The sequence below is a fragment of the Triticum urartu genome, chromosome 4A (assembly GCF_056163025.1).
Source record: "Triticum urartu cultivar PI428250 chromosome 4A, HENAU_Tu73, whole genome shotgun sequence".
NCBI classification, from domain to species: Eukaryota; Viridiplantae; Streptophyta; class Magnoliopsida; order Poales; family Poaceae; genus Triticum; species Triticum urartu.
Genome location: NC_141876.1, coordinates 278,268,193 through 278,412,371, shown reverse-complemented (window position 1 = coordinate 278,412,371; position 144,179 = coordinate 278,268,193).

The window sequence follows — 144,179 nt, the reverse complement described above, 5'->3', positions numbered from 1 at the left end:
CGTGTTCTTGCTCCAATGTTCATCCTTCTCCAAGCTAGGACCTTCATTTGTAAGCAAAACAAATGTATCCAATTTAGGCAGCATCATAATCTCATGAACATTAGAATCATTACCAAGAAACGAAAGTACCTGGTAATTTAATTGGCGTGCGCGAGCTCTAGTAATTGGTCCAGTATATGTAACAGTAGGGGCTGTGGGTGTAACAATGGTATTGATGTCCTCATCACATAGTATAACGACGAGACAAGGCATCAGCAATAACATTTTCTTTACCCTTCTTGTGTTTAATCACATAAGGGAAAGTCTCAATGAATTCAACCCATTTAGCATGTCGACGGTTCAGTTTTGCTTGACTTTTAATGTGTTTCAAAGATTCATGATCAGAATGTATAACAAATTCCTTGGGCCATAAATAATGTTGCCATGTTTCTAAGGTCCGAACAAGAGCATATAATTCTTTATCATAAGTAGAATAGTTCAGACTAGGCCCACTCAATTTTTCAGAAAAGTATGCAACAGGTTTCCCATCTTGTAATAACACACCTCCTAATCCAATTCCACTAGCATCACATTCAAGCTCAAAAGTCTTATTGAAATTAGGAAGTTGGAGTAAAGGAGCATGTGTCAACTTACCTTTCAATACCGTGAAGGCTTCTTCCTGTGCGGTACCCCAAACAAAAGGTACATCCTTCTTTGTAAGCTCGTTGAGAGGTGCAGCAATGGTGCTGAAATCTCTCACAAAACGCCTATAGAAACCAGCGAGGCCAAGGAAACTCCTCACTTGTGTGACCGTTTTGGGCTGCGGCCAACTCTCAATAGCTTCAATCTTGGCTTTATCAACTTCAATTCCCTGTGGAGTAACAACATAGCCAAGAAAAGATACTCGGTCGGTGCAAAAGGTGCACTTTCCAAGGTTACCAAACAAACGTGCATCACGTAGAGCAATAAAAACAGCACGTAAATGTTCCAAATGTTCCTCCAAAGATTTGCTATAAATCAATATGTCATCAAAGTAAACTACCACAAATCGTCCAATGAAAGCACGTAAAACTTCGTTCATTAACCTCATGAAAGTACTAGGTGCATTAGTTAACCCAAAAGGCATGACTAACCACTCATATAATCCAAACTTAGTTTTAAATGCTGTTTTCCATTCATCTCCCAATTTCATACGAATTTGATGGTAACCACTACGCAAATCAACTTTGGAGAATATTGTAGAGCCACTCAATTCATCAAGCATATCATCTAGCCTAGGAATAGGATGACGATAACGAATAGTAATATTATTAATGCCTCTACAATCAACGCACATACGCGACGTACCATCCTTTTTCGGCACTAAAATGATAGGAACAGCACAAGGACTAAGGGATTCGCGTATATAACCTTTGTCGAGCAGTTCTTGTACTTGACGCATAATCTCCTTCGTCTCCTCTGGATTGGTACGGTATGGTGCCCGGTTGGGTAATGATGCACCGGGAATTAAGTCAATTTGATGCTCAATCCCGCGAATAGGTGGTAATCCCGGTGGCACGTCTTGTGGAAAGACGTCGGCGAACTCCTGCAAAATGTTAGTGACAGCAGGAGGCAAAGAGGAAGGCATGTCCTCGAATGAAAATAATGCCTCTTTGCACACAAAAGCATAGCAAACAGATTTGCTAAAATCTAGATCATCAATATCAGATTTGGTGGCAAGTAAACATGCACTTTTCAATTTAATTTCAGAAGCAACACTAGATTGTTTATTATTATTAGGCTGCATTTGTTGCTCAAATTCTTTTGCCACAATCTGATTTTCACTCTTAGTTTTCTCCTGTTTTGCTTTATTAGCTCTATTAATATCATCTTTCAAAATGGAATCAGGAGTCATAGGAAGCAAAGTAATATTTTTATCCTTATGAACAAGAGTATACTGATTGTTTCTACCATGGTGAATAGAATTTTTATCAAATTGCCATGGTCTACCAAGTAATAAGGAACATGCTTGCATCGGTACCACATCACAATCAACATAATCAGCATATGTAGAGATACTAAAATGCACACGAACAGTACGTGTTACCTTAACCTTGCCGCTGTTGTTGAACCATTGGATGTAGTAAGGATGTGGATGTGGTCTGGTGGTGAGAGATAGCTTCTCCACCATCTCGATGCTAGCCAAGTTGTTGCAACTCCCTCCATCTATGATCACGCGAACAGAACGTTCCTTCACAACTCCCTTTGTATGGAACAAATTATGCCTCTGATTTTGCTCAGCTTGTGTAACCTGCACACTCAAAACACGTTGAGCAACTAAACATTCATACCTGTCAGCATCTTCAGGAGCCATGTATTGCGTCTCATGATCAGAATCGTCTCCACCGTGTTCGTCACGTGTAATAAGAGCCAAAGTCTCCTCATCATAGTCACTAGCGGACTCATACCCACCATCCTCAGTAACAATCATCACACGCTTAGATGGGCATTCTCTCGCATAATGACCTCCACCCTTGCAACGTCGACAAATAATATCATGTGTTTGCCCTGTTGATGCCATGGATGAAGAAGAGCTCTTTGCAGGCCCAGAAGGTGTGCTCTTGGCAGATAGTGGTGATTGTGCCTGCTTTATTGTATCACGGTTGGAGGTGGCAGCCGACGGAGGCGCCGGTGTAGGAGAACGTGTGGAAGTAGATGATGCACGTGGTGTCCATGAAGAAGGTCGACCTGCAGAAAAGTTAGTCCGCGCCAATGCCTGTCGATCCTGCACTTCACGTTCAGCTTTACAAGCAAGATGGAATAAACGAGTGATATTAGTATACTCCTTATACTCTAGAATCGTCTGAATCTCTCTATTTAATCCACCCATAAAACGTGCAAGCATAGCTTCATTCTCCTCAACAATACCACATCTAATCATGCCAGTTTGTAATTCCTGATAATATTCTTCTACAGAATTTTTTCCCTGTCTTAAGCGCTGCAATTTTTGAAGTAATTCACGTTGATAATATGGTGGAACCCAACGAGTACGCATAGCAGTTTTCAAAGCAGCCCAAGTAGCAGGAATGGGATATAATCTACAATGCTCAGACCACCAAACACATGCAAAACTAGTGAATGCACAAACAGCAGCAGGAACACGTCTCTCCTCGGGATATTGTAAACATGTAAATCGTTGTTCAGTTTCTAACTCCCAAGTAAGGTATATATCAGGAACATATCTACCCTCAAATGGTGGAATATTCAATTTTAGTTTAGGGAGATGGTCATGATCTCGTACCTGAGGGTGAGCCCTACCATTGCCATTATTTGCATGTGGACGACCTGATGGTTGCTGTGCTGGTGGTGGCACGTAGTTCTGATTTTGATCAACCTCATCCTCGTAATCGCTAGCAAAATCATCCTCCTCCGCATCAGCAGCAGGAGCCACAGAAGTAGCAACAGGAGCACCAACAGTTTGGCCAGGTGCAAGAGGGAGACGGCTCGCTCGGCGGAGGGCTGTTTCACGATGTGTAGGTAGTCGTCGTTGTTGTTGTTGTAGAGGTGCGTTAGGTGCAGCCGGTGGTGGTGGTGGAAGACGCGCGAGCAATTCATTAAACCTGTTATCGAGCTTTGTTTCGAACGTCTTCTCCATGTCATCTATCTTCTCCATGGCCTCTTCAAATCTGTTTAGCACATCCTGCACCTGTCCATTCATCATTTGCTGAAATTTATCATGCAACTCCTGATTCGTCATGTTCTCCCAGTCAGTCTCGTCGGCTTGTGATCCTGCCATGGTTAGCAACAATAGAAAACACACAAGAATATGATCCTACAGAATACTAACAAGAGGTGGTGGTGGCGGGTGTCACAAATCCGTCAAGCAAATCTCAAATTCTTACCAGTTCTTACCCAGCAGCAGGCGGTGATCGGCAACCGTTGTAGTCAAAACTCTCAAAAGCTTGGATAGAGCGATTGCCAGGGAGAGTCAAACGCACGACGTAGAGGTATGTGGAGCTGGGAAGGCTTATAGTATGGTAGCAAAAAGGGTCAGCAATAATCAATTCAGAGATGCAAAGTTGAATAAACGCTCAACGACGGTACTGTGCTGGTCCTAGGCTAGACCGTGCTAGAGACGCGAGCCTAGAACACTAACAAAATCACGGCGCTGCACGTAAATCAGGGAAAAGCACACTCTGGAACTTTTTTTTTTTTGCTTTTTTTTTGCGCCTCTTTTTTTTTGCGCTCCTCTTTTTTTTTTTGCGCTCCTCTTTTTTTTTTTTTGCGAAAAATTACTATAATGGCGAGTGTCTCAAAACTCTTCCCTCGTCAAACTAATAGGATGGGCACGAAATTTTTTTTTTCACTTTTTTTTTTCGGAAATCAGGGCAGCGACGACGAAAACGTGCGACAAAAAATCACTATGATGGCACGTGGCTCAAAAGACTCAGAAAAGCCTAAAAATAGGATAGGGAAAAAATATTTTTGCCCGTGAAAATTTTGGCCTAAAAACTGCCCGGGGGTCTCCAGACTCTTTTTTTTTTCCGAGACCTACGCAGGCAAGGAAACACGAATCGGAATTGAGATTGATCTCAAGAACAAACCTAATATGAGAAGAACTCGGATTGGTGGTGGATATATGGTGGATTCAGAGCGGTGGCGGATAAGCAAAAGTGGTAGATGGGCGATGATGATGGTGCGGCGGTGGCGTGACAACTTGTGACCAGAACTCGAAACTCTAAAAGACTAGACTCTAAGACCAGCAACTTGACACGACGATGCAACCGCAAATTCAACAAAGCAAAAACCCTAAAAAGATTATGCAAAGGCTCAGATTGGTTCGGATATGATGAACTAACCCTAATTTTTTTTGTGTGGCTTTTTCGTGGACTGTAGGTATGAAGAACAGACTCGATCTAATCTACGAAAAACTGTAAAATCTCACCGAGCAACCTGGAAATCTGATACCACTTGATAGAGGCAAAGGTGTCCCGATGTTTCGATGAGATGGTGGCTATCGTTTTCTGTGGGAGTCGACCTTGACGATCCGACTACGAACGTGCGAGACGTCGCGCCTTAGCAATCGCTAAACCAACTTCCGAGGGGTTATTGACCACGCCGGAGCACGATCAACCTGACCACGAGGGCCTGTTTCCTGCGAGCAAACGAAGAACAAGCAAGAAGCTGAGATTGCAATCTGGATATTGCGAATATAAGATGAAAGCTTTATTGATCAAGGTGGGGTTCTGTGACGTCTTGGTCTGGTCGTTGGACACAAACGAAGTACGCGAAGTTGCAGCTATGGCGAACTTTTAATCTAAACAAAACCCAAAGTCTAAACGACGCCCTAAGGGCTGTATATATGGAGGAAGGGAGGGGAATTTCGTGGCCCTTGAGGGTGGGGTCCGAAACCAACCCTAACTCTTGTTTCCCCACACATACGGACTCTAAAAATAGCCTATACTTAAGTATTTCGAAATTACATGGGCCTGGCCCATTAATAAGGTGACGCAGCACCTAGAATAGCCTATGGACGAATATTATGAAGTGGCATCTTGTATATTTCGTCCATGGCTTCATGCACTCCTTATGGCGGCTTCAAAGTCCTGAAATCATCACTTGTAACTCCGTTCTTGATCCCCTTGCGCATGCCATCAACTTCATGCGTGTTCTTGCTCCAATGTTCATCCTTCTCCAAGCTAGGCCCTTCATTTGAAAGCAAAACAAATGTATCCAATTTAGGCAGCATCATAATCTCATGAACATTAGAATCATTACCAAGAAACGAAAGTACCTGGTAATTTAATTGGCGTGCGCGAGCTCTAGTAATTGGTCCAGTATATGTAACAGTAGGGGCTGTGGGTGTAACAATGGTATTGATGTCCTCATCATTTATTGTAATAAGTTCTTTTTCAGCCATCGATGTAATAAGTGTGTGATTGCAACTCTGCTATAAAACCTCGATGTACTGTGTGGTGTCAGCATTACTGATCCAGGGATGACACCGTAGCACAGTAGACGTGATCCATTCGGGTCAGGTCGCTACACGTTGCTAGTTGCAGGTGAAGATGGAGTTTGTTCCTTGTTGGAACATGATTATTGTTGGGATATCATTATTATATCTTGTTTAATTTAATGCACCTATATACTTGGTAAAGGGTGGAAGGCTCGGCCTTATGCCTGGTGTTTTGTTCCACTCTTGTCGCCCTAGTTTCCGTCATACCAGTGTTATGTTCCTTGATTATGTGTTCCTTGCGTGGTTGGGTTATAATGGGAACCCCTTGACAGTTCGCCTTGAATAAAACTCCTCCAGCAAGGCCTGTCCTTGGTTTTACCATTTGCCACCTAAGCCTTTTTCCCTTGGGTTTCGCGGACTCAAGGGTCATCTTTATTTTAAACCCCCGGGTCAGTGCTCCTCTGAGTGTTGGTCCAAACTAGAGCACCGTGCAGGGTCGTCCCTTGGAAACTTGGGTTACGTTGGCTCCTGTACGCTTAGCTTATCCGATGTGCCCTGAGAATGAGATATGTGCAGCTCCTATTGGGATTTGTCGGCACAGTGGGTGGTCTTGCTGGTCTTGTTTTACCATTGTCGAAATGTCTTGTAATCGGGATTCCGAGTCTGATCGGGTCGTCCTGGGAGAAGGAATATCCTTCGTTGTCGGTGAGAGCTTGTGATGGGCTAAGTTGGGACACCCCTGCAGGGTTTTGAACTTTCGAAAGCCGTGCCCGCGGTTATGTGCAGATGGGAATTTGTTAATGTCAGGTTGTAGAGAACTTGAAACTTAACTTAATTAAAATGAATCAACCGCGTGTGTAGCCGTGATGGTCTCTTTTTGGCGGAGTTCGGGAAGAGAACACGGTCTCGTGTTATGCTTGAACGTAAGTAGTTTCAGGATCACTTCTTGATCTTTATAGCTTCTCGACCGTGCTTTGCTTCTCTTCTCGCTCTCATTTGCGTAAGTTAGCCACCATATATGCTAGTGCTTGCTGCAGCTCCACCTCACTACCTTTTCCGACCCATAAGCTTAAATAGTCTTGATCGCGAGGGTGTGAGATTGCTGAGTCCCCGTGACTCACAGATTACTTCCAAAACCAGATGCAGGTGCCGATGATGCCAGTGCAAGGGATGCTACCGAACCCAAGTGGGAGTTCGACGAGGATTCAGGATGTTACTATGTTTCCTTTCCGGACGATCAGTAGTGGAGCCCAGTTGGGGCGATCGGGGATCTATGCATTTGGGGTTGTCTTTATTTTGGTTCCGTAGTCGGACCTTGATTGTATTCTGGATGATGTAATGCTATATTTATGTATTGTGTGAAGTGGCGATTGTAAGCCAACTCTTTATCCCTTTCTTATTCAGTACATGGGATGTGTAAAGATTACCCCTCTTGCGACATGCCTACTATGTAGTTATGCCTCTAAGTCGTGCTCCTACACGTGGGAGATATAGCCGCATTGTAGGTGTTACGAACCACCACTATCTGCCAAGTGCACACCTTCTGGGCCTGCACAGAGCTCTTCTTCATCCATGGCATCAACAGGACAAACACATGATATTATTTGTCGTCGTTGCAAGGGTGGAGGTCATTATGCGAGACAATACCCATCTAAGCGTGTGATGATTGTTACTGAGGATGGTGGGTATGAGTCCGCTAGTGACTATGATGAGGAGACTTTGGCTCTTATTACAAGTGAAGAACACGGTGGAGATGATTTTGATCATGAGACGCAATACATGGCTGCTGAAGATGCTAACATGTATGAATGTTTAGTTGCTCAACGTGTTTTGAGCGTGCAAGTTACACAAGCAGAGCAAAATCAGAGGCATAATTTGTTCCATACAAAGGGAGTTGTGAAGGAACGTTCTATTCGCGTCATCATAGATGTAGGGAGCTGCAACAACTTGGCTAGCATGGAGATGGTGGAGAAGCTATCTCTCACCACAAGACCACATCCACATCCTTACTACATCTAATGGTTCAACAACAGCGGCAAGGTAAGGTAACACGTACTGTTCATGTGCTTTTTAGTATCTCTACATATGCTGATTATGTTGATTGTGATGTGGTACCTATGCAAGCATGTTCCTTATTACTTGGTAGACCATGGCAATTTGATAAAAATTCTGTACACCATGATAGAAACAATCAGTATACTCTTGTTCATAAGGACAAAAATATTACTTTGCTTCCTATGACTCCTGATTCCATTTTGGAAGATGATATTAATAGAGCTAATAAAGTGAAACAAGAGAAAAAAGAGTGAAAATCAGATTGTGGCAAAAGAATTTGAGCAACAAATGAAGCCTGATAATAAACCATCTAGTGTTGCTTCTGAAATTAAATTGAAAAGTGCATGTTTACTTGCCACCAAATCTGATATTGATGATCTAGATTTCAACAAATCTGTTTACCATGCTTTTATGTGCAAACAGGCATTATTTTCTTTCGAGGATGTACCTTCCTCTTTGCCTCCTACTGTCACTAATTTTGCAGGAGTTCACTGACGTCTTTCCACAAGATGTGCCACCGATATTACCACCTATTCGAGGGATTGAGCATCAGATTGACTTAATTCCCAATGCTTCGCTGCCTAACCGTGCGCCATACCGTACCAATCTAGAGGAGACGAAGGAGATTATGCGTCAAGTACAGGAGCTGCTCGACAAAGGTTATATACGCGAATCTCTTAGTCCTTGTGTTGTTCCTATTATACTAGTGCCAAAAAAGGATGGTACGTCGCGTATGTGTGTTGATTGTAGAGGCATTAATAATATTAATATTCGTTATCACCATCCTATTCCTAGGTCAGATTGAAGGAAATATGCCCTAGAGGCAATAATAAAGTTATTATTTATTTCCTTATTTCATGATAAATATTTATTATTCATGCTAGAATTGTATTAACCGGAAACATAATACATGTGTGAATACATAGACAAACAGAGTGTCACTAGTATGCCTCTACTAGACTAGCTCGTTAATCAAAGATGGTTATGTTTCCTAACCATGGACAAAGAGTTGTTATTTGATTAACGGGATCACATCATTAGGAGAATGATGTGATTGACATGACCCATTCCATTAGCTTAGCACCCGATCGTTTAGTATGTTGCTATTGCTTTCTTCATGACTTATACATGTTCCTATGACTATGAGATTATGCAACTCCCGTTTGCCGGAGGAACACTTTGTGTGCTACCAAACGTCACAACGTAACTGGGTGATTATAAAGGAGCTCTACAGGTGTCTCCAAAGGTACATGTTGGGTTGGCGTATTTCGAGATTAGGATTTGTCACTCCGATTGTCGGAGAGGTATCTCTCGGCCCTCTCGGTAATACACATCACATAAGCCTTGCAAGCATTGCAACTAATGAGTTAGTTGCGAGATGATGTATTACGGAACAAGTAAAGAGACTTGCCGGTAACGAGATTGAACTAGGTATTGAGATACCGACGATCGAATCTCGGGCAAGTAACATACCGATGACAAAGGGAACAAAGTATGTTGTTATGCGGTCTGACCGATAAAGATCTTCGTAGAATATGTGGGAGCCAATATGAGCATCCAGGTTCCGCTATTGGTTATTGACCGGAGACGTGTCTCGGTCATGTCTACATTGTTCTCGAACCCGTAGGGTCCGCACGCTTAAGGTTTCGATGATAGTTATATTATGAGTTTATGAGTTTTGATGTACCGAAGGAGTTTGGAGTCCCGGATGAGATCGGGGACATGACGAGGAGTCTCGAAATGGTCGAGATGTAAAGATCGATATATTGGACGACTATATTCGGACATCGGAAAGGTTCCGAGTGATTCGGGTATTTTCTGAGGTACCGGGGAGTTACGGGAATACGAGGAAGAAGCAATGGGCCATGGGCCTTAGTGGAAAGGACCAGGAGGTGGCGCGCGCCCCTCCCAAGCCCAGTCCGAATTGGACAAGGGGTTTGGGGCGCGGCCCCTCTCTCCCTTCTTTCCCCTCTTCCCCCCTTTCCCCCTTCTCCTAGTTGGACTAGGAAAGGTGGAAACCTACTCCAACTAGGAGTAGGAATCCTACTCCTCCTTGGCGCGCCCACAAGGGTCGGCCGGCCTCCCCCTTGCTCCTTTATATACGGGGGCAGGGGGCACCCCATAGACACAAGTTGATCCACGTGATCATATTCTTAGCCGTGTGCGGTGCCCCCTTCCACCATAATCCTCGATAATATTGTAGCGGTGCTTAGGCGAAGCCCTGCGACGGTAGTACATCAAGATCGTCACCACGCCGTCGTGCTGACGGAACTCTACCCCGACACTTTGCTGGATCGGAGTCCGGGGATCGTCATTGAGCTGAACGTGTGCTAGAACTCGGAGGTGCCGTAGTTTCGGTGCTTGATCGGTCGGGCCGTGAAGACGTACGACTACATCAACCGCGTTGTGCTAACACTTCCGCTGTCGGTCTACAAGGGTACGTAGATCACACTCTCCCCTCTCGTTGCTATGCATCACCATGATCTTACGTGTGCGTAGGAATTTTTTTGAAATTACTACGTTCCCCAACAGTGGCATCCGAGCCTAGGTTTTATGTGCTGATGTTATATGCACGAGTAGAACACAAGTGAGTTGTGGGCGATATAAGTCATACTGCTTACCAGCATGTCATACTTTGGTTCGGCGGTATTGTTGGACGAAGCGGCCCGGACCGACATTACGCGTACGCTTATGTGAGACCGGTTCTCCCGACGTGCTTTGCACAAAGGTGGCTAGCGGGTGACAGTTTCTCCAACTTTAGTTGAACCGAGTGTGGCTACGCCCGGTCCTTGCGAAGGTTAAAACAACACCAACTTGACAAACTATCGTTGTGGTTTTGATGCGTAAGTAAGATTGGTTCTTGCTTAAGCCCGTAGCAGCCATGTAAAACTTGCAACAACAAAGTAGAGGACGTCTAACTTGTTTTTGCAGGGCATGTTGTGATGTGATATGGTCAAGACATGATGCTAGATTTTATTGTATGAGATGATCATGTTTTGTAACCAAGTTATCGGCAACTGGCAGGAGCCATATGGTTGTCGCTTTATTGTACGCAATGCAATTGCGCTGTCATGCTTTACTTTATCACTAAGCGGTAGCGATAGTCGTGGAAGCATAAGATTGGCGAGACGACAACGATGCTACGATGGTGATCAAGGTGTCGCGCTGGTGACTATGGTGATCACGACAGTGCTTCGAAGATGGAGATCACAAACACAAGATGATGATGGCCATATCATATCACTTATATTGATTGCATGTGATGTTTATCTTTTATGCATCTTATCTTGCTTTGATTGACGGTAGCATTTTAAGATGATCTCTCACTAATTATCAAGAAGTGTTCTCCCTGAGTATGCACCGTTGCGAAAGTTCTTCGTGCTGAGACACCACGTGATGATCAGGTGTGATAGGCTCTACGTTCAAATACAACAGGTGCAAAACAGTTGCACACGCGGAATACTCAGGTTATACTTGACGAGCCAAGCATATACAGATATGGCCTCGGAACACGGAGACCAAAAGGTCGAGCGTGAATCATATAGTAGATATGATCAACATAGTGATGTTCACCAATGAAACTACTCCATCTCACGTGATGATCGGACATGGTTTAGTTGATTTGGATCACGTGATCACTTAGAGGATTAGAGGGATGTCTATCTAAGTGGGAGTTCTTAAGTAATATGATTAAATTGAACTTAAATTTATCATGAACTTAGTCCTGGTAGTATTTTGCAAATTATGTTGTAGATCAATAGCTCGCGTTGTTGCTTCCCTGTGTTTATTTTGATATGTTCCTAGAGAAAATTGTGTTGAAAGATGTTAGTAGCAATGATGTGGATTGGATCCGTGATCTGAGGTTTATCCTCATTGCTGCACAGAAGAATATGTCCTTGATGCACCGCTAGGTGACAGACCTATTGCAGGAGCAGATGCAGACGTTATGAACGTTTGGCTAGTTCAATATGATGACTACTTGATAGTTTAGTGCACCATGCTTAATGGCTTAGAATCGGGACTTCAAAGACGTTTTGAACGTCATGGACCATATGAGATGTTCCAGCAGTTGAAGTTAATATTTCAAGCAAATACCCGAGTTGAGAGATATGAAGTCTCCAACAAGTTCTATAGCTAAAAGATGGAGGAGAATAGCTCAACTAGTGAGCATGTGCTCAGATTGTCTAGGTACTACAATCGCTTGAATCAAGTGGGAGTTAATCTTCCAGATAAGATAGTGATTGACAGAATTCTCTAGTCACCATCACCAAGTTAGTAGAACTTCGTGATGAACTATAGTATGCAAGGGATGACGAAAACGACTCCCGAGCTTTTCATGATGATGAAATCGATGAAGGTAGAAATCAAGAAAGAGCATCAAGTGTTGATGGTAGACAAGACCACTAGTTTCAATAAAAGGGCAAAGGGAAGAAGGGGAACTTCAAGAAGAATGGCAAGCAAGTTGCTGCTCAAGTGAAGAAGCCCAAGTCTGGTCCTAAGCCTGAGACTAAGTGCTTCTACTGCAAAGGGACTGGTCACTGGAAGCGGAACTGCCCCAAGTATTTGGCGGATAAGAAGGATGGCAAAATGAACAAAGGTATATTTGATATACAGATTATTAATGTGTATTTTACTAGTGTTCGTAGCAACCCCTCAGTATTTGATACTGGTTCAGTTGCTAAGAGTAGTAACTCGAAACGGGAGTTGCAGAATAAACAGAGACTAGTTAAGGGTGAAGTAACGATGTGTGTTGGAAGTGGTTCCAAAATTGATATGATCATTGTTGCACACTCCCTATACTTTCGGGATTAGTGTTGAACCTAAATAAGTGTTATTTGGTGTTTGCGTTGAGCATGAATATGATTTGATCATGTTTATTGTAATACGGTTATTCATTTAAGTAAGAGAATAAATTGTTGTTCTGTTTACATGAATAAAACCTTATATGGTTACACACCCAATGAAAATAGTTCGTTGGATCTCGATCGTAGTGATACACATAAACATAATATTGAAACCAAAAGATGCAAAGTTAATAATGATAGTGCAAACTTATTTGTGGCACTGCCGTTTAGGTCATATTGGTGTAAAGCGCATGAAGAAACTCCATGCTGATGGGCTTTTGGAATCACTTGATTATGAATCAGTTGATGCTTGTGAACCATGCCTCATGGGCAAGATGACTAAGACTCCGTTCTTCGGAACAATGGAGCGAGCAACAGATTTGTTGGAAATCATACATACTGATGTATGAGGTCCGATGAATTGAGGCTCGCGACAGGTATCATTATTTTCTGTTCTTCACAGATAATTTGAGCAGATGTGAGTATATCTACTTGATGAAACATAAGTCTGAAACATTTGAAAAGTTAAAAGAATTTCAGAGTGAAGTGGAAAATCATCGTAACAAGAAAATAAAGTTTCTACGATCTGATCATGGAGAAGAGTATTTGAATTACGAGTTTGGTCTTCAGTTAAAACAATGTGAAATAGTTTCACTACTCACGCCACCTGGAACACCACAGTGTAATGGTGTGTTCGAACGTCGTAATCGTACTTTATTTGATATGGTGCGATCTATGATGTCTCTTACAGATTTGCCGCTATTGTTTTGGGGTTATGCATTAGAGACAACTACATTCACGTTAAATAGGGCACCATCTAAATCCGTTTGAGATGACACCATATGAACTATGGTTTAGCAAGAAACCTAAGCTGTCGTTTCTTAAAGTTTGAGGTTGCAATGCTTATGTGAAAAAGTTTCAACTTGATAAGCTCAAACCTAAATCGGAGAAGTGCGTCTTCATAGGATATCCAAAGGAAACTATTGGATACACCTTCTATCACAGATCCGAAGGCAAGACTTTTGTTGCTAAATTCGGAAACTTTCTAGAGAAGGAGTTTCTCTCGAAAGAAGTGAGTAGGAGGAAAGTAGAAAACTTGATAAGGTAATTGTACCTTCTCCCTTATTGGAAAGTAGTTCATCACAGAAATCTGTTCTTGTGAATACTACACCAATTAGTGAGGAAGCTAATGATGATGATCATGTAACTTCAGATCAAGTTACTACCGAATCTCGTAGGTAAACCAGAGTGAGATCCGCACCAGAGTGGTACGGTAATCCTGTTCTGGAAGTCATGTTACTAGACCATGACGAACTTGCGAACTATGAGGAAGCGATGATGAGCCCAGATTCCGCGAAATGGTTTGAGGCCATGAAATCTGAGATATGATCCATGTATGAGAACAAAGTATGGACTTTGATGGATTTGCCCGATGATCGGCAAGCCATAGAAAATAAATGGATCTTCAAGAGGAAGACGGACGCTGATAGTAGTGTTACTATCTACAAAGCTAGACTTGTCGAAAAAGGTTTTTGACAAAGTTCAAGGTGTTGACTATGATGAAATTTTCTCACTCGTAGCGATGCTTAAGTCTGTCCAAATCATGTTAGCAATTGCCGCATTTTTATGAAATCTGGCAAATGGATAAACAAAACTACATTCCTTAATGGATTTAAAGAAGAGTTGTATATGATGCAACCAGAAGGTCTTGTCAATCCTAAAGGTGTTAACAAAATATGCAAGCTCCAGCGATCCATCTATGGACTGGTGCAAGCATCTCGGAGTTGGAATATACGCTTTGATAAGTTGATCAAAGCATATAGTTTTATACAGACTTGCGGTGAAGCCTGTATTTACAAGAAAGTGAGTGGGAGCACTACAACATTTCTGATAAGAATATGTGTATGACATATTGTTGATCGGAAATAATGTAGAATTATTCTGCAAAGCATAAAGGAGTGTTTGAAAGGATTTTTTCAAAGAAAACCTCGGTGAAGCTGCTTACATATTGAGCATCAAGATCTATAGAGATAGATCAAGACGCTTGATAAGTTTTTTTTCAATGAGTACATACCTTGACAAGATTTTGAAGTAGTTCAAAATGGAACAGTCAAAGAAAGAATTCTTGCCTGCGTTACAAGGTGTGAAATTGAGTAAGACTCAAAGCGCGACCACGGCAGAAAATAGAATGAGAATGAAAGTCATTCCCTATGCCTCAGCCATAGGTTCTATAAAGTATGCCATGCTGTGTACCAGATCTATTGTATACCCTACACTGTGTTAAGCAAGGGAGTACAATAGTGATCTAAGAGTAGATCACTGGACAGCGGTCAAAAATATCCTTAGTGGAATATTTCTCAATTATGGAGGTGACAAAAAGGTTCGTCGTAAAAAGTTACGTCGGTGCAAGTTTTGACACAGATCTGGATGACTCTAAGTATCGATCTAGATACATATTGAAAGTGGGAGCAATTAGCTAGAGTAGCTCCGTGCAGAGCATTGTAGACATAGAATTCGCAAAATACTTACGGATCTGTATGTGACAGACCCATTGACTAAAATTATCTCACAAGCAAAACATGATCACACCTTAGTACTCTTTGGGTGTTAATCACATAAACGATGTGAACTAGATTACTGACTCTAGTAAACCCTTTGGGTATAGGTCACATGACAATGTGAACTATGGGTGTTAATCACATGGTGATGTGACTATTAGTGTTGAATCACATGGTGACGTGAACTAGATTATTGACTCTAGTGCAAGTGGGAGACTGAAGGAAATATGCCCTAGAGGCAATAATAAAGTTATTATTTATTTCCTTATTTCATGATAAGTGTTTATTATTCATGCTAGAATTGTATTAACCGGAAACATAATACATGTGTGAATACATAGACAAAGAGAGTGTCACTAGTATGCCTCTACTAGACTAGCTCGTTAATCAAAGATGGTTATGTTTCCTAACCATAGACAAAGAATTGTTATTTGATTAACGGGATCACATCATTAGGAGAATGATGTGATTGACATGACCCATTCCATTAGCTTAGCACCCGATCGTTTAGTATGTTGCTATTGCTTTCTTCATGACTTATACATGTTCCTATGACTATGAGATTATGCAACTCCTGTTTGCCGGAGGAACACTTTGTGTGCTATCAAACGTCACAACGTAACTGGGTGATTATAAAGGAGCTCTATAGGTGTCTCCAAAGGTACATGTTGGGTTGGCGTATTTCGAGATTAGGATTTGTCACTCCGATTGTCGGAGAGGTATCTCTGGGCCCTCTCGGTAATACACATCACATAAGCCTTGCAAGCATTGCAACTAACGAGTTAGTCGCGAGATGATGTATTACGGAACGAGTAAAGAGACTTGCCGGTAACGAGATTGAACTAGGTATTGAGATACCGACGATCGAATCTCGGGCAAGTAACATACCGATGACAAAGGGAACAAAGTATGTTGTTATGCGGTCTGACCGATAAAGATCTTCGTAGAATATGTGGGAGCCAATATGAGCACCCAGGTTCCGCTATTGGTTATTGACCGGAGACGTGTCTCGGTCATGTCTACATTGTTCTCGAACCCGTAGGGTCCGCACGCTTAAGGTTTCGATGATAGTTATATTATGAGTTTATGAGTTTTGATGTACCGAAGGAGTTCGGAGTCTCGGATGAGATCGGGGACATGAGAGGAGTCTCGAAATGGTCGAGACGTAAAGATCGATATATTGGACGACTATATTCGGACATCGGAAAGGTTCCGAGTGATTTGGGTATTTTCGGAGGTATCGGGGAGTTACGGGAATACGAGGAAGAAGCAATGGGCCTTAATGGGCCTTAGTGGAAAGGACCAGGAGGTGGTGCGCGCCCCTCCCAAGCCCAGTCCGAATTGGACAAGGGGTTTGGGGTGCGGCCCCTCTCTCCCTTCTTTCCCCTCTTCCCCCCTTTCCCCCTTCTCCTAGTTGGACTAGGAAAGGTGGAAACCTACTCCAACTAGGAGTAGGAATCCTACTCCTCCTTGGCGCGCCCACAAGGGCCGGCCGGCCTCCCCCTTGCTCCTTTATATACGGGGGCAGGGGGCACCCCATAGACACAAGTTGATCCACGTGATCATATTCTTAGCCGTGTGCGGTGCCCCCTTCCACCATAATCCTCGATAATATTGTAGCGGTGCTTAGGCGAAGCCCTGCGATGGTAGTACATCAAGATCGTCGCCACGCCGTCGTGCTGACGGAACTCTACCCCGACACTTTACTGGATCGGAGTCCGGGGATCGTCATCGAGCTGAACGTGTGCTAGAACTCGGAGGTGCCGTAGTTTCGATGCTTGATCGGCCGGGCCGTGAAGACGTACGACTACATCAACCGCATTGTGCTAATGCTTCCGCTGTCGGTCTACAAGGGTACGTAGATCACACTCTCCCCTCTCGTTGCTATGCATCACCATGATCTTGCGTCTGCGTAGGAATTTTTTTGAAATTACTTCGTTCCCCAACACAGATGACATGCTTGATGAATTGAGTGGCTCTACGATATTCTCCAAAGTTGATTTGCGTAGTGGATGCCATCAAATTCGTATGAAATTGGGAGATGAATGGAAAACAACATTTAAAACTAAGTTTGGATTATATGAGTGGTTAGTCATGCCTTTTGGGTTAACTAATGCACCTAGTACTATCATAAGATTAATGAACAAAGTTTTACGTGCTTTCATTGGACGATTTGTGGGTCTATTTTGATGATATACTGATTCATAGCAAATCTTTGGAGGAACATTTGGAACATTTACGTGCTGTTTTTATTGCTCTACGTGATGCACGTTTGTTTGGTAACCTTGGGAAGTGCACCTTCTGCACCGACCGAGTATCTTTTCTTGGCTATGTTGTTACTCCATAGGGAATTGAAGTTGATAAAGCCAGGATTGAAGCTATTAAGAGTTGGTCGCAGCCCAAAACGGTCACACAAGTGAGGAGTTTTCTTGGCCTCGCTAGATTCTATAGGCGTTTTGTGAGAGATTTCAGCACCATTGCTGCACCTCTCAATGAGCTTACAAAGAAGGGTGTACCTTTTGTTTGGGGTACCGCACAGGAAGAAGCCTTCACGGTATTGAAAGATAAGTTGACACACGCTCCTTTACTCCAACTTCCTGCTTTTAATAAGACTTTTGAGCTTGAATGTGATGCTAGTGGAATTGGATTAGGAGGTGTGTTATTACAAGATGGCAAACCTGTTGCATACTTTTCTGAAAAATCGAGTGGGCCTAGTCTGAATTATTCTACTTATGATAAAGAATTATATGCTCTTGTTTGGACTTTGGAAACATGGCAACATTATTTATGGCCCAAAGAATTTGTTATATATTCTAATCATGAATCGTTGAAACATATTAAAAGTAGCTAAACTGAATCGTAGACATGTTAAATGGGTTGAATTCACTGAGACTTTCCCTTATGTCATTAAACACAAGAAGGGTAAAGAAAATGTTATTCCTGATGCTTTGTCTCGTCGCTATACTATGCTTTCACAACTTGACTTCAAAATATTTGGTTTGGAGACCATCAAAGATCAATATGTGCATATGTTGATTTTAAAGATGTAATGCAGAATTGTAAAGAAGGAAGAACGTGGAACAAGTTTGTCGTTAATGATGGATTTGTGCTCCGTGCTAACAAGCTATGCATTCCAGCTAGCTCCGTTCGTCTTTTGTTGTTGCAGGAGGCACATGGAGGAGGATTAATGGGACACTTTGGCATGAAGAAGACGGAGGACGTACTTGCTACACATTTCTTTTGGCCAAAGATGAGACGGGATGTTGAGCGTTTTGTTGCTCGTCGCACTACATGTGAAAAAGCTAAGTCATGACTCAATCCTTATGGTTTATATATGCCTTTGCCTGTACCTAGTGTTCTTGGGAGGATATATCTATGGACTTTGTTTTAGGTTTACCTCGAACAAAGAAGGGGAGGTGTCATGGAATTGTCACGGCAGATGTCCTAGTGTGAGGACTTAGTCGTGAGGCCAACGCATCTATGTGGTAGCTTGAGAGGGGTTGAGCGGAATCGAGAGACGCAATGCAAGACAAGGATTTAGACAGCTTCGGGCCCTGGGAAACATCATCCGGTAATAACCCTACGTGCTGTTTGAGGCTAGGTCTTATTATCCTCACGAGGGAGTCGCCGTAAACCGGCTCTCCCGTTATGTCTAGCCCTAAGATTGTCTCCCTCCTTTACGGGGTGCCCTGCCCCTCCTTATATATGTTGAAGGGGTGGGTTATATGTAGAGTCCTTCTCGTACTAAGACTTAAATATTCTGACTTCTCTTCATGGGCTTCTTAATGTTTTGGGCTTCATAATGTCTTGGGCTTCATAATGTCTCGGGCTTCATAACGTCTCTGGCAACTGAGTTATCATTGTCTGCCGGGTTATGACTGGTGCCGGTTTATCAGGTCCCAGTCGGGTTATAACTCTGGCCGGGTCATACCGCGGGGTATATCCCCGACATTAGCCCCCAGTTTAATTTGGATTTATCCATGTTAAACTGATCCTGATCATCCTTAAGTCCTTGTCACTCCCTTCTTCTAGAAAATCTGGGTCAATAGGCCAGCTTCACAATCAATTTGCTGACATTGGTTTGTCACGGATAAATATTGTGAAGAATAATTCATTTGACTCAGCTCCCAATGCTTTAACAAAAATATTGGTCTGTGAAATACTCATCTGATCTTCAGCCGGTTTAAGAATGTAGAACTTGCCGGTTTTACAAATATTGATGGCACCGGGTCATAATTGTAGTTAACATCAAGCTTGAAAATATACCTCTTATATGCCTATCACTTGTAGCCCCCAAGTCTTAAGAAGGTGAAATGCCCTCGATGCGGCTATATCTCCCACGTGTCGAAGCACGACTTAGAGGCATAACCGTATTGAAAGCAATGTCGCAAGTGAGGTAATCTTCACACAACCCATGTAATACATAAGGGAAACAGATACATAGTTGGCTTACAATCGCCACTTCACACAATACATGAATAAAGCATTACAACAACCAAATACAATCAAGGTCCGACTACGGAACCAAAATGAAAGAAGACTACTCCAAGTGCTACACAGATCCCCGATCGACCCCAACTGGGCTCCACTACTGAACAACTGGATCAAAACAACACAAAGGACAAGATCTTCATCGAGCTCCTCCTGAGCTTGATTGTGTCACCTGGAATGGCGTCATCGGCACCTGCAAGCTGGTTTTGGAAGTATCTGTCAGTCACGAGGACTCAGCAATCTCACACCCTCGCGATCAAGACTATTTAAGCTTATAGGAAAGGCAAGGTAATATGTGGAGCTGCAGCAAGCGACTAGCATATATGGTGGCTAAACATACGCAAATGAGAGCGAGAAAAGAAGGCAAAGCACGATCGTGAAACTATGATCAAGAAGTGATCCTAAAACAACCTACGTCAAGCATAACTCCAACACCGTGTTCACTTCCCGGACTCCGCCGAGAAGAGACCATCACGGTTACACACGCGGTTGATGAATTTTAATTAAGGTCAAGTTCAGGTTTTCTACAACCGGACATTAACAAATTCCCATCTGCCCATAACCGCGGGCACGACTTTCGAAAGTTCAAATCCCTACAGGGGTGCCCCAACTTAGCCCATAACAAGCTCTCACGGTCAATGAAGGATATTCCTTCTAGCGGGAAGACCCGATCAGACTCGGAATCCCGGTTACAAGACATTTCGACAAGGTAAAACTAAACCAGCAACACCGCCCGAATGTGCCGACAAATCCCGATAGGAGCTGCACATATCTCTTTCTCAGGGCACACTCAGATTGTCTTAGGTACGGGTAGGCCAGCCCAGAGTTGCCCCTAGTGGCCACCGGCAGCTGACAGGTTGGACCAACACTCAGAGGAGCACTGGCCCAGGGGGGTTAAAATAATGATGACCCTTGAGTCTGCAGAACCCAAGGGAAAGAAAAGGCTAGGTGGCGAATGGTAAAACCAATGTTGGGCATTGCTGGAAGAGTTTTATTCAAGGCGAACTGTCAAGGGGTTCCCATTATTACCCAACCGCGCAAGGAATGCAAAATCCGGGAACATAACACCGATATGACGGAAACTAGGGCGGCAAGAGTGGAACAAAACACCAGGCATAAGGCCGAGCCTTCCACACTTTACCAAGTATATAGATGCATTAATTAAATAAGATATATTGTGATATCCCAACAAGTAAACATGTTCCAACAAGGAACAACATCTCCATGTTCCAACAAGGAACAAACTTCAATCTTCACCTGCAACTAACAACGCTATAAGAGGGGCTGAGCAAAGCGGTAACATAGCCAAACAACGGTTTGCTAGGACAGGGTGGGTTAGAGGCTTGGTTCAACAATATAGGAGGCATGATAAGCAAGTGGTAGGTATCGCAGCATAGGCATAGCAAAAGAGCGAGCAACTAGCAAGCAAAGATAGAAGTGATTTCGAGGGTATGGTCATCTTGCCTGAAATCCCGCAAGGAAGAAGAACGGGTCCATGAAGAAGACAAACAGATGTAGTTGAACGAATCCTCACAAACGCGACGTTACCGGATTACCGAGAAGAAGTACACCGGAAAGAAAGTAAACAACATAGTAAACAACCACCACATAACTATGGCATGATGCACAACCAAGTATGATGCATGTCCGGTTTAATGAAGCATGGCATGGCAAAATGCACAAACAATCCTACAAATTAAGTGGAGCTCAACATGCAACTCCGTTGCATATTGACGAAACACCACTTGACTTATTTAGTTCTCTCTCGTTTATGTACCCAACAATATTAAATGTTGTTAAACATGGCAAGAGAGTGAAGCAAATGAAAACTACCTATCTAGGCAAGTTTAAATGAGGCCGGAAGCAACGAACAACAATTCCGGTAAATCCCCATATGCATATTTAGGCTTGGTACTGTTCTGCCCTAAACAATATTTTAGAGTTGTTAAACATCTAAGGTGAAAGCACCATGTTAAACTAGGCATTATTCTACCCCATTTACATATAAAGTTTATTAAATTCGGAGTTACGGTTATTTAGTTATGAAATAAATCATTTTAGCATGGCAATAGGCAAATATAAGCAAACATCATTTTAAACATTTTAAACATAGATGAAAGTGGCATATTCAGAAACTAGATGAAAAAGTAAGCATATTTCATATATAAATTGTTTTAATCCGATGCACGGTTAATTAGTTATTAAATGCATGAACTCTAGGGACTAAACTGCAAAACTGTCGTTCTCTGGAATAATAACGAAATCGCAGAACTAAAAAAAATAGATATCGGGCCGAATTCGGCTAGCCCAATAGAGGAAAAGCCAGGGTGCTGCTCACATTGGGCCTTGAGGCCTGTGCGTGGCTGGGGCGAAGAGGGAGCTGGGCCTTGGCCTGCCCTAGCGGCGCGCTGGGATGAGGACATGACTACCTTGGATACGACCAAAAATATTGCATACATACATATTTGTCAGGTGATTTCTAATGCAAACTATTCAATAATCTATTTATGTTATCCAGAACAAAAATACTTCACACACTTTTGTGTTTTGTCTAATTGCAGGTGTATGGGACATTTGTACAATCCACATATGAAGACAAGGGAAAAGGAGAAGTTTAGGTTGTGTTCAAAAAGTCCTCTCACGTCACTTTTGGGCCAAGAGAAGATAGAGTCCAAGTCTCTCACGTTCTGGATTCAGATTCGGACTGCACAGACATACCTGACTCAAAACGCCAACAACTTTTTCATACGGACTCCGAATTGGGTGATTCTTTTTTTGTTGGAAACTAGATTTCGTGCTCTTTCCAACCCAATTGGATTCACCTTCAAATTCATCCGGAGCGTTGAGTTACGGACGAAACAATCTGACGTTGCAGCAAAATCCGAGTCAAACTACAAGCCCAAAGGTGTTGCATCACCTCCACTTGGGCCCATGAGCCTTGTACGACCTAGGGTTAGTTTTAGGCTGCCTTGGGACGTCCTCCCACCTCCTTGGCCGCCACCCCTTGCTCCTATATAAGTAGATCCATCTAGTAGCTTTTTCCTTGAGATTTGTTTAGTTAAAAGCTAGCCATTGCAACTTCGTGTACTTTGTTTGTGTCCAACGACCAGACCAAGACCGCTTACGGATCCCCACCATTATCAATACTTCATATATATTTGCGATATTCAGATTGCTTTATCATATTCTTGCTCGTTCTTCGATTGCTTGCAGGAATAGAGCTTCGTGGTCAGGCTGACCGTGCTTCCAGCATCGTCAGTAACCTCAGGAGATTGGTTTAGCGGTTGCTAAGGCGCAACGTCGTGCACGTTTGTAGTCGGATCGTCAAAGTCATCTCCACCAAATCGATAGTTATCATCTCATCGAAAGATCGGGACCCTGGGCCGGAGCAGAGGAGGTCCAAGCGACGATGCAGGGGCGTGCGTGGTCAACGTGCAGGAACGCAGCAGCAGGACCGGTCAACAGGCATGACGACATGTAGGACTCCGGCGATGAGGCCTTGGCAGCGATGCGGGGAAGGGAAAACGGCGGGACTCCGGCGCGGCAGGGAGCTCGGCGGGGCGCAGAATCTTGGCGGACGATGGCGAGCGGCGCTGGGCATTCGGATCCACGGGATCGAGACGGGGCAAGGGGCTCGTCCTCGTCCTCGAGTTCTCGCCGAAACAAGGGAGGCGGAGGTGGGATGCAGGGGAGCGGCAGCAGCGGCGAACTTGGCTTGGGCGGCGGGTCTGGTCGTGGAGGTCAGGGACGGCCCGTTCTGGCCGGAACCGAGGCGTGGAACGAGGCAGGATGGAGCTTCAGGTTCGGGCGGCCATGGCGTCGAGGCAAAGTAGGCCATGGCGACGGCGGCAGTCGCTGCGAGGGGCGGCGCCGTTGCTGGAGCTCGAGAGGGGCTCATCTCCCTGCGCCGACGAGGAGAGCGGGGAGGCTACGAGGACAAGGACGACGGCGCGAGGCTTGTTGCGGGACTGCTGCGGGAGGCGTCCGGTGAGGCGCTCGTGCTCAGGCACGAGCAGAGGCGTATGGGAGGCGGCGAAGGGCATGGGGCTCAGGCGGGGATGGATGGATCCGCCTGTTTCCGGGCCGGATCCAGCCAACGGGGCATCGACGGAGCTCCGGTGAGGGTTGACCAAGGCGGCGGCGACCTGCAGCTGATAAAAAAAATAGAGAGAGAGGGAGATCGTGAGAGGGGAAGAAATCGGGAGAGGGGGAAGAAGAAAACAGAGGAGAAGCAGAGGACCTAGAGGCCGGCGAGGTTGGACGCTGCGGGGTGGCTGTGGCTCGGGAAGAGGAGCTCGGGCTCCAAGAGAATGTCCTCTTCCCTGGGACGACAGGAGGCAGAAGAAAGCGAAGGTTGGTTGGTAGCTGAAATCGAGGAGGAGGGGATCGGTGGCTGGTTCGAGTGGATCGAGGGGAGGATATGGTTGGCCCTTTGCTGAAAACAAGGGAGATGGTCGGCTCGGCTGGTTGGGTGGAGAGATCGGGAGGGATCCCGAGGGGAACCAGAAGAGTGGTGGTGGCAATGGGACAAACCTCCTGGATCTTAGGGTTTGATCTGATCTGGGTAGGGGTTCATCTATATATAGGGACAAAAGTATTAGTTTTGGGCCCTCCGATCAAAATCAGACAGTCTTGGATAAATAGATCAAAATCAAACGGTCTCGGATAAATAGGTTAGGGAGCTCAATTAAGAAAACAGAGACGTTTTATGGACGTTTGGGGATGATCCGGACCCATCGGTGACGACTGCCCGGGTCGGGTCCGGGACAACTTTCGGACGCGTGCGCGATGAGGCCCGCGGGCTGACGAGAGAGGTTAGGTTAGGCCTGGCGGTAGGTAGTGAGCTGTGCAGACGGTCTCGAGCTGAGAGAAGAGAAGAGAGGGAGGCCCGGCGGCTGTTTCCGGAGACCGAAAACGTCCGACGTTAGACCGGCTATACTGCCGCTATAGTTATCCGTTGGGGCGTCAAACGGACTCCGAATGCGATGAAACTTGGCAGGCGGTCTACTGACAACAAAACAACACCGCACGCCAACTTTCAACCCATTCCGAGAACATTTTACGACCACTTCTAAAATAATATTCAGACGTGCCGCAGGCGCGTGCAAGTGTGTCTGGACTCAGAACGGACAACGGAAGGAATGGGGAGAACCCGGACGGATGCAAGTTTTGAAAACATGATGATGCAATGCACATGATGACATGACAAGATGCAACACGCAAGCGAATGACATGGCAAAGACAACGAATAACTAGAAGACACCTGGCACATCGGTCTCGGGGCGTTACAACACTCCACCACTATGAGAGGATCTCGTCCCGAGATCTAGAATGGCACCGGAGGGAAAATGGAAGAGAAAGAGGAGAGGTAAAGCTAAGTTGCTCCTTTGACAAACGAGTGAGACCAAAGAACCTTGCGAGGTTGAACAATTTCGAGAAAAGAATACAACTGAGATGAATGAAGTTGAAAACACTCCGCTATCAAAGAGGAACAAGGAAGAACAACTTTGAGCAGCACTCCGAATGAAAAGAGATGCAAGAAAAAATAAGTAGAAAGAACTTTAAAAGGGGCACGACACTCTGGTTAAACGGATAAGAAAGGAAAAGAACATAATATTTGACAAAACAACATGATGGGTTTAAAAGAGCAACATGACAATGTGTGTGGAAGAGAGAAATAGAAGATAGATCATTGAGATAAAAGAATGGAGAAGAAAATGCCAAGTTCTGTCATGAAAGAGCTTGACAAGGCATCTTTAGGAGAAGGGTTGAACGGAGTTGTTGGAACACCAACAACGAAAAGAATAAGCTTGATATGGTCTTATGGAATACATCTCAAATCATGAGGTGACCACCTGCCACTCACGGGAAAAGAATTGGATTGATATGAACGAGGAGACGAGAAACTTATTTCACCGGGAGGATAAATGAAGAACTTGGGTCATTGGTAAGCACCGTAAATAGCAACCATCCTTAGGGAAAGCTTTAGGTGAAACATAACCCCAAATAACTCCAATGACGAGATTGATGGATTTAAAATACCTCATTCTTAACACCATGTGAATCATGAAACATGAACTCAAATTATCAAGAATGGCATAATACCACCTCCAATGATACGGTAGAAAGAATTGCACTCCGGATTACAATATGAAGAAAGTTTTAGCTTCTTAGAAAAGAATGTCGATGAAAAACTTGGAGAAGGAATTAAATCCTTTATGAACCATCATGTAGAACCTCCATGAAGAACTCCGGTAATGAAAGAATGATCAAACGAAAGAAAGAGAAGTTGAAAGCACAAGGTGAATCCTTGTAATGATTTAGATGAATCTCCGTGGTGAACTAATTTAAAAAGGTTGGAACTCCGGGAAGAAAAGATAAGATGAACAATTGAGATCAAGAATTTTGATGAACCTCCGGAATAGGAAACTAATCATTTGGATGAAACAAGAATAAGAATTACATTATGCTTAACCTTCACCAATTAAATTGATGACAAGAAACGGATTTCGCATACTACTTATTCCAGTTGCAACGGATTGAAGAGAGATATAGCATGAACTTGGGAAGGTCTTCAACGATCCACCGGTAGAATTTGAAAAGCACGAATGCATAGATATGATACACGAAGGAAGAAAAACTCTTGAACGAACCACCGTAAGAATTGAAAAAGAACGATTAAAACATGAAGAAACACCGGGAAGAATTAGCAATTAAATGAAGATGCTTGTGAGGATTTAGATCCATGAGCATGAAGAGATTACGAGCTGATTAAAGAATATTAAATGATGCACCGGTGAGATTTGGGGAACGAGAGCTGAAAGCTGAGAATGAATAAATTTGAAAAGATGGCCCTTCGGAGGAAAGAAATGGAAACAACTCATGAAATGCTCCGGGTGGGTGAAAAGAATTATCACAATCAAAACAATTATGAGAGGATGACATCAAGCTAGAACCATGAATCTCTGAGAGAGCGGATAAGATATGGAGGAAAAACTCTTCTCCGGTATTCAAATGTTGAGAATGACGATGAGAAACACCACCATGAATTGTTGAGATACTCCGGGATGAAAAATTAGAAAGGTTGAACCAACGATGAAAGAATTTGACAGATCTTGGAGAAAGACATATGACTGCTGAAAATTTAAACTTACGTCAAACTTTGACAAGAATTTAGGATAGCTTCGGGAAAATAAGAAGAGTCAGGTAAGATCCTGGGAAAAGACCTGTGGGTTAGGGCCCACTCAAAAGATACACCGTTGAAAAGATTTAAAGGAGAGATTGCACTGGTTGAATTAAATGGCTTGAATGGGATAACCTCCTCGAAATAGGTTGAACAGATCTTGAATGAATGAAGAGTGGAAACACGATTCTTCAAGATATCTTGAGCACTCCGGAACAATTAAATAGAGAGAAGTGAATGAATATGAGGTGCACCGGCATGAGAAGGTATTTGAAACGAGGAAAAAGGATATGATCAACAAAGCTTGACTTGAAACCACCGGAGATGAAAAGAATGAAGAAAGATGAACTTGAGGCTCCGTTAGAATCTTCATGAGAAACACCGGATAAGAACATTGAAAGAAAGGAATGGAGAAAAAATTCACATTAATAAAATGGATATTTGATTAAGATATCTGATTCCTTGAAGAAAACAAGGGTGGGAGGGCGGGAAAAACAAAGACAACTTGGGATGGATGAAACGAACACCGTTGAGAAGAACTGATAATTGATCTTACTGATGTTGAAAATGGACAGATCCGCTTGAAGAGAAACACACCGGTTGAAAATGTTTGACATGACAATCTCGATTATCAAGAAGGATTGGTATTCACATCGGAGTATGAGAACACCATTTAGGAAAGGTATGGAATCAACACTTGACATTGAAGCAACTCAAATACCACAACTCGAAACAAACAAAGGATTGGCTTGCAGAATAAGCCAGAACAAACATATGATTGAGATTTCGTCCGAAGTTTTCGTGGTGGGGCCTACACGGGCTCGATCGTACAGCACCATCATGTACAAGGCAGTGCACATGACATACGAAGCGTCCCCGAGTCGGCATAGCCAAGGACTCTTTAAGACACAACGAGACCACTGTAAAATCGACCGTGAATAGGCGGACCACTAGACGTAGAACCCCAATTTCATATCATACATCTGTCGAAAAGATATCCTAAGAGCTACTTGAATTCCCACTTATAAACTCCCGAAATTTTCTGGTTATGCAATCAAGTGTTGGGGATACAGGGGAAGCATAATATCTCACCCAAAACTAGCAAATCCTACATCCAGCTGTATCCATCCTTCAACACATAACCAAGAAACCTTCGGAAATCATCTACCTCAACCTTCGAAAAGCATCCGTTATACGAGTTATGGCAATACTCCCGAACTCCCGCCCCAGTACTGGGTGGCGTCGAGGTTATCTCACCAACAACTGCATAAAAGAGATTTTCGACGTCGGCGAACTAAACTCAGGTATTCCAGAACTGCAACGATAAAAATGTGACGAAAACACCTCGGAGCTCAACTCCCCGGGACACTGCCACAACCCCTAAATGTCAGGAGGCACCAAGAACAATGTTCTCGTCACAAAACCATCGGAACGATTCCAAGATACCCGCGTGATCCTAATTTTTTTTAGTGAAATTTGAGAAGAGAAGAGTCAAAACTCTACGTCAGGATGCCTTACCAGAGCGATGAAGGGACTGAGGAGTAAAAAGAATTTCCAAACTCTCCGATATATAATTCCTAAATGACTCAAAATATTTTTCTAGACTCAACAACGGCTGCTAAAAACGATCAAGCAGTGGGGGCTCCTAAGGTCGGGGAAGGCTCTGATTACCAACTTGAAACGCCCTCGATGCGGCTATATCTCCCACGTGTCGAAGCACGACTTAGAGGCATAACCGCATTGAAAGCAATGTCGCAAGTGAGGTAATCTTCACACAACCCATGTAATACATAAGGGAAAGAGATACATAGTTGGCTTACAATAACCACTTCACACAATACATGAATAAAGCATTACAACAACCAAATACAATCAAGGTCTGACTACGGAACCAAAATGAAAGAAGACTACCCCAAATGCTACACAGATCCCCGATCGACCCCAACTGGGCTCCACTACTGAACAACTGGATCAAAACAACACAAAGGACAAGATCTTCATCGAGCTCCTCCTGAGCTTGATTGCGTCACCTGGAATGGCGTCATCGGCACCTGCAAGCTGGTTTTGGAAGTATCTGTCAGTCACGAGGACTCAGCAATCTCACACCCTCGCGATCAAGACTATTTAAGCTTATAGGAAAGGCAAGGTAATATGTGGAGCTGCAGCAAGCGACTAGCATATATGGTGGCTAAACATACGCAAATGAGAGCGAGAAGAGAAGGCAAAGCACGATCGTGAAACTATGATCAAGAAGTGATCCTAAAACAACCTACGTCAAGCATAACTCCAACACCGTGTTCACTTCCCGGACTCCGCCGAGAAGAGACCATCACGGTTACACACGCGGTTGATGAATTTTAATTAAGGTCAAGTTCAGGTTTTCTACAACCGGACATTAACAAATTCCCATCTGCCCATAACCGCGGGCACGACTTTCGAAAGTTCAAATCCCTACAGGGGTGCCCCAACTTAGCCCATAACAAGCTCTCACGGTCAATGAAGGATATTCCTTCTAGCGGGAAGACCCGATCAGACTCGGAATCCCGGTTACAAGACATTTCGACAAGGTAAAACTAAACCAGCAACACCGCCCGAATGTGCCGACAAATCCCGATAGGAGCTGCACATATCTCTTTCTCAGGGCACACTCAGATTGTCTTAGGTACGGGTAGGCCAGCCCAGAGTTGCCCCTAGTGGCCACCGGCAGCTGACAGGTTGGACCAACACTCAGAGGAGCACTGGCCCAGGGGGGTTAAAATAATGATGACCCTTGAGTCTGCAGAACCCAAGGGAAAGAAAAGGCTAGGTGGCGAATGGTAAAACCAATGTTGGGCATTGCTGGAAGAGTTTTATTCAAGGCGAACTGTCAAGGGGTTCCCATTATTACCCAACCGCGCAAGGAATGCAAAATCCGGGAACATAACACCGATATGACGGAAACTAGGGCGGCAAGAGTGGAACAAAACACCAGGCATAAGGCCGAGCCTTCCACACTTTACCAAGTATATAGATGCATTAATTAAATAAGATATATTGTGATATCCCAACAAGTAAACATGTTCCAACAAGGAACAACATCTCCATGTTCCAACAAGGAACAAACTTCAATCTTCACCTGCAACTAACAACGCTATAAGAGGGGCTGAGCAAAGCGGTAACATAGCCAAACAACGGTTTGCTAGGACAGGGTGGGTTAGAGGCTTGGTTCAACAATATAGGAGGCATGATAAGCAAGTGGTAGGTATCGCAGCATAGGCATAGCAAAAGAGCGAGCAACTAGCAAGCAAAGATAGAAGTGATTTCGAGGGTATGGTCATCTTGCCTGAAATCCCGCAAGGAAGAAGAACGGGTCCATGAAGAAGACAAACAGATGTAGTTGAACGAATCCTCACAAACGCGACGTTACCGGATTACCGAGAAGAAGTACACCGGAAAGAAAGCAAACAACATAGTAAACAACCACCACATAGCTATGGCATGATGCACAACCAAGTATGATGCATGTCCGGTTTAATGAAGCATGGCATGGCAAAATGCACAAACAATCCTACAAATTAAGTGGAGCTCAACATGCAACTCCGTTGCATATTGACGAAACACCACTTGACTTATTTAGTTCTCTCTTATTTATGTACCCAACAATATTAAATGTTGTTAAACATGGCAAGAGAGTGAAGCAAATGAAAACTACCTATCTAGGCAAGTTTAAATGAGGCCGGAAGCAACGAACAACAATTCCGGTAAATCCCCATATGCATATTTAGGCTTGGTACTGTTCTGCCCTAAACAATATTTTAGAGTTGTTAAACATCTAAGGTGAAAGCACCATGTTAAACTAGGCATTATTCTACCCCATTTACATATAAAGTTTATTAAATTCGGAGTTACGGTTATTTAGTTATGAAATAAATCATTTTAGCATGGCAATAGGCAAATATAAGCAAACATCATTTTAAACATTTTAAACATAGATGAAAGTGGCATATTCAGAAACTAGATGAAAAAGTAAGCATATTTCATATATAAATTGTTTTAATCCGATGCACGGTTAATTAGTTATTAAATGCATGAACTCTAGGGACTAAACAGCAAAACTGTCGTTCTCTGGAATAATAACTAAATCGCAGAACTAAAAAAAATAGATATCAGGCCGAATCCGGCTAGCCCAATAGAGGAAAAGCCAGGGTGCTGCTCACATTGGGCCTTGAGGCCTGTGCGTGGCTGGGGCGAAGAGGGAGCTGGGCCTTGGCCTGCCCTAGCAGCGCGCTGGGCCGGAGCAGAGGAGGTCCATGCGACGATGCAGGGCGTGCGTGGTCAACATGCAGGAACGCAGCAGCAGGACTGGTCAATAGGCACGACGACGTGCAAGACTCCGGCGATGAGGCCTTGGCAGCGATGCGGGGAAGGGAAAATGGCGGGACTCCGGTGCGGCAGGGAGCTCGGTGGGGCGCAGAATCTTGGCGGACGAGGGCGAGCGGCGCTGGGCGTTCGGATCCACAGGATCGAGACGGGGCAAGGGGCTCGTCCTTGTCCTCGAGTTCTCACCGAAACAAGGGAGGCGGAGGCGGGATCCAGGGGAGCGGCAGCGGCGGCGAACTTGGCTCGGGGCGGCGGGTCTGGTCGTGGAGGTCAGGGACGGCCCGTTCTGGCCGGAACCGAGGCGTGGAACGAGGCAGGATGGAGCTTCAGGTTCGGGCGGCCATGGCGTCGAGGCGAAGTAGGCCATGGCGACGGCGGCAGTCGCTGCGAGGGGCGGCGCCGTTGCTGGAGTTCGAGAGGGGCTCATCTCCCTGCGCCGACGAGGAGAGCGGGGAGGCTATGAGGACAAGGACGACGACGCGAGGCTTGATGCGGGACTGCTGCGGGAGGCGTCCGGTGAGGCGCTCGTGCTCAGGCACGAGCAGAGGCGTATGGGAGGCGGCGAAGGGCACGGGGCTCAGGCGGGGATGGATGGATCCGCCTGTTTCCGGGCCGGATCCGGCCAACGGGGCGTCGATGGAGCTCCGGCGAGGGTTGACCAAGGCGGCGGTGACCTGTAGCTGATAAAAAAACAGAGAGAGAGGGAGATCGTGAGAGAGGAAGAAATTGGGAGAGGGGGAAGAAGAAAACAGAGGAGAAGCAGAGGACCTGGAGGCCGGCGAGGTTGGACGCTGCAGGGTGGCTGCGGCTCGGGAAGAGGAGCTCGGGCTCCAAGAGAATGTCCTCTTCCCTGGGAGGACAGGAGGCAGAAGAAAGCGAAGGTTGGTTGGTAGCTCTAATCGAGGAGGAGGGGATCAGTGGCTGGTTCGAGTGGATCGAGGGGAGGATATGGTTGGCCCTTTGCTGAAAACAAGGGAGATGGTCGGCTCGGCTGGTTGTGTGGAGAGATTGGGAGGGATCCTGAGGGGAACCAGAAGAGTGGCGGCGGCGTTGGGACAAACCTCCTGGATCTTAGGGTTTGATCTGATCTGGGTAGGGGTTCGTCTATATATAGGGACAAAAGTATTAGTTTTGGGCCCTCCGATCAAAATCAGACGGTCTTGGATAAATAGATCAAAATCAGATGGTCTAGGATAAATAGGTTAGGGAGCTCAATTAAGAAAACAGAGACGTTTTATGGACGTTTGGGGATGATCCGGACCCATCGGTGACGACTGCCCGGGTCGGGTCCGGGACAACTTTCGGACGCGTGCGCGATGAGGTCCGTGGGCTGACGAGAGAGGTTAGGTTAGGCCTGGTGGTAGGTAGTGAGCTGTGCAGACGGTCTCGAGCTGAGAGAAGAGAAGAGTGGGAGGCCCGGCGGCTGTTTCCGGAGACCGAAAACGTCCGACGTTAGACCGGCTATACTGCCGCTATAGTTATCCGTTGGGGCGTCAAACGGACTCCGAATGCGATGAAACTTGGCAGGCGGTCTACTGACAACAAAACAACACCACATGCCAACTTTCAACCCATTCCGAGAACATTTTACGACCACTTCTAAAATAATATTCGGACGTGCCGCAGGCGCGTGCAAGTGTGTCTGGACTCAGAATGGACAACGGAAGGAACGGGGAGAACCCGGACGGATGCAAGTTTTGAAAACATGATGATGCAATGCACATGATGACATGACAAGATGCAACACGCAAGCGAATGACATGGCAAAGACAGCGAATAACTAGAAGACACCTGGCACATCATTCTCGGGGCGTTACAGAAGGTAGCATAGCAACAGCTTAAGACTTGCTTCAATATAAATATCACAATCTTGAAGAAATCCGATTTTTTCATCCCAGTCATTAGTCATAAGCTGAGTATTCCATATATGTAGCCCCCAAGTGCCGGGTTGTCATGCTTGCAGCAACCTGGGACTTTGTAATTACCTGATGCTCATAAAAACTTAAATTTGTTGATATAAGCAATTGGTAGCCCCCAAGGCCCGCTCATTATGATGATGAGTCGGGTCTTCAATAAGATGAGCAAACAACGACTTTGCATTAGCCCCCAAGTGTCATGGTGCATGCTTGCAGCGACATGAGACTTGTGTATTTGATGTAATCCCAACTTGAATAATGTAGCCCCCAAGTGCCGGATCGTAAGCCTGCAGCAACTCGGGACTATTCCTTCCATTGTAGAATAAATCATATCCATTGATAAAATAATAGTCATTGCGCTAAAGCAACTTTGAAAACCTCAATCATAATATTGGTTATTGATAACCATAATAAAAATCCAGCCATGTTGGCTATTTAAAGATTTGATTTGAGTAATATAACCTGGTTTGAAAACCGATTCCTGCCATATCAACCGGTATATCCGTGCCCATATGATGCATGCTATGATGATGCAATATATGACTTAATATATGATGATGTATGTATGATCAAGAGGGTTTAAGCTATGGTTCGGATATGACCAGAGCCCCCAAGTAGTCATAATTGTGGCATTGCACCGATCAAGAGGTGTAGCTATGGTTCGGATATGACCAAAGCCCCCAAGTGATTTCCCTGGTGGCCTTATGCCTATCAAGAGGTGTAGCTATGGTTCGGACATGACCAAGCCCACAAGTGATTTCCCTGGTGGCCTTATGCCTATCAAGAGGTGTAACTATGGTTCGAACCCATACCCCCAAGTGATTTCCCTGGTGGCCTTATGCCTATCAAGAGGTGTAGCTATGGTTCGGATACGACCAAGACCCCAAATGATTTCCCTGGTGGCCCTTATGCCTATCAAGAGGTGTGACTATGGTTCGAACATAGCCCCCAAGTGATATTGTGAGCTGTGCTCAAGGGATACCCATGTTTGAGCTGTGCTGTGCAGCAGACTCTCTTTGGCCCCTTATGATAATATTGGCTTGATATCTGGATTACCGAAGTAACCAGAGCTATGCTCTTATGATAATATTGGCTTGATAGCCGGATCAAGAGGTGTAGCTATGGTTCGAAAATGACCAAGCCCCCAAATGAGATACTGTGAGCTGTGCTCAAGGGGCACCTATGTTTGAGCTGTGCTTTTGCAACAAACTCTCTTTGGTCCCTTTAATTTTTCCTAAAAACTCGAACTTGCGAGAGATTATTCTTTTTGAACCGGAAATTCTTTAACCGGATATTGAGAGCTTCAAAGCTTTGTGGGAGGCAGCTTTTCCTTGAGCTGGATTTTAAACCGGAATCCTTCTTTTTAAGCCGGAAACTTTCTGACGGTCTTTAAATTTGCACCAATATGGCGGTTTAGGGTCCTGCATTAGATAACTTTGCAAGCATGAGTAATTGCTCTTTTTTAAAGAAAGCAATATATAATATAAAAATATCTACTAGATGGATTTCACCTGATACGTCAGGCCAGTTAATATCCACTACGGGGTTGATGATCACCACGGTGAAGCTGACGTCAATGAAACGCCCTCGATGCGGCTATATCTCCCACGTGTCAAAGCACGACTTAGAGGCATAACCGCATTGAAAGCAATGTCGCAAGTGAGGTAATCTTCACAACCCATGTAATACATAAGGGAAAAAGATACATAGTTGGCTTACAATCGCCACTTCACACAATACATGAATAAAGCATTACATTCATCCAGATACAATCAAGGTCCGACTACGGAACCAAAATAAAAGAAGACTACCCTAAATGCTACACAGATCCCCGATCGACCCCAACTGGGCTCCACTACTGATCAACTGGAAACAGAACAACACAAAGAACGAGATCTTCATAGAGCTCCACCTTGAGCTCGGTTGCGTCACCTGCACGGTTCAACGGCACCTGCAAGCTGGTTTTGGAAGTATCTGTGAGTCACGGGGACTCAGCAATCTCATACCCTCACGATCAAGACTATTTAAGCTTATAGGAAGGGCAAAGGTATGATGTGGAGCTGCAGCAAGCGACTAGCATATATGGTGGCTAACATACGCAAATGAGAGCGAGAAGAGAAGGCAAAAGCACGGCCGAGAAACTATGATCAAGAAGTGATCCTAGTACAACCTACGTCAAGCATTACACCAACACCGTATTCACTTCCCGGACACCGCCAAAAAGAGACCATCACGACTACACACACGGTTGATGTATTTTAATTAAGATCAACTTCGGGTTTTCTACAACCGGAAATTAACAAATTCCCATCTGCCCATAACCGCGGGCACGGCTTTCGAAAGTTCAAATCCCTGCAGGGGTGTCCCAACTTAGCCCATCACAAGCTCTCACGATCAACGAAGAATATTCCTTCTAGCGGGAAGACCCGATCAGACTCGGAATCCCAGTTACAAGACATTTCGACAAGGTAAAACAAGACCAGCAAAGCCGCCCGATGTGCCGACAAATCCTGATAGGAGCTGCACATATCTCGTTCTCAGGGCACACCGGATAGGTCAAGCTACGAGTAAAACCAACCCTCGAGTTGCCCCGAGGTGGCCCCGCAGGCTGCCCGTTTTGGACCAACACTCAGAGGAGCACTGGCCCAGGGGGGGTTTAAAACAAAGATGACCCTTAGGCTCGCGAAAACCCAAGGGAAGGTTATAGGTTGTTAGTGCAAATGGTAAAACCAAGGTTGGGCCTTGCTGGAGGAGTTTTATTCAAAGCGAACTGTCAAGGGGTTCCCATTATAACCCAACCGCGTAAGGAACGCAAAATCCGGGAACATAACACCGATATGACGGAAACTAGGGCGGCAAGAGTGGAACAAAACACCAGGCATAAGGCCGAGCCTTCCACCCTTTACCAAGTATATAGATGCATTAATTAAATAAGAGATATTGTGATATCCCAACAAAATATCCATGTTCCAACAAGGAACAAACTCCCACCTGCAACTAACAACGCTATAAGAGGGGCTGAGCAAAGCGGTAACATAGCCAAACAACGGTTTGCTAGGACAAGGTGGGTTAGAGGCTTGACATGGCAATATGGGAAGCATGATAAGCAAGTGGTAGGTATCGTAGCATAGGCATAGCAATAGAGGGAGCGTCTAGCAAGCAAACATAGAAGTGATTTCGAGGGTATGGTCATCTTACCTGAGATCCCGCAAGGAAGAAGAACAAGTCCATGAAGAAGACAAACGGACGTAGTCGAACAGATCCTCACACACACGACGTTATCGGAACTAACCCGAAGAAGGAACACCGGAAAAAAGCAAACAACATGGTAAACAACTATCACATAATCATGGCATGATGCACAACCAAGTATGATGCATGTCCGGTTTAATGAGGCATGGCATGGCAAAGTGCACAAGCAAAACTACAAGTTAAGTGGAGCTCAATATGCAACTCGTTGCATATTAACGGAACACCGCATTCAAGTTGTTTAGTTCGATCTCGTTTATGTACCCAATAATATTAAATGTTGATTAACATGGAAAGAGGTGAAGCATAAATAAACTAACTATCTATTCAAGTTTAAATGAGGTCGGAAATAAACAAACAACAATTCCGGAAATCCCCACATGCATATTTATGAATTTGGTACTGTTCTGCCCTAAACCATATTCTAGGGTTGCTAAACATGCAAGAAGAGCGCACCATGTTAAACTATGCATTTTTCTACCCCATTTACATATAAATTTTATTAAATTCGGAGCTACGGTTAATTAGTTATGAAATATTTCATTTTAACATGGCATTTAAGCAACATTAAACAAACAGTAGGTTTAAACATTTTAAACATGGATGAAAATTGCATATTATGAAACTAGATGAAATTCGAAGCATTTTTCATATATAAAACATTTTAATCCGATGCATGGTTATTTAAATATGAGCAATGCAAGATGATGGCATTCCCTGTAAATATGCAAAAGAAATTAAAACAACAGGGAACACGGGCTGGGCCAACCACTCTCAATGACGAGAGGGCCCGGGGTGCTGAGCTCGCAGGAGTGTGGGTGTGGAGAGGGGCGTGTAGACAGAGAGGACGATGAGTGGGGCTCTGCGGTGTGTGTGTGTATGGCAGGTGGGACGCGTCTGTCATCCTCACGCATATTGCAAAAAAATGGGGGAATCAAACCGCGCCCGCGGGGGATCGAACCCGGGTCTCCCCGGTGCGGGCATGCGTGGTCAACCACTGCGCTAAGGAGGGCGGGTCTGCATGGAGCGGGCGCCTGGTTCCTTTTGAACCAGAGCCAGAAGGCTGAGCCTTTTGCCATGACAACACAGAAAATCACCGGCGCCGGCAGTGATGAGCTAGACGGCGACGGCTTGCAATGCAGAGCCACGGCAGGCGTGCGGAATGGGGTATAGATGTGTGTGTGTGTGTGTGTGTGTGCATGCGGACCAACTGCAGGGTGTGCGCGCGTGAGTTCTGTCGAGGACGAGCTCGTGCTCGCCTCGGGCGATGGCGAGGTTTCGGGTAGGAGTTGGGCGAGGCCCTGAGCATGTGCGCGAATGGAGGCGAGGCACTGACGTTGCTGCATGCGTGTGGTGAAGAACACTAGGGATCCGGAGCAGAGCGATGCACGGGCAACCGCGAACATGAAAGGAAGCACCAGCCTTGGCCGGAGCACGGAGTACGCGGCATTGGCAGGGACGTAACGACATCTACGGGGACGGATGTGCGACGGGACGGAGCAGGAAGGGGAAGCTGCTCACCTAGTGCCCCTAGGACATGAAGACGAGGCAGAAGGCGCGGCAGAGACGACGCGAGGGCGCGCGGAACTTGGCGGTCTTCGGGTCCGTGAAGAAGAGGGAGGAGACATGTCAGAGAGGTCGATCCAGAGGCCGTGGCGGTGCGGGCGTGGTGGCAAGGGATGAAGAGGGACTTGACGTTCCTCTCCACGACTGCCGAGGGGGTCGGAGGCGCGGTGACGAGCTACCCTGAGCTCGAGCTCAAGCTCGCCCGGAGCATGGTGGGCAGAAGCGATGGCATGGGCGTGGAGGCTCACCTCATGGCAGAGAGGGAAGAAGGGGAGGGGGATTGGTCGAGGGAGGATTGGTCTCTCCACAGCCGCGTCGGCCTTGTGCCGTTCGCGCCCACGCCACACGTCGCACGCCCGTGCGCGTCCAGCGCCCGCCAGCGCCCGAGCCTCCAACACCAGCCGCTCCTCCCGCAACTGCCATCACTGCTCCTGCCATGCCGCGGCCCGCCTACCTGCGCGCCGCCCACGGCCGTGCCCCGCGCCCCGGCCACCTCCTGTTTGCCCGCGCTTCGGCAGGTCCCCGCGCACCGCTCTGCCTGCTACCCTTCCCCTGCCCGCTCCGCTGCATTTCCCCGCCTCGCCCGCTTCCGTAGCTGCCGCCGGCGCCCCCGCACACGCCACCGCAACCGTCGTCCGCTCGCGCGCTACTGCATCGCGCTCGTCATCGTCCCATGCCCGGCGCCGCTCGGGCCCCATCTGCCCGCTGCCTCCACCGCCTTCTGCCTCGCTCGTGGCCACCCAGACCTCCTCCCATAGGCCACCGCCCCCCTCGCCTCGCTGCCCTGCTCCGGCCGGCTGCGGCCGCCATGCCGTGGCCGCCGGCCGGCGCCCACCAGCCCCGCTCGGGTGCCCAGCTGGGTCCCGGCGCCCACCCGAGCCCGTGTGCCCGATAAGGCCCCCAGGGCCTATGACAGGGGGACCCCACACCAGAACGTTAATAAATAGGGGTTTTAAAAAATAATAAAAATAATTAATTAATTAACTTAATTAATTCTGATTAAATTAACTATTTAAGATTAATGAATCTAATGACTAATTAACTACTGTTAATTAACTAACACGGTATGACAGTGGGGCCCACCCCCCTAATTAATACTAATTAGGTTAATTAATTTGTTTAATTAAAATGTGTCACTGACCAGTGGGACCCACTGGTCAGGTTGACCAGTCAACTCTGTTGACTGCTGACGTTAGCATGACATCATGTTGATGTCATAAATCCATTTTCGAAATTAAGTTAAATAATTAATTAAATTTCAGAAATTAATAAACTCTTTAGAAAATCATATCTTTTAATCCGTAACTCGGATTAAAATATTTTCAACATGAAAATTGCTCAGAACGACGAGATGAATCCGGATACACAGCCCTTTCGTCCGCCACACACCCCTAGCATATCAAACACGCAACTTTCCCCCTTCGGTTCACCGGTCCAAAAATGCAAAACATCGGGGATACTTTCCCGGATGTTTTTCCCCCTTCGCCGGTATCACCTCCTACTGTGTTAGGTCACCCCTAGCACCGCGTATCACCATGTTATGCTTTGTGTTGCTTTGATTGCTCTGTTATTTATTATGTTCCCCCTCCGTTACTTCTTTCGGGTAGACTCCGAGACTACTGCCGGTGTCCGTGTGTACGACTACGGTGTTGACGGCCCCTCTCTCTTGCCAGAGCAACCAGGCAAGCCCCCCTTGATCACCAGATATCGCCTATTCTTCTCTCTACTACTTGCATTAGAGTAGTGTAGCATGTTACTGCTTTCCGTTAATCCTATTCTGATGCATAGCCTATCCTTGCTACTACTGTTGTTACCTTTACCTGCTTTCCTAAATGCTTAGTATAGGATGCTAGTGTTCCATCAGTGGCCCTACACTCTTGTCCGTCTGCCATGCTATACTACTGGGCCGTGATCACTCGGGAGGTGATCACGGGCATATGATATATACTTATACTGTTACATTACTTATGATACTGTTCGGAGATGGGGGCTGAAGGGGTAGGTGGCTCCATCCAGGTAGTGGTGGGCCTGAGTTCCCGACGGCCCCCGACTGTTACTTTTAGGGAGCGATAGGGCAGGTTGAGACCACCTAGGAGAGAGGTGGGCCTAGCCCTGGTCGGCGTCCGTGGTTATTTCAAAATAACACGCTTAACGAGATCTTGGTATTTGATCTGAGTCTGGCTACTGGCCTATACGCACTAACCATCTACACGGGGACAGTTATGGGCACTCGACGTCGTGGTATCATCCGAAGCCTTCGTGACGTTAGCGACTGAGCGGCGCGCGCCGGGTTGGACTAGAACGCCTACTCTTGTATAAGGGAGGCTAGGTCTGCTCACCGGCCGCGTTCGCAACGTGCAGGTGTGCAAAGGACGATGGGCCCAGACCCCTGCGCCATAGGATTTAGACCGGTATGCTGACCTCTCTGTTGTGCCTAGGTAGGGCTGCGACGTGTTGATCTTCCGAGGCCGGGCATGATCCAGAAAAGTGTGTCCAGACAAAGGGGATCGAGCGTGTTGGGAAATGTGGTGCACCCCTGCAGGGAAGTTGATCTATTCGAATAGCCGTGTCCGTCGGTAAAAGGACGACCCGGAGTTGTACCTTGACCTTATGACAACTAGAACCGGTTACTTAATAAAACACACCCTTCCAAGTGCCAGATACAACCGGTGATCGCTCTCTCACAGGGCGACGAAGGGAGGATCATCGGTTAGGATTATGCTATGGGATGATACCTGGTGAACTTACCATCTACTCTCTTCTTCTGCTGCGAGATGGAGGTTACCAGAAGCGTAGTCTTCGATATGACTAGCTATCCCCCTCTTATTCCGGCATTCTGCAGTTTAGTCCACATATGATAGCCTTATTCCATTTGATACCAATGCATACATATGTAGTGTAGCTCCTTACTTGCGAGTACTTTGGATGAGTACTCACGGTTGCTTTGCCCTCTCTTTTCCCCCTTTCTATACCCGATTGCCGCGACCAGACGTTGGAGCCCAGGAGCCAGACGCCACTGTCGACGACGACTCCTTCTACACTGGAGGTGCCTACTACTACGTGCAGGCCGCTGACGACGACCTGGAGTAGTTTAGGAGGATCCCAAGCAGGAGGCCTGCGCCTCTTTCGATCTGTATCCCAGTTTGTGCTAGCCTTCTTAAGGCAAACTTGTTTAACTTATGTCTATATTCACATATTGTTGCTTCCGCTGACTCGTCTATGATCGAGCTCTTGTATTCGAGCCCTCGAGGCCCCTGGCTTGTAATATGATGCTTGTATGACTTATTTTATTTGTAGAGTTGTGTTGTGATATCTTCCCGTGAGTCCCTGATCTTGATCGTACATGTTTGTGTGTATGATTAGTGTACGATTGAATCGGGGGCGTCACAAGTTGGTATCAGAGCCGACTGCCTGTAGGAATCCCCCTTCCACACTCCTTGGCCGAAGTCGAGTCTAGACATTACAAAACTTTTTCCTAACATGGCTGTGTGTCTTACGGGCCCACGTCGCCAATTGGGTGGTATTAGGATCTTTTACTCCTCGATCTATACTCTGGGACTCTGATCTCTCTACTATTCGGGTTAAATGATTTTGCTAAAAGGACTAACTTTAGGTTCTCGTAAATACTTTCTCCCGAAGAGCCCCTCACTCCAGATGATCACTTGCTGCACCAGAAGATTCCGAAGATACTCTCCGAGGTTTTCCCGAGACCCTTGTTCCCACCGACTTGACAATCCCCTACCACCGATATACCCTTATGGATAACTACCTACAATTGTCGTTCATACCTTCATTCTCAGTTGCTCTTGTTGTTACGAGATGCTCTAAATTGCTCTCCGTTGTTCCAAAAATCCTTTAAGCTTACTGCCTTGCTGCTCTTTGTCACCTGAATACCCCTATGGATAATTCTCACACTTATCGAGTATCCGTTCATCCCTAGTTGTTCATATGCTTCATAAGATACTCTGAAATACTATCCGACCTTCTGAGCATCCTCTTCGAACTATTGCTCTACAAATACTTGTATGCTTACATTATGGGTGCTCCCATATCACTAGGAATATTCACTAGTATCTTTTGAGACTGTCATTTTGATCCTATTGATTCAACATGTGTGCGAATGCACACAATCATCAATCGACCCTTCTAAATTATCTTTCCGGCTCAGACGCCATTTTGAACATGAGCTGGTTCTCGACCAAACAAATTGCCATTGATTGTGCCCCTAAGTCTACTCAACTTATCCATCCTTACTCAGAGCGTTTGTTTTTGAGCCCTTAATTTGGAAGTCATAACTCCTTTGCATTTGAGCTTGGATTGGTCAGTTGTTCCATAAACTGATCTCCTTGCATTCCTTCTTCCTCTGGTTGAGTACCGATGCTCACATCAGACCCCTGGGGGATCACGAGATCCTTTGTTGGATTTTATCCGACAGCGTCCTTCATATTCTATAAGCTTGTGAGCCTTTCCTCGGATACATAATGATTTTGGTAAATTGTATCCTCTATTTTCTCAACCATGCTCTGTTTTCGAGCTGGTGGTATTCACGATTGAAGCTTGTGGTATATGTTTCCACGATACCCTGACGGGTTGAACCTATGCCTTCCTTAATATGTGTGAACTCGAAAGTTTTCATGAGTCATACTCTTCTGGTATTTTGCCAAATAAAATTTCAACACTACTACGTCATCGAACGCGAGAAGTGAATGAAATGTTTTGCATTGGAGAAGTGGGAGTCGACCTTGAACTTTGTGTTCATGCCCATGGACACGATGTAGATCTTATCATTAAAGCTTCCCTTAAATTAATTTTTTTCCCTTGGTATAAGTTCTTATATCTGGGATCCGGCCTTTTGCAATCGTGGTTTTGACCATATGTTCTTCTTTGACCCCATTTCACGGGCAAGTTTAAGCACTTGTCTTCTGTGGATCAATACACCATTCCAACCTTTACTTTGATCTTCCGTCGAGTATTACACCATGGTACCTCAATAATACCAAGTACTACCTAACCTCTTATGAGTTCTTCACCAAGTACTACATTCTCACTGATTCCAATTTTTCACGGGCTCTGAGTTATTAAACACTCAAAGACCGATAATTGAACCGAGTCCGCACTATGGTTCAACAACTCTTAGTAATCTTCTTTAAGTACGCGTTTGTACCTGATCACGCCATTCCTAGCCTGTTTGGCTATATCATTGTCTTGATGATTTTAACTGTGCTACCTCGTCCTTATTCCTGGAGCACCACTTTCGACGATGAGCTAAGCTTACGTCGATTTTCCTCGTCATATCATTTCGCCTTGAATAGCAAGCTTGATTTTGAGTTGTGTCGTACTCGTGGTTCAAATAACCTTTCACTTCATCATTCGTTTGACTTGATGTCATCATTGATCGATTACATCTTCATGAAATCTCTCGACAAAATTTGTTGTGATCATCATCAACATTTTGAATCTTACCAGAATACCAGTCGAATTCATGATGATAAGTACCACCCTCACCCCTTGGTAATATGAGTTACCATTGACAACATCCTTACCTTCCTTCGGTCACAAACTTATTCATGTTATGGATGCAACTTGCTATCCAGCTTGTAATAAGTTCTACGTTGGAGTATTACCATCTTATATATCAAGAAGGTTGTGAGAATTTCACCACCTCTTAAGAAATTCTTGTTACAGTGATGCTTCTCGCCATCACCATTCTTTTCTTGGCCCCATGTTGAGTGAACTCTGTTGTGGGAATTTGATATCTCTAGCAACCCTATTGTTTAGAAGTGAATGGCCGATAGTTTCGTTATCGAATCACCATTCTAACTTTGAACGTCCTACTTGGTCCATATTTCCAGGTGCATTTTCGTTCAATATTTAATTGTGGAAATCCATCCTTAGGAAATCTTGATGAATTGTTGCTGAGTTCATCAGCCACCTCCTCATCCTCTCCTTGGTTTACCGATGAAATCTTGTTTTGGAACTCGCTTCCATAGTTCATTGCCCGAGAATCTTATAATGTCATCTCGTTAATTGTGCTACACCTTTTCTTCTCAGGCATCCTAAGTTGGAGGTATCCTAACACCGGTCGGATCCGAACCTCGGTCAGATATGATGGTTGGAACATATCTCCAAGAGTTATAGCATTGGTCTTTATATGACTCGGTAATGTGATGTCATGCCTAGCACACCTGACCGGAGGACCTATTGTTATAACTTCCTTTTTAGCAAGGATATCCATTCTTTCATGGGGAAATTGTAAGACTTATTCTATAAGTTGTTCCCGATGGATCCTTTGTGTATCCAAAATCCGACCTTTGCTTGAAAACCATGTCAATGCTATCTCGAAGCATGTCTGTGGTACTCCGATTTTCAACAAGAACATTTGAAGCCCAATGCTAAATGTTTCTTTCTTAATTATCCTAACACCGTTGTATGGGTAATGCCATGAAAATTCTCTCCCATTACCTAGATGGTTTTCTACGTTATATCCTGTCATGGATATCATGCTATGCTTGTCTTTGGGAAGGATATACCCCTGAATTATGTGTTTAAACACATTTTTCTTTCCATTGTTCTGATTAAATCTGATAAACACTTTTCCCTTTCCATTGGTTTGTTTAAACCCTTTCTATGATCTATATGACATAAGCAGTAATATTCTCCTACTTATGTAAACACCTCGATGTACGATTCTGTCAGCAAGACCCTGTTACTATGTTGATAACATTCCGGTAGTCACCGATGGACGAGAACTTTGCCTATTGGTCCGCCTTGTTCATCGAGCAGGAATATGGTTCTCTTCGTCCCTCGCCCTTGGCACCAAAATTGTTGGCGACATAACTGACAGACTATTTTCTAACATGCCTTGCTATCATGACCATGCAAGATGACATCACCCTCCCTATTTTTAACCCGCATGGTGGGCCCATAACCCACATTTCCATAGGATTGAAACCTGACTCTCCTATACACCCCCGGTTCCCAAAGTTAACTCCTCGTACTTGGCCTCGTATGTGATTCACGAACCACCTTCCGAGAGATCATCAATTCTGCTATCAGACACAATACTTATTCCCGTTGCTTTGAATCCCTTTTCACACCCTGTTTCAGGCATCGAACGATTACCTGCCTGCTCGAAACTTCCCATGATACCTCCTTACATTGCTCTCGATATTTTCGTAAGTTTCAATTCGAGAGCTAGTTTCGCCACCTTCCTCGATGTTATCGACCAGATAGTCCACCTTGTACAGGTCTGTTCACCCGGTATGCCCACCTTTATTCTTTCGTAAGTATGATGGAGTTCCTGAAGGAAGGAAGACGACTTCATAATGATGACTTGAAGCAGTGGATTGAAGACATCAATACAATGGATCGATCTCTTCGAGAAGAGCAGCCAACACCGAGAAGATCCGTTAGAATTTCGTAACTAGACCTTTCCCCCTTCTCTACCTCCTAAATCTCGGGACGAGATTCCTTGTAGTGGAGGAGAATTGTGACGCCCAGATATTTAAGCTACAGTAATTCCCTGTTAATCACGCCACGTCACCTTCGTTACTGTCCCTAATCTCGCGTCGAAACTGATTCAAATTCAAATTCAAAATAGGGGCAAACAATAAAAGTTTTCAGATATTAAAACTAAAATGTTTGGAGTAATACAAGTATGGCATAGGAAGTTATGGAGTAGAAGACACATTTTTATAAAATACCTAAATGTCCTAAATTAAATAAAACAGAAAAGGAAAAGAAATAAAAGAACATAAAATACAAAAGCAAAAGACAAAACAAAACTAGAAAGAAAAAAGGCCCCCTGGCCAACTAGGCCAGACGACCCACCTCACCGGCCAGGCCGGCCCACCTGGCCCAGCCGGCCGACACGCCCGTGCCTTATCCCCATGAGGGGGAAACCCTAACCCGTAACCCCCCACTCCCCCACTCCCCCTCTCGCTCTCTCCTCCCTCTATCGATCTGGATCGGGATCGACCCCTATCCCGTCGCCCCCGACGCCCCACGGCCTCCCCCGCCGTCCCCCGTCGCCAGGCGCTCGCCGGACCCCGTCGACGCCGTCCCGACATCTCTCCCTCGCCTCCCCCTTTCTCAAGACCGCGCCCGAAGGCCGCAGACGCTGCGACCACCGCTGCCCCGCCTGGACCTCGCCGGTGCCGCATCGCCGTCGTCCTCGTCCTCCGCCCCGAGCCTCGCTGCCATTTCCCCACGAACGCCGCTGAGGCGCCACACCACGCCTCCCCTTTTCCCCTATCTCTCCATAGCCGCGTCGGCCTTGCGCCGTTCGCACCCGCGCCGCATGTCGCACGCCCATGCGCGTCCAGCGCCGGCCAGCGCCCAAGCCTCCAGCGCCAGCCGCTCCTCCCGCAGCCGCCATCGCTGCTCCTGCCACGCCGCGGCCCGCCTACCTGCACGTCCGCTGCACGCCGCCCATGGCCGTGCCCCGGCCACCTCCCGTTTACCCGTGCTTCGGCAGGTCCCCGCGCGCCGCTCTGCCTGCTACCCTTCCCCTGCCCGCTCCGCTGCATTTCCCCGCCTCGCCCGCTTCCGTAGCTGCCGCTGGCGCCCCCGCACACGCCACCGCAACCGCCGTCCGCTCGCGCACTACTGCGCCGCGCTCGTTACTGCCCCATGCCCGGTGCCGCTCGGGCCCCCTCTGCCCGCTGCCTCCGCCGCCTTCCGCCTCGCTCGTGGCCACCCAGACCTCTCCACGTAGGCCACCGCCCCCCTCGCCTCGCTGCCCTGCTCCGGCCGGCTGCGGCCGCCCTGCCGTGGCCGCCGGCCGGCGCCCATCAGCCCCGCTCGGGTGCCCAGCCGGGTCCCGGCGCCCATCCGCGCCCGTGTGCCCGATAAGGCCCCCAGGGCCTATGACAGGGGGCCCCCACCCCAGAACGTTAATAAAAAAAGGGGGTTTAAAAAAATAAAAAATAATAATTAATTAATTAACTTAATTAATTCTGATTAAATTAACTAATTAAGATTAATGAATCTAATGACTAATTAACCTAATTAACTACTGTTAATTAACTAACAGAGTATGACAGTGGGGCCCACCCTCCTAATTAATATTAATTAGGTTAATTAATTTGTTTAATTAAAATGTGTCACTGACCAGTGGGACCCACTGGTCAGGTTGACCAGTCAACCCTGTTGACCGCTGATGTCAGCATGACATCATGTTGATGTCATAAATCCATTTTCGAAATTAAGTTACATAATTAATTAAATTCCAGAAATTAATAAACTCTTTAGAAAATCATATCTTTTAATCCGTAACTCGGATTAAAATATTTTCAACATGAAAATTGCTCAGAACGACGAGACGAATCCGGATACGCAGCCCGTTCGTCCGCCACGCACCCCTAGAATATCAAACACGCAACTTTCCCCCTCCGGTTCACCGGTCTGAAAACGCGAAACACCGGAGATACTTTCCCGGATGTTTTTCCCCCTTCGCCGGTATCACCTCCTACTACGTTAGGTCACCCCTAGCACCGCGTATCACCATGTTATGCTTTGTGTTGCTTTGATTGCTCTGTTATTTATTATGTTCCCCCTCCGTTACTTCTTTCCGGTAGACTCCGAGACTACTACCGGTGTCCGTGTGTACGACTACGGTGTTGACGGCCCCTCTCTCTTGCTAGAGCAACCAGGCAAGCCCCCCTTGATCACCAGATATCGCCTATTCTTCTCTCTACTACTTGCATTAGAGTAGTGTAGCATGTTACTGCTTTCCGTTAATCCTATTCTGATGCATAGCCTGTCCTTGCTACTACTGTTGTTACCTTTACCTGCTATCCTAAATGCTTAGTATAGGATGCTAGTGTTCCATCAGTGGCCCTACACTCTTGTCTGTCTGCCATGCTATACTACTGGGCCATGATCAATCGGGAGGTGATCACGGGCATATGATATATACTTATACTGTTACATTACTTATGATACTGTTCGGAGATGGGGGCTGAAGGGGCAGGTGGCTCCATCCAGGTAGTGGTGGGCCTGAGTTCCCGACGGCCCCCGACTGTTACTTTGAGGCGGAGCGACAGGGCAGGTTGAGACCACCTAGGAGAGAGGTGGGCCTGGCCCTGGTCGGCGTCCGTGGTTATTTCAAAATAACACGCTTAACGAGATCTTGGTATTTGATCTGAGTCTGGCTACTGGCCTATACGCACTAACCATCTACGCGGGGACAGTTATGGGCACTCGACGTCGTGGTATCAGCCGAAGCTTTCGTGACGTCAGCGACTGAGTGTCGCGTGCCGGGTTGGACTGGAACGCCTACTCTTGTATAAGGGAGTCTAGGTCTGCTCACCGGCCGCGTTCGCAACGTGCAGGTGTGCAAAGGGCGATGGGCCCAGACCCCTGCGCCATAGGATTTAGACCAGCGTGCTGACCTCTTTGTTGTGCCTAGGTAGGGCTGCGACGTGTTGATCTTCCGAGGTGACCTAGAGAATTGTGTTCGGACAAAGGGGATCGAGCGTGTTGGGAAATGTGGTGCACCCCTGCAGGGAAGTTGATCTATTCGGATAGCCGTGTCCCTCGGTAAAAGGACGACCCGGTGTTGTACCTTGACCTTATGACAACTAAAACCGGATACTTAATAAAACACACCCTTCCAAGTGCCAGATACAACCGGTGATCGCTCTCTCGTAGGGCGACGAAGGGAAGATCATCGGTTAGGATTATGCTATGCGATGATACCGGGTGAACTTACCATCTACTCTCTTCTTCTTCTGCAAGATGGAGGTTACCAGAAGCGTAGTCTTTGATATGACTAGCTATCCCCCTCTTATTCCGGCATTCTGCAGTTCAGTCCACATATGATAGCCTTATTCCATTTGATACCAATGCATACATATGTAGTGTAGCTCCTTGCTTGCGAGTACTTTGGATGAGTACTCACGGTTGCTTTGCCCTCTCTTTTCCCCCTTTCTATACCCGATTGCTGCGACCATACGTTGGAGCCCAAGAGCCAGACGCCACTGTCGACGACTACTCCTTCTACACTAGAGGTGCCTACTACTACGTGCAGGCCGCTGATGACGACCAGGAGTAGTTTAGGAGGATCCCAAGCAGGAGGCCTGCGCCTCTTTCGATCTGTATCCCAGTTTGTGCTAGCCTTCTTAAGGCAAACTTGTTTAACTTATATCTGTATTCAGATACTGTTGCTTCCGCTGACTCGTCTATGATCGAGCTCTTGTATTCGAGCCCTCGAGGCCCCTAGCTTGTAATATGATGCTTGTATGACTTATTTTATTTGTAGAGTTGTGTTGTGATATCTTCCCGTGAGTCTCTGATCTTGATTGTACACGTTTGCGTGTATGATTAGTGTACGATTGAATCGGGGGCGTCACAATAATACTGAGTAGTATATGCATGTTAAGCTCCGCTGATGTGATGTAGCATACCATCCACGTGACCCCCTTTTTTTTAACGCGGGGTGGCTCTGCCTTTTTTCCTAATCCAATTTCACACAAACCGCTGGCACCCATCACTTCTTCCTCTAAGCAGGAGCGGCAAGAAGGCGGATGATAGGGCCAAAGCAAGTCGAGGCGGCTTAACACCCAATGATGGTAGAAGAGCAAGGCCACAACGAGGTGCAACGGATCAGCCATGGTGGGTTAACCACATCGGCGGGTCATCGCAGTCTTCCTTACATCAGTTTACCAGTACTCTGTCTTTAAAATTCAGTGCTCTTGTCAAATACAAGCCCTGTATTCTGGTCCACTAATCCGTCTGCAAAGAGTGAGACATCCAGAGCTGAGCGCGAGCCGTGGCGCACCAGACTTTGCCCGGTCTTTGAGCATGCAATTGATCACCCGTGACGCCACACTGGCCGCATCATCCGGCGATTTCAACGTGCGTAAGGGGTGGCTCAGCGCAATGGCGACACCGATTTAATCTCAGTAAAGGAGCGGTAAAGCGGCGGCCGGTGAGGGCAGCAAACCAGCGGGCAGCCGGTGCAGGCGACTCAGTTGGGCTCTGCCCAGTGGGTTGGCACCCTTGCGGAGCGGCATGGTGAGGTAATGGCAGAGCAGAGGCAGGATGCGAGGCGGACAGAGCCAGCTCCGATGGCGGGTCAATAGGCCATGAAGGCGACTCAGACTAGAAGACGACGACTTCGGCGACGCGGTCGGAACCGGACAGGGTGGTGTCGGCTTCGTCCGCTTTGCAGGTGACCGTGGCGGTTTGAGGCCACTCCGGTTTACAACAACTTGTTACAGCAGCGGGACAGAGCAAACCGGTAGGGCGCAAGACAGCGGCCGGTTTTGAGAACAGCCGGGCCAGCTGCAGGCGGCTGACTGCCGAACAATGGGCGGCGGCTTGAGCCACGGCGGCTCGCGGTGAAGCAGCGGAGACGGTGCTGGACACAGGGCTGGCATGGCGGCTCACCGCCGAGGTAAGGCGGCTCGGAAGTGCATCATGGCAACGGAGGCGGGTGGTCGAGGCACCCGGCAACTCAGCAACGCAGGGCAGCTCACCGCGGGCGTGTTAAGGCAGCACTTGGATCCGGCAAGGCGGTTTACGGCCGCAGCTGGTGACCCGAAACGAACACTGCCGGGCTGTAGAGGCGGTGGTCCGAGCACAACGGCGGCTGAGATGGCTTGAAGCCACGACAAAAGACCGGAGCAAGGTGGCGATTTGGTAATGAGAAGGCCACAACAGCGTATGTAATCATAATTCTTCAAATATGTTCTTTCAGCAAGTTCTTGAACTCTATGCACAATATAATCAACGCGGACGCTACTCTATGATAGCAAGTCTTTTATAAGATCTCCCTTCATCAGAGTGTTAACCCCCGGTACTGAGATCGCGGAAGTCCAACCCTCTTTTGATTAAGAATACCATCCTTATTAACAATGTCCGTTGGCTGCCAATCTTTAGTCCCACCGAATTGAGATAAGCCAACTGGTAGTGTCGCTTCCAACTTGGCTAACATTAACTGAACGTCAATACTAGCTGTTGTTTGCTTAACCTGAATATGGCTCGCCTTAATCTTTCCAACAAACAGGCTCATCAGGATTAAAGAGATCCACTGCCTGAGATTGTTTCACCGCTGCTCGATCTCAAGATACACACCTAGATTTTCATAGGCGTACACGACCTTCTCCAGAGGTTACCGAAAGCGTACTGAGAAGCACATGTCGGGGGTCAGCACAGAGCAGAGCGAAAGGCCAAACCGGCGGCGGCGGGCGAAGCCAGCGATTTAGAGCAGGGCCGTGGAAGTGAGGCCACCCGGTGACTCGGCGATGGTGACTTGACGCAGAGGTTGAACTCTGGAGACTAAGCATGGCTGTAACCAAGCAGGTGGGTCTCCCACAAAGCATGGAGGCGAGGCCAGCGACTCATCAGGGCCGGCTCAGAACAGCGACTCAGGAGATGGGTCACGGCGAGACCCGGCGCAGAGGAGCGACGATAGCTTGGAGCGACAGGCGACTCGACATAGCGGAGCCCTTGCAATAAGACAACTCGGGCCATGGTGACGGCGGGTCGCAACGAAGGAGACTCGGTAGATGGGCGCGGCGGTTTAACCATGACAGCGGGCCGTGGAGATGACTCGGGGCCGAGGCATGGCGCTCGGCGGTGATGCCACGCAGTGAGGATGTGGAGTGGCTCGGCGGCTGCTTGGCACTGGATGAGGCGGCAGGTGATGTCAAAAGAAGGCCACTCAGCGTTTGGCGACTCAAATGGCCACCGGAGCGACTCGAAATACACTCCAACTCAGAGGCGAGGCAACAGTGCCGGCCTGAGGGTAATCCGTGACGGCAAAACAGTGGCTCGGAGGCAAGTGGAGGCAGGGTGACTCACACCGCAGGTCGGAATGCGTAGCCGGATTGGTGGCGGTTTGGCTCGGTTGGAGGCCTGGAGCGGATTTGACTCGCGAGGTGAACTGCGGCAGAGGCGGCTCAGAGGGTGGCGACTCATAGAAGCTAGGCAAGCCGACGATGTAGACAAGGCGACATCGACTTGGAAGCGGCCCGGGTCAATGAAGTGGCGGAGGAGGCCGGCGACCAAGACTACTCAACGCGCCCACCAAAGGAGGATGTGTGGTGGAGGCAGCTTGGAAGCGGCTGCCCCACATGCAGCTTAACGAGACTGTAGGAGGTTGACCCCGTGCGGAACAACGTGAAAAGCCGAGGAGGATCGCCCGTGGCGGGTCACGACGAGGATGAGGCCGCATGACGACTTAGAATGGAGGTGAGCTGGCACGACAATTTGGGGAGCAAGATCGGCCATCTTCAGGGGCGACCGGTGATTCATCGGGAAACATCTTGCGCAGCAGGTAAGCTACGACAATAGGAATCAGAGGCCAGCGGCTTGACACGGCAGCCAGCTTTTATTCCATGTTTTTCAAGACTCGATTGACCCTCTGCTTCATGGGAGGAAAGTTCGCCCCCTTTGAATCGGTTTTGCTCCAACTATGAACCGCCGCGTCGGCCAATCCTGATTGGAAACAACTCTTTTAACTTGATTTCAGTCTGTCTTCGAGTTTATCTTGGCGTGTTGGCCTTGTTGACTCAGCGACTTTGCAGCGGTGTGCCTGAAGCAACCCTAATTTCTTGGATTCTTCTTCATTCAATTGATCGTGAGCTTCTCGATCCCTGAGAGATCCCTCCAAAAACTCAACACCACTGTGCGCAGGCCCCACGGTGGGCGCCAACTGTCGTGGAATTGTCACGACAGATGTCCTAGTGTGAGGACTTAGTCGTGAGGCCAACACATCTATGTGGTAGCTTGAGAGGGGTTGAGCGGAATCGAGAGACGCAACACAAGACAAGGATTTAGACAGCTTCGGGCCCCGGGAAACATCATCCGGTAATAACCCTACATGCTGTTTGAGGCTAGGTCTTATTATCCTCACGAGGGAGTCGACGTAAACCGGCTCTCCCGGTTATGTCTAGCCCTAAGATTGTCTCCCTCCTTTACGGGGTGCCCTGCCCCTCCTTATATATGTTGAAGGGGCGGGTTACATGTAGAGTCCTTCTCGGACTAAGACTTAAATTATTCTGACTTCTCTTCATGGGCTTCTTAATGTTTTGGGCTTCATAAAGTCTTGGGCTTCATAACGTCTCGGGCTTCATAACCCCTGGCAACTGAGTTATCATTATCTGCCGGGTTATGACTGGTGCCGGTTTATCAGGTCCCAGCCGGGTTATAACTCTGGCCGGGTCATACCACGGGGTATATCCCCGATAGGAGGGATAACATATTTGTTGTCATGGATAGATTATCGAAAATGGCACACTTTATACTATGTCATAAAAGCGATGATGCTGTTAATGTTGCTAATCTGTTCTTTCGTGAAATTATTCGCTTGCATGGTGTGCCAAATACTATTGTTTCAGATCGTGATACTAAATTTCTTAGCCACTTTTGGAGATGTTTATGGGCTGAGTTGGGGACTAAACTGCTTTTTAGTACTACTTGTCACCCCCAAACTGATGGACAAACTGAAGTAGTCCATAGAACATTGTCTACTATGCTTAGGGCTGTTTTGAAGAATAATAAGAAAATGTGGGAAGAATGCTTGCCTCATATTGAATTTGCTTATAATCGTTCCTTGCATTCTACTACTAAGACGTGCCCTTTTGAAATTATGTATGGTTTCCTACCTCGTGCACCTATTGATTAGTTGCCTCTTCCATCTTCGAAGAAGGTTAATTTTGATGCTAAAGAACGTGCTGAATTGATTTTAAAAATGCATGAGTTAACTAAGGAAAACATTGAGCATATGAATGCTAAATATAAACTTGCTGGAGATAAGGGTAGAAAACATGTTGTGTTTGCACCTAGAGATCTTGTTTGGTTACATTTGCGTAAGGATAGATTTCCTAATTTGCGCAAATCAAAGCTAATGCCACGTGCTGATGGTCCTTTTAAGGTGTAAGAGAAAATAAATGATAATGCATATAAACTTGAGCTGCCTGCAGATTTTGGGGTTAGTCCCACTTTTAATATTACAGATTTGAAGCCTTATTTGGGTGAGGAATATGAGCTTCCGTCGAGGACGACTTAATTTTAAGAAGGGGAGGATGATGAGGACATCAATACCGTTGTTACACCTACAACCCCTGTTGCTATACATACTGGACCAATTACTAGAGCTCGCGCACGCCAATTAAATTACCAGGTACTTTCGTTCCCTGTCCCTGGTAATGATTCTAATGTTCATGAGAATATGATGCTGCCTAAATTGGATACATTTGTTTTGCTTACAAATGAAGGGCCTAGCTTGGACAAGAAAGATGACCTTGGAGCAAGTTCAAGCATGGAGATGATGGCGTGCACAAGGGGAACAAGAAAGGAGTTACAAGTGATTATTCCAGGACTTTGAAGCCACCATAATGAGTGCATGAAGCCTTGGACGAAATATACAAGATGCCACTTCATAAATTTCGTCCAGAGGCTATTCTAGGTGCTGCATCACCTTATTTTTGGGCCAGGCCCATGTAATTTCGAAATACTTGATTATAGGCTGTTTTTAGTGTCCGTATGTGTGGGGAAACAAGAGTTAGGGTTGGTTTCGGACCCCTCCTCCAAGGGCCACGAAATTCCCCCCTCTCTCCTCCATATATATAGCCTTAGGGCATCGTTTAGACTTTGAGTTTTGTTTAGATTAAAGTTTGCCATAGCTGCAACTTCGCGTACTTCGTTTGTGTTCAACGACCTGACAAAGGTGTCATAGAACCCCACCTTGATCAATAAAGCTTTCCTCTTATATTCATAATATCCAGATTGCAATCTTAGTTTGTTGCTTGTTCTTCGTTTGCCTGCAGGAAACAGACCTTCGTGGTCAGGTTGATCGTGCTCCGGCGTGGTCAATAACCTCTCGGAGTTGGTTTAGTGATCGCTAAGGCGTGACGTCCTCTCACGTTCGTAGTCGGGTCATCAAAGTCGACTTCCTCCAAAACGATAGCCACCATATCATCGAAAGACGGGACAACTTTGCCTCTATCAGTCTCTAGGTACTCCGGGGATCCCTCCAAGAACACAATACTGTCATCTACAAATAAAAGATGTGTAATATGGGGGCCAGTGCTCCCAAACGTAACATCTTTCAGTCTATTTTCTGATTGCGTTTTCCTCAATAGTGCAGAAAAACCCTCAACACAGAATAAGAACAAGTATAGCGAAAGAGGATCTCCTTGCCTGAGTCCTCGGGAAGGTAAGAAACACCTAGAGTAAGCACCATTCAGCTTTACCAAGAAACTCACCGTCGTCACACAACGCATGATCATCGCTATCCATGTTGGGGCAAAACCAAACTGTTCCAACATCTGTTGCAGGAACACCCACTCCACTCGATCATAGGCTTTCATCATATCCAGCTTGACTGCACACACATGTTTCTTCCTCTTCCTATTGCGAATGGCATGAGCGCACTCATAGGCTACCAAAACATTATATGTGATAAGGCGCTTAGGCACAAAAGCACTCTACTCCTCTGAGATAAGAACTGGAAGGATGCTTTTTAACTTGTTGGCAAGAACCTTTGTTGCAATCTTATATAGAACGTTACACAAGCTAATCGGTCGAAACTGGGATAGCAACTCCGGTGAGTTGACCTTAGGAATCATGACTATCACCGTAGCATTAAAACCTTCAGGTGTAGCTGCTCCACTCAAAAAGTCACGAACAGCCCTGCAAATATCATTATGAAGCAACGACCAGTGTCGCTGATAAAATAACGCAGGAAGACCATCCGGCCCCGGAGCTTTAGTAGGTCCCATCTAAAATAGAGTCATCTCTATCTCAGAGTCTGAAATTGGTGCTGACAGCATTGTGTTCATATCTTCTGTGACTGCCCACTGAATGTTTTGTAGCACACCCTCCGCCCCTACCGACCTCTCCGAAGTGAACAATTCTTCATAAAACGTTGCTGCCATGGCTCTCATCTCATCAACCATACATCTAGATCCATCTGCTTGCTGCAAGGCCTTGATAGTGTTCTTCCTCTTATGATGCGATGTCCGGTTCTGGAAATATTGAGTATTTTGATCCCCCGCTTTGAGCCAATCCACTCTCGAGCGCTGTCTGTACATTATTTCTTCCCTCTCATACACTTCCCTCAGTTGCTCTTCTAAATCCCGCACCTCGTGCTGATAACCTGAATTGAGCACTCGCTCCTTCGCTTCCAACAGTTGTGCTTTCAACTATTTTATCTTCCTTCTAATAGAACCAAATACCTCTCTCGCCCACTACTGCATCAAACCCACCATTCTTCCCAATTTTTGCCACACGTCCGTTACTCCCTCCTCTCCTGTGCTCGCTGCTTCCTAAGCCTCCGCAATCATTGCCTCACACTGTTCATGTCGGGTCCAAGCTTCCTCAAATCTGAATGGTCTATCCCCCGCCCCGGTGTGACTTGGAGCCGTCTCCGTTATACGCACCAAGAGGGCTTCGTGGTCCGATTCTTCACATAACAGATGCTCAATGGAAGTCTCAGGAAACATACTTAAGAATCCATCATTGCAAGTAGCACGATCCAACCGAACCTGAATGTTATCCTGTCCATCTCTTTTATTATCCCATGTAAAGGGGTACCCAGCAAAACCAAGATCAGCCAGGCCGCAGTCGGCGAGGCAATCTGGAAAATCCTCCATTTGAGTGAAACACCTCGGGTTACCCCCACTTGATCCGTGCGGAAGAGGGCCTCGTTAAAGTCACCTACACAGAGCCAGGGTAGATTATCTTGGGCACGAAGAGAACAAATGGCATCCCATGATTTTTTGTGAAGTTCAGTTTTGGGTTCTCCATAGAATCCAGTGATGCTATAGAGCTTACCCTCACCAACCACCTCGGCATCAAGAAAATATTGGCACCACGGCCTCACTGTAACCTGAATATGATCCCTCCACCACAAAGCCAAGCCCCCACTTCTTTCATTGCAGCTCACAACAACTCCACTCGTGAATCCCAAACTCCATTTCAACCGCTCCATAGCTCTAGCTGATTTTTTTGTTTTAGAAAGGAAAACCACCGCTGGGTTGTGATACCGCATGAGATCTCAAGGTTCGCTAACTTTCGAGTCGAACCCCAATCCCCGACAGTTCCAGGCAAGGAGATTCATTGCTCTCGGTGGCCCTGGGCGCCAGGGTCTGCCTCTTTATCATCTCTGTCCTGGATACGATCAAACACTGAGGCAGTTTTTTGCCTCGTATCGCGAATGAACTCATCCTCCCCACTTCTCACTTCTACTTCACCTTTTGCTATCCACACCTGCCGCAGCCTCCTCTTTCTATTTCCATCATCTCTCCATGTGTTTGGCTCCGACCGGTGTCTCTCTCGAAAATCTGTCCTGTCCTTTCTCACATAATAACCCCTGCGCCTACCCCGGGTCCCATGCATGTCGCCCCCCAGTGGGTCGACCCGATCCACTTCTGCATGGCGCCCGTTAGAGCCCCCCTCTACGTGATTTCTGCTATACACACCGCTTCTTCCATATGTCTTCCCTTCGCGTTCCGCCTCCCTGTGGCCACCCCTTTGACTCCCCGAGCGCTGCTCCATTAGTTTACTCCTCATCTCAGTCTCTCTTTGAGCCTCAGGGCTATCCCCGAGGTCGCACCCATGCATCATTTCAATCTTTTCTATACCTCTGATTGGGCTGGTTACCTCGCCACCCACATGCTTTGGCGGTCACCAGTGTGACCGTCCGAAGTACGAGAAAATTCAGTTTGCAAATTCCTCTTTGTAGGCATATCCCTAACTCTAGGGCGCATAGGGTTGTTGTTAGTCGCCTCACCGGTGTGAGAGCTACCATAACTGTTATTGCTGCTCATACCTTTGGCTTTCGACCTGTCTTTTCCTGAGTTGTTCCTCCCCAGAGAAGCCCTTAGCCAGCCCCCCATTATAACGACGAGTCAACTAGGGGTTCGCACTCCCCCCCCTCATGAACAAGTCTTCCACAGTCAAAACCAAAATGCCAGATCTTCTCATAGTAGAAGTCAAACCATGTCTTCTCCTTATCATCCTTCTTTTTCTTCAAATAGATGCCCCGGACTAACGGTTCAAACACAGAAATCTTAGATCGTACTCTAAAGCTCTATCCTCTAGCAAAACCAATTTTATCCACATCAACCTTGACTATCTCTCCCAGCCAATCTTCCAAGGCCATACCAAAGACTTCAGTCCTCTTATCCGGTGGCAGATCCGAGATCCTTACCCAAACATCAATTTTATCAAAGATCATCTCGGACGGTCTCTTATCACCTTCATACTTCTTTGTCACCAGCACACTGAAGTCAAACTACCACGGGCCATTGTGAATGACATGCCTATAATCACCCTCGGATCCAAAGTGAACTTCAAAAATATTAGGGCCAATCTCAGCAAACTTAGCTTCTTTGTGTAGACCCCATGCTCTAAGCATTGTTTTCTCAACTACTGACATCTTCATTGGATGGGGAGAACAGACTTTACCTACAGTAGACCATCGGTGATCTTTACGGACTTTCGGATTTGGGTCTTCAAAGACAAAACCCTCCTCCTCCTTGTCCATAAACACCATGCCTCCTAATCTCGCCGAAAGGCTTGCCACCAGATCTGGCATTTTGCTCTCTGCAGGGGACTTGCTCGCTCCCCCGCTAGCAAATCCGCCTTCCTTCCGCGCCGGCGTGGCCGCCGCCGCAGCGGATGGGGTCGGTGTAGATCTGTTCGCCATGGTTGCATCCTTCCCTCTTGCTTCTCCCGCCATGAGTGCCGCTCCAACGCGCGGAGACACAGGTACACTGGCCTTACACTAGGGAGACGCCCTCGCCGCCCCGAGCTTCGCCAAATTCCAACCACCTCAGTGCACCGAAACCCTAACCCTAGCAAAGGAACACAGTCACCTTGGCAATTGCCTCCTATCGCCCTTAGCGCTTCGAGACTTGGTGGACCCCTCACTGTTTCACATCCTATTTTAGGTAGGTGCATTCAAGCCGTGTGTTTTGAGCTATTGAGTTGAAGACCGAGTATGCAACCGTATTCGATGGGAGGAGGAGACCGTGGGCATGTGAGGGGTGAAGTGGGAGTGGCGGTGCGCGTGAGACAGGAAACAGAGGGGGAGGTGTTTTTTTCATGGTTAGAGCATCGAGAAATAAGAGAGACGGGCACTGCCGAGTTCTCTCACAGCTCAGGTGTCGTGGGAATAAGTCTGACAATAGAATAGGGGGTATGTAGGAGGAGGCAAGGTCCTAGCTACGGTGAGGTTGTGCACGCTAGGTTTTACGAGTTCAGGCCCTTTCGGGAGGAAGTAATAGCCCTACGTCTCGGTGCCTGGAGGCTTGGTCGACTGGATTATGCGTGAAAGTTACAGGGGGTGCGAACCCTTGTGCTAGAGGAGGGGGTGGCTTATATAGAGTGCGCCAGGACCCCAGCCATCCCACGTTATAGGGTTCAATGTACATTAAGACAGGGCGTTACTGGTAACGCCAGCTATAAAGAGTTGTAAATGATCTTAAAGACTACAGAGTGAATGCCTGACTGTTGCCATCCTGAGTGGCTTTAGGTATTCCATACTCCGAGTGGTTTCTTGTATGGTCAAGTGACTTCTTCTTGGTCGAATGGAATTGGGGTATCTGAGTGATATAATTGGTCGAGTGGATTGCACTCCAAGGTTACTTCAGCCGGTATCCTTTGTTGTACTTTGGATGTTCTTGACTCTAGGGTAGTGACCTTGGGTTGGGCGTCTAGGTCAGGCCTATGACCCTACCCTAGGTTAATGGCATCGTCATTAGCCCCTGAATGGATTGAGGTCCGAGTGAAAAGGGAGTTGAAGTTGGTTCCGAATCGATTCCACGCCTCGGAGGCATTTCACAGGAATTAGGGAGTCATGCTGGGGCTTCAGCTTCGTTTCAGTCACCTTGATCAATTCAGAGGTCGTCGAGTGAGTTATGTTGATAATCTTCGAGTGAGTTATGGTACAAATTCTTTGGCATGATTGGTTGCTGTTGTTCCCAGATCTCACAGGATTCGAAATTTTGGGGAAGCGCGCGGGATGGAGCACGCCGCAGTAATCAGAGTGGATAGATGGGGGCGCCTTGATCTTTGCGCCGCCTTTTCCACCATGTATCGGGTGAGCGCCTACTGTGGGATATGATAAGATCGCTCGGGCCCACTCGTCAGCCACTCGGAAGTGGACTCATAAATAGCGCCCGGGTCGATGCAACGCACAGTGCATCCCAATCGTCCTCTTCCTCCTCTGCTTTTCCACCGCGCTCTCCACCATCTTCGTCGTCTCTGCTTGCCTGCGCACTCCGCCGCCATGGGGAAGGACAAGACGACGGCCCTGGAGCGCTCGAAGAAGGCGGCGACGACAGCGAAGGGCAAGAAGACGAGTCGGGGGTCGCCGTCGAGGTCTGGTTTGACGCCTGGTTGGATCTAGGGGGACTGGATTGGATCCACGATACAGAAAGAAGACTTGGAGGATCTGGCCAGTGGAGGCTTGATTGCTCATGGGTCTTGGAGGTTGTCAGGGAACGAGACCAAGTCTCGACCGCAGGAGGGTGAGTGCATCCTCCTCGCAACCCATGTTGACCGCGGTTTCACTCTGCCTCCGCATCCTTTTTCTGGGGTTTCTTGAACTTTTTTGGTGCCCAACTTCATCACTCCCAGCACAATCACATATCTCGCTGCGTATGTCTCTCTGTGTGAAAACTTCTTGGGCTGTCGACCACATTGGGGTTTATTCAAACACATCTTTACTTGCCGTTCTCAAACTATGAAGAAGGCAAATCCGACTGACGAAAAGACGCACATGATCCAAATGTGTGGGGATTTAGGGATTCATACGAGGGGTAGGAGTACTTTTCCTTTATGACCCTTCCCGAGTCGCTTAGAGGGTGGCAGTCGACCTGGTTCTACTGCCAAGATGTTCTGACTCCTGGTCAGTCGACTGGTCTTCCCCCCTTCACCATGGATCGAGTCCGCTAACCCTCTTCATTGACCGTGACTCCAGTAGAGAAAGGAGTGGTGTCCATGCTAGTTGATCGGGTAGTACAATTAGTCCGTGATGGTGTGACTGTCATGGATTTGTTGGAGGTGTTTCTCAGTCGATGCATCCAACCTCGCCAAGCTAGCGATCATCCAATGTGGATGTACTCGGGCCCTAATGACACCACTCGAGTCAACCCAGAGGAGGTCACCGAGGAGATGGTGGCGCAGTGACTGCGGAGCATCACTGGAAACAAAGACAACCCCAGGGGGTCCAGAAGAGTTGCACCATTCGACCCCGAAAATGAGCCAGACAAGGTCTGATCTTTGTTACCGAGTGCCTTTTTATTCTGATTTGCAACTGTCCTTGAATTTGATTGATGCATGTTTAACTCCTTCCCTTGCAGATTTATACTGAGATGTACTCGATGCCAAATGGGGAGCAAGTCTAGGAGGGAACGGAGAGCACATACGAGGGTGGCGACTGGCAATCTCCCGATGACAATGAAGACAACAGTGACGACTCAGACGACAATGAGGAAGTCGACTCACCACCTCGCTCAGAACGTCAATCCAAATAGTCTCAAGACCCCGCGGGCAGGCATGGGAAGGCAGCTCCTCCAAGCACACAAGTGCAAAAACACACTCGGACTTCGTCTCCGGAACTGTCTGAAAAGGCCGCCAAGCAGCCCAAGACCGCCCCCTCAAAGCCTCGAAAGGCCTTGCCCAAGATCAAGGTGGATGTTCCCATCACTTCTGCGTAAGTGTTTTGCTTTCTCTCTTTGCTTTTGCGTCGTTTGGGAACTTCTATGTTACCGTCGACTCATTCTCTCGCTTGACCGAGTGAGTTCTGAAACCTTCAGCGCTGCTACTTCTGGGACCTCCATGGACATTTACAAGGATCAAGATGATGAGGAGACTGAAGACGCGGCCACTTCCAAAGCGGGTACAACTCTACAATCTTGCCCTCATTTTGTAAATTGTACTGTCGGTCGACTGAACTCTTGCGGTCGAGTCTTTTTCAGCACCATCAAATGTCATTGATCTTCCAGACGACGACGAAGATGTGCCTCAGAAGACCGCGGGAAGAAAGGGCAGGTGTATGGGACATTTGTACAATCCACATATGAAGATAAGGGAAAAGAAGAAGTTTAGGTTCTGTTTAAAAAGTCCTCTCACGTCACTTTTGGCCAAGAGAAGATAGAGTCCAAGTCTCTCACGTTCTGGATTCAGATTCGGAATGCACAAACATACCTGACTCAAAACGTCAACAATTTTTTCATACGGACTCCGAATTGGATGATTCTTTTTTTGTTGGAAAGTAGATTTCGTGCTCTTTCCAACCCATTTGGAATCACCTTCAAATTCGTCCGGAGTATTGAGATATCGACGAAACAATCTGACGCTGCAGCAGAATCCGAGTCAAACAACAAGTCCAAAGGTGTTGCACCACCTCCACTTGGGCCCATGAGCCTTGTACGAACTAGGGTTAGTTTTAGGCTGCCTTGGGACGTCCTTCCACCTCCTTGGCCGCCACCCCTTGCTCCTATATAAGTAGATCCATCTAGTAGCTTTTTTCTTGGGATTTGTTTAGTTAAAAGTTAGCCATTGCAACTTCGTGTACTTCGTTTGTGTCCAACGACCAGACCAAGACCGCTTATGGATCCCCACCATTATCAATACTTCATATATATTCGCAATATTCAGATTGATTTATCATATTCTTGCTTGTTCTTCGATTGCTTCCAGGAATAGACCTTCGTGGTCAGGCTGACCGTGCTTTCGGCATCGTCAATAACCTCAAGAGATTGGTTTAACGATTGCTAAGGTGCAACATCGTGCACTTTGTAGTCGGATCGTCAAAGTCGTCTCCACCAAATTGATAGTTATCATCTCATCGAAAGATCGGGACCCTCGCCTCTATCAAGTGGTATCAGTTTTTAGGTTGCTCGGTGAGAATTTCCAGTTTTTCCTAGATTAGATTTATTTTCTTACCTATTGTCCAAGAAAAAGCCACAAAAATAAGTTAGATCTATTCATCCTTTGTCCAAGCCAGTCTGAGCCTTTGTAATTTTCTTTTCATTGCTTGCATAGTTGAATTATCGGTTGCATCATCGTGTCGAGTTGCTGGTCTTAGTGTCTAGGTCGTTTAGAATTTTGAGTTCTGTTCACATTAGTCACGCCGCCGCTTCATCGTTATCCCTTCCGCTGTCCACCACCCATCCATCAATTTCCTCCACGTGCTACCCACCATTCATTGTCATAATCATAGTTGAGATTGTTCCCATCTTCGCTTGATCCAATCTACATCTTATCTAGTTTGTTTTGGAAAGAGGGAGACAGAGAAAAAAGACAGAGAAAAAAACGAGAGAAAAAAGTAAAAAAAAGTCAGAGAAAAAAATAAAGAAAAGGAAAAAAAGTGTGAGTAAAAAAAAGAGAGGAGAAAAAAAACAAAATTCGGATCTATCTAGACTCAATCTCGTAGTTGAATTCGGATTGGAATCTGTTTTGTGCACTGTTCAGTAAAACAGGCATAACTTCCTCATACGAAGTCCGTTTTGGCTCCGTGAGTACTCAAATGAAAGCTAGCGACGAGCCGCATCTAAGGCCCTGTTTGATAGCAAAGTATTTTCTAAGTATTTTAAGAATACTACAGTTTTTCCAAATCTCATAGTTTTATTTACCGTGACCTGTTTGGTTAGCACTAAATATTGTGTTATTAAAACTAGAGTATTCTCGAAACTGTAGTAATTTCTCTGCATAAAAAAAAGAACCCTGGACCTCTTTTTTTAAAACAGAGCAAGGGAAAGAAACGAGCTAGCTAGGATGGGTACATACGTACCTTGTGGTGGATGGTTGGTACGTACCTTGCCTGTTCAGTTTTTGCATTCTCCTGTTCTTATGCACGCGTATGGTAAGGTAAGGGCCACCTAGCTAGCTGTCGGGAATAACGCACCAGAAATTGTAAAGAAGCCAGCTTGGCGTGTTTACCCTGCTAACGGTAAGCTATATGCTAGCTAGCTGCATGTGCATGGCAGATAAGTTGAATGCAACAGAAAAAATATTCGAACGGCCAACTAGCTGCGCTTGTTTGCACTGCTAACACAATGGCTAGACAACAAAATTCACAGTGGTGTGCGACAACAACCAAACAGGTTCTATGTATTGTGAATACTTCAAAATATTGTGTTTTGATGAAACCATGGTATCTCATACCTACTGGCAAAATTACTTCAGTTTTGGATACTTCAGTTTATTTCACCATTTGCTATCAAACACAGCCTAAATAGTTGTAGAAGCTAGTTAAATATTTTGCACCTCAAAATCGGCTTCTAAATAGGTCTTTTTGCCCTCCGAAGTTCACGAACATAGCTTGTTCCAGTTTTTCAGGCCAGTTTTAGAATTTTTTGACTCCTCATATCAAATCGGAATTGAGTGATTCCTTTTGCGTTTGAAAGCTTGAGTAAATACCATTCTTGAAAAAAATTATCAAAAAATTGGCACAAACTTTTCCAGAGGAAAGTTGGAGAGAAAGTTGTTGATATATCCTGCTTGGCTGTTGTTTCACATTATTATCTTTACGGCTATTGTGATCTTTACTTATATTTTGCTGTCCAGAGCTACTTCATATCCTTTATTGAAGATAGTTGTGCTACGGCGTGACCTCATTAGTGTTCTAGGCTCGCGTCTCTAGTCCGGTCTAGTCTAGGACCAGCACAGTACCATCGTTGAGCGTTTATTCAACATTGCATCTCTGAATTGATTGTTGCTAATATTTTGCTACCAAATATAGCCAACCCAGCTCCACATATTTCTACACCGTGTATACGTATGTTCCCCTGGCAATCGCTTTACACAATCTTTGGAGTTATTTGACACCGCTGGTTGCCTGTCACCACCTGCCGCATGGTAAGAACTTGTAAGATATTGATATTTGCTTTACTGTAAGCACTTTACAACCACATCCTAGTAGTTCATAGGAACATTATTCTCGAATTTTGTTTCTTGTTTCTATTAATCATGACAGGTTCTGGAGATAGAAGTTCTTGGACGACGGACACATCTTCACCATCACGAGAGTTGGGACAACACACACATGCACATGGTCAGGTTATCTCTTTATCGTCATTTGAGGGTAGATTCAATCCTGCTATTTATCTAGCTTGGGAGCTTGAAGTAGAACAAGTTTTTACTCACCATGATTTTTCTGAACTTGAGAGAGTACGAGCTACCACTAGAGCATTTACTGGTTTTGCTTCTGTTTGGTGGAGTGTACATTGTAAGAAAAACATTGATAACCAACCCACAACTTGTAAAGTTTTGAAAGCTGTAATGAGACAACAATTTTTTCCTCCTTACTATCGCCGTGAATTGCTTCACAAATTGGAACAACTAAAACAAGGCAGAAACACTGTTCATGCTTACTACCAAGAGTTCAATCTTATATGCATCATTGTGACATGGAAGAATCTGAGGATGATACAATGAATAGATTTTTTGGTGGTTTGAACCATGATATCCGTGCAAGATTTCAGTATATTCCTCGTTGCATTACTGGTATGTATGTTCGTGCTTGTACCTTTGAGAGACAGATACATGAGGATGCATTGGGTGACAACAACAACTACTATTCCAGTTCATGCTCACCACCGCCGGTTGGTTCCTCCACCGTTGCACCTACTAGAGCAGCCCCACCTCGGATTGTGAGCGCGAGATCATCTCAAGAGTATGGTACATTGTCAACGTCCGTACCTACATTAGCTACGTCTTTGCGACAAGGTAACAATAAAGGTATTGATGATATAACTTCACATGAGAATGATGCATGCCTAGTTAACTTGAATGCATCATGTGTTGAGTTACCTGTTGATTTGAGCACACCACCTATTTTAGAGAATCTTGTTACTGTCATGAATCCGTCATGTGATCAAATAACTGAAATACTAATAATTTTGAGTGCACCCATTAAATTAACTATTGATGCAAAAGAACCAATGTTTAATCATTTTGATATGACCTCTAATCTTGGTGATGATTCTATGTCCAATGACTTATTGCATGTTTGCTTATTTAAGCATGTTGTAGCATGTAAATTTGATGCAAGTAAGGTTTATTCACCAATGTTGGGATGGTTTAATGATGAACATTTTCAATCTTTTGAAATGAATAAGAGCTTCACTTATAGGTGCAAACTAAGTTGCAATATTTTCATGCCTTCTACTTCTTGTGATAATTTTTTGGCTTTAGACTTTATGAACTATGAAAGTTACTCATGTATACATGTCTCATATGTGCAAAAATCAAGAGAAGTAAAAATGGATGACATACATATACAACATGTACACCTTGTCTCTTTTGTTAGCCACATTTCAGATTAAGCAACGCCGAGGACGGCTTTGTTTTCAAGAAGGGGAGGATGATGAGGACATGACTACCTTGGATACGACCAAAAATATTGCATACATGCATATTTGTCAGGTGATTTCTAGTGCAAACTATTCAATAATCTATTTATGTTATCCAGAACAAAAATACTTCACACACTTTTGTGTTTTGTCTAATTGCAGGTGTATGGGACATTTGTACAATCCACATATGAAGATAAGGGAAAAGGAGAAGTTTAGGTTCCGTTCAAAAAGTCCTCTCACGTCACTTTTGGGCCAAGAGAAGATAGAGTCCAAGTCTCTCACGTTCTGGATTCAGATTCGGACTGCACAGACATACCTGACTCAAAACGTCAACAACCTTTTCATACAGACTCTGAATTGGGTGATTCTTTTTTTGTTGGAAAGTAGATTGCGTGCTCTTTCCAACCCATTTGGAATCACCTTCAAATTCATCCGGAGTATTGAGATATCGGCGAAACAATCTGACGCTGCAGTAGAATCCGAGTCAAACAACAAGTCTAAAGGTGTTGCACCACCTCCACTTGGGCCCATGAGCCTTGTACGAGCTAGGGTTAGTTTTAGGCTGCCTTTGGACGTCCTTCCACCTCCTTAGCCGCCACCCCTTGTTCCTATATAAGTAGATCCATCTAGTAGCTTTTTTCTTGGGATTTGTTTAGTTAAAAGTTAGCCATTGCAACTTCGTGTACTTCGTTTGTGTCCAACGATCAGACCAAGACCGCTTACGGTTCCCCACCATTATCAATACTTCATATATATTCGCAATATTCAGATTGCTTTACCATATTCTTGCTCGTTCTTTGATTGCTTACAGGAATAGACCTTCGTGGTCAGGTTGACCGTGCTTCCGGCATCGTCAGTAACCTCAAGAGATTGGTTTAGCGATTGCTAAGGCGCAAAGTCGTGCATGTTTGTAGTCAGATCGTCAAAGTCGTCTCCACCAAATTGATAGTTATCATCTCATCGAAAGATCAGGACCCTCGCCTCTATCACGTGGTCAACCTTCTACCGTAAATAAATTTTGACCTTGTTTCTCATCACATTGCTGATTACAACGCAATAAGTAATTGCAAATCTGTTCACACGAATCAAACTAATATGTGTTCACACTTAGCACCGGGCTATAAAAACTACCCACTCAAAAATTACTTCACAGTTCCTCTCCTCATCACCCACAAAACTGGTTTTTTCTGTGAAGTCGTTCCGCCATGACCGTAGGAGGAGTTTAGGGTGGACATATAACTAGACCGCAAAGAGCAAGGCTGCGGAAGCACTAGAGAGGTCCCACCGCGAAGCCACAGCCGCAACAGAGATGTCCCGGCACGCTGTAGAGCCCTCGAATGAGCTCTCACGGGCACACGAGGGCTCTCACAAGCGCATTCGCAGCATCGGCCATCGCGACGAGCCGGCGTTCCTGAAGTCCTTCGCTGGCGACGATGACATTCTCACTGGCGTCACTACGCAGCAGGAGCTGGTCGACGGCTTGATGAAGATGCTCAAGATCAGTGATGCCTCGGTTGACAAGGCGACCGACCTCGTCGAGCAACTCATGGGTGACAATGCGAGGCTCCTCAAGTTCGTCACCGAGAAGGAGGAGGAGGCCGCCGTCTGGAAGATGCTGCATGAGCAGAGCAGTGCCTCGGAGATGATGCTAAAAGCGGTTGTCGAGAAACTGATGGGTGCCTTGAGGAAGCTCCAAATCGAGCGCGAGCAGGAGGTGGAGGAATCCGTGGCTGCTTTCAAGCAAAGTCGTGAGGAATTGAAGAAGGAGCTGGAGGATTTTGCCACCCGTCGATCCATCAACCACTAGAGACAGTAGCGACCCAGATCGTTGTCTGCAATTTCCTTCTTCTCTTGCCCCCATGTCTTCCAGGCTTTGTCGCATGTGGCATTTTAAATTATCCGGAATATGTAAGATAATTATTATCTGCACCATTGTAAATTTGTCATCGTATTATCCGTTGCCATTTTATTTGTGGTAGTATTATCGGTTGCCCTATGTGGCAATTTAAATTAGGGCAGAATACGAGTTGAAAACACGAACAAAGCAAATGCTGGCATGGGATCACAAGCAAACACCCTCTGTCCAGGTGCTTTAATTAACCCATTAATGGAGAAGTTGTGAGCGAGGCGGGCGGCGGCTGGTGCATGGAGGTCAAAGAGCTCACTTCCCGGTGAGCATGGACGGCCTTGCTGCTCGCACGTGTCCCGTCGAGCCTACGAGGTGTACAAGATGCACGCGTCCCATCGAGTCTGTGCGGCGGATTGCTCGCACGCGTCCCATCAAGCCTGCATGGCGGACTTCTCGCGCTCGTCCTGTCTAATCAAACAGCCGCACGCACGCCACCGAGTATGGTTAAATTTCGACACGGTAAATATAATACAACCATTTGTGATATTAACGTGTCAGCTTTTTGTTTCAAAAAGGACTTCGTTGGCTACTAATGTGCGCGCCTCTTCTCAAACTAGACGATTTTTTTACCACGACATATATGTGCCATGTCATGAAACCATGCCAAGTTTCTTGTTTTTTGGGTGACTTTTTGATTTACTAGGATTTAAAAACCGAGATTCTTAATGTTTCAGGACGACGACAAGTTTGTAATTCATTCTCATTCCTTAAACAAGACCTAAACATGTACCTAATGACACATGTACGATTTCCCACCCATTTTGCTTCACTGGAGCATGTGGTTGTAGTTCAATAGAAAACTTAGTAATTAGTAATATATATATATATATATATATATATATATATACAATGGCCAAACGAACCCTGAACAGTTTCAAATTTCAGCCAGACACTCCTGCTATTATATGTTTCATGTAGAAAACAAAGTTCAAGGCGAGAAGAGGCAGCGATTTATACGTCTCCAATGTATCTATAATTTTTGATTGTTCCATGCTATTATATTATCAACCTTGGATGTTTTATATGCATTTATATGCTATTTTATATGATTTTTGGGACTAACCTATTAACCTAGAGCCCAGTGCCAGTTTCTGTTTTTTTCCTTGTTTTTGAGTATCGCAGAAAAGGAAAACCAAACGCAGTCCAATTGACCTGAAATATCACAGAGATCATTTTTGGACCAAAAGAAGCCCACGGAGTATCGGAGATGGGCCAGAAGAGTCCCGAGGCACCCATGAGGGTGGGGGGCGCGCCCTACCCCCTGGGCACGCCCCCTACCTCGTGGCCGCCTCGGGCCCCCCCTGACTTTTTCCCAAATCCAACACCTCTTATATAACCCCAAACTTCCAGAAAGAAACCTAGATCGGGAATTCCGTCACTGCAAGCCTCTGTAGCCACCGGAAACCAATCTAGACCTGTTCCGGCACCCTGCCGAAGGGGGGGAATCCCTCTCCAGTGGCCATCTTCATCATCCCGGGGCTCTCCATGATGAGGAGGGAGTAGTTCACCCTCGGGGCTGAGGGTATGTACCAGTAGCTATGTGTTTGATCTCTCTCTCTCTCGTGTTCTTGATTTGGCACGATCTTGATGTATCGCGAGCTTTGCTATTATAGTTGGATCTTATGATGTTCCTCCCTGATGACCCACAAGTGTAGGGGATCTATCGTAGCCTTTTCGATAAGTAAGAGTGTCGAACCCAACGAGGAGCAGAAGGAAATGATAAGCGGTTTTCGGGAATGTATTTTCTGCAAGCACTGAAATTATCGGTAATAGATAGTTTTGTGATAAGGTAATTTGTAATGGGTAACAAGTAATGCAAGTAAATAAGGTGCAGCAAGATGGCCAGATCCTTTTTGTAGCAAAGGAAAAGCCTGGACAAACTCTAAAGGAAAGCGCTCCGGAGGACACATGGGAATTATCGTCAAGCTAGTTTTCATCACGTTCATATGATTCACGTTCGGTACTTTGATAATTTGATATGTGGGTGGACCGGTGCTTGGGTACTGTCCTTACTTGGACAAGCATCCCACTTATGATTAACCCCTATTGCAAGCATCCACAACTACAATAGAAGTATTAAGGTAAACCTAACCATAGCATGAAACATATGGATCCAAATCAGCCCCTTACGAAGCAACGCATAAACTAGGGTTTAAGCTTCTGCACTCTAGCAACCCATCATCTACTTATTACTTCCCAATGCCTCCCTCTAGGCCCAAACAATGGTGAAGTGTCATGTAGTCGACGTTCATATGACACCACTAGAGGGATGACAACATACATCTCATCAAAATATCAAACGAATACCAAATTCACATGACTACTTATAGCAAGACTTCTCCCATGTCCTCAGGAACAAACGTAACTACTCACAAAGCATATTCATGTTCATAATCAGAGGGGTATTAATATGCATAATGGATCTGAACATATGATCTTCCACCAAGTAAACCAACTAGCATCAACTACAAGGAGTAATCAAAACTACTAGCAACCCACAGGTACCAATCTGAGGTTTGGATACAAAGATTGGATACAAGAGATGAACTAGGGTTTGAGATGAGATGGTGCTGGTGAAGATGTTGATGGAGATTGACCCCCTCCCGATGAGAGGATCGTTGGTGATGACGATGGTGATGATTTCCCCCTCACGGAGGGAAGTTTCCCGGCAGAACAGCTCCACCAGAGCCCTAGATTGGTTCCGCCTCGTGGCGGCGGAGTTTCGTCCCGTGAGCTTGCTTCTGATTTTTTCCTCGATGAAAGACTCCATATAGCCAAAGATGGGCATCGGAGGGCCACCAGGGGGCCCACGAGGCACGGGGGCGCGCCCAGGGGGGTAGGGCGCGCCCCCACCCTCGTGGATGGTGGGTGGCCCCCCTCTGGTACTTCTTTCTCCCAATATTTTTTATATATTTTGAAAATAATTCCCATGGAGTTTTAGGACTTTTGGAGATGTGCAGAATAGGTCTCTAATATTTGCTCCTTTTCCAGCCCAGAATTCCAGCTGCCGGCATTCCCCCTCTTCATGTAAACCTTGTAAAATAAGAGAGAATATGCATAAGTATTATGACATAATGTGTAATAACAACCCATAATGGAATAAATATCGATATAAAAGCATGATGCAAAATGGACGTATCAACTCCCCCAAGCTTAGACCTCGCTTGTCCTCAAGCGAAAGCCGAAATCGAAAAATATGCCCACATGTTTAGAGATAGAGGTGTCGATAAAAATAAAATACAGTCATGAGGGCATCATGATCATTCTTAGAACAACTACATATATATATACATATATGTATATATATATTGTCATATGATCTCTTATGCTAAAGTAACAATTCATTCACATACTCAAGTATGAATCAGAAACTTCATTGAAAACTAACAAACTATAATCTTAGTCATTGAAGCAATTGCAATTTATCATAACATCATAAAGAGTCAATAAGAGCTTTTCAGCAAGTCCACATACTCAACCATCATTTAGTATTTCACAATTTCTAACACTCACGCGATATTTATGGTTATGAAGTTTAAATCAGACACAGAGAAAGATAGGGGCTTATAGTTTTGCCTCCCAACTTTTTACCTCAAGGGTAATGTCAACAATAATAGTTCATGAAAACTAACATCCAATTAGTTATATATACCTGGATCTTTCCAACACATTATGCTTGCCAAAGGATAAAATGTAAAAAGGAAAGGTGAAGATCACCGTCACTCTTTGCATGAAGTATAAGACAAGAATAAAATATAGGCCCTTCGCAGAGGGAAGTAGAGGTTGTCATGTGCTTTTATGGTTGGATGCACAAAATCTTAATGTGAAAGAACGTCACTTTATATTGCCACTTGTGATGTGGACCTTTATTATGTAGTCCGTCGCTTTTATTTCTTCCACATCACAAGATCGTATAAAGCTTATTTTCTCCACACTAATAAATCGTACATATTTAGGGAGCAATTTTTATTGCTTGCAATGATGACAACTTACTTGAAGGATCTTACTCAATCCACAGGTAGATATGGTGGACTCTCATGGCAAAACTGGATTTAAGGATATTTGGAAGCACAAGTAGTATCTCTACTTGCTGCAAAGGATTTGGCTAGCATGAGAGGGAATGGCAAGCTCAACATGTTGGATGATCCATGACAATATAATTTATCTTGGATGCAAGAAAACATAACCCATTACGTTGTCTTCCTTGTCCAACGTCAACTCTTTAGCATGTCATACTTTAATGAGTGCTCACAATCATAAAAGATGTCCAAGATAGTATATTTATATGTGAAAACCTATCTTTCTTTATCACTTCCTATTAATTGCAACGATGACCAAAACTATGTTTGTCAACTCTCAACAACTTTTATTCATCATACTCTTTATATTTGAAGTCATTACTCTCCATAAGATCCATATGATCTCTTTATTTTTATTTATTCTTTCTCTTTTATTTTATTCCCTCAAGATCATAGCAAAATAATCAAGCCCTTGACTCAACACTAATCTTTATTATATATAGCTCACGGACTCGATTACATAGAAGGATCATAAAGCAAAACTCACAACTAGATCATACTAAAACTTTATTCTACTAGATCAAGATATTACCAAAAGGACCGAACTAAGAAAAATGGTAAAGATAAAAGTGATGGTGATACGATACCGGGGCACTCCCCCAAGCTTGGCAGTTGCCAAGGGGAGTGCCCATACCCATGTGTTTATGTTTCCTTCCTCGGAGGTGGTGATGATGGAGTTGTTGATGATGTAGGCTTGTTGTCCATCTTCCAAGGCATAGGCTCACCATCATAGAGGGATGATTGAGTCTCCGGGATCCTCAAATCTGCAGCCAAACTCATCCTCTTGAATCTATATTCATACTCACAGTTTTGGTTTTGCAGGTCATAGATCTGGGCTTGGAGGCGCTCGATTTTCTCATGAAGCTTGAAGATGGCCTCCCCAATGTTCTTGTCATCTAGCTTGTGGTTGTTGGTGAACTCCATGATCATTATATGATTGGAGTCGAGTCCACGTTCCACCATCTCCTGGCACTTGAAAACTTGTTGCTCTAATGCCTCGAGCCTTCTCTCCATGCTTCCGGTCCTCCTTGGCCCCTCCACATCATGTATGTGCAGCAAACCCTCACGCATCTCAATGGTTTGAGGGTGTTGCAGCACCTCCGCAAGGTAGGGGTTGATGACCTTCTCGAAGAACTTGTCCTTGGGGGCACTTGAAGAAGCCATGGCGATCTAGATCTATCAGAAAAACAGCTCAAAACAAAGATAGAGGATATTTGTGTGATACAGTGGTCAGAACCTTCGGGAGATTATATAATGAATTTTTGCCGACCAAAATAAGTATCGTACAAGAAAACGGAGTCCGGAGAGCACACGGGGTGCCCACGAGGCAGGGGCGCGCCCTCCACCCTCGTGGAAGCCCCGTGTCCTTCCCGAACTACTTTTTATTTTCCTATTTTCTTAAATATTCCAAAGCGGAGAAAAAATTGCCATTAGAACTGTTTTGGAGTCGGTTTACTTACCGTACCATGTACCTATTCCTTTTTGGAGTCTGAAATGTTCTGGAAAGTGTCGCTTATGTATTCCTCCGGGGTTACGGTTTCAATAACATTAGTTTCAACATTTATGGGATTACCTGAGATATAATGTTTGATTCTTTGACCGTTCACCACCCTCGGATTTGTGCCTTCGAAGTTGTTGATTTTTATAGAACCAGAACGGTAGACCTCCTCGATGATGTAAGGACCTTCCCATTTAGAGAGGAGTTTTCCTGCAAAAAATCTTAAATGAGAGTTGCATAACAATACATAATCACCTACCTTAAACTCACGTTTTTGTATCCTTTTATCATGCCATCTTTTAACCTTTTCTTTAAACAGTTTGGCATTCTCGTAGGCCTAGATTCTCTATTCATCAAGTGAGCTAATGTCAAAAAGCCTCTTTTCACCGGCAAGTTTGAAGTCATAGTTGAGCTCTTTAATAGCCCAATATGCCTTATGTTCTAATTCAAGAGGTAAGTGACATGCTTTACCATAAACCATTTTATACGGAGACATACCCATAGGATTTTTATATGCAGTTCTATAGGCCCATAATGCATCATCAAGTTTCTTGGACCAATTCTTTCTAGATCTATTAACAGTCTTTTGCAAAATTAATTTAAGCTCTCTATTACTCAATTATACTTGACCACTAGACTGTGGATGATAAGGAGATGCAATTCTATGATTAATGTCATACTTAGCAAGCATTTTACGAAAGGCACCATGGATAAAATGTGAACCACCATCAGTCATTAAATATCTAGGGACTCCAAACCTCGAAAAAATAACTTCTTTAAGCATCTTAATAGAGGTGTTATGATCAGCACTACTAGTTGGAATAGCTTCTACCCACTTAGTAACGTAATCAACAGCAACTAAAATATGCGTATACCCATTAGAGGAAGGAAAAGGTCCCATATAATCAAAGCCCCAAACATCAAATGGTTCAATAACAAGTGAATAATTCATAGGCATTTCTTGACGTCTACTAATATTACCAATTCTTTGACATTCATCACAAGACAGAACAAACTTACGAGCATCCTTGAAGAGAGTAGGCCAATAAAAATCGGATTGCAATACCTTATGTGCAGTTCTATCTCCAGCATGGTGTCCTCCATAAGCCTCAGAGTGGCACTTGCGTAGGATCCGTTCCTGTTCATGCTCAGGTACACAATGTCTAATAAAACCATCCACTCCTTCTTTATAAAGATGTGGGTTATCCTAGAAGTAATGTCTTAAATCATAGAAGAACTTTTTCTTTTGCTGGTATGTGAAACTAGGTGGTATAAACTTAGCAACAATATAATTAGCATAATCAGCATACCATGGAGCAGTACGAGAAGCATTTATGACAGCCAATTGTTCATCAACACTACAAAAAAAAGACACATCGATGACATTTTGGGCCGAACGAATTTTTTTTCTGTCATACATATGACACTTCTATGACGATAATTGTGACAAAACCCGGTATCATCATAGATGTGGTGGGCTCCTACTTCTATGACAAAATATCATGACAGAAAATGGGCTTTTCGTCCTGGGCGGGCCGGAGACGCAGCTGCATGACATTCTTTGGGCCGTCCATGACGGAAAAAACCATGGTAGAAGCAAGGGCGAGGAAAATTTCGGGGAGTTCCCGGTTACGGTGGGAGGTCGAGGGCCGAGCAATGCGCATTTCTCTCGTACACGTACGCGCGTGTGTGCGAGCCGTTGGCTCTAACTGAATCCGAGCGAGGCGTTGGGCTCTAACTGAACCCGACCGATTGCACTGCACGCTATGCGTTACTGAACCCGGGCGATCGATCGATGGCTGTTAACTGAACCCGATCGAGCGATTCCTTCGCTACTGCTGCTAACTGAAACCGATCGACTGGATGAACAATGAGCGTTGTGGGGGGGGGGGTTGGATGAACAGTGAGCGGTGGCATTGCCTCTGAATGAACAGGACCCTGTGGTGTGGAGGGCTGGATGAACAGTAGACGGTGGAGGGGTGCCCGTGGAGGGGTGGTTGAACAGGACCCCGTGGTGTGGAGGGCTGGATGAACAGTAGACGGTGGAGGGCTGGATGAACAGTAGCCGGTGGAGGCTGGATGAACAGGAGCCCGTGGAGGCTGGAGGAGGTCGACGGTGGAGATGAACAGTATCCCGTGGAGTCCCGTTTTGCGGTACGCCACACCCCTCCCGATGAATAGGACCCCCGTTTCGACCGTAGGAGGTCCGGTTCATCCATTTTGCGGTATGCCACACCCCTCTCGATCAACAGGACCCCCGTTTTGGCCGTAGGAGGTCCGTTTCCTCCGTTTTGTGGTACGCCACACCCCTCCCGATCAACAGGACCCCCGTTTCGACCGTAGGAGGTCCGTTTCGTCCGTTTTGCGGTACGCCAGACCCCTCTCGATGAACAGGATCCCGTTTCGAACGTGGCCGGTCGAACACAAGGCCGTTTCCTCCATTCTGCGGTATGCCAGGCCTCGTTTCCATCTCCTGTTCCATCCAAGCCCTCCCGATGAACACGACCACGCATTCCGTTCCGACCCAGCCGGTTGGCTCCCACGCGTTCCGTTGCCTCCCGATGAACACGACGCATTCCGTTGCCTCCCCATGAACACGACGCATTCCGTTGCCTCCCCATGAACACGACGGCGACACTGTTTCTCCGTTCCGACCCAGCCATGTCAACGAGCCCTCGCCGTACATATGCACGAGTAGGCGTTCGAGACCCCGCCCGTATGTACACATACGTGGCCATATTTTCTTTCTTGCACCTTGGCCGCTGTACGTACGTGTACATGCTATGTGCATGCCTCTACTACGACACGTGCGCGCCTCTACATCCACAAGTATATATGTACGTACACGTTCGCGACCAGAATGACAATGCTACATATGCTTCGACCAGGTGGGTCCCGACTGTCAGGCACTTCCTTGCGTGCGAAGATGTAGCTGGTGGGTCCCAACAGTCAGGGGGGTGAATCATTTTTTTTGCCCGGACACACTTCCTTGCGTGCGAAGGTGTAGCTGGTGGGTCCCAGCAGTCAGGGGGGAAACATTTTTTTCATGAAATACGGTGGCCTGTCTGGTGGGTCCCCGCTGTCAGGTGGAGGAATAATTATTTTGCGCGTAATAAGGAGGCACTTCCTTGCTACGGCCGTGGACCCAGCTGTCAGCGTCTCCACGCACAGTACTCTTTCGATGTAAGTCGGTTGTTGACCACATTGACCATGCCGCGCCGAGAGCACCATGGCGCTGGACGACGGCGAGGCCTAGGAAGGGGACGACACGGAGGCAGGGAAGACTTGGCAGTTGTTTCCCACGCGGAGGGGAGTACGACTGTACGAGGGTTTACTGGTTCGTCTGCCGTCGCCGGAGAAGAACAGCAGGTGTGGATGAGTAGAGGGATGGCTAGACCAGCGATGGGAGTACGGTGGGGGTGGTGAGGCCTGCGCGGCTGCACAACCGGCCGCGGGGAGGAGGGAGCAGGCAGTCCCGCCGACACTTGTTTGAGCGACTGGAGCAGGAAGAGTAGAGATTGAAGAAGCACGACGGCCGTTGGATGGACATCCAACAGTTAGTGCTTGTGCGTCAACCTTTTTTTAGGAAAGCCTCAAATCTGTGGAAAACAGCATACAACCCATCTTATTATTTCTAATAATTTACAACCCATTTGCTAATTCTTAAGGTTTTTTTGGAGCCCATATTCTTTTTGTTAGCATTACAGCCCATATTGTGGCCACGATTAAAAAATTATACGAATTTTTGCATATTTCGGTGCGGTCCGAACTATTTTTAATCCCGAAATTTCGACTCACATTCAAACTGATTTAAAAAATAAATGTATATCAATATAAAATCCAACAAATTCTCCACGCATAAAAATTAATGTAATTTAAAATCTTGAAATTAAAAAAAAGAAATTTGAAACTAATTGCCGGTTTGATGTGTTTTAAAAATGTACTGCCCATTTCTCATTACTGATGGGCCATTTTCTCGGCCAGCCAAATGAAAGCTCTCCTCGTCTTGAAAGATTTGCAGCCCAACAGGCTTGAGAAAGCGACTTACTTGGCAAATCACAAAAAAACTGGGCTGTGGCCGTGGACCCAGCTGTCAGCCTCTCCATGTACAGTACTCTTCCGATGGAAGTCGTTCCTTGACCACGTTCACCACGCCGCACGGAGAGCACCATGGCGGTGGACGACGGCGAGGCATATGAAGGTGTAACGCCCCGGATATAACTTTCCCAATTTGTACTCCAAATCTTGCCGTTTCCGGCGTTAAGTTATATTTATTTCTCGGGTTCGGGTCTTTGTCTCCGTGTGTTGTTTTCGTTTTCATGCATCTCATATCATGTCATCATGTGCATTGCTTTTGCATACGTGTTCATCTCATGCATTCGAGCATTTTCCCCGTTGTCCGTTTTGCATTCCGGCGCTTCGTTCTCCTCTGGTGGTCATTTCTAGATTTCTTTCGTGTGTGGGGATTAAACATTTCCGGATTGGACCGAGACTTGCCAAGCGGCCTTGGTTTACTACCGGTAGACCGCCTGTCAAGTTTCGTGTCATTTGGACTTCGTTCGATACTCCAACGGTTAACCGAGGGATCGAAAAGGCCTCGTGTGTGTTGCAGCCCAACACCCCTCCAATTTGGCCCAAAACCCACCAAACTCTGCTCCATCATCTAGAGCGTTCGATCACAATCGCGTGGCTAAAAACCGCACCTCATTTGGACTCTCCTAGCTCCACTTATGCCTATAAATAGCCCCCCCGTTTTCGGATCATCTCTCCCTCTCCCCGAAACCCTAAAATTCCTCCGCCACCAACGGACATGTCCACCGCCTGACTGGATGCGTCCGCCCCGCCGCGCCCAGCCAACCACGACGCACCACGTGGCCGTCAGCCGCATCCATCGCCGCCGGCCCGCCAGGCCCGAGGCCGGCCCCCGACGCCGCGCTCCCGGGCCGACCCCACGCCGCCGCCTCGCCTTCGTCCTCTACGCCGCGCGCCGCCGCCTCCTCTTCTTCCTCTCCGGCAAGAACTCCGGCGAGCTTCAAGTTCCTCTCCGACATGCCTCGGTTCCCGTGCGATCCAGATCTGAGATCCAATCTCACCTCGGTTGACTTTTTATCCCCGAACCCTAATTTTTCGTGCATACTTTGACCGGTTATATCTCCGCATCCGTAGCTCCGTTTTGGACATATAGTATATCAAAATGTTCGTCTCGACGAGTACATCATTTCATTCCATTGCATCATTTTCATTTGAGCTCATCTTGATGCCCGAAATGCTGCTAGAAGGAGGCTTCGTGAGTTAATTGTCAGATCTGCTAGTTCATCTTAGACTTTTGTCATTTTTGCCATGATTGTTGTGTGCATGATATGCCTGTGAGTCCTTCATATGTTTTGTTAAGTATCTTGTTATCTTTCCAGAGGTGCAACCCATGCATTTTTAGGATGTGTGTGGTGACTTGTGCAAGCTTGCAAAGTGAGGCACCCGGTAAATCTGTTTTCAGGGACTTAGTAGTCTTCACTAAGTCTGGGATTATTTAGTTCATGATGCCATATGTTCAGCTTGTTTCCTAGTGATCCGTGCCTCTTTTGAGGATGATCAGTAAAGGAGTTTTGTTAATCATGTTATGATCTATCCATCCATATCTTTGTTTTCAATTATGGAGCACCCTAGCTTGAGTAAATCGAGCTCTACTTTTGCTTCATGGTGAATCTGGACAGATCGTCAACTCGTTTGCGATTTTGCCGATGCTATTGTAGTTGATCCGTGCATGCTATGCCATTGTTCTTGCCATGTCTAGCTTGTATTTTGTGCCTTCTTTATGGATGTATGCTTGCCTTGCCATGACTTGCACCGTAGTGAGTGCATCGAGCTCGTTTACATGCCTTCGTGAGTTATATTTCAGCATGTCTCAGTTTTCACCAAGTCTGAGAAACTGATTGTGTTTTAGCTATGTTCGTGTGCCCGTTAGTATATTTTGTGAACCCTTTTGGCCCCAGGTCACTTTGGGTCTTTTGTTAAGCTTGTTTAGTAGCTCCATGCCATGTTCTTACTTGTCTTAATCAGGTCATGTATCATGTTGTTTTGCTGCTCCGAAGAGGGCTTCGTGATCTGAAATTTCAGACAAGTGTTAATTTCACTAAGTCTGGAATCTGTTTTGCATTTGCGTTTTTGCCATGCTTGTTTGAACCTCATAATGGATGAATTGGCCGTGGCTCAGTGCTAGTATTTTGTTAAGAATCTTGTGTGCATCCCTGCCATGTATTTTTTGCCATGTTTGGGTGCTGTAGCATGTTCATTTCGTTGCATTTATATGCCTACTTGTTGTAAATCGCACACCGGTGTCATTCTTGAATCACTTGCCATTTCGAAACCGTAACTCCGATTCCGGCGTTCTTTATACCGTTTTCAAGAGATTTCATCCCATCTTTCCAGTGGCACACTTGTTTTCCAAGTTGAGGCCAGGTTCATGCATTTCCTGTCATATCTTGCATTTTGCATCCCGCATCGCATCCCGCATAGCATACCATCTTTGCATCTTATTGTTTGAGCTTGCCCGTGGTTGATTGTATCCTTGTTGCTTGTTTGTCTTGTTTGGGTAGAGCCGGGAGACGAGTTCGCTAACGAGGAGCCCGTTGAGTTTGCTTTTGAGGATCCAGTCAACTCTGACAGCTTTGCAGGCAAGATGATCATACCCTCGAAATCACTACTATCTTTGCTATGCTAGTTTGCTCGCTCTTGCTATGCCAATGCTACGATGCCTACGTTTTGCTTGTTAGCCTCCCAATTGCCATGATGAACCTCTAACCCACCATGTCCTAGCAAACCATTGATTGGCTATGTTACCGCTTTGCTCAGCCCCTCTTATAGCGTTGCTAGTTGCAGGTGAAGATTGGAGCCGTTCCTTGTTGGAACATTTACTTACTTGTTGGGATATTATTATATTGCTATGTTATCTTAATGCATCTATATACTTGGTAAAGGGTGGAAGGCTCGGCCTCTCGCCTAGTGTTTTGTTCCACTCTTGCCGCCCTAGTTTCCGTCATATCGGTGTTATGTTCCCGGATTTTGCGTTCCTTACGCGGTTGGGTTATAATGGGAACCCCCTGATAGTTCGCCTTGATTAAAGCTTTTCCAGCAATGCCCAACATTGGTTTTACCATTTGCCACCTATCCTTTTTTTCCCTTGGGTTTCCGGAGCCCGAGGGTCATCTTTATTTTAGCCCCCCACGGGCCAGTGCTCCTCTGAGTGTTGGTCCGAACTGAGCTGCCTGCGGGGCCACCTCGGGGAAACTTGAGGGTTGGTTTTACTCGTAGCTAGTCTCATCTGAGTGTGCCTTGAGAACGAGATATGTGAAGCTCCTATCGGGATTTGTCGGCACATTCGGGCGGTGTTGCTGGTCTTGTTTTAACCTGTCGAAGTGTCTTGAGTTACCGAGATACCGAGTCTGATCGGAACGTCTTGGGAGGAGGTCTATTCCTTCGTTGACCGTGAGAGCTTGTCATGGGCTAAGTTGGGACTCCCCTGCAGGGATTGAACTTTTGAAAGCCATGCCCGCGGTTATGGGCAGATGGGAATTTGTTAATGTCCGATTGTAGATAACTTGAACCTTAATTTAATTAAAACGAATCAACTGAGTGTGTTACCGTGATGGCCTCTTCTCGGCGGAGTCCGGGAAGTGGACATGGTGTTGGAGTAATGTTTGCGCAGGTTGCTCTCTAGTTTCTCGCTCCTGCTTTGCCCCCTCTTCTCGCTCTCTTTTGCGAATAAGATAGCCACCATATATGTTAGTCGCTTGCTGCAGCTCCACATATATTTGTCTTACCCTTCCTATAAGCTTAAATAGTCTTGATCGCGAGGGTGCGAGATTGCTGAGTCCCTGTGGCTCATAGATACTATGACTCCAGATGCAGGTCCAGGCGATTCCGCTCCAGGTGACGAGTACGAGCTCAAGTGGGAGTTCGACGAAGACTCTCAGCGTTACTACATGTCTTTTCCTGATGATCAGTAGTGGTGCCTAGTTGGGGTTTGATTCGGGGCCTTGTCGCATGTTGGGTTCTTTTCTATTTTGGCGCCGTAGTCGGGCCATGAGTGTTTGAATGATGGATGTTATTTATGTACTTTGATGTGACGTGGCGAGTGTAAGCCAACTATGTATCTCCCCCTTTTATTATATATTACATGGGATGTTGTGATGATTGCCTAACTTGCGACATTGCTTTCAATGCGGTTATGTCTCTAAGTCGTGCCTCGACACGTGGGAGCTATAGCCGCATCGAGGGCGTGACAAGTTGGTAATCAGAGCCTTCCTCGACCTTAGGAGCCCCATTGCTTGATCGTTTTTAGCAGCCGAGTTGTGTCTAGAAAAATGTTTTGAGTCATTTAGGAATTATATATCGGAGAGCTTAGGAATTCTTTTTACTTCCCAGTCTCCTCATCGCTCTGGTAAGGCATCCTGACGTAGAATTTTGACTCTTCTCTTCTCAAATTTCACCAAATTTTTTTTTAGGATCATGCGAGTATCTTGGAATCATTCCGATGGCTTATGATGAGAATACTGTCTTGGTGCCTCCTGTCAGGGGTTTAGTGGAAGTGTCCCGGGGAGTTGAGCTCTGAGGTGTTGTCATCATAATTTTATCGTTGCACTGGAATACTTGAGATATGTTCGCCGACATCGAAAATCTCTTTTATGCAGTTCGTTGGTGAGATAACCTCGACGTCACCCAGTACTGGGGCGGGAGTTCGGGAGTATCGCCATAACTTGTATAACGGATGCTTTTCGAAGGTTGAGGTAGATGGTTTTCGAAGTTTTCTTGGTTATGTGTTGAAGGATGGATACAGCTGGATGTAGGATTTGCTAATTTGGGTGAGATATTATGCTTTCCCTGTATCCCCAACACCTGATTGCATAACCGGAAAGGTTCGGGAGTTTCATAGGTGGGAATTCTAGTAGCTCTAGTTTTTCTTCCACGGATATTGGTTTGAGATTGGGATTTCTTACCGATTATTCGTTCTTGATCCGTACCTTGTTGACTTATTTCTCTATCTTAATTCTATGTGGCTTCTCAATTTATGGATATGCGACCATTTCAAGAGGAATGCATTCGTTCATTTTGTTCGGATGTGAAGACTATATGTTGCAATTTTCATTCCGTTGGATTCAGCTTCAATATTTTGTCTATCAATGTGCTAATGGTGGTCAACCTCTTCAGGATGGCTCCTCCAACACGCACGACTCCGAATCCTGATCCGCCACCGCCTCCACCTCCTCCAGAGGCATGGCAAGCTGTGATGGCCGCAACCAATGCAAACACACAGCTGATCATGCAAATTCTTCAAGAGCGCAATCAAGGCAGTCAAGGGAATGAAGGCAGCAACCAGAGTCACTTTGCTACACTCAACCAGTTCCTTGCTAACGGGCCAAAGACTTTCAGCAATTGTGTTGAGGCAACCGATGCTGACGATTGGCTTGTGGATCTGTGTAAGCATTTCGAGTGCAGTAACGTCAGGCCTGAGGACTTTGTCAAGTTCGCTTCCTTCCAACTCAAAGATCAAGCTGCAGAATGGTTCCAGCAGTACAAGGATTCCAGAGGTGGACGTGTTATCACTTGGGATGATTTCCGTCGAGATTTCCGAGCTCATCATATTCCTCAGAGCGTGGTTGAAAGCAAGCGTGAGGAATTCCGCAATCTGAAGCAAGGCTCTTTGTCTGTCTATGACTACAACAAGTTGTTCCAGAAGCTTGCCCGCTTTGCCAAGCAGGACGTGCCTGATGAGAAGAGCATGATATACTAGTTTAGGGGTGGTCTCAGAGAAGATATTCAGCTCGCTCTTGTTCTCTTCGAGCCCTTGAGATACGATGAGTTCTACAACATGGCACTGAAGCAAGAGGCTGCTCAGTTGAGGTGTGATGCTTCCAAGAAGCGAGTCAGAGATGCTACTTCTTCTTCCTCTACTCAAGTGGCCAAGCAGCAGAAGTTTTGGCTTCCTCCTCCTCCGTTCCGTCAGCCGTTTCAGCAGAAGAGCAAAGGTGGCAGTGATTCTTCCTACCCACCCAACCCTGGCTTTCAGAACAAGGCTTCGTCTCAAGCTCCAAGATCGAGTGCTCCGTATCACCGTCCGCTTTCAGAGGTCACGTGCAACAAGTGCCAACAGAAGGGCCACTATGCCAACAAGTGTCTCAACCAGAGGCGTCTTCCTCCTCCTCCTGACAGATCGGCAAGTACAGCTATGGTCAAGCATAACCCCAAGCATGCCAAGGTCAATTTGATGAATGCAGCTCAGGCAGAGGACTCATCAGATGTGATCATGGGTAACCTTCCTGTTAATGATATTCCCACAAAAGTACTTTTTGACTCTGGTGCATCGCATTCCTTCATGTCATTTCCATTTGCATCAGAGAACAATTTTAGTACTAAGGCTTTACCTAGAGCTATGCAAGTCGTCTCTCCAGCTAAGCGTCTGAGTTCTAGTTTGATGGTTTGGATATTTCTATCTTGATGGGTGATTTCAAGTTTCTGGCTTCTCCAATGGTTCTTGGTAACTCGGATATTGATCTTATTCTTGGGATGGATTGGCTTTCTAAGCACAAGGCTCAGCTTGATTGTGCAGCTAGGCAGATTCAATTGACTCATTCGTCTGAGGATGTAATTGTCTTTGCCGCTCGGGATAATTCCATCCGTCTGTTTTCTCTCAATGAGAAGGGTGAATTGGACGCTATTTCGCAAATTCCAGTCGTTTGCGAATATCAAGACGTCTTTCCAGAAGAGCTTCCAGGAATGCCTCCGCACCGGCCAGTTGAATTCGTTATTGATCTTGAGCCTGGTACGGAACCTGTGTGCAAACATCCTTACAAGCTCGGACCTGAAGAGTTGAAGGAGCTGAAGAAGCAACTCGATGAGCAAGAAAGAATGGGTCTTATCCGGCCTAGTTCTTCTCCATGGGGTTGTGGTGTTCTTTTTGTGAAGAAGAAGGATGGAACGGACCGACTTTGTGTTGATTACCGTCCAGTGAACAAGAAGACCATCAAGAACAAATACCCACTTCCCAACATCAACGAGCTGTTCGAACAACTCAAAGGTGCCCAAGTATTCTCCAAGCTTGATCTCCGTATGGGTTATCACCAGATTCGCATTCGTGAAGAAGATATTCCCAAGACAGCATTCAGAACAAGCTTTGGTTCATATGAATACACTGTCATGTCTTTTGGCCTCGCCAACGCTCCTCCGACGTTCTCTCGCATGATGAACTTCATCTTCAATGCCTACACCAATGACTTCGTTTTGGTCTATCTCGACGACATTCTGGTTTTCTCGAAGAACAAGGAAGATCATGCCAAGCATTTGCATTTGGTTCTTGATAAGCTCAGAGAACATCAGTTCTACGCCAAGTTCTCCAAGTGTGAATTTTGGCTCGATGAGGTTCTTTATCTTGGTCATATCATCTCTGCCAAGGGCATTGCCATGAATCCTGAGAAGGTGTCTGCAATTGTGAATTGGGAACCTCCTCAGAACTTGAAGCAACTCCGCAGTTTTCTCGGTCTCGCAAGCTATTGCCGAAGATTCGTTGAAAACTTTTCTAAGATCGCAAAGCCTCTCTCAAATCTTCTTCAGAAGCACATCAAGTACGTTTGGTCTCCGGAGTGTGATATTGCCTTCAACACTTTGAAAGAGAAGTTGATCACTGCTCCAGTTTTGACTCCACCTGATGAATCCAAGCCGTACAAGGTCTTTTGTGATGCCTCTCTCCAAGGTCTTGGCGCAGTATTGATGAAAGAAAAGAAAATTGTTGCTTATACATCTCGCCAGTTGAAGCCTAATGAGAAGAACTACCCCACTCATGATCTCGAGTTGGTGGCAGTTGTGCATGCTCTGTTGACTTGGAGACATCTTCTATTGGGAAGAAAAGTGGATATTTTCACTGATCACAAGAGTCTCAAGTACATCTTCACTCAGCCTAATCTCAACCTCAGGCAAACTCGATGGGTCGAAATGATTCAAGAGTATAATCCGAGTATCGAGTATACTCCAGGCAAGGCCAATGTGATTGCTGACGCTTTGAGCAGAAAGGCCTACTGCAGCAGTTTGATTCTTAAGCCTTATCAACCCGAGCTTTGTGAAGCTTTCCGCAAGCTGAATCTGCAAGTTGTTCCTCAAGGTTTCCTCGCCAACCTTCAAGTCTCTCCTACCTTAGAAGACCAGATTCGCCAAGCCCAGCTTCTTGATGCTATGGTGAAAAAGGTGAAGATTGGGATTGCCAAGAGTCAGTCCAAGTACAAGTGCTACCGCCTTGATGACAAGGACACTCTCTTCTTCGAGGATCGTATTGTTGTGCCCAAAGGTGAACTTCGTAAAGTGATCATGAACGAGGCTCACAATTCCCTCCTCTCCATTCACCCTGGGAGCACAAAGATGTATCAGGACCTTAAGCAAGCTTATTGGTGGACTCGAATGAAGCGCGAGATCGCTCAATTCGTGAATGAATGTGATGTCTACAGAAGAGTGAAGGCAGAACACCAAAGGCCAGCAGGTCTCCTCCAACCTCTTGCCATTCCAGAATGGAAGTTTGACCACATTGAAATGGACTTCGTGACTGGGTTTCCAAAGTCCAAGCGCGGCAATGATGCTATATTCGTTGTGATCGACAAACTCACCAAAGTGGCTCACTTTCTGCCTATCAAAGAGTCGATCACTGCAGCTCAATTGGCGGAACTCTATACCTCTCGAATTGTCTCTCTGCACGGTATTCCTCAAGTGATATCTTCAGACCGTGGCAGCATCTTTACCTCCAAGTTTTGAGATTCTTTTCAGAAGGCCATGGGCACCAACATCCGCTTCAGCACAGCTTTCCATCCTCAAACAAGCGGTCAAGTCGAGCGTGTCAACCAGATTCTTGAAGATATGCTCAGGGCTTGTGTGATCTCCTTCGGCATGAAGTGGGAGGATTGTCTTCCTTATGCTGAATTCTCCTACAACAATAGTTTTCAAGCAAGTTCAGGCAAGGCCCCTTTTGAAATTCTGTATGGCAGGAAGTGCCGTACCCCTCTCAACTGGTCTGAAACCGGTGAATGTCAGCTTTTGGGTAATGACTTAATCACAGAAGCAGAAGAAATGTGCAAAGTCATTCGTGATAACCTCAAAGCAGCCCAATCCTGCCAGAAGAGCTACTATGATAGTAAGCACCGTGTTTTGGCTTTCGAGATCGGAGATCATGTTTACCTCCGTGTCTCTCCTATGAAAGGTACTCGTCGCTTCGGTATCAAAGGGAAGCTTGCCCCTAGATACGTGGGACCTTTCAAGATTGTCAGCAAGAGAGGCGACCTCGCCTATCAACTCGAGCTTCCTTCAAACTTTGCAAATGTTCATGACGTGTTCCATGTCTCTCAGCTTCGAAAGTGCTTCAAGACTCCTGATCGCACCGTCAACTTCGAGGACATTGAGCTCCAAGATCTCTCTTATCGTGAGCACCCAGTTGCTATTCTTGAAGAGACTGAACGCAAGACTCGCAACAAGTCAATCAAATTTCTCAAAGTCAAGTGGTCACACCATTCCGACCATGAAGCTACCTGGGAACGCGAGGATCACCTCCGTTCTGAGTACCCGGCGTTCTTTCAGTCCTAGATCTCGGGACGAGATCCTTTTGTAGTGGTGGAGTGTTGTAACGCCCCGGATATAACTTTCCCAATTTGTACTCCAACTCTTGCCGTTTCCGGTGTTAAGTTATATTTATTTCTCGGGTTCGGGTCTTTGTCTCCATGTGTTGTTTTCGTTTTCATGCATCTCATATCATGTCATCATGTGCATTGCTTTTGCATACGTGTTCATCTCATGCATTCGAGAATTTTCCCCGTTGTCCGTTTTGCATTCCGGCGCTTCGTTCTCCTCCGGTGGTCATTTCTAGCTTTCTTTCGTGTGTGGGGATTAAACATTTCCAGATTGGACCGAGACTTGCCAAGCGGCCTTGGTTTACTACCGGTAGACCGCCTGTCAAGTTTCGTGTCATTTGGACTTCGTTCGATACTCCAACGGTTAACCGAGGGACCGAAAAGGCCTCGTGTGTGTTGCAGCCCAACACCGCTCCAATTTGGCCCATAACCCACCAAACTCTGCTCCATCATCTAGAGCGTTCGATCACGATCGCGTGGCCAAAAACCGCACCTCATTTGGACTCTCCTAGCTCCACTTATGCCTATAAATAGCCCCCCGTTTTCGGATCATCTCTCCCTCTCCCCGAAACCCTAAAATTCCCCCGCCACCGACGGACATGTCCGCCGCCTGACCGGACGCGTCCGCCGCGCCGCGCCCAGCCAACCACGACGCGCCACGTGGCCATCAGCCGCATCCACCGCCGCCGGCCCGCCAGGCCCGAGGCCGACCCCCGACGCCGCGCTCCCGGGCCGACCCCGCGCCGCCGCCTCGCCTTCGTCCTCTACGCCGCGCGCCGCCAACCGGCCGCCGCGCCACCGCGGCTCCACGCCGGAGAACGCGCCCCGACGCCGGCCGGCGCCGCCGCCATCCGCGCCCGCCGCCGCGGACCTCCGCCACCACGCCGCCCGAGCTGGCGCCGCCCCTCGCCAACTCCGGCGCCGCCCCTCCCCATGTCCGACCTCCTCTTCTTCCTCTCCGGCAAGAACTCCGGCGAGCTTCAAGTTCCTCTCCGGCGTGCCTCGGTTCCCGTGCAATCTAGATCTGAGATCCAATCTCACCTCGGTTGACTTTTTATCCCCGAACCCTAATTTTTCGTGCATACTTTGACCGGTTATATCTCCGCATCCGTAGCTCCGTTTTGGACATATAGTATATCAAAATGTTCGCCTCGACGAGTACATCATTTCATTCCATTGCATCATTTTCATTTGAGCTCATCTTGATGCCCGAAATGCTGCTAGAAGGAGGCTTCGTGAGTTAATTGTCAGATCTGCTAGTTCATCTTAGACTTTTGTCATTTTTGCCATGATTGTTGTGTGCATGATATGCCTGGGAGTCCTTCATATGTTTTGTTAAGCATCTTGTTATCTTTCCAGAGGTGCAACCCATGCATTTTTAGGATGTGCGTGGTGACTTGTGCAAGCTTGCAAAGTGAGGCACCCGGTAAATCTGTTTTCAGGGACTTAGTAGTTTTCACTAAGTCTGGGATTATTTAGTTCATGATGCCATATGTTCAGCTTGTTTCCTAGTGACCCGTGCCTCTTTTGAGGATGATCATTAAAGGAGTTTTGTTAATCGTGTTATGCTCTATCCATCCATGTCTTTTTTTTAAATTATGGAGCACCCTAGCTTGAGTCAATCAAGCTCCACTTTTGCTTCATGGTGAATCTGGACAGATCGTCAACTCGTTTGCGATTTTGCCGATGCTATTGTAGTTGATCCGTGCATGCTATGCCATTGTTCTTGCCATGTCTAGCTTGTATTTTGTGCCTTCTTTATGGATGTATGCTTGCCTTGCCATGACTTGCACCGTAGTGAGTGCATCGAGCTCGTTTACATGCCTTCGTGAGTTATATTTCAGCATGTCTCAGTTTTCACCAAGTCTGAGAAACTGATTGTGTTTTAGCTATGTTCGTGTGCCCGTTAGTATATTTTGTGAACCCTTTTGGCCCCAGGTCACTTTGGGTCTTTTGTTAAGCTTGTTGAGTAGCTCCATGCCATGTTCTTACTTGTCTTAATCAGGTCATGTATCATGTTGTTTTGCTGCTCCGAAGAGGGCTTCGTGATCTGAAATTTCAGACAAGTGTTAATTTCACTAAGTCTGGAATCTGTTTTGCATTTGCGTTTTTGCCATGCTTGTTTGAACCTCATAATGGATGAATTGGCCATGGCTCAGTGCTAGTCTTTTGTTAAGAATCTTGTGTGCATCCCTGCCATGTATTTTGTTGCCATGTTTGGGTGCTGTAGCATGTTCATTTCGTTGCATTTATATGCCTACTTGCTGTAAATCGCAGACCGGTGTCATTCTTGAATCGCTTGCCATTTCGAAACCGTAACTCCGATTCCGGCGTTCTTTATACCGTTTTCAAGCGATTTCATCCCATCTTTACAGTGGCACACTTGGTTTTCCAAGTTGAGGCCAGGTTCATGCATTTCCTGTCATATCTTGCATTTTGCATCCCGCATCGCATCCCGCATAGCATACCATCTTTGCATCTTATTGTTTGAGCTTGCCCGTGGTTGATTGTATCCTTGTTGCTTGTTTGTCTTGTTTGGGTAGAGCCGGGAGATGAGTTCGCTAACGAGGAGCCCGTTGAGTTTGCTTTTGAGGATCCAGTCAACTCTGACAGCTTTGCAGGCAAGATGATCATACCCTCGAAATCACTACTATCTTTGCTATGCTAGTTTGCTCGCTCTTGCTATGCCAATGCTACGATGCCTACCTTTTTCTTGTCAGCCTCCCAATTGCCATGTTGAACCTCTAACCCACCATGTCCTAGCAAACCATTGATTGTCTATGTTACCGCTTTGCTCAGCCCCTCTTATAGTGTTGCTAGTTGCAGGTGAAGATTGGACCCGTTCCTTGTTGGAACATTTACTTACTTGTTGGGATATTATTATATTGCTATGTTATCTTAATGCATCTATATACTTGGTAAAGGGTGGAAGGCTCGGCCTCTCGCCTAGTGTTTTGTTCCACTCTTGCCGCCCTAGTTTCCGTCATATCGGTGTTATGTTCCCGGATTTTGCGTTCCTTACGCGGTTGGGTTATAATGGGAACCCCCTGATAGTTCGCCTTGATTAAAGCTTTTCCAGCAATGCCCAACATTGGTTTTACCATTTGCCACCTATCCTTTTTTCCCTTGGGTTTCCGGAGCCCGAGGGTCATCTTTATTTTAGCCCCCCACGGGCCAGTGCTCCTCTGAGTGTTGGTCCGAACTGAGCTGCCTGCGGGGCCACCTCGGGGAAACTTGAGGGTTGGTTTTACTCATAGCTAGTCTCATCTGAGTGTGCCCTGAGAACGAGATATGTGCAGCTCCTATCGGGATTTGTCGGCACATTCGGGCGGTGTTGCTGGTCTTGTTTTAACCTGTCGAAGTGTCTTGAGTTACTGAGATACCGAGTCTGATCGGAACGTCTTGGGAGGAGGTCTATTCCTTCGTTGACCGTGAGAGCTTGTCATGGGCTAAGTTGGGACTCCCCTGCAGGGATTGAACTTTTGAAAGCCGTGCCCGCGGTTATGGGCAGATGGGAATTTGTTAATGTCCGGTTGTAGATAACTTGAACCTTAATTTAATTAAAATGAATCAACTGAGTGTGTTATCGTGATGGCCTCTTCTCGGCGGAGTTCGGGAAGTGGACACGATGTTGGAGTAATGTTTGCGCAGGTTGCTCTCTAGTTTCTCGCTCGTGCTTTGCCCCCTCTTCTCGCTCTCTTTTGCGAATAAGATAGCCACCATATATGCTAGTCGCTTGCTGCAGCTCCACATATATTTGTCTTACCCTTCCTATAAGCTTAAATAGTCTTGATCGCGAGGGTGCGAGATTGCTGAGTCCCTGTGGCTCACAGATACTATGACTCCAGATGCAGGTCCAGGCGATTCCGCTCCAGGTGACGAGTACGAGCTCAAGTGGGAGTTCGACGAAGACTCTCAGCGTTACTACGTGTCTTTTCCTGATGATCAGTAGTGGTGCCTAGTTGGGGTTTGATTCGGGGCCTTGTCGCTTGTTGGGTTCTTTTCTATTTTGGCGCCGTAGTCGGGCCATGAGTGTTTGAATGATGGATGTTATTTATGTACTTTGATGTGACGTGGCGAGTGTAAGCCAACTATGTATCTCCCCCTTTTATTATATATTACATGGGATGTTGTGATGATTGCCTGACTTGCGACATTGCTTTCAATGCGGTTATGTCTCTAAGTCGTGCCTCGACACGTGGGAGCTATAGCCGCATCGAGGGCGTGACAGAAGGGGACGACATGGAGCCGGGGAAGACGCGGCAGTGGAAGCCCGCGCGGAGAGGAGTACGAGGGTTCACTTGTTCGGCTGCAGTGTGAGGCTGCCATCACCGCAGGGCCTGGCCAGCGATCGAAATAGTAGGGGGCGGTGAGGCCTCTGCAGCAGCACAGCCGGCCACGGGAGGCAGGAGCATGCGGCACGACCGGCGCTGCTTTGGGCGGCTGGAGCAAGAAGACCAGAGGTTGAAGAAGCACTACGGCTGTTGGATGGACATCGTACGGTCAATGGAGCTAGAATCGTTCATATTGACTAAGTTGACAAAGCCCTTCATCCCCGTCAACTTAGTAGGCCCACAAGTCAGCCTCCCACCAAGGTGGGTCCCAGCTAGCCGGGGGAGTATTCATTTTTTTATGCGTAATAAGGAGGCACTTCCGGTGGGTCCGAGCTGACAGCGGGGGGAACGTTTTTTCATGAAATACGGTGGCCCGTCCGGTGGGTCCCAGCAGTCAGGGGGAAACGATTTTTTTCACAAAATACTGGTGGCCCGTTCGGTGGGTCCCCGCTGTTAGGTGGAGGAATAATTATTTTCCACGTAATAAGGAGGCACTTCCTTGCGGCTGCCGTGGACCCAACTGTCAGCCTCTCTACGTACAATACTCTTCCGATGGAAGTCGGTCGTTGACCACGCTGCGCCGAGAGCACCACGGCGGTGGACGACGGCGAGGCCTAGGAAGGGGACGACGCGGAGCCGGGCAAGACGCGACAGTGGATGCCCACGCGGAGAGGAGTACGAGCGTTCACTGGTTCGGCTGCGGTGTGAGGCTGCCGTTGCCGCAGAATAACAGGGGGTGTGGGTGAGTGGAGGGATGGCCTGGCCAGTGGTGGTAGTATGGGGGCGGTGAGGCCTCCGCGGTAGCACAGCCGGCCACGGGAGGCAGGAGCAGGCGGCAGGACCGGTGCTGCTTTGGGCGGCTGGAGCAAGAAGACCAGAGGTTGAAGAAGTACTATGGCCGTTGGATGGATATCATACGGTCACTGGAGTATTGACTAAGTTGACAAAGTCCTCCGTCCCCGTCAACTTAGTAGGCCCACAAGTCAGCCCAACAATATGGTGGGTCCCAGCTAGCAGGGGGGTATTCATTTTTTTGGGCATAATAAGGAGGCACTTCCTTGCGTGCGAAGATATAGCTGGTGGGTCTGACCTGTCAGCCGGGGGAACGTTTTTTTCGCGAAATACAGAGGTCCTTCCTGTGGGTCTGATAGAGGCGAGGGTCCCGATCTTTCGATGAGATGATAACTATCGATTTGGTGGAGACGACTTTGACGATCCGACTACAAACGTGCACGACGTTGCGCCTTAGCAATTGCTAAACCAATCTCCTGAGGTTACTGACGATGCTGGAAGCACGGTCAGCCTGACCACGAAGGTCTATTCCTGCAAGCAATCGAAGAACGAGCAAGAATATGATAAAGCAATCTGAATATTGCAAATATATATGAAGTATTGATAATGGTGGGGATCCTGAAGCGGTCTTGGTCTGGTCGTTGGACACAAACGAAGTACACGAAGTTGCAATGGCTAACTTTTAACTAAACAAATCCCAAAGTCTAAACGACGCCCTAAGGGCTGTATATATGGAGGAAGAGGGGGGAATTTCGTGGCCCTTGAGGGTGGGGTCCGAAACCAACCCTAACTCTTGTTTCCCCACACATACGGACTCTAAAAATAGCCTATACTTAAGTATTTCGAAATTACATGGGCCTGGCCCATTAATAAGGTGACGCATCACCTAGAATAGCCTATGGACGAATATTATGAAGTGGCATCTTGTATATTTCGTCCAAGGCTTCATGCACTCCTTATGGCGGCTTCAAAGTCCTGAAATCATCACCTGTAACTCCGTTCTTGATCCCCTTGTGCATGTCATCAACTCCATGCGTGTTCTTGCTCCAATGTTCATCCTTCTCCAAGCTAGGCCCTTCATTTGTAAGCAAAACAAATGTATCCAATTTAGGCAGCATCATAATCTCATGAACATTAGAATCATTACCAAGAAACGAAAGTACCTGGTAATTTAATTGGCGTGCGCGAGCTCTAGTAATTGGTCCAGTATATGTAACAGTAGGGGCTATGGGTGTAACAATGGTATTGATGTCCTCATCATCCTCCCCTTCTTGAAATGAAGTCGTCCTCGACGGAAGCTCATCTTCCTCACCCAAATAAGGCTTCAAATCTGCAATGTTAAAAGTGGGACTAACCCCAAAATCTGCAGGTAGCTCAAGTTTATATGCATTATCATTTATTTTCTCTAACACCTTAAAAGGACCATCAGCACGTGGCATTAGCTTTGATTTGCACAGATTAGGAAATCTATCTTTACGCAAATGTAACCAAACAAGATCTCCAGGTGCAAACACAACATGTTTTCTACCCTTATCTCCAGCAAGTTTATATTTAGCATTCATACGCTCAATGTTTTCCTTAGTTAACTCATGCATTTTTAAAATCAATTCAGAACATTCTTTAGCATCAAAATTAACCTTCTCCGAAGATGGAAGAGGCAACAAATCAATAGGTGCACGAGGTAGGAAACCATACACAATTTCAAAAGGGCACATCTTAGTAGTAGAATGCAATGAACGATTATAAGCAAATTCAATATGAGGCAAGCATTCTTCCCACATTTTCTTATTATTCTTCAAAACAGCCCTAAGCAGAGTAGACAATGTTCTATTGACTACTTCAGTTTGTCCATCAGTTTGGGGGTGACAAGTAGTACTAAAAAGTAGTTTAGTCCCCAACTTAGCCCATAAACATCTCCAAAAGTGGCTAAGAAATTTAGTATCACGATCTGAAACAATAGTATTTGGCACACCATGCAAGCGAATAATTTCACGAAAGAACAAATCAGCAACATTAACAGCATCATCGCTTTTATGACATGGTATAAAGTGTGCCATTTTCGAGAATCTATCCACGACAACAAATATGCTATCCCTCCCCTTCTTTGTTCGAGGTAAACCTAAAACAAAATCCATAGATATATCCTCCCAAGGAACACTAGGTACAGGCAAAGGCATATATAAACCATGAGGATTGAGTCGTGACTTAGCTTTTTGACATGTAGTGCAGCGAGCAACAAAATGCTCAACATCCCGTCTCATCTTTGGCCAAAAGAAATGTGTAGCAAGTATATCCTCCGTCTTCTTCACGCCAAAGTGTCCCATTAGTCCTCCTCCATGCGCCTCCTGCAACAACAAAAGACGAACGGAGCTAGCTGGAATGCATAGCTTGTTAGAACGAAACACAAATCCATCATTAACGACGAACTTGTTCCATGTTCTACCTTCTTTACAATTCTGCAATATATCTTTAAATTCAGCATCATGCACATATTGATCTTTGATGGTCTCCAAACCAAATATTTTAAAGTCAAGTTGTGAAAGCATAGTATAACGATGAGACAATGCATCAGCAATAACATTTTCTTTACCCTTCTTGTGTTTAATGACATAAGGGAAAATCTCAATGAATTCAACCCATTTAGCATGTCTACGGTTTAGTTTTGCTTGACTTTTAATGTGTTTCAAAGATTCATGACCAGAATGTATAACAAATTCTTTGGGCCACAAATAATGTTGCCATGTTTCTAAAGTCCGAACAAGAGCATATAAATCTTTATCATAAGTAGAATAGTTCAGACTAGGCCCACTCAATTTTTTAGAAAAGTATGCAACAGGTTTGCCATCTTGTAATAACACACCTCCCAATCGAATTCCACTAGCATCTCATTCAAGCTCAAAAGTCTTATTAAAATCAGGAAGTTGGAGTAAAGGAGCATGTGTCAACTTATCTTTCAATACCGCGAAGGCGTCTTCCTGTGCGGTACCCCAAACAAAAGGCACATCCTTCTTTGTAAGCTCGTTGAGAGGTGCAGCAATGGTGCTTAAATCTCTCACAAAACGCCTATAGAAACCAGCGAGGCCAAGGAAACTACTCACTTATGTGACCGTTTTGGGCTGCGGCCAACTCTCAATAGCTTCAATCTTGGCTTTATCAACTTCAATTCCCTATGGAGTAACAACATAGCCAAGAAAAGATACTCGGTCGGTGCAAAAGGTGCACTTCCCAAGGTTACCAAACAAACGTGCATCACGTAGAGCGATAAAAACAGCACGTAAATGTTCCAAATGTGCTTCCAAAGATTTGCTATAAATCAGTATATCATCAAAATAGACAACCACAAATCATCCAATGAAAGCGCGTAAAACTTCGTTCATTAATCTCATAAAAGTACTAGGCGCATTAGTTAACCCAAAAGGCATGACTAACCACTCATATAAACCAAACTTAGTTTTAAATGCTGTTTTCCATTCATCTCCCAATTTCATACGAATTTGATGGTATCCACTACGCAAATCAACTTTGGAGAATATTGTAGAGCCACTCAATTCATCAAGCATATCATCAAGCCTAGGAATAGGATGACGATAACAAATAGTAATATTATTAATGCCTCTACAATCAACACACATACGCGACGTACCATCCTTTTTAGGCACTAGTATAATAGGAACAGCACAAGGACTAAGAGATTCGCGTATATAACCTTTGTCGAGCAGCTCCTGTACTTGACGCATAATCTCCTTCGTCTCCTCTGGATTGGTACGGTATGGTGCACGGTTGGGTAGCGAAGCACCGGGAATTAAGTCAATTTGATGCTCAATCCCTCGAATAGGTGGTAATCCCGGTGGCACGTCTTGTGGAAAGACGTCGGCGAACTCCTGCAAAATGTTAGTGACAGCAGGGGGCAAAGAGGAAGGCACGTCCTCGAATGAAAATAATGCCTCTTTGCACACAAAAGCATAGCAAACAGATTTGCTAAAATCTAGCTCATCAATATCAGATTTGGTGGCAAGTAAACATGCACTTTTCAATTTAATTTCAGAAACAATAGTAGATGGTTTATTATTAGGCTTCATTTGGTGCTCAAATTCTTTTGCCACAATCTGATTTTCACTCTTATGTGTCTCCTGTTTTGCTTTATTAGCTCTATTAATATCATCTTTCAAAATGGAATCAGGAGTCATAGGAAGCAAAGTAATATTTTTATCGTTATGAACAAGAGTATACTGATTGTTTCTACCATGGTGTACAGAATTTTTATCAAATTGCCATGGTCTACCAAGTAATAAGGAACATGCTTGCATAGGTACCACATCACAATCAACATAATCAGCATATGTAGAGATACTAAAATGCACACGAACAGTACGTGTTACCTTAACCTTGCCGCTGTTGTTGAACCATTGGATGTAGTAAGGATGTGGATGTGGTCTTGTGGTGAGAGATAGCTTCTCCACCATCTCCATGCTAGCCAAGTTGTTGCAACTCCCTCCATCTATGATCACGCGAATGGAACGTTCCTTCACAACTCCCTTTGTATGGAACAAATTATGCCTCTGATTTTGCTCAGCTTGTGTAACCTGCACACTCAAAACACGTTGAGCAACTAAACATTCATACCTGTCAGCATCTTCAGGAGCCATGTATTGCATCTCATGATCAGAATCGTCTCCACCGTGTTCGTCACGTGTAATAAGAGCCAAAGTCTCCTCATCATAGTCACTAGCGGACTCATACCCACCATCCTCAGTAACAATCATCACACGCTTAGATGGGCATTCTCTCGCATAATGACCTCCACCCTTGCAACGTCGACAAATAATATCATGTGTTTGCCCTGTTGATGCCATGGATGAAGAAGAGCTCTTTGCAAGCCCAGAAGGTGTGCTCTTGGCAGATAGTGGTGATTGTGCCTACTTTATTGTATCACGGTTGGAGGTGGCAGCCGACGGAGGCGCCGGTGTAGCAGAACGTGTGGAAGTAGATGATGCACGTGGTATCCATGATGAAGGTCGACCTGCAGAAAAGTTAGTCCGTGCCAATGCCTGTCGATCCTGCACTTCACGTTCAGCTTTACAAGCAAGATGGAATAAACGAGTGATATTAGTATACTCCTTATACTCTAGAATCATCTGAATCTCTCTATTTAATCCACCCATAAAACGTGCAAGCATAGCTTCATTCTCCTCAACAATACCACATCTAATCATGCCAGTTTGTAATTCCTGATAATATTCTTGTACAAAATTTTTTCCCTGTCTTAAGCGCTGTAATTTTTGAAGTAATTCACGTTGATAATATGGTGGAACCCAATGAGTATGCATAGAAGTTTTCAAAGCAGCCCAAGTAGCCGGAATAGGATATAATCTACAATGCTCAGACCACCAAACACATGCAAAACTAGTGAATGCACAAACAGCAGCAGGAACACGTCTCTCCTCGGGATATTGTAAGCATGTAAATCGTTGTTCAGTTTCTAACTCCCAAGTAAGATATATATCAGGAACATATCTACCCTCAAATGGTGGAATATTCAATTTTAGTTTAGGGAGATGGTCATGATCTCGTACCTGAGGGTGAGCCCTACCATTGCCATTATTTGCATGTGGACGACCTGGTGGTTGTTGGGCTGGTGGTGGCACGTAGTTTTGATTTTGATCAACCTCATCCTCATAATCTCCCACATAATCATCCTCCTCCACATCAGCAGTAGGAGCCACAGAAGTAGCAACAGCAGCACCGACAGTTTGGCCCGGCTGAAGAGGGACACGACTTGCTCGGCGGAGGGCTGTTTCCCGACGTGGAGGTAGTCGGTGTTGTTGCTGTTGTTGCAGAGGTGCGGCAGGAGCAGCCGGTGGTGGTGGTGGAAAACGCGAAAGCAATTCAGCAAACTTGTTATCGAGCTTTGTTTCAAACGTCTTCTCCATGCCATCTATCTTCTCCATGGCCTCTTCAAATCTGTTTAGCACATCTTGCACCTGTCCACTCATCATTTGCTGAAACTTATCATGAAGCTCCTTGTTCGTCAAGTTCTCCCAGTCAGTCTCGTCGGCTTGTGATCCTGGCATGGTTAGCAGCAATAGAAACACACAAGAATATGATCCTACAGACTACTAACAAGTGGTGATGGTGGCGGGTTTCATAAATCCGTCAAGCAAATCTCAAATTCTTACCAGTTCTTACCCAGCAGCAGGCGGTGATCGGCAACCGTTGTAGTCAAAACTCTCAAAATCTTGGATAGAGCGATTGCCAGGGAGAGTCAAACGCACGACGTATATGTATGTGGAGCTGGGAAGGCTTATAGTATGGTAGCAAAAAGGGTCAGCAATAATCAATTCAGAGATGCAAAGTTGAATAAACGCTCAACGACGGTACTGTGCTGGTCCTAGGCTAGACCGTGCTAGAGACGCGAGCCTAGAACACTAACAAAATCACGGCGCTGCACGTAAATAAGGGAAAAGCACACTCTGGAACTCTTTTTTTTCGCTTTTTTTGCGCTCCTTTTTTTTGCGCTCCTCTTTTTTTTGCGAAAAATCACTATAATGGCGAGTGTCTCAAAACTCTTCCCTCATCAAACTGATAGGATGGGCACGAAATTTTTTTTCACTTTTTTTCGGAAATCAGGGCAGCGACGACAAAAAAGTGCGACAAAAAATCACTATGATGGCACGGGGCTCAAAAGACTCAGAAAAGCCTAAAAATAGGATAGGGAAAAAATATTTTTGCCCGTGAAAATTTAGGCCTAAAAACTGCCCGGGGGTCTCCAGACTCTTTTTTTCCGAGACCTACGCAGGCAAGGAAACACGAATCGGAATTTAGATTGATCTCAAGAACAAACCTAATATGAGAAGAACTCGGATTGGTGGTGGATATATGGTTGTGGTATATGGCAGCGGTGGTGGTATATGGTAGCGGTGGTGGTATATGGATACGGATTGGTGGTGGTATATGGATACGGATTCAGAGCGGTGGCGGATAAGCAATGGTGGTAGATGGGCGATGATGATGGTGCGGCGGCGTGACAACTTATGACCAGAACTCGAAACTCTAAAAGACTAGACTCTAAAACCAGCAACTTGACACGACGATGCAACCGCAAATTCAACAAAGCAAAAACCCTAAAAAGATTATGCAAAGGCTCAGATTGGTTCGGATATGATGAACAAACCCTAATTTTTTTGTGGCTTTTTCATGGACTGTAGGTATGAAGAACAGACTCGATCTAATCTACGAAAAACTGTAAAATCTAACCAAGCAACCTGGAAATCTGATACCACTTGATAGAGGCGAGGGTCCCGATCTTTCGATGAGATGATAACTAGCGATTTGGTGGAGACGACTTTGACGATCCGACTACAAACGTGCACGACGTTGCGCCTTAGCAATCGCTAAACCAATCTCCTGAGGTTACTGACGATGCTGGAAGCACGGTCAGCCTGACCACGAAGGTCTATTCCTGCAAGCAATCGAAGAACGAGCAAGAATATGATAAAGCAATCTGAATATTGCAAGTATATATGAAGTATTGATAATGGTGGGGATCCTGAAGCGGTCTTGGTCTGGTCGTTGGACACAAACGAAGTACACGAAGTTGCAATGGCTAACTTTTAACTAAACAAATCCCAAAGTCTAAACGACGCCCTAAGGGCTGTATATATGGAGGAAGAGGGGGGAATTTCGTGGCCCTTGAGGGTGGGGTCCGAAACCAACCCTAACTCTTGTTTCCCCACACATACGGACTCTAAAAATAGCCTATACTTAAGTATTTTGAAATTACATGGGCCTGGCCCATTAATAAGGCGACGCATCACCTAGAATAGCCTATGGACGAATATTATGAAGTGGCATCTTGTATATTTCGTCCAAGGCTTCATGCACTCCTTATGGCGGCTTCAAAGTCCTGAAATCATCACTTGTAACTCCGTTCTTGATCCCCTTGCGCATGCCATCAACTCCATGCGTGTTCTTGCTCCAATGTTCATCCTTCTCCAATCTAGGCCCTTCATTTGTAAGCAAAACAAATGTATCCAATTTAGGCAGCATCATAATCTCATGAACATTAGAATCATTACCAAGAAACGAAAGTACCTGGTAATTTAATTGGCGTGCGCGAGCTCTAGTAATTGGTCCAGTATATGTAACAGTAGGGGCTGTGGGTGTAACAATGGTATTGATGTCCTCATCAAGGTCCTAGCTGTCAGGTGGAGGAATCATTATTTTGTGCGTAATAAGGAGGCATTTCCTTGCGTGCGGCCGTGGACCCAGCTGTCAGCCTCTCCATGTACAGTCCACTTCCGATGGATGTCGTTCATTGACCACGTTGACCAGGCCGCGCCGAGAGCACCAGGGCGGTGGACGACGGCGAGGCCTAGGAAGGGAACGACACAGAGCCAGGGAATACTCTCCAGTTGTTTCCCACGCGGAGGAGTACGAGGTTTACTGGTTCGTCTGCCATCGCCGGAGAATAACAACATGTGTGGGTGAGTCGAGGGATGGCTAGGCCAGCGATGGGAGTACGGTGGGGCTGTGAGGCCTGCGCGGCCGCATAGCCGGCCGCGGGAGGAGGGAGCAGGCAGTCCCACCGGCGCTTGTTTGGGTGGATGGAGCATGAAGAGCAGAGATTGAAGAAGCACGACAGTCGTTGGATGGACATCCAACAGTCACTACTCTCGTGTGTTGACTAAGTTGACAGGGCGTTGGGTGTGCGTCAACCTTTTTATATGAAAGCATACGCGTCAACCTGTAGTAGGCGCACAAGTCAGCCTCAAATCTGTGGAAAACAGCATACATCCCATCTGCCATTATTTCTAATAATGTACAACCCATTTGCTAATTCTTAAGAATTTTTTGGAGCCCATCTTCTTTTTGTTAGCATTACACCCCACATTGTGGCCACGGTTAAAAAGTATACAAAATTTTGCATATTTCGGTGCGGTCAACTGTTTTTAATCTAGAAATATCGATTCACATTCAAACTATTTTGAAAAATATTTTATATAAATATAAAATCCAAATAATTGTCCATGCATAAAAATCAATGGAATTTAAAATCTTGTAATGAAAAAAGATTGAAACTAATTCCCGGTTTGATGTGTTTTAAAAATGTACAACCCATTTCTGGGCAAACCGAATGAAACTCTCCTCGTCTTGAAAGATTTGCAGCCCAGCAGGGCCGATAAAGCAAGTAGGCCTTGTTTGGGTATTTCTTTTATAAAAATAGAACTGGGCTAGCCATTTTCAGCAAGAAAAAAACACAACTGGGCTGATGATGTGGTAAACATAAATAAAACCCTGGCTAGACGGGCCACAACCCCCGCACAGCCCCGTTGTTACCCTGATCCGTCGCTAAAACTATTATAAATAACAACTGCTTGTTCCTCAAAAAAAAAACTACGTGACTTGCTGGGTCCCTGGTGTCAGCCGCTCGTAGTGTAATTCTCTCGTTTATTGACTACGTTGACAATGGCGTGAGACCCAAATGTCCAACCATTAGGAGGAACCATATTTTTGGGCTTGTACTATAGAGGCACTTGCTTGCATACTGCCATGACGCTGGTGGGTCCCTACTGTCATCCTCTCCACGTACAGTCATCTCCTTGTTCCTCTCGGTTGTTGACTGTTGGGGAACATAGCAGAAAACAAAAATTTTCCTACGGTTTCACCAAGATCCATCTAGGAGTTCATCTAGCAACGAGTGATTGGATTGCATCTACATACCTTTGTAGATCACGCGTGGAAGCGTTCAAAGAACGGGGATGAGGAAGTCGTACTCGACGTGATCCAAATCACCAGAGATCCTAGCGCCGAACGGACGGCACCTCCGGGTTCAACACACGTACGGTCAGCGTAACGTCTCCTCCTTCTTGATCCAGCAAGGGGAAGGAGAGGTTGAGGAAGATGGCTCCAGCAGCAGCACGACAGCGTGGTGGTGATGGAGCTGCAGTACTCCGGCAGGGCTTCGCCAAGCACTATGGAGGAGGAGGATGTGTTGGAGAGGGAGAGGGAGGCACCAAAGGCGTGGGGGGAGAGGCCCTCCTTCCCCCACTATATATAGAGAGCCTAGGGGGGGGCGCCGGCCCTAGGAGATGCAATCTCCTAGGGGGGGCGGCGGCCAAGGGAGGAATCCCTCCTCCCCAAGGCACCTAGGAGGTGCCTTCCCCCTTTAGGACTCTTCCTTTCTTGATCTCTTGGCGCATGGGCCTCTTGGGGCTGGTGCCCTTGGCCCATACATGCCAAGGCGCACACCCCTACAGCCCATGTGGCCCCTCGGGGCAGGTGGCCCCACCCGGTGGACCCCCGGGACCCTTCCGGTGGTCCCGGTACAATACCGGTGACCCCGAAACTTGTCCCGATGCCCGAAATAGCACTTCCTATATATAATTCTTTACCTCCGGACCATTCCGGAACTCCTCGTGACGTCTAGGATCTCATCCGGGACTCCGAACAACATTCGGGTTACTGCATATACATATCCCTACAACCCTAGCGTCACCGAACCTTAAGTGTGTAGACCCTACGGGTTCGGGAGACATGTAGACATGACCGAGACGACTCTCCGGCCAATAACCAACAGCGGGATCTGGATACCCATGTTGGCTCCCACATGCTCCTCGATGATCTCATCGGATGAACCACGATGTTGAGGATTCAATCAATCCCGCATACAATTCCCTTCGTCAATCGGTATGTTACTTGCCCGAGATCCGATCGTCGGTATCCCAATACCTCGTTCAATCTCGTTACCGGCAAGTCACTTTACTCGTACCGTAATGCATGATCCCGTGACCAGACACTTGGTCACTTTGAGCTCATTATGATGATGCATTACCGAGTGGGCCCAGTGATACCTCTCCGTCATATGGAGTGACAAATCCCAGTCTTGATCCGTGTCAACCCAACAGACACTTTCGGAGATACCCGTAGTATACCTTTATAGGCACCCAGTTACGTTGTGACGTTTGGTATACCCAAAGCACTCCTACGGTATCCGGGAGTTACACGATCTCATGGTCTAAGGAAAGGATACTTGACATTGGAAAACTCTAGCAAACGAACTATACGATCTTGTGCTATGTTTAGGATTGGGTCTTGTCCATCACATCATTCTCCTAATGATGTGATCTCGTTATCAATGACATCCAATGTCCATAGTCAGGAAACCATGACTATCTGTTGATCAATGAGCTAGTCAACTAGAGGCTTACTAGGGACATGTTGGTGTCTATTATTCACACATGTATTACGATTTCCGGATAACACAATTAAAGCATGAATAAAGACAATTATCATGAACAAGGAAATATAATAATAATGCTTTTATTATTGCCTCTAGGGCATATTTCCAACAGTCTCCCACTTGCACTAGAGTCAATAATCTAGTTACATTGTGATGAATCGAACACCCATGGAATTCTGGTGTTGATCATGTTTTGCTCTAGGGAGAGGTTTAGTCAACGGATCTGCTACATTCAGGTCCGTATGTACTTTACAAATATCTATGTCTCCATCTTGAACATTTTCACGAATGGAGTTGAAGCGACGCTTGATATGCCTTGTCTTCTTGTGAAACCTGGGCTCCTTTGCAAGAGCAATAGCTCCAGTGTTGTCACAGAAGAGCTTGATCGGCCCCGACGCATTGGGTATGACTCCTAGGTCGGTGATGAACTCCTTCACCCAAATTGCTTCATGCGCTGCCTCCGAGGCTGCCATGTACTCCGCTTCACATGTAGATCCCGGCACGACGCTCTGCTTGCAACTGCACCAGCTTACTGCCCCACCATTCAAAATATACACGTATCCGGTTTGTGACTTAGAGTCATCCAGATCTGTGTCGAAGCTAGCGTCGACGTAACCTTTTACGACGAGCTCTTCGTCACCTCCATAAACGAGAAACATTTCCTTAGTCCTTTTCAGGTACTTCAGGATATTCTTGACCGCTGTCCAGTGTTCCTTGCCGGGATTACTTTGGTACCTACCTACCAAACTTACGGCAAGGTTTACATCAGGTCTGGTACACAGCATGGCATACATAATAGAACCTATGGCTGAGGCATAGGGGATGACACTCATCTCTTCTATATCTTCTGCCGTGGTCGGACATTGAGCTGAGCTCAATTTCACACCTTGCAACACAGGCAAGAACCCCTTCTTAGACTGATCCATATTGAACTTCTTCAATATCTTATCAAGGTATGTGCTTTATGAAAGACCTATGAGGCGTCTTGATCTATCTCTGTAGATCTTGATGCCTAATATATAAGTAGCTTCTCCAAGGTCCTTCATTGAAAAACTCTTATTCAAGTAGGCCTTAATGCTGTCCAAGAGTTCTATATCATTTCCCTTCAAAAGTATGTCATCTACATATAATATGAGAAATGCTACAGAGCTCCCACTCACTTTCTTGTAAACGCAGGCTTCTCCATAAGTCTGTGTAAACCCAAACGCTTTGATCATCTCATCAAAGCGAATGTTCCAACTCCGAGATGCTTGCACCAGCCCATAAATCGAGCGTTGGAGCTTGCACACCTTGTTAGCATTCTTAGGATCGACAAAACCTTCTGGCTGCATCATATACAATTCTTCCTTAAGGAAACCATTAAGGAATGTCGTTTTGACGTCCATTTGCCATATTTCATAATCATAGAATGCGGCAATTGCTAACATGATTCAGACGGACTTCAGCTTCGCTACCGGTGAGAAAGTCTCATCGTAGTCAACCCCTTGAACTTGTCGATAACCCTTAGCGACAAGCCGAGCTTTATAGATGGTCACATTACCATCCGCGTCTGTCTTCTTCTTAAAGATCCATTTATTTTCTATGGCTCGCCGCTCAACAGGCAAGTCAGTCAAAGTCCATACTTCATTTTCATACATGGATCCTATCTCGGATTTCATGGCTTCTAGCCATTTGTCGGAATCCGGGCCCGCCATCGCTTCTTCATAGTTCGAAGGTTCACCGTTGTCTAACAACATGATTTCCAAGACAGGGTTGCCGTACCAATCTGGTGCGGAACGTGTCCTTGTGGACCTTCGAATTTCAGTAGGAGCTTGATCAGAAGTATCTTGATCATCATCATTAACTTCCTCTCTAGTCGGTGCAGGCACCTCAGGAACATTTTCTTGAGTTGCGCCATTTTCCGGTTCAAGAGGTAATACTTCATCAAGTTCTACTTTCCTCCCACTTACTTCTTTCGAGAGAAACTCCTTCTCTAGAAAGGATCCATTCTTGGCAACAAAGATCTTGCCTTCGGATCTGAGGTAGAAGGTATACCCAATAGTTTCTTTAGGGTATCCTATGAATACGCATTTTTCTGACTTGGGTTCGAGCTTTTCAGGTTGAAGTTTCTTGACATAAGCATCGCATCCCCAAACTTTTAGAAACGACAGCTTAGGTTTCTTCCCAAACCATAATTCATACGGTGTCGTCTCAACAGATTTCGACGGAGCCCTATTTAAAGTGAATGCGACAGTCTCTAAAGCATAGCCCCAAAAAGATAGCGGTAAATCGGTAAGAGACATCATAGATCGCACCATATCTAATAGAGTGGGATTACGACGTTCGGACACACCATTACGCTGAGGTGTTCCAGGCGGCGTGAGTTGTGAAACTATTCCACATTTTCTTAAGTGTGTGCCAAACTCGTGACTCAAGTATTCTCCTCCACGATCTGATCGCAGGAACTTGATTTTCCTGTCACGTTGATTCTCAACCTCACTCTGAAATTCCTTGAACTTTTCAAAGGTCTCAGACTTGTGTTTCATTAAGTAGACATACCCATATCTACTCAAGTCATCAGTGAGGGTGAGAACATAACGATAGCCACCGCGAGCCTCAACACTCATTGGACCGCACACATCAGTATGTATGATTTCCAATAAGTTGGTTGCTCGCTCCATTGTTCCTGAGAACGGAGTCTTGGTCATTTTACCCATGAGGCATGGTTCGCACGTGTCAAATGATTCGTAATCAAGAGACTCTAAAAGTCCATCAACATGGAGCTTCTTCATGCGTTTGACACCTATGTGACCAAGGCGGCAGTGCCACAAGTATGTGGGACTATCATTATCAATCTTACATCTTTTGGTATTCACACTATGAATATGTGTAGCATTACGCTCGAGATCCATTAAGAATAAACCATTCACCATCGGAGCATGACCATAAAACATATCTCTCATATAAATAGAACAACCATTATTCTCGGATTTAAATGAGTAGCCATCTCAAATTAAAGAGATCCTGATACAATGTTCATGCTCAAAGCTGGCACTAAATAACAATTATTAAGGTTTAAAACTAATCCCGAAGGTAAATGTAGAGGTAGCGTGCCGACGGCGATCACATTGACCTTGGAACCATTCCCGACGCGCATCGTCACCTCGTCCTTCGCCAGTCTCCACTTATTCCGCAGCTCCTGTTTTGAGTTACAAATGTGAGCAACCGCACCGGTATCAAATACCTAGGAGCTACTACGAGTACTGGTAAGGTACACATCAATTACATGTATATCACATATACCTTTCGTGATGCCGGCCTTCTTGTCCGCTAAGTATTTGGGGCAGTTCCGCTTCCAGTGACCACTTCCCTTGCAATAAAAGCACTCAGTCTCGGGCTTGGGTCCATTCTTTGGCTTCTTCCCGGCAGCTTGCTTGCCGGGAACGGCAACTCCCTTGCCGTCCTTCTTGAAAGCTTTCTTACCCTTGCCCTTCTTGAACTTAGTGGTTTTATTCACCATCAACACTTGATGTTCCTTTTTGACTTCTACCTCTGCTGATTTCAGCATTGCAAATACTTCAGGAATGGTCTTTTCCATCCCCTGCATATTGAAGTTCATCACAAAGCTCTTGTAGCTCAGTGGAAGCGACTGAAGGATTCTGTCAATGACCGCGTCATCCGGGAGATTACCCAGCTGAGTCAAGCGGTTATGCAACCCAGACATAGTGAGTATGTGCTCACTGACAGAACTGTTTTCCTCCATCTTACAGCTGAAGAACTTGTCGGAGACTTGATATCTCTCGACCCGGGCATGAGCTTGGAAAACCATTTTCAGCTCTTCGACATCTCATATGCTCCGTGTCTCTCAAAATGCTTATGGAGCCCCGGCTCTAAGCTGTAAAGCATGCCGCACTGAACGAGGGAGTAGTCATCGGTACGTGCCTGGCAAGCATTCATAACGTCTTGTTCTGCAGGGAGAACAGGTGCGTCACCTAGCGGTGCTTGTAGGACATAATCTTTCTTGGCAGCTATGAGGATGATCCTCAGGTTCTGGACCCAGTCCATGTAGTTGCTGCCATCGTCTTTCAGCTTGGTTTTCTCTAGGAACGCGTTGAAGTTGAGGACTACGTTGGCCATTTGATCTATAAGACATATTGTAAATATTTTAGACTAAGTTCATGATAATTGAGTTCATCTAATCAAATTATTCAATGAACTCCCACTTAGATAGACATCCCTCCAGTAATCTAAGTATAACATGATCCGAGTTAACTAGGCCGTGCCCGATCATCACATGAGACGGACTAGTCAACATCGGTGAACATCTTCATGTTGATCGTATCTTCTATACGACTCATGCTCGACCTTTCGGTCTTCTATGTTCCGAGGCCATGTCTGTACATGCTAGGCTTGTCAAGTCAACCTAAGTGTTTGCATGTGTAAATCTGTCTTACACCCGTTGTATGTGAACGTTGGAATCTAACACCCGATCATCACGTGGTGCTTCGAAACAACAAACTGTCGCAACGGTGCACAGTTAGGGGGAACACTTTCTTGAAATTATTATGAGGGATCATCTTATTTACTACCGTCGTTCTAAGTAAAAAAGATGCAGAAACATGATAAACATCACATGCAATCAAATAATAATAGTGACATGATATGGCCAATATCACATAGCTCCTTTGATCTCCATCTTGGGGCTCCATGATTATCTTGTCACCGGCATGACACCATGATCTCCATCATCATGATCTCCATCATCGTGTCTCCATGAAGTTGCTCGCCAACTATTACTTCTACTACTATGGCTAACACGTTTAGCAATAAAGTAAAGTAATTTACATGGCGTTTCTCAATGACACGCAGGTCATACAAAAAAATAAAGACAACTCCTATGGCTCCTGCCGGTTGTCATACTCATCGACATGCAAGTCGTGATTCCTATTACAATAGCATGAACATCTCATACATCACATATATATCATTCATCATTCATCACAACTTTGGCCATATCATATCACAAAGCACTTGCTGCAAAAACAAGTTAGACGTCCTCTAATTGTTGTTGCAAGTTTTACGTGGCTGAAATAGGGTTCTAGCAAGAACGTTTTCTCACCTACGTGAAAGCCACAATGTGATTTGTCAACTTCTATTTACCCTTCATAAGGACCCTTTTCATCGAATCCTCTCCAACTAAAGTGGGAGAGACAGACACCCGCCAGCCACCTTATGCAACTTGTGCATGTCAGTCGGTGGAACCGGTCTCACGTAAGCATACGTGTAAGGTTGGTCCGGGCCGCTTCATCCCACAATACCGTTGAAGCAAGATAAGACTAGTAGCGGCAAGAAAGTTGACAACATCAACGCCCACAACAAATTGTGTTCTACTCGTGCAAGAGAACTACGCATAGACCTAGCTCATGATGCCACTGTTGGGGAACGTAGCAGAAAACAAAAATTTTCCTACGGTTTCACCAAGATCCATCTAGGAGTTCATCTAGCAACGAGTGATTGGATTGAATCTACATACCTTTGTAGATCACGCGCGGAAGCGTTCAAAGAACGGGGATGAGGAAGTCGTACTCGACGTGATCCAAATCACCGGAGATCCTAGCGCCGAACAGACGGCACCTCCGCGTTCAACACACGTACGGTCAGCGTAACGTCTCCTCCTTCTTGATCCAGCAAGGGGAAGGAGAGGTTGAGGAAGATGGCTCCAGCAGCAGCACGACGGCGTGGTGGTGATGGAGCTGCAGTACTCCGGCAGGGCTTCGCCAAGCACTATGGAGGAGGAGGATGTGTTGGAGAGGGAGAGGGAGGCACCAAAGGCGTGGGGGGAGAGGCCCTCCTTCCCCCACTATATATAGGGAGCCTAGGGGGGGCGCCGGCCCTAGGAGATGCAATCTCCTAGGGGGGGCGGCGGCCAAGGGAGGAATCCCTCCTCCCCAAGGCACCTAGGAGGTGCCTTCCCCCTTTAGGACTCTTCCTTTCTTGATCTCTTGGCGCATGGGCCTCTTGGGGCTGGTGCCCTTGGCCCATACAGGCCAAGGCGCACACCCCTACAGCCCATGTGGCCCCTCGGGGCAGGTGGCCCCACCCGGTGGACCCCCGAGACCCTTCCGGTGGTCCCGGTACAATACCAGTGACCCCGAAACTTGTCCCGATGCCCGAAATAGCACTTCCTATATATAATTCTTTACCTACGGACCATTCCGGAACTCCTCGTGACGTCCGGGATCTCATCCGGGGCTCCAAACAACATTCGGGTTACCGCATATACATATCCCTAAAACCCTAGCGTCACCGAACCTTAAGTGTGTAGACCCTACGGGTTCAGGAGACATGCAGACATGACCGAGACGACTCTCCGGCCAATAACCAACAGCGGGATCTGGATACCCATGTTGGCTCCCACATGCTCCTCGATGATCTCATCGGATGAACCACGATGTTGAGGATTCAATCAATCCCGCATACAATTCCCTTCGTCAATCGGTATGTTACTTGCCCGAGATCCGATCGTCGGTATCCCAATACCTCGTTCAATCTCGTTACCGGCAAGTCACTTTACTCGTACCATAATGCATGATTCCGTGACCAGACACTTGGTCACTTTGAGCTCATTATGATGATGCATTATCGAGTGGGCCCAGTGATACCTCTCCGTCATATGGAGTGACAAATCCCAGTCTTGATCCATGTCAACCCAACAGACACTTTTGGAGATACCCGTAGTATACCTTTATAGTCACCCAGTTACGTTGTGAAGTTTGGTATACCCAAAGCACTCCTACGATATCCGGGAGTTACACGATCTCATGGTCTAAGGAAAGGATACTTGACATTGGAAAACTCTAGCAAACGAACTATACGATCTTGTGCTATGTTTAGGATTGGGTCTTGTCCATCACATCATTCTCCTAATGATGTGATCTCGTTATCAATGACATCCAATGTCCATAGTCAGGAAACCATGACTATCTGTTGATCAACGAGCTAGTCAACTAGAGGCTTACTAGGGACATGTTGGTGTCTATTATTCACACATGTATTACGATTTCCGGATAACACAATTAAAGCATGAATAAAGACAATTATCATGAACAAGGAAATATAATAATAATGCTTTTATTATTGCCTCTAGGGCATATTTCCAACATTGACGACGTTGACAATGCAAGAGGGCGGCACACCGCACACGTCGAGCGAACCAAGGCCGCAAGGCGGAGGACGATGGCGAGGCCTCGGACGGAACGAACAGGAGCCGTTGAAGATGCACTGGTCCAGTCGTAGGCGGAGGGGAGTACGAGGGTTGACTGGTTCGGGCGCGGGTGCGTGTTGGGGCTGACGTCGCCGGAGAATAACAGGACGTGTGGGGGAATAGAGGGAGGGACTGGCCAATGTTGGAGGGTACGTACGGTAGGGCGGCAGAGGCGCAGCCAGCCATGGGAGGCGGGAGCAGACGGAGCCGACGGGGTGGTTTGGTTTGGGCGGCTGGAGGAAGAAGAAGACAAGAGATAGAAGATACACGACAGATGTTGGATGTCAATCCAATGGCTGGTTGGCAGAATCGTTTGTTGACTGGCTAGTAAGTCGACACCACCTTGGATAGGCTATTTCCTCGCGGGTCCCAAATGTCAGAATCCAAATCTGTCACGGTCATGCAACCTTTCCTATGAAAATTTACAGCCCATTTGATGTGCTAGTTCGAAATAAGTTTGTGGGTGCTGGTGGGGGCTAATCACTTGGCTTCTGTAATGCACAGTGAGCTCAAGCAGCCGGCGAGAGTGATGTTATTTCCCTTGGTTGGTATTTGTTACAATATTTCACTCTAAATTAAACGAATGGCAAGCCATTTGCCTTGTTTCAAAGAAAATATGACAGTCACAGCTGAGTTGAAAAGGGCAGGAACATCTAACTCCAGCTTACAAACTGTACAAAAGCACGAGGGTTAATTGTTCATCAGGTTTACAAAAAAAACCAGATTGAAAAGGGCAACAACATCTAACTCCAGCACTATTTTCGACAGTCACAGTCAAATGGATCGGTCAGGTCCATAGAATGAACATCCTGGGTCGTAAAATTTACTGGATTATGACCACAATATGTTGTAAATAGAAGCCCGACACGTTCAGAAGCTCTTTTGCCCACCTGAAACTCCTTTTTTGCTCTTCAACATACCCATCTGTCAATTTAGTAAATATATGGGTTTTTGAATTGATTTTACTATTTACTAGTGTGGATGGGCTGTTTTGTCTTGGGCCCAGAGAAACAATTACTACTAGTAAAGTGGAGACACTCTACAGTTACCCAGAAAAACAATTACTACTAGTACAGTGGAGACACTCTACCGCTTCTGGCTCCTCCTAGGTCATTGAAATGTCTCCCTCTACCGAATGCCATTATACTTTTGTTCACCGACATGCGGGCCATGCAGCACGCGGGCCCATATGCCATCCACCAAATTAGAAGGAAGTATGCAGGCGGAGAGTCACCCCGGTCGTAGCGCGACAGTAATGAGCCGTCGTATCACAAAACCCCACCTCCCCGCAGTCTAAGTTTGATGGATGAAGCAACGATCATTTCACTCTTCGTTGAATCCCCTTCTCCCTCACCGTCTTCAAGAAAGGCAACACTCGCATCTGCCACTGTTCTTCTCTCCGAACGAAGGGAAGGTTAGCGGATCCGTGATGTTGGTATATTTTCGTTCAGAAAAAGAAGAGCTTTTGCAATGCAGTAACCGATCCTCACTCTCTTTTTTGTTTCATTGTCATTGCGATTGTGTTTTCCTTTCAGTGGTCTCCTAGTATTCGTCAGTTTCATGATGGACCAAGGAGAACCAGGCAAAGATCTGCCAATATTGGAGCAGACGCGGGAGGCTGATCCCCACGAGACAGAGAGCTCCAACAAGATGGAGGCAACCACCGAGCCGACCCCAGATACGCTCACGACCACTACTGAGATGGTCAACGCCCCGTTTGAGGTTACAGTCCCCGTGGCACTGCAGGAGCAGTTTCCCCCCTTCGAGGATGTGTCCCCCCCGCTGAGCTACCCAAGGTGATTTCCTTCTTTGCCAATCTCGATTGTGGTTTTTCATCTAAGTATGTGGTGATTTTTTTAGAAAGGAAGTATGTGGTGATTAATAATGCAAAATTTTATTAGCTTCGATGCCATGCTATACATAGTGGTTTAAATAACTTGTGTTTCTTATACTGAAAAGTAATTCAGAATTTGTTTCTGTTTCAATTAGAGCCCTGATGCAGACAAGGATTGTGTGGTTGTACATGTCACTCGCTACGAGGCGGACGACCTGAATATACGCACTGGGAAAACATAGTTCTTAGGCTGTTGGATCCTGGAAGCCATTTGCGGTTATACCAATGAAGAGTTGTATTCCAGCCTCACTGTTCTCAGGCGTGTTGTCCAGGGTGTACTAAAGCACAAGAAGTTCAAAGCTACTCCTTCGTTTGTGAGGCATACTGTTCTTGTCAAGATTACGCAGGAAGATGACGTGGCATGCCTCCACAAACAAGTTTATTAGTGGCAAGGCCACAAGGTTGTCTTCATGAAGGTTCACAGGATTGAGCTGCTGCGGGACGTCCTCGATGATGTTCATGGCAAGGTCCGTCTTGTGTCCAGCCCAAATTAGATCGAGGCATGAAATAGTTGCCCCAGCTAGTGTTTAATAGTAGTTTGGATTGTGTCTAATTATCTGAACCTTGCCTGTTATCGACCCCTCTGGGGCTAGTACTCTGTTTGAATCCGTCTATGGGAACTGCTGCTACTTTTGTGTGCCCGTGAATCATGTGAGAACCATCGTAATTGTTGCCGAAACAGATGCATCCTCACTAGTTTTTTCATGAATATGGCATGGTAAGACATAAGTTGTCACGGTTTATCATACGAGCAGTGTGTGTTTTGATGAAATAGAGCACTCGTTCGAGAACCGTGCGCCGACGTATACATAAGTACTTGTAAACACTGTTGGTGCTACCCCACTTGTAAGTAGTTGTGCAAAACACGGCACATTGGCTCAGCTCGCTTCAACACTAGGCTATCGACCAGCTAACAATCAACAATCTGCTGTCTAACATATAAGCAACTATGTATCTTGTTACAGTGGTTCATGCAGTTAACTGAGGCCACAATGTAATAAATTCCAAACGTTCACACGCTAGTCCAACGCTCATGTGGAACACTCACATTAAACTCGTCTTCATAAAAAACTTGAAAAGCATAAGTTAAGCAATTTTATACATCTCAATGATTCATAGAACATAACAAACATATACTAGTTCACAGCAAAAGACAAAGTTGTGAGAAGGTTTACAAATCAGGAAAAAACAGGCAAGGCTTCTCTGAGCAAAGGGCCTCCCGGCAGGCTTAAATTTCCTGGAGTTCACTCTGGTTTTTTCTTGTTGCCACCATCCAGGGTTAGGTTCTCTCATTCCAGAATAACCAATTATAATTGTGGTCTCAGCTGGAATGCTGAACTGAACCATCCAGCGTACTTACCAGCTGAAATGCTTGTGCATTCCACTAAATTTAAGCACCGCTATTTGCAGAAATAAGCAGACCACAATGCCTCTTATCTGCGCACCTGTCCAAAAAACCACCGTGAAGCCGTGCTAGCTAGTCCTCAGTCCATGGATGAATTGGTAGAAAGTGCATTCCGGACTAGGATGCAGTTGCTTTCGCTCGTCCCTGCACTGCAATCAGGAAGTAAAACGTACGAATCGGCTTCTTTTAGATTGCGTTGGTCATTCTACCTTAGTTACTACCAATGTAGGGATACCTTGAAGACGGGAGGTTAGACGACGGCAACGAGGGATAGCCATCTCATTTTGTGCAGTTGTACTAAAACTGAGGTGTGTGCTTTTGATTGCGCAGATAGAAACGATACGAAGATAGACATCCCGAAATGATATGGAGACATACATCCCTGTTTGCGCAAATATGAAATACGGTTATTTAAACAGTGACATATATTACTACTTTCCCCCGTTTCCTCTTAGAAGCAAGTCCTAGATTCATGCTACAACTTTCTCACTTTCTTCCCTGTTTGAACCAACGCTTTGAGTCGACTGTATGAACTAGCTTTACTTCTAATAATAGTAGAAGTCTAGGTGGCTTTGGAACAGCAGACGGAAGTAGAAAAGGATCCACACGAAGGGAGCTGGGGCAGTAGAGCAAGGCATGTTTCGAAGGAATATATACCGGAGGGTCGTCGGCATGTGGCAAAGACGGTGTCGGGAGGCCGCATCTTGGCCACAATACCATAGGGAGGAAGAAGGGGTCGGAGGCCCTCGTGAGCCGGCGCTCTCTCGGAGAGAACGGCACGGCCGCCGATCGGGACGCGCGTGCAGTCGTTGGTCTCCTCCCTCGCCGCCGACGACACCGTGAACGATGCACCTACACCCCTGCCCCGGCCAAGGTTGTCCGGCCGGATTTGTGACCAGCCGTGAGTTGAGAGAGAGTGTGGCCACCTATGTTTTGCTTAGATCTGGAGAGCATGAGAGAGTGAACGAGAGGAGCCCTAGTAAAGCAAGCGCTAAGGCTCCTGCTTTTATATATAGTGGAGTGATTTTGTTGTACCAGCTTAAAAAAATGCGCTCCTACGTGTACCGCGAGTGGGTGTGAGAGAACTAGTGCGTGCATGCACCGCTTCTCTTCGTGAGAGTACAATATACTATGCCGAAAGAACGTTCGCCGCAAGAGTAATAGTATAAGTGTGTGACGTGTGAGCTAAAATAAAATGTGCGCGCCGTCTTTTGATTTTTAGAAGTTCTGAGGGTAGGGTGTGAAGAGCACATATGTGCGTGACGTCTACCTGCAGATAGACGGTGGGTGCGACGTGCGAGTCTGCGAGAGGACTCGGGAGAGTCGTGACTCGTGAGGGTGCGTGTGCGTGAGAGAGAGGGGGGCACGTATCAATGCAATGCATGTGTCCGTAAATCATTATGCGACAAACGTTCACCACAAGCCTTTTCCTGACGAACGCCGTAAGAACCGTTAGATCGGCATCTGACAGTGTCAGTTTTGCCATGTCATTTAACAGAACAGCCACTCCTCCTATACACAAATCTTCCACATGAGTGTTAGCAACTTCCGTATGCTCCCTCTGTTCTGAAATGCAGTGCATATAGCTTTATTTAAAATTCGAACCTCGCAAACTTTTACCGAGTTTTCGTGTACCAAATTGCACATGTAGAATACCATGTATATATATATCATTTCATTCATCTTCGAGAGGTAACTATAAAGATGGGTGAGGAGTCTACAAAGAAAGACCATGGTATCACCCGCAGCAATTTCAAGCATCCTTTAGTGTCGAGGAATATCATAGGAACTCTACATGATATGATTTTTATAGGATTTTTCCTTTAGAGCCAATTGGTTCATTGGAATAGATTCATATACTCCACATTTCAAAGGAAATAAACATGATATCATTTCTATAGCTTTAGAGCCACTTGGTTCATATGAATGGATTCCCATACTCCCTTAATTTCAAAGGAAAATAAACATTAGCGTATATTCAATAGAAAAGTTCCTATGATATGAACCAAATTACATCTCTTTTCTAATCCCTCCTCATAGGAATTGAGATACAGGTCATCTCTAGATTCAATGGAAAAGTTCCTATGATGTGAACCAAATGACATCTCTTTTCCAATCCCTACTCATAGGAATTGAGATGCTCCATGTCATCTCTTTCCCTACAACTTCCATGTATACATCATCTATTCCTAAATAGATAGTACAACCCACTAGTAGCTTTTTTCCAAAACATGCAACTATGGCACAATAACTATATAGTGTGCCAATAACTTTGAAATATGGTCGCTGGATGAAGCTAATCCGACAGTGCAGAGATAGGCAAATCCAAGCACTACTGGTCGTTGGATATCATCAACATTCCACCAGATCTGCCACATGTACAATTTAGAAGACTCCATGGTTTAACTTAAGCATAATGCACAAACCTCAAAACACAAGCACTTCTCCTTTGTTCTAGAATCTTCTGTATCATAATTGATTATTTTTTTCTAAATGAATTGCCATTATTTGTTTTTTACTTTATGATTTACAATGCACAACCCCATGAATCTTAACATTGTTATAAAACTAATTGATTTTGAATGAGATGAACTATAAGAACTAAACGAACATCTACATCATGCATATATGACTCAAAGCTTTACATGCTATAGTGTGTATTTATTCATAATTTGGTTTCGAAATCTCATGCGTTCAATACATGTGTACCTTACTAGTTTTGAGTAGAGTAGCAAATTTCACGCGGCCCCGAGTATATCAAAATGCAGGGCCCATGCATCATTGCCTTTCGGTCGAACCTACGTCCACAATTTTTTGTACGTACTATATCTCCATTGGTCCCCGAACCCAAAATGCTGCCTCGTTCCCGTAAAACCAAGCGGCCCACACATATTTAAGGCGTCGACTCGAACCCGTTTACTACGACATGGCCCCGCACGCCGTAGTACTCCTACAAACCCTACCACCGCACTCATCATCGGTTTTCTTCAAGAGGACGAGGGAGAAGCCGATTTGTAGTGGAGGCGCTTTAAAAAAAGGATCTGTAGTGGAGATCCCTACCCTAGGGTGCCCTAGGTAGCTGCCGCACGCATCATTGTTTTCTCTTTTCTTTATGCTCTTGCGCCCTAGAGTGAAATGATGGTTGCTTCATCCGTCCAGCTTAATGCGGGAAAGGTGGGGCTTTGTGATTTGACCCCTCATCGCTCATTTTCTACTACTATGGCGCTACGACCGGGGTGCCTCCAATTCCAACCGCTGCTCCGAACTGTAATTTGGTGCATCGCACGTGGAACAAGACGGTGGATGAGCCACATGTCGGCCAAAGGGGTTCTGTTAAGTGTGTCGCCATTTCGTGTGCGAACTGACCCTGCTTGAGTTGCTACGCCAACACAACAGGAGCAGCCTACCACTTGGTTTTGCTCCTTGGTGAATCCCGACTATATTGATCTAAAAAGATACGTGCTGAACTACCCTCTCCGTCTTGGTTTTTTTTATTTTTAGGTGTCTTGGTTTATAGAGCCTGCACGTAGTTCTAGGTCATCCATTTGACTAACTAAATATGAGTTACTATGTCACAAAAGTATATCATTCGATTCTTAAGCGGATGTAGTTGTATTTAAAAGTCAAGGGCGGGGCTTTTCCTGCGCGGTAGGCGGGGCATTTCCGCCTAGTCGGTTCGACAGAGACGCGAGAAGACGAGGGAGTAGGCTGCTGCAAATGTAGGGCTGTGTGATTTGACAGCGAGTTACTGCTGGACAGGTGGGGCCCCGTGATTTGACTTGCCATTATCATTTTAACTGCGGCGCTACGACCGGCGTGAGTCTCCCGATTCCTGACCACCTCCATACAGGTGCCTCTCCCAATGCTCCACCATGTAGTAGAGGCTGGCTCTTGCATGAGAGCCCACTTCTCCACTTTTTCCTTGCCTCTCTTTCCTCCACATATGCAAAAATGCCATGTAAAGCGCACTATTGTACTTACTTTTACTTGCTCCTACAGGTGCTTAAGCTTGCCACATAGGCATAAAGTCTGATGTGGCAAGTTAATCAAGAAGAGAGAGACTAGTTTGGTGACCCAAGGAAGAAACGGTGCTAAGCGTGTGTACCTAGGTGAAAAGACAATTTTGAGTCTATAGCTAATTAAATGAAGCAAACTTAGCAACACCATTTCATTGGAAGAGGTCACTCCTTGGCAAATGCAATAAATACTAGTACTCCCTGTGTCCCATAATATAAGAATGTTTTTGGCACTACACTAGTGTCAAAAACGTTCTTATATTATGGGACGGAGGGAGTACGAAGAAAGAGATAGAGAGGAGTAAAAAAATACACTCATAGCCAACCTTGTTGTAGTATGAGTGACTAAGTGATGATTATGTATGACATGCCAACATCAGATAGCCTAACGCACCGTGTTAAATCTCCAAGGGCGCGACCGCGCGAGCGACGCGACGGTCGTGGTAGGCGCGACCATGATACGGGCTGCTGGCAGCCCTTGGATCTGAGATCAAACGGTCGCATGCTAAGTTGCTGAAAATTTACAGAATAACCCTCCAGGATAGGATATTCACCATAGGTCTAGAATCACGCCATGCAACCGTTTGATCTCAGATCCAAGGGCTCTCGGAAGGCCGTATCATGGGAGAATGGAAAGCCACTACCCTGCCGTTCGCACGCTGGCAGTTCGCTCCTACTCGTCCCTGCACGTCCTTTAATACTACGGTGGTTCGCTCCTAGTTGTCCCGTCCATTCACATTATGGCAGTTCCACTAATCCTAACCCTCCTCCCAAATCCATGGCGTCCCAAATCTCCACGATCGGCGGTGAGTACAAGGTTAGAACCATCACCGACGATGAGTTCGACGTCATCTACACCCGTTCTTCCGCGACGGTGAAAGGATGCCTTTCTCGCTTCAGACGCATGTTCGAAGACTCAGATGATGAGTTGATAGAGGCAAAGGTGTCCCGATGTTTCGATGAGATGGTGGCTATCGTTTTCTGTGGGAGTCGACCTTGACGATCCGACTACGAACGTGCGAGACGTCGCGCCTTAGCAATCGCTAAACCAACTTCCGAGGGGTTATTGACCACGCCGGAGCACGATCAACCTGACCACGAGGGCCTGTTTCCTGCGAGCAAACGAAGAACAAGCAAGAAGCTGAGATTGCAATCTGGATATTGCGAATATAAGATGAAAGCTTTATTGATCAAGGTGGGGTTCTGTGACGTCTTGGTCTGGTCGTTGGACACAAACGAAGTACGCGAAGTTGCAGCTATGGCGAACTTTTAATCTAAACAAAACCCAAGTCTAAACGACGCCCTAAGGGCTGTATATATGGAGGAAGAGAGGGGAATTTCGTGGCCCTTGAGGGTGGGGTCCGAAACCAACCCTAACTCTTGTTTCCCCACACATACGGACTCTAAAAATAGCCTATACTTAAGTATTTCGAAATTACATGGGCCTGGCCCATTAATAAGGTGACGCAGCACCTAGAATAGCCTATGGACGAATATTATGAAGTGGCATCTTGTATATTTCGTCCATGGCTTCATGCACTCCTTATGGCGGCTTCAAAGTCTTGAAATCATCACTTGTAACTCCGTTCCTGATCCCCTTGCGCATGCCATCAACTCCATTCGTGTTCTTGCTCCAATGTTCATCCTTCTCCAAGCTAGGACCTTCATTTGTAAGCAAAACAAATGTATCCAATTTAGGCAGCATCATAATCTCATGAACATTAGAATCATTACCAAGAAACGAAAGTACCTGGTAATTTAATTGGCGTGCGCGAGCTCTAGTAATTGGTCCAGTATATGTAACAGTAGGGGCTGTGGGTGTAACAATGGTATTGATGTCCTCATCATCCTCCCCTTCTTGAAATGAAGTCGTCCTCGACGGAAGCTCATCTTCCTCACCCAAATAAGGCTTCAAATCTGCAATGTTAAAAGTGGGACTAACCCCAAAATCTGCAGGTAGCTCAAGTTTATATGCATTATCATTTATTTTCTCTAAAACCTTAAAAGGACCATCAGCACGTGGCATTAGCTTTGATTTGCGCAGATTAGGAAATCTATCTTTACGCAAATGTAACCAAACAAGATCTCCAGGTGCAAACACAACATGTTTTCTACCCTTATCTCCAGCAAGTTTATATTTAGCATTCATACGCTCAATGTTTTCCTTAGTTAACTCATGCATTTTTAAAATCAATTCAGAACGTTCTTTAGCATCAAAATTAACCTTCTCCGAAGATGGAAGAGGCAACAAATCAATAGGTGCACGAGGTAGGAAACCATACACAATTTCAAAAGGGCACATCTTAGTAGTAGAATGCAATGAACGATTATAAGCAAATTCAATATGAGGCAAGCATTCTTCCCACATTTTCTTGTTATTCTTCGAAACAGCCCTAAGCATAGTAGACAATGTTCTATTGACTACTTCAGTTTGTCCATCAGTTTGGGGGTGACAAGTAGTACTAAAAAGCAGCTTAGTCCCCAACTTAGCCCATAAACATCTCCAAAAGTGGCTAAGAAATTTAGTATCACGATCTGAAACAATAGTATTTGGCACACCATGTAAGCGAATAATTTCACGAAAGAACAAATCAGCAACATTAACAGCATCATCACTTTTATGACATGGTATGAAGTGTGCCATTTTCGAGAACCTATCCACGACAACAAATATGCTATCCCTCCCCTTCTTTGTTCGAGGTAAACCTAAAACAAAGTCCATAGATATATCCTCCCAAGGAACACTAGGTACAGGCAAAGGCATATATAAACCATGAGGATTGAGTCGTGACTTAGCTCTTTGACAGGTAGTGCAGCGAGCAACAAAACGCTCAACATCCCGTCTCATCTTTGGCCAAAAGAAATGTGTAGCAAGTATATCCTCCGTCTTCTTGACGCCAAAGTGTCCCATTAATCCTCCTCCATGCGCCTCCTGCAATAACAAAAGACGAACGGAGCTAGCTGGAAGGCATAGCTTGTTAGCACGAAACACAAATCCATCGTTAAGAACGAACTTGTTCCAAGTTCTCCCTTCCTTACAATTCTGCAATACATCTTTAAATTCAGCATCATTAACATATTGATCCTTGATGGTCTCCAAACCAAATATTTTAAAGTCAAGTTGTGAAAGCATAGTATAACGACGAGACAAGGCATCAGCAATAACATTTTCTTTACCCTTCTTGTGTTTAATGACATAAGGGAAAGTCTCAATGAATTCAACCCATTTAGCATGTCTACGGTTCAGTTTTGCTTGACTTTTAATGTGTTTCAAAGATTCATGATCAGAATGTATAACAAATTCCTTGGGCCATAAATAATGTTGCCATGTTTCTAAGGTCCGAACAAGAGCATATAATTCTTTATCATAAGTAGAATAGTTCAGACTAGGCCCACTCAATTTTTCAGAAAAGTATGCAACAGGTTTTCCATCTTGTAATAACACACCTCCTAATCCAATTCCACTAGCATCACATTCAAGCTCAAAAGTCTTATTGAAATTAGGAAGTTGGAGTAAAGGAGCATGTGTTAACTTATCTTTCAATACCGTGAAGGCTTCTTCCTGTGCGGTACCCCAAACAAAAGGTACATCCTTCTTTGTAAGCTCGTTGAGAGGTGCAGCAATGGTGCTGAAATCTCTCACAAAACGCCTATAGAAACCAGCGAGGCCAAGGAAACTCCTCACTTGTGTGACCGTTTTGGGCTGCGGCCAACTCTCAATAGCTTCAATCTTGGCTTTATCAACTTCAATTCCCTGTGGAGTAACAACATAGCCAAGAAAAGATACTCGGTCGGTGCAAAAGGTGCACTTTCCAAGGTTACCAAACAAACGTGCATCACGTAGAGCAATAAAAACAGCACGTAAATGTTCCAAATGGTCCTCCAAAGATTTGCTATAAATCAATATGTCATCAAAGTAAACTACCACAAATCGTCCAATGAAGGCACGTAAAACTTCGTTCATTAACCTCATGAAAGTACTAGGTGCATTAGTTAACCCAAAAGGCATGACTAACCACTCATATAATCCAAACTTAGTTTTAAATGCTGTTTTCCATTCATCTCCCAATTTCATACGAATTTGATGGTAACCACTACGCAAATCAACTTTGGAGAATATTGTAGAGCCACTCAATTCATCAAGCATATCATCTAGCCTAGGAATAGGATGACGATAACGAATAGTAATATTATTAATGCCTCTACAATCAACGCACATACGCGACGTACCATCCTTTTTCGGCACTAAAATGATAGGAACAGCACAAGGACTAAGGGATTCGCGTATATAACCTTTGTCGAGCAATTCTTGTACTTGACGCATAATCTCCTTCGTCTCCTCTGGATTGGTACGGTATGGTGCACGGTTGGGTAATGATGCACCGGGAATTAAGTCAATTTGATGCTCAATCCCGCGAATAGGTGGTAATCCCGGTGGCACGTCTTGTGGAAAGACGTCGGCGAACTCCTGCAAAATGTTAGTGACAGCAGGAGGCAAAGAGGAAGGCGCGTCCTCGAATGAAAATAATGCCTCTTTGCACACAAAAGCATAGCAAACAGATTTGCTAAAATCTAGATCATCAATATCAGATTTGGTGGCAAGTAAACATGCACTTTTCAATTTAATTTCAGAAGCAACACTAGATTGTTTATTATTATTAGGCTGCATTTGTTGCTCAAATTCTTTTGCCACAATCTGATTTTCACTCTTAGTTTTCTCCTGTTTTGCTTTATTAGCTCTATTAATATCATCTTTCAAAATGGAATCAGGAGTCATAGGAAGCAAAGTAATATTGTTATCCTTATGAACAAGAGTATACTGATTGTTTCTACCATGGTGAATAGAATTTTTATCAAATTGCCATGGTCTACCAAGTAATAAGGAACATGCTTGCATAGGTACCACATCACAATCAACATAATCAGCATATGTAGAGATACTAAAATGCACACGAACAGTACGTGTTACCTTAACCTTGCTGCTGTTGTTGAACCATTGGATGTAGTAAGGATGTGGATGTGGTCTTGTGGTGAGAGATAGCTTCTCCACCATCTCGATGCTAGCCAAGTTGTTGCAACTCCCTCCATCTATGATCACGCGAACAGAACGTTCCTTCACAACTCCCTTTGTATGGAACAAATTATGCCTCTGATTTTGCTTAGCTTGTGTAACCTGCACACTCAAAACACGTTGAGCAACTAAACATTCATACCTGTCAGCATCTTCAGGAGCCATGTATTGCGTCTCATGATCAGAATCGTCTCCCCCGTGTTCGTCACGTGTAATAAGAGCCAAAGTCTCCTCATCATAGTCACTAGCGGACTCATACCCACCATCCTCAGTAACAATCATCACACGCTTAGATGGGCATTCTCTCGCATAATGACCTCCACCCTTGCAACGTCGACAAATAATATCATGTGTCTGCCCTGTTGATGCCATGGATGAAGAAGAGCTCTTTGCAGGCCCAGAAGGTGTGCTCTTGGCAGATAGTGGTGATTGTGCCTGCTTTATTGTATCACGGTTGGAGGTGGCAGCCGACGGAGGCGCCGGTGAAGCAGAACGTGTGGAAGTAGATGATGCACGTGGTGTCCATGAAGAAGGTCGACCTGCAGAAAAGTTAGTCCGCGCCAATGCCTGTCGATCCTGCACTTCACGTTCAGCTTTACAAGCAAGATGGAATAAACGAGTGATATTAGTATACTCCTTATACTCTAGAATCGTCTGAATCTCTCTATTTAATCCACCCATAAAACGTGCAAGCATAGCTTCATTCTCCTCAACAATACCACATCTAATCATGCCAGTTTGTAATTCCTGATAATATTCTTCTACAGAATTTTTTCCCTGTCTTAAGCGCTGCAATTTTTGAAGTAATTCACGTTGATAATATGGTGGAACCCAACGAGTACGCATAGCAGTTTTCAAAGCAGCCCAAGTAGCAGGAATGGGATATAATCTACAATGCTCAGACCACCAAACACATGCAAAACTAGTGAATGCACAAACAGCAGCAGGAACACGTCTCTCCTCGGGATATTGTAAACATGTAAATCGTTGTTCAGTTTCTAACTCCCAAGTAAGATATATATCAGGAACATATCTACCCTCAAATGGTGGAATATTCAATTTTAGTTTAGGGAGATGGTCATGATCTCGTACCTGAGGGTGAGCCCTACCATTGCCATTATTTGCATGTGGACGACCTGATGGTTGCTGTGCTGGTGGTGGCACGTAGTTCTGATTTTGATCAACCTCATCCTCGTAATCGCCAGCAAAATCACCCTCCTCCGCATCAGCAGCAGGAGCCACAGAAGTAGCAACAGCAGCACCAACAGTTTGGCCAGGTGCAAGAGGGAGACGGCTCGCTCGGCGGAGGGCTGTTTCACGATGTGTAGGTAGTCGTCGTTGTTGTTGTTGTAGAGGTGCGTTAGGTGCAGCCGGTGGTGGTGGTGGAAGACGCGCGAGCAATTCATTAAACCTGTCATCGAGCTTTGTTTCGAACGTCTTCTCCATGTCATCTATCTTCTCCATGGCCTCTTCAAATCTGTTTAGCACATCCTGCACCTGTCCATTCATCATTTGCTGAAATTTATCATGCAACTCCTGATTCGTCATGTTCTCCCAGTCAGTCTCGTCGGCTTGTGATCCTGCCATGGTTAGCAACAATAGAAAACACACAAGAATATGATCCTACAGAATACTAACAAGAGGTGGTGGTGGCGGGTGTCACAAATCCGTCAAGCAAATCTCAAATTCTTACCAGTTCTTACCCAGCAGCAGGCGGTGATCGGCAACCGTTGTAGTCAAAACTCTCAAAAGCTTGGATAGAGCGATTGCCAGGGAGAGTCAAACGCACGACGTAGAGGTATGTGGAGCTGGGAAGGCTTATAGTATGGTAGCAAAAAGGGTCAGCAATAATCAATTCAGAGATGCAAAGTTGAATAAACGCTCAACGACGGTACTGTGCTGGTCCTAGGCTAGACCGTGCTAGAGACGCGAGCCTAGAACACTAACAAAATCACGGCGCTGCACGTAAAGAAGGGAAAAGCACACTCTGGAACTTTTTTTTTTTCGCTCTTTTTTTTTGCGCTCCTCTTTTTTTTTTTTTTGCGAAAAATTACTATAACGGCGAGTGTCTCAAAACTCTTCCCTCGTCAAACTGATAGTATGGGCACGAAAAAAATTTTTCCACTTTTTTTTTCGGAAATCAGGGCAGCGACGACGAAAAAGTGCGACAAAAAATCACTATGATGGCACGTGGCTCAAAAGACTCAGAAAAGCCTAAAAATAGGATAGGGAAAAAAAATTTTTGCCCGAGAAAATTTTGGCCTAAAAACTGCCCGGGGGTCTCCAGACTCTTTTTTTTTTTTCGAGACCTACGTAGGCAAGGAAACACGAATCGGAATTGAGATTGATCTCAAGAACAAACCTAATATGAGAAGAACTCGGATTGGTGGTGGATATATGGTTGTGGTATATGGCAGCGGTGGTGGTATATGGTAGCGGTGGTGGTATATGAATACAGATTGGTGGTGGTATATGGATACGGATTGGTGGTGGTATATGGATATGGATTCAAAGCGGTGGCGGATAAGCAAAAGTGGTAGATGGGCGATGATGATGGTGCGGCGGCGGCGTGACAACTTATGACCAGAACTCGAAACTCTAAAAGACTAGACTCTAAGACCAGCAACTTGACACGACGATGCAACCGCAAATTCAACAAAGCAAAAACCCTAAAAAGATTATGCAAAGGCTCAGATTGGTTCGGATATGATGAACTAACCCTAATTTTTTTTTGTGGCTTTTTCGTGGACTGTAGGTATGAAGAACAGACTCAATCTAATCTACGAAAAACTGTAAAATCTCACCGAGCAACCTGGAAATCTGATACCACTTGATAGAGGCAAAGGTGTCCCGATGTTTCGATGAGATGGTGGCTATCGTTTTCTGTGGGAGTCGACCTTGACGATCCGACTACGAACGTGCGAGACGTCGCGCCTTAGCAATCGCTAAACCAACTTCCGAGGGGTTATTGACCACGCCGGAGCACGATCAACCTGATCACGAGGGCCTGTTTCCTGCGAGCAAACGAAGAACAAGCAAGAAGCTGAGATTGCAATCTGGATATTGCGAATATAAGATGAAAGCTTTATTGATCAAGGTGGGGTTCTGTGACGTCTTGGTCTGGTCGTTGGACACAAACGAAGTACGCGAAGTTGCAGCTATGGCGAACTTTTAATCTAAACAAAACCCAAGTCTAAACGACGCCCTAAGGGCTGTATATATGGAGGAAGAGAGGGGAATTTCGTGGCCCTTGAGGGTGGGGTCCGAAACCAACCCTAACTCTTGTTTCCCCACACATACGGACTCTAAAAATAGCCTATACTTAAGTATTTCGAAATTACATGGGCCTGGCCCATTAATAAGGTGACGCAGCACCTAGAATAGCCTATGGACGAATATTATGAAGTGGCATCTTGTATATTTCGTCCAAGGCTTCATGCACTCCTTATGGCGGCTTCAAAGTCCTGAAATCATCACTTGTAACTCCGTTCCTGATCCCCTTGCGCATGCCATCAACTCCATTCGTGTTCTTGCTCCAATGTTCATCCTTCTCCAAGCTAGGACCTTCATTTGTAAGCAAAACAAATGTATCCAATTTAGGCAGCATCATAATCTCATGAACATTAGAATCATTACCAAGAAACGAAAGTACCTGGTAATTTAATTGGCGTGCGCGAGCTCTAGTAATTGGTCCAGTATATGTAACAGTAGGGGCTGTGGGTGTAACAATGGTATTGATGTCCTCATCATGAGTGGGTCGCTGGGCTAGATATTGAGTACACCACAGTCCTGGGACCACAGAAGGATCTAAAGGACGAAGAGAGGAAGAAGCCCGCCGTGATCCAGGTTTGCGTGCATGACTTATGCTTGGTCTACCACATATGCCATGCCGACATTGAGTGCAAGGATTTTAAGGACTTCCTCCAGAGCAACCTAGTCAAATTCGTTACTGTGGACTTTGGTAACGACAAATAAGTCCTGCGTCGGATAGGCCTCGTTGTACGCAACACCTTCGACCTCCAGAAGAATCGGATGGTGTCCTCTCGCCAGCCTTCAATGCTGACCCTGGCAGGAGCCATGGTTCATCCTTCGTACAGTAAACTGGAGAAACCTCCATACACGTTTCATCATCATGCATGGCAGCGAAATGTACTAGATATAGACCACATCCACTACGCTGCAATGGATGGCTACCTTTGCTTCAATATCTACAAGGGTTGGATGAAGAGAAACAACCAAGTGTGCGGTTCAAGCAAAGAAGTATCGACCAAGAGGGAGAGGGACAAGGACGAAGTCGAGGACGTGGACGAGGACTCCGAGTAAGGTGGCAGTGTCGTTGCTCATGGTGGTTCTAAACTTCTAATGCAGTGTCTACCGGATTAGTTGCATAGTTTAATTTCAGGTGTGCTTAGTTTAATTTGAGGGGTGTGTTGTGCTGAGCCCCCAGCAAAACTATGTTATGTTTCTTCTCGTTACTTTAACTCTTCAGTATGTACATACTACTAGTATTTCTTTAATAGAATTTAGCACCCCAATTAAGCACGTACTAGCTTTTTTAATATTACTATATGCATAATTTGGCGACGAGCGCTCTCTATATGTACCACCTTTTTTTTAATTTCAATTTTTGCTCCATGGCGCAATCCATCGATAGTACTACTGTACAAAAGTATACATTTTTTAAAAGGCTAGAGTACTGTTCATCACATATATAGCCAGTTAAATTCTCAACCTAGAACGACATGCATGCCATGTAGTAAACCGATACGGAGGAAGTATAGTAAAAATGAGGTGATTTTACCGAGCGATCGGCGGGGGAGCATGGCCTGTCATGCGGTCCCACGTGTCATGATGTACCAAGGCGATGCGCGTGTCCCTCTTGAGGCAGAAGCAATACTACGTGGTTTGAGATGATGGCGAACCGAAGTGTGAAATAATGGTTGCTTCGTCCGTCTGGGAAGGTGCGGCATTGTGATTTGATGTCTCACTGCTCATTACTACTACTGGGCCGGTACGAGTGGGGTGCGTCCCCCTGCTGTTCTGCACTGTTATTTGGTGCTTGAAACATCGACCCGGTTGCTATATGTCCCACATGTCGGCGACAGGAAGTACAGAATTCATGAAAGGGAGCATCGACGGAGGAGTATACTATAGAATTCATGAAAGGGAGCGACTTAGTTTTGGAAAAATCTGTTTTTACGAACTACGTACCCACTAGGGTTTATAGGGCTCATCTAAAAAACATTCGTTTTTCCGTTTGATAAGTCTCAGTTCTACTATACTAGTAGTAGTACCATTACATGTTGGATTTCGAGGTGCGTTAGATCACCCGACGCAAGCAGTGTCAAGAGGAAACTAACCAATGCATGTACAAGTTCATGGAAATTTAGTGGTCATTCATGCATTTGTTCTAATTAATGCCTCGGTAAACATAACTTCTTGAGAAAAACGAGCGTACTGATTACTTGTGAAAACTATGAAATTAATTCGACCACTCACCGTCTACCTTGGTTGGAGAGATTTTGAAACTGAGCCATAACTAGAAAGGAGGGAGTAGTAACTTTTGTCTTGATTACTATTTGTGGCCTTGTATAGATGCAATTGAGTAGCTTCATGCCATGCCTTGATTTGCCATGTTAAGTTCCTGTAGCTTGTAGTTTTTATGCTCTAAAGATTGCTTCCTGCTGATAAATTCCAGACTTGTGTTAATTTCACTAAGTCTGAAACCTATTATCATTTGCACTTTTGCCATGCTTGTTTGAACCTGTTAATGGATGAATTAGCCATAGCTCAGTGTTCATCTTTTGTCAAGCTTCATGAGTGGATCCCTGCCATGTATTTTGTTACTATGTTTGAGTGCCGTAGCATATCTATCTTGTTGCATTTAGATGGTCACTTGCTGATTATCGCAGACCGGTGCCATATTTGTTTTGCTTGCCATTTCCAAACCGTGCATCCGATTCCGGTGATCTTTATATCGATTTTAACCGAAATCACCTCACCTTTCCAGTGGAACTCTTGGATTTCCAAGTTGAGGCCAGGTTCAATCATTCCTTTCCAAATCATGCATATGCATCACATACCGCATCTCGCATATCATACCATGTTCATGTGTGGTTTGTTTACTATGTTGTGTGTTTCTTTCCGGTGTTGCCTCTTCGGGTTGGTTCCGATAACGTCGCGTTTGTGAGGAACCGTTCGTCTATGTCCATTTGTCTTCTTCATGGACTCGTTCTTCTTCCTTGCAGGATTTCAGGCAAGATGACCATACCCTCGAAATCACTTCTATCTTTGCTTGCTAGTAGCTCGCTCTTTTGCTATGCCTATGCTACGATACCTACCACTTGCTTATCATGCTTCCCATATTGTTGAGCCAAGTCTCTAACCCACCTTGTCCTAGCAAACCGTTGTTTGGCAGCAAGGCACGTAGGGGCAGCAAGGCACGCATTGTATTGTTGCCATCGAGGATAACAAGATGGGGTTTTCATCATATTGCTTGAGTTAAATGCTCTAGATCATGTCATCTTACTTAATGCGTTACTCTGTTCTTCATGAAGTTAATAATCTAGATGCAGGTAGGAGTCGGGCGATGTGTGGAGTAATAGTAGTACACGCAGAATCGTTTCGGTCTACTTGACACGGGCGTGATGCCTATATTCATGATCATTGCCTTAGATATCGTCATAACTTTGCGCTTTTCTATCAATTGCTCGGCAGTAATTTGTTCACCCACCATATTATTTGCTATCTCGAGAGAAGCCTCTAGTGAAACCTATGGCCCCCGGGTCTATTTTCCATCATACAAGTTTCTTATCTACAATATTAGTTTTCGATCTACTATTTTGCAATCTTTTACTTCCCGATCTATAAACCAAAAATACCAGAAATATTTACTATACCGTTTATTTATCTCCATCAGATCTCAGTTTTGCAAGTAACCGTGAAGGGATTGACAACCCCTTTATCGCGTTGGGGTGCAAGTTGGTTGATTGTTTGTGCAGGTATTAGGTGATTTGTGTGTTGTCTCCTACTGGATTGATACCTTGGTTCTCAAACTGAGGGAAATACTTATCTCTACTTTGCTGCATCACCCTTTCCTCTTCAAGGGAAAAACCAACGCAAGCTCAAGAAGTAGCAGGAAGAATTTCTGGTGCCGTTGCCGAGGAGATCTACCCCAAGTCAAGACATACCAAGTACCCATTGTGAACTTTGATCTCTTTCATTGCATTATTCACCATTCGCCTCTCATTTTCCTCTCCCCCACTTCTAAAATGATCTTCGAAAAGATTTGCCTTTTCTTCGCCCCTCTTTCGTTCGTCTTCTTCGTTTGCTTTTTGTGTGCTCATGTGTTGGATTGCTTGCGTTGTCACGATGGCTCAAGAGAATACCAAATTGTGTGACTTTTCCAACACTAATAACAATGATTTTATTAGTACTCCGATTGCCCCTGCCACTAGTGCAGAACCTAATGAAATTAATGTCAGTTTGCTGAATCTTGTTATGAAAGATCAATTTTCCGGCCTTCCTAGTGAAGATGCCGCATTCCATCTAAATAATTTCGTTGAGTTGTGCGATATGCGAAAGAAAAGATGACGTGGATAATGATATTGTTAAATTGAAGCTATTTCCGTTCTCACTTCAAGATCGTTCTAAAACTTGGTTTTCATCTTTGCCTAAAAATAGTATTTATTCATGGAATAAGTGTAAAGATTCTTTTATTTCCATGTATCCCCCCCCCCGCTAAGATCATCTCCCTTAGGAACGATATAATGAATTTTAAGCAACCTGATCATGAACATGTTGCACAATCTTGGGAGAGGATGAAATTGATGATACGCAATTGCCCTACTCATGGTTTGAATTTGTCGATGATTATACAAAAAATTTATGCCGGATTGAATTTTGCTTCTAGAAATCTTGTCGATTCAGCTGCAGGAGGCACGTTTATGGAAATTACTTTAGGAGAAGATACTAAACTCCTAGATAATATTATGGTTAATTATTCTAAAGATCTTCCACTAGTAAAAAAAGTGCATGCAATTGAAGAGATTAATGTTTTGAGTGGCAAGATGGATGAACTTATGAAATTATTTGCTATCAAGAGTGCTTCTATTGATCCTAATGATATGCCTTTGTCTACTTTGATTGAAAATAATAGTGAATCTATGGATCTGAATTTTGTTGGTAGGAACAATTTTGGTAATAACGCGTATAGAGGTAATTTTAATCCTAGGTCGTTTCCTAGTAAATCCTATAATAATTATGGTAATTCATACAACAATTCTTATGGAAATTATAATAAGATGCCCTCTGATTTTGAGAATAGTGTTAAAGAATTTATAAGTTTGCAAAATAATTTCAATGCTTTGGTTGAAGAAAAATTGTTTAAGATTGATGATTTGGCTAGGAACGTGGATAGAATTTATCTTGATGTTGATTCTTTGAAATTAGATCTATTCCACCCAAGCATGATATTAATGAGTCTATCAAAGCAATGAGAATTTCCATTGATGAGTGCAAAGAAAGAACCGCTAAGATGCATGCTAAACAAGATTGGTTTATAAAAATGTGTTCTTCTAATTTCCGTGAAAATAATGATGAAGATCTTAAAGTGATTGATGCGACTCCTATTGAATCTTTGTTTTCCAATATAAATCTTGATAAGGATGGGACTGGAGATGAGTCAACTTTAGTTAAAAGGCATCCCAGTGATTCAGAGTTTTTAGATCTTGATGCAAAATTTGATAAAAGTGGGATTGGAGAGGTCATAACTTTAAGTAGCAATGAATCCACTCTTTTGTATTTCAAGGTATTTAATTATGATAATTTTTCTTTAGTAGATTGTATTTCCTTGTTGCAATCCATGTTGAATTCTCCTCATGCTTATAATCAAAACAAAGCTTTTACTAAACATGTTGTTGATGCTATGATGCAATCTTTTGAAGAAAAGCTTGAATTGGAAGTATCTATCCCTAGAAAACTTTATGATGAGTGGGAACCTACTATTAAGATTAAGATTAAAGATTATGAGTGCCATGCTTTGTGTGATTTGGGTGCTTGTGTTTCCACGATTCCAAAAACTTCATGTGATGTGCTAGGTTTCCGTGAATTTGATGATTGTTCTTTAAATTTGCATCTTGCGCATTCCACTATTAAGAAACCTATGGGAATAATTAATGATGTTCTTATTGTTGCAAATAGGAATTATGTGCCCATAGATTTCATTGTTCTTTATATAGATTGCAATCCTACATGTCCTATTATTCTTGGTAGACCTTTGCTTAGAACGATTGGTGCAATAATTGATATGAAAGTAGGAAACATTAGATTTTAATTTCCGTTAAGTAAGGGCATGGAACACTTTCCAAGAAAGAAAATTAAATTTCCATATGAATCTATTATGATATCTACTTATGGATTGCATACCAAAGATGACAATACCTAGATCTATTCGTGCTTTTATGCTTAGCTAAGGGCGTTAAACAACAGCCCTTGTTGGGAGGCAACCCAATTTTATTTTCGTTCTTGCTTTTTAGGTTCTGTTTTGCAATAAATAATTCATCTAGCCTCTGGTTATATGTGGTTTTGTGTTTTAATTAGTGTGTGTGCCCAGTAAGACCTTTAGGATGGCTTACGGTGATAGTTGATTTGATCTTGCTGAAAACCAGAAACTTTTGCGCTTAGGAAAACAATTCTCATTTTTAACAGAAGTGTGATAAAATACTGGTTCTTTTTGCAGAAGATTAATAAATACTTTTATTAGGTTGTCCTAAGTTTTCAGAATTGTTGGAGTTAGAGAAGTGTTAGAGAGTTACAGATTACTACAGACTGTTCTGTTTTTGACAGATTCTGTTTTCTATGTGTTGTTTTCTATGTGTTGTTTGCTTATTTTGATGAATCTATTGGTAGTATTGGGGGGTATGAACCATGGAAAAGTTGGAATACAATAGATATTACACCAATATAAATAAAGAATGAGTTCACAACAGTACCAAAAGTGGTGATTTATTTTCTTATACTATCGGAGCTCATGAGATTTTCTGTTGAGTTTTGTGTTGTGAAGTTTTCAAGTTTTGGGTAAGGATTTGATGGACTATGGAATAAGGAGTAGCAAGAGCCTAAGCTTGGGGATGCCATAGGTAATATTCAAGGACAACCAAGAGACTAAGCTTGGGGATGCCCCGAAAGGCATCCCCTCTTTCGTCTTCGTCTATCAGTAACTTTACTTGAGGCTATATTTTTATTCACCACCTGATATGTGTTTTGCTTGGAGCATCTTGTATGATATGAGTCTTTGAATTTTAGTTTTCCACAATCATCCTTGATATACACACCTTTTGAGAGGGAGACGCATAAATTGTGATTTATTAGAATACTCTATGTGCTTCACTTATATCTTTTGAGCTAGGCAATTTTGCTCTAGTGCTTCACTTATATCTTTTTAGAGCACGGCGGTGGTTTTATTTTATAAAAATTGTTGAAATCTCATGCTTCACTTTTTTATTTTGAGAGTCTCTAAACAACATGGTAATTCACCTTGGTTATAAATTTAGTCCTAATATGATAGACATCCAAGATGGGTATAATAAAAACTTTCATATAAAGTGCATTGAATACTATGAGAAGTTTGATTCCTTATGATTGTTTTGAGATATGAAGATGGTGATATTAGAGTCATGCTAGTGAGTAATTGTGGATTGTAGAAATATTTGTGTTAAAGTTTGTGATTCCCGTAGCATGCACGTTTGGTGAACCGTTATGTGATGAAGTCAGAGCATGATTTATTTATTGATTGTCTTCCTTATGAGCGGAGGTCGGGGACGAGCGATGGTCTTTTCCTACCAATCTACCCCCCTAGGAGCTTGCACGTAGTACTTCATTTCGATAACTAATAGAATTTTGCAATAAGTATGTGAGTTCTTTATGACTAATGTTGAGCCCATGGATTATACGCACTCTGATGTAGGGTAGAACCCTAATCGGCCGATCTTTCATGAAAGGAGCGGATCCCGCGATGAACACGAAGAACACTAGGGGGAAAACGAGGGGAATCAAGAGGGGAAACACGAGAGAAACACTAAAACCAACAAAAACGATCACACATGTGCTAGATCCTCGAAACACAAAGAGATACAAGATCCGAATCCAACAAAGGACGATACATAGGGTAACCGGTTCTTCTCCGTGAGGAGGTCTTGATGGGGCCGCCCAAGAGGGGGTCTTGAATCCAAGGTGGATTGAGGTAGTCCTGGATTAGGGGGTCTCAGGACAGCCAGACTATCTCCATTGGCTGGACTGTTATACTATGAAGATACAAGATTGAAGACTTCGTCTCATGTCCGGATGGGACTCTACTTGGCGTGGAAGGCAAGCTAGGCAATACGTATATGGATATCTCCTCCTTTGTAACTGACCTTGTGTAACCCTAACCCTCTCTGTAGGACAACATCAATCATACCATAGGCTAGCTTCTAGGGTTTGGCCTCTCTGATCTCGTGGTAGATCTACTCTTGTACTACCCATATCATCAATATTAATCAAGCAGGACGTAGGGTTTTACCTCCATCAAGAGGGCCCAAACCTGGGTAAAACTTCGTATCCCCTGCCTCCTGTTACCATCCGGCCTAGACGCACAGTTCGGGACCCCCTACCCGAGATCCGCCAGTTTTGACACCGACATTGGTGCTTTCATTGAGAGGTCCTCTGTGTCGTCGCCGTTAGGCTTGATGGCTCCTACTATCATCGATGGCGATGCGGTCCAGGGTGAGACTTTTCTCCCCGGACAGATCTTCGTATTTGGCGGCTTTGCACCACGGGCTAATTCGCTTGGCCATCTGGAGCAGATTGAAAGCTACGGCCCTGGCCATCAGGTTAGATTTGGAAGTTTGAACTACACAGTCGACATCCGTGGAGACTTGATCTTCGACGGATTTGAGCCACAGCCGGGCGCGCCGCACTATCGCGATGGGTATGACCTAGCTCTGCCACCGAACAGTACCCCATAGGCCGCGCCCGCATCAGCTCCGATCCTTAGCTCGGAGCCAACTGCGCCAATCGAGGACGGGTGGTTAGACACCGCCTCAGGGGCCGTAGTCTCAACGGCGATCGAGCCGAACACCTGCCTAACCCTCTGCGCAGCCCGTGACTCCAAAGTGTCGGACTCTTTTCCGGACTCCGAACCATCCGCGCCCCTGCCACTCGAATCCGGTTGGGCTGCCACTCGAATCCGGTTGGGCGCCGATCATGGAATTCACCGCCGCGGATATCTTTCCGCACTCGCCCTTCGGCGACATTCTGAATTCACTAAAGTCTCTCTCTTTGTCAGGAGAGCCCTGGCCGGATTATGGCCAACAGGATTGAGATATGGACGATGAAGAATTCGACGCCCACCCACCACCCACTTAATAGCCACTGTCGATGACTCAACCGACATGCTCGACTTCGACTCCGAAGACATCGACGGTATGGACGACGATGCAGGAGGCGAAGAGGAACCACCGCCCACAGGGCGCTGGACGTCCACCTCATCATATGGCGTATACATGGTGGACACACCAAAAGAACACGACGATGAGGAACAGAAGGACGCACCAAAGGCTTGTTCCCTCGAGAAGCAGTCAAAGCGGCGGCGCAAGTGCCGCCCCAAACCCCGCCTCAGCAGAAACAATGATCATACAGACCCAGCATTGGAGCAGGGCGAAACACTGCCGGACCACGGCAATACGGAGAATCAAACCGAACAAACCAATTCTATCAAAGATAATAGTCCGGACGACATAACGCCGGACAGGCACCCGGAGCAGCAGAACGCCTGTCAAAGGCTTGTTGCCGCCGCGAGGAGCCTGAAAAAGCAGAAGCAAAGGCTCAAGGCTGCGCAGAACACACTCCAAATCAGATGGAGCAAAGTACTCAACACATCAGCGAAGTACGGCGGCAATCGCCCCACCAAGAGCTACCCAAAGCGGAAGCTGCTACCTGAATTCGATGAGGAGCCTTAGACCCCCCACAACCAAAAATTAAAACAGCCATCTGGCCAGATAGACGACCTCACGGCCAACATAAAGCGGCAAGCAACGCCGCACATAAGCCAATACGCGGTCTACGCAAGGGATCGCATCAAAAGGACGGCGAAACCAGATCCATCTATGGACCACGCAAGCGTCCTCCAGCATACGATGCAACACAACAATCACCCAAACAACGCGCTACACCCAGATATAGGGGTGCGCACACCCCCTATGTTTCACCGATGAGGTGCTGGAGCATGAATTTCCAAAGGAATTCAAACCCGTAAACATAGAGGCATACGACGGAACAACAGACCCTGGGGTCTGGATTGAGGACTATATCCTCCATATCCACATGGCTCGAGGAGATGATCTCCACGCCATCAAGTATTTACCCCTCAAACTCAAAGGGCCAGCTCGACACTGGCTTAAAAGCCTCCCTGAAAACTCCATTGGAAGCTGGGAAGAGCTCGAAGACGCTTTTCGGGAAAATTTTCAAGGGACTTATGTCCGACCTCTGGACGTGGACGATTTGGAATAGGTTTCTTACTAAAAAGAACCAAATTGTCGACTGTCCGAATGCCGAAGCTTTGGCAGCTTTTAAGCACAGCGTCCGTGACGAATGGCTTGCCAGACACCTCGGCCAAGAAAAGCCGAGAACAATGGCAGCATTAACAAGCCTCATGACCCGCTTTTGCGCGGGTGAGGACAGCTGGCTAGCCAGATGCAGCACTAGCGACCCCAGTACATCTGAAGTTAGAGATGGAAACGGGAAATCATAGCGCAAGAATAATAACAAACGCCGGAATAAAGAAGACAACACGAAGAGCACGATAGTAAACACCGGATTCAAAAGCTCTCGGCCAGGTCAGCAAAAGCCGCCTTCTAAAGGCGCCAGAGACGAACTGTCCAGCCTAAACAAAATTCTGGACCAAATATGTCAGATCCATAGCACCCCTAGTAAACCCGCTAATCATACCCACAGAGAATGTTGGGTCTTCAAGCAGTCCGGCAATCTCAACGCCGTACACAAGGGGGAGGATACACCAAGCGAAGACGAGGATGGGCCTCTCAAGCAAGACACTGGGGAACAAAAGAAATTCCCACCAGAAGTCAAAAAAGTCAATGTCTTACATGTGATCAAAGGAAGAAACAAAACGACACTCCCAGAAAAATATGCCCAAGGGCGTATCACCGCGAAGTCCTGCCATTGGTCGTCTCAACCGATCATTTTCGATCATCGTGATTACTCAGCAAGTATCCGGCGCGCAGGATGGGCTGCCCTGGTATTAGAGCCAATAATTGACGGATACCACTTCACACGAGTCTTGATGGACGGTGGCTGCAGTCTAAACCTGATATACCAGGACACAATCCGCGAAATGGGGATAGACCCAACAAAAATTCGCCATAGCAATACTACCTTTAAAGGAGTAACGCCAGGCCCAGGGGCTCATTGTACGGGCTCCCTGCTACTAAAGGTTATATTCGGCTTCCCCGATAACTTCCGTAGCGAACATTTAACCTTCCACATCGCTCCGTTCCAAAGTGGCTATCAAGCACTACTTGAACGCGAAGCTTTCACTCGCTTTAATGCAATACCGCATTATGCTTCCCTCACGCTCAAGATGCTCGGTCCACGTGGCATCATTACAGTGAATGGAAATATTGAGCGATCTTTGCGCGCCGAAGAGAGTGCGGCGGCCTTGGCAGCCGAACACTAAAAACGGCCTCACCAACTAAAGCATTTAACAGGTCGTCAAGACCTCGGACACGGTTAGACGAGTCCGACGCAGCCATATGTAATTCATACCGGATCGATGGTCACACCCCTATTACAAATACAAGGGGCTCAACGCGCGCAGACAACCGGCAATTTTTACTCATCTTGAATTATACATGTTTTTTTAAAAAAACTATCTTTTTGCACGACAACTTTTACACCTAAGTTCCTCTCTTTTACAGATGATAATCATGCTACACTTGTCCAAGATACGGCACAACGGAGACACAGGCGCAGACGTGCAGTAGGGACCCGCTCCAAGGATTCTTTTTAGATTAGGACCCTGCGTAAACCTTTTTTAACTGTCTCTTGTTGATACATATCCACCGAATTCTCAGCACAATTGAGAAGGATGCTGACGTCTTGGCATGTGGCCACGGCAGAATAATGCACGTACCTGGACATAAGGGGCTTCCTACAAAGGGCACTATTTAGGCCCGGTTTATACCATAAAGACCGTATACCTTAGGGAGTGTTCGGCATCGCGAGTTTGGCCTTATATGCATCAGCTTCGAATCATTGTCTTTGGTCAAATGTTGGGTTTTCCCGGCTCCTGTGTTTTGGTGCCTTACATTCCGCTTTACCGGCTAAGGCAGCACCAGGAGAACTACTGCGATTATGCCCTGGTTCATCCGGACGAGCACCTCAGTAGAGAAAGCCGAAAACTAACTGTCATGATATAGCGTGAGACTGGTCAACCACTCGATGACCTATAGGGATGTTAGAATTCCTCCGCCTTAACGAAGGGCCGTTTCCCGGCCAGGCATGTACGCACCCCGAGATCGGGAGAGTGCGGAGCCACCAGGGGCTATCTAGTAGCCCCACTGTCAAACTCCTATGGCCAAGTGAAAGTGTTAAAGCATTATAGTCCGGTTGCCTCGTTCGCTGCGCTATCACCTCCTTAATAGGACCAAGACGTTGGGTTAAGTGTGAACACGCGTTTTTTGCGAGCACCTCCGCATTATATGCGTGGGGCCTGAAGCCGACGACTGCAATCTTTCAGGTTATACACATGTATACATAAACGGCCGCACAGGAGGCATCATATTACTTTCGGGCAAAGGTATAAACACAACCTTATAAAATTTCATAAAAACATTGTGTTTACAATGGGAATACATGTCACTCAAACATAATATTCTTCGAGCATTGGGCCTCTATCAAACGAGCACCCTCGAGAACCTCCTCGAAATAGTGCTCGGCAGCCACTCGGCCTATGGCCGAACCCTGTGCCACAATAGTGGTAGCGTCCATCTCCGCCCAGTATGCTTTAACACGGGCAAGGGCCATCCACGAGCCATCTATGCACGCCGACCTCTTCATCGCATCAATGCGCGGCACCGCACCAAGGACCTGCTGCACTAAGCTAAAATAGCTATTCGGCTTTGGCCTTTCCGGCCATAGCTGATCCACGACAGACCTCATGGCGAGTCCGGACAACCTATCTAGTTCGGCCCATTCGGCTAGCTGATCAGTCAAAGGAAGCGGACGCTCTGGAACGTTGAATTACGACCAGAACAGCTTGTCCACCCCACGATCTGCTTGACCTTGGAAGTATTTGGCCGCATCGGCAGCACTCGCCACCAAGTCCATATATGCATCTACCGAACTCCACAGCCGATCCAGAGGGGCACACCATGGATCTCCGAACTTCCTCCGTAGCATGAAGGGCTTCCCAGCCGCAATATCCCCGGCTTCCCGCAACTCCTCCTTCTTCGCTGTCATAGCAGAGCGGGTGTCTTTGTCCACCATCGTGGCCTTCTCAAGGTCCGTTGCCTTCGCTCGGTTTTCTTTTTCAAGAAGCCGGCAACGGTCGGCAGTGTCTTTTAATTCTACGGCCATCTTGGCCATCTTCTCTTTGCTCTCGCCATGTGCGGCCTTCTCGGCTTTCAACTCTTCGGCCTTCGGCCGCCTTCAAAGCAGCCGCATTATTAATCCTCGCTTGTTCCTTGGCTCAGGTAAGTTCTGCCCGCAAGGTTTCCACGGCGGCAGCTCCATCTGCAGTCACAACATATTAAAGATACTGGCATCATGCTGCTCTTACTATGTGGCGTTCACCAGATAATAACACTTACCCTGTGCCTCGTCAAGCCTCTTGTTAACAAGCTCGATGTCGGCGTCTGCCACATCCAGTTGCCGTTTTAATTTGGCAAACTCACTAGTCCGGCTAGCCGCCGGAGCTTCCACCACCTGCACATAGGGGCAGTCTGGTTATTGCCTGGGACTGTGATCCTCTGTTCGCCGCCGTTCTCGTCGACAACCAGAGTCCCAGGGGCTACTATCTACACAGGGCACACCTAACATGTGCAGTACTATCACATATTATCTCACGTACCTCAAAGCCTGTCAGTAGACTCATAAAAGCTTCATGTAATCCGCTTTCGACGGACGAGATTCTCTCCATCACCGTACGCATCAGCATACGGTGTTCTTCTAAGATGGCCGCTCGTCCCACCAACTCCCTCAGAACGTCCGACCGCACACCAGGCGGTGCCAGATTCTTTTGTCTGCTCTCTTCGGGAGCCGGACACTGGGGACTTCGGGGGTCTATGGGATTATCTTCTGGCCTCACCGGATCCGGAGAGGCCCTCCGTGACGACACTTCGGGGTTGCCCTCTTCTTGAGCGGAGGGGTCCGGGGGAGGCGTTTCGCTCTCCATCATCTCTGGAAGAAGAACCCCCGAAGACGAGCTCATCTGACAGGGGCTAAGGCCCGAACTACAAGATATATGCGGTGGTTATTTTCTCAAAAAAAAGATAGCATACCTTTACTATTAAAGTATTTTGGATCACTTACGACTCGTTGGAGGGCTGATCCCCCCGCGGACTTTGTGCGGCAAAAGCACCCCCCGAGGCAGGACCCTCTGTGGGAGACTTCTCCCGTTTGGAGGCTTCGGCTTCCGGATCCTCGGAAGCAGTCCTTTTCCTCCCCCGGTTGTCCTCCTTCGTGGAGACGCTCATTCCCTCGGTTGGAACAGGCAACGATGGGGCTCCGCGTCTGCCCGTATTATCCCCCCGGTACTTCCTTCAAGGGCTCCGGGCAAGGTGCGACCTCGAGCATCTTTTCCAATACCGGATTTTCCAAACCCTCAGGGAGGGGGACCAAACACCGAATCATCTTCACCTTTGTTAGCCAGTCCTGGTCAAAAGGCGAACTCTCAGAAATAACTTCATAACGAATAAAAGACAGTGTGTTCGGCCAGAGGATTTCTTACTTGTTCGGCGGCGCGGTTACTGCTCAGGCCCACGTCCTCGGTAATATCCGGACACTCTACTTGAGGTCCGAAGAATGACTTGTACATCTCCTCGTGCGTCAGGCCAAGGAAACTTTGAATGGCACGTGGTACCTCTGGGTTGAACTCCCACAAGCGAAGGGGCCGGCGTTTGCAAGGCTGGACTTGACGAACCAGCATAACTTGTATCACCGCAACCAAATTAAAATCTCCCTCGAAGAGATCTCGGATGCGGCTTTGCAGTATAGGCACGTCCTTGGCTGGACCCCAACTCAGACCTCTGCTAATCCATGACATCAGTTGTGGTGGGGGGCCCGAGCGGAAAGCAGGGGCAGCCGCCCACTTGGCACTTCTGGGAGCTGTGACATAAAACCACTCCTGCTGCCATGATTCGGACACCTCTGGGAAGGAACCTTTCGGCCATGGAGCTCCTGCCATCTTGCCTATTGATGCACCTCCGCACGCTGCATGTTGCCCCTTGATCATCTTAGGCTTCACTTCAAAGGTCTTGAGCCACAAGCCGAAGTGAGGGGTGATGCGGAGGAAGGCCTCACACATGACAATAAATGTCGAGATGTGAAGAAAGGAGTCCGGAGCTAGATCATGGAAATCTAGCCCATAATAGAACATCAAACCCCTGACGAAGGGATCCAGAGTGAGGCCTAGACCTCGGAGGAAGTGGGAGACGAACACGACATTCTCGTTGGGTTCGGGAGTAGGGACGATCTTCCCTCGAGCAGGCAGCCGATGCGAAACCTCGGCGGTCAGGTATCTGGCCTCCCTCAACTTCTTAATGTCCTCTTCCGTAACGGAGGAGGGCGTCCATCAGCCTTGAAGGCTAGATCCGGACATGATTGAAGATCCGGAGCACCTAAACCTGGGCTTTGGGTGTTAGAACTTGACGCGGGGGAAGGGTTCGATTGAGCACGAGAGGGAAAAAAGCGAAAACCTTGTCCCTTTATAAAGAGGGTGAATATGAAGCGTCCTCTCCGTAGCCGTTTAGGACTTGCCTATAATCTAGGAGTCCTAGACAAGGTTGGGTTACCCACGCCCGTATTAATGAGAATCCCGTAATAAGGGGGCACAATCTCTGCTTTGACAAGACGTGTCAAAAAACTGCCTCGCGTTATGTGCAGGGCCGGTTAACAGAAACGGTTCGAATAATCACCAGGCCATGACATAACGTCACGCTGCCAAAACAAGCCAGCAAATTAGATCTGCGAAAATATTATTCTCTCTACGGTGGAATGTGGAACTTATTTTGCAGGGTCGGACACTATCCTCGTATTCAAATTCTTCTGTGATGTATTCGGAGAAGGAACCCGCCTTGCAATGCCGAAGACAATACTACGCGCCGGACTCATCATCATTAAATCCTGGTTCAGGGGCTACTGAGGGAGTCCTGGATTAGGGGGTCTCCGGACAGCCGGACTATCTCCATTGGCCGGACTTTTAGACTATGAAGATACAAGATTCAAGACTTCGTCTCGTGTCCGGATGGGACTCTACTTGGCATGGAAGGCAAGCTAGGCAATACGTATATGGATATCTCCTCCTTTGTAACCAAGCTTGTGTAACCCTAACCCTCTCCGGTGTCTATACAAACCGAAGGGTTTCAGTCCGTAGGACAACAGCAATCATACCATAGGCTAGCTTCTAGGGTTTGGCCTCTCTGATCTTGTGGTAGATCTACTCTTGTACTACCCATATCATCAATATTAATCAAGCAGGACGTAGGGTTTTACCCGAACCTGGGTAAAACTTCGTGTCCCCTGCCTCCTGTTACCATCCGGCCTAGATGCACAGTTCGGAACCCCCTACCCGAGATCCGCTGGTTTTGACACTGACATGGATATTCTCCGAAGAGGGGCCGCGGTCTCTCTCAAGGAGTAGATCTGACATGGATGAGCGAAGCTCTATCTCACAAATGAGCTAACACAACGCTAACCCTAACTAGAAGGAGGTGGAGGAGTATATATAGGCCTTAGCCACGAAGGGGTAAGTGGGAGAGGATACATGGGCCCTTGTCCCGTTCTCTGCGCACGGGCAGGGGCCAGATGTCCGGGCTGGGGGCTGGATGTCCGGGGCAAGGGGCCGAATGTCCGGGCTGGCCTGAGTCTTCCAGATGCATTCGGTGATGGAGGGGCCGGATTTCTGGGCGAAGAGGGCCGGATGTCCGGGGCTTCGGGAGGAGCTGGATGTATAGGGTGATGGGCGGATGTCCGGGCTGCGCTGGGCCTTTGCGTTGCTCTATGGATGGCCGATGCTGGATTTCCGGGGGTCGGGCCAGATGTCCGGGCTGGGCCGGATGTCTGGCCACTGTAGTAGCTGGCCCTTCTTCCTTCTCCTTCCTCCACTTCCGTGCACGCTTGGCCTTGGTCCTTGGGCTCTCCATGGTCTCCTCGGGTGTACCTGAGTATGCACAAGGTTCGCGCTTGAAGTAGCATCCATGTGTTACATGCAGAAAAGGAAGATTCGGAAAGGAGCGTGTTCACCTTAGGTCCAAAGGCGTATGCTTGAGTGTACATGGGGATGATCGTAGGATGCTCCGCATCATCTCCCTTC